Raw genomic sequence first — 144,179 nt, 5'->3', positions numbered from 1 at the left:
CCAGCCCGAACTGCCCAGCCATGTCTTCCCTAGACCGGAAACAAGCATCCTGGGACCGGTTTCGGGTTCATAACCCTTGTCAGCCAGGCTATCTTGAATCCAGTGGCAAAGTGAGCAAGGGACCCACGTCTGGGCATACCCTGCCAACTTAGGGCGAATAAAGCAATACCAAAGGGGATGATGGACAGAGCGCTAGAGCAAATCAAACACTCACCCCCAGTCAACTGACCTGGGTTTAATCCATCATCATTCTTTTGCTCACTCCACCACCCCAGTTCAGACATGGCCATATACAAATCAGTCTGACCCTGTGCCTCATGGGAACAGTCCAGCCCGAACTGCCCGGCCATGTCTTCCCTGGACCGGAAACAAGAATCCTGGGACCGGTTTCGGGTTCATAACCCTCGTCAGCGAGGCTATCTTGAATCCAGTGGCAAAGTGAGCAAGGGACCCACGTCTGGGCATACCCTGCCAACTTAGGGCGAACAAATCGATACCAAAGGGGACGATGGACGAAGTATTAGAGCAAATCAAACACTCACCCCCAGTCAACTGATCTGGGTTTAATCCATCATCATTCTTTAGCTCACTCCACCACCCCAGTTCAGACATGGCCATATGCAAATCAGTCTGACCCTGTGCCTCATGGGAACTGCCCAGCCATGTCTTCCCTGGACCGGAAACAAGCATCCTGGGACCGGTTTCGGGTTCATAACCCTTGTCAGCCAGGCTATCTTGAATCCAGTGGCAAAGTGAGCAAGGGACCCACGTCTGGGCATACCCTGCCAACTTAGGGCGAACAAAGCTATACCAAAGGGGATGATGGACGGAGCGTTAGAGCAAATCAAACACTCACCCCCAGTCAACTGATCTGGGTTTAATCCATCATCATTCTTTAGCTCACTCCACCACCCCAGTTCAGACAGGGCCATATGCAAATCAGTCTGATCCTGTGCCTCATGGGAACAGTCCAGCCCGAACTGCCCAGCCATGTCTTCCCTAGACCGGAAACAAGCATCCTGGGACCGGTTTCGGGTTCATAACCCTTGTCAGCCAGGCTATCTTGAATCCAGTGGCAAAGTGAGCAAGGGACCCACGTCTGGGCATACCCTGCCAACTTAGGGCGAATAAAGCAATACCAAAGGGGATGATGGACAGAGCGCTAGAGCAAATCAAACACTCACCCCCAGTCAACTGACCTGGGTTTAATATATCATCATTCTTTTGCTCACTCCACCACCCCAGTTCAGACATGTCCATATGCAAATCAGTCTGACCCTGTGCCTCATGGGAACAGTCCAGCCCGAACTGCCCAGCCATGTCTTCCCTGGACCGGAAACAAGCATCCTGGGACCGGTTTAGGGTTCATAACCCTCGTCAGCCAGGCTATCTTGAATCCAGTGGCAAATTGAGCAAGGGACCCACGTCTGGGCATACCCTGCCAACTTAGTGCGAACAAAGTGATACCAAAGGGGAGGATGGATGGAGCGTTAGAGCAAATCAAACACTCACCCCCAGTCAACTGATCTGGGTTTAATCCATCATCATTCTTTAGCTCACTCCTCCACCCCAGTTCAGACATGGCCATATGCAAATCAGTCTGACCCTGTGCCTCATGGGAACTGCCCAGCCATGTCTTCCCTGGACCGGAAACAAGCATCCTGGGACCGGTTTCGGGTTCATAACCCTTGTCAGCCAGGCTATCTTGAATCCAGTGGCAAAGTGAGCAAGGGACCCACGTCTGGGCATACCCTGCCAACTTAGGGCGAACAAAGCTATACCAAAGGGGATGATGGACGGAGCGTTAGAGCAAATCAAACACTCACCCCCAGTCAACTGATCTGGGTTTAATCCATCATCATTCTTTAGCTCACTCCACCACCCCAGTTCAGACAGGGCCATATGCAAATCAGTCTGACCCTGTGCCTCATGGGAACAGTCCAGCCCGAACTGCCCAGCCATGTCTTCCCTAGACCGTAAACAAGCATCCTGGGACCGGTTTCGGGTTCATAACCCTTGTCAGCCAGGCTATCTTGAATCCAGTGGCAAAGTGAGCAAGGGATCCACGTCTGGGCATACCCTGCCAACTTAGGGCGAATAAAGCAATACCAAAGGGGATGATGGACAGAGCGCTAGAGCAAATCAAACACTCACCCCCAGTCAACTGACCTGGGTTTAATCCATCATCATTCTTTTGCTCACTCCACCACCCCAGTTCAGACATGGCCATATGCAAATCAGTCTGACCCTGTGCCTCATGGGAACAATCCAGCCCGAACTGCCCAGCCATGTCTTCCCTGGACTGGAAACAAGCATCCTGGGACCGGTTTCAGGTTCATGACCCTAGTCAGCCAGGCTATCTTGAATCCAGTGGCAAAGTGAGCAAGGGACCCACGTCTGGGCATACCCTGCCAACTTAGGGCGAACAAAGCGATACCAAAGGGGATGATGGACGGAGCGCTAGAGCAAATCAAACACTCACCCCCAGTCAACTGCTCTGGGTTTAATCCATCATCATTCTTTAGCTCACTCCATCACCCCAGTTCAGACATGGCCATATGCAAATAAGTCTGACCCTGTGCCGCATGGGAACAGTCCAGCCCGAACTGCCCAGCCATGTCTTCCCTGGACCGGAAACAAGCATCCTGGGACCGGTTTCGGGTTCATAACCCTCGTCAGACAGGCTATCTTGAATCCAGTGGCAAAGTAGCAAGGGACCCACGTCAGGGCATACCCTGCCAACTTAGGGCGAACAAAGCGATACCAAAGGGGATGGTGGACGGAGCAAATCAAACACTCACCCCCAGTCAACTGATCTGGGTTTAATCCATCATCATTCTTTAGCTCACTCCACCACCCCAGTTCAGACATGGCCATGCAAATCAGTCTGACCCTGTGCGTCATGGGAATAGTCCAGCCCAAACTGCCCAGCCATGTCTTCCCTGGACCGGAAACAAGCATCCTGGGACCGGTTTCAGGTTCATAACCCTCGTCAGCCAAGCTATCTTGAATCTAGTGGCAAAGTGAGCAAGGGGCCCATGTCTGGGCATACCCTGCCAACTTAGGGCGAACAAAGCGATTCCAAAGGGGATGATGGACAGAGCTGTAGAGCAAATCAAACACACACCCCCAGTCAACTGATCTGGGTTTAATCCATCATCATTCTTTAGCTCACTCCACCACCCCAGTTCAGACATGGCCATATGCATATCAGTCTGAACCTGTGCCTCATGGGAACAGTCCAGCCCGAACTGCTCAGCAATGTCTTCCCTGGACCGGAAACAAGCATCCTGGGACCGGTTTCAGGTTCATAACCCTCGTCAGCCAGGCTATCTTGAATCCAGTGGCAAACTGAGCAAGGGGCCCATGTCTGGGCATACCCTGCCAACTTAGGGCGAACAAAGCGATACCAAAGGGGATGATGGACGGAGCGTTAGAGCAAACTTAAATACTCACCCCCAGTCAACTGATCTGGGTTTAATCCATCATCATTCTTTAGCTCACTCCACCACCCCAGTTCAGACAGGGCCATATACCAATCAGTCTGACCCTGTGCCTCATGGGAACAGTCCATCCCGAACTGCCCAGCCATATCTTCCCTGAACCGGAAACAAGCATCCTGGGACCGGTTTCGGGTTCATAACCCTCGTCAGCCAGGATATCTTGAATCCAGTGGCAAAGTGAGCAAGGGACCCACGTCTGGGCGTACCCTACCAACTTAGGGCGAACAAAGCGATACCAAAGGGGATGATGGACGGAGCGTTAGAGCAAATCAAACACTCACCCCCAGTCAACTGATCTGGGTTTAATCCATCATCATTATTTAGCTCACTCCACCACCCCAGTTCAGACATGGCCATATGCAAATAAGTCTGACCCTGTGCCGCATGGGAACAGTCCAGCCCGAACTGCCCAGCCATGTCTTCCCTGGACTGGAAACAAGCATCCTGGGATCGGTTTCGGGTTCATAACCCTCGTCAGCCAGGCTATCTTGAATCCAGTGGCAAAGTGAGCAAGGGACTCATGTCTGGGCATACCCTCCCAACTTAGGGCGAACAAAGCGATTCCAAAGGGGATGATGGACGGAGCTGTAGAGCAAATCAAACACTCACCCCCAGTCAACTGATCTGGGTTTAATCCATCATCATTCTTTAGCTCACTCCACCACCCCAGTTCAGACATGGCCATATGCAAATCAGTCTGACCCTGTGCCTCATGGGAACTGCCCAGCCATGTCTTCCCTGGACCGGAAACAAGCATCCTGGGACCGGTTTAGGGTTCATAACCCTCGTCAGCCAGGCTATCTTGAATCCAGTGGCAAATTGAGCAAGGGACCCACGTCTGGGCATACATTGCCAACTTAGGGCGAACAAAGTGATACCAAAGGGGAGGATGGACGGAGCGTTAGAGCAAATCAAACACTCACCCCCAGTCAACTGATCTGGGTTTAATCTATCATCATTCTTTAGCTCACTCTACCACCCCAGTTCAGACATGGCCATATGCAAATCAGTCTGACCCTGTGCCTCATGGGAACTGCCCAGCCATGTCTTCCCTGGACCGGAAACAAGCATCCTGGGACCGGTTTCAGGTTCATAACTCTTGTCAGCCGGGCTATCTTGAATCCAGTGGCAAAGTGAGCAAGGGACCCACGTCTGGGCATACCCTGCCAACTTAGGGCGAACAAAGCTATACCAAAGGGGATGATGGACGGAGCGTTAGAGCAAATCAAACACTCACCCCCGGTCAACTGATCTGGGTTTAATCCATCATCATTCTTTAGCTCACTCCACCACCCCAGTTCAGACAGGGCCATATGCAAATCAGTCTGACCTTGTGCCTCATGGGAACAGTCCAGCCCGAACTGCCCAGCCATATCTTCCCTGGACTGGAAACAAGCATCCTGGGACCGGTTTCGGGTTCATGACCCTAGTCAGCCAGGCTATCTTGAATCCAGTGGCAAAGTGAGCAAGGGACCCACGTCTGGGCATACCCTGCCAACTTAGGGCGAACAAAGCAATACCAAAGGGGATGATGGACGGAGCGTTAGAGCAAATCAAACACTCACCCCCAGTCAACTGATATGGGTTTAATCCATCATCATTCTTTAGCTCACTCCATCACCCCAGTTCAGACATGGCCATATGCAAATAAGTCTGACCCTGTGCCGCATGGGAACAGTCCAGCCCGAACTACCCAGCCATGTCTTCCCTGGACCGGAAACAAGCATCCTGGGACCGGTTTCGGGTTCATAACCCTCGTCAGACAGGCTATCTTGAATCCAGAGGCAAAGTGAGCAAGGGACCCACGTCAGGGCATACCTTGCCAACTTAGGGCGAACAAAGCGATACCAAAGGGGATGGTGGACGGAGCGTTGGAGCAAATCAAACACTCACCCCCAGTCAACTGATCTGGGTTTAATCCATCATCATTCTTTAGCTCACTCCACCACCCCAGTTCAGACATGGCCATGCAAATCAGTCTGACCCTGTGCCTCATGGGAACAGTCCAGCCCGAACTGCCCAGCCATGTCTTCCCTGGTCCGGAAACAAGCATCCTGGGACCGGTTTCAGGTTCATAACCCTCGTCAGCCAGGCTATCTTGAATCTAGTGGCAAAGTGAGCAAGGGACTCATGTCTGGGCATACCCTGCCAACTTAGGGCGAACAAAGCGATTCCAAAGGGGATGATGGACAGAGCTGTAGAGCAAATCAAACACACACCCCCAGTCAACTGATCTGGGTTTAATCCATCATCATTCTTTATCTCACTCCACCACCCCAGTTCAGACATGGCCATATGCATATCAGTCTGAACCTGTGCCTCATGGGAACAGTCCAGCCCGAATTGCTCAGCAATGTCTTCCCTGGACCGGAAACAAGCATCCTGGGACCGGTTTCAGGTTCATAACCCTCGTCAGCCAGGCTATCTTGAATCCAGTGGCAAACTGAGCAAGGGGCCCACGTCTGGGCATACCCTGCCAACTTAGGGCGAACAAAGCGATACCAAAGGGGATGATGGATGGAGCGTTAGAGCAAATCAAATACTCACCCCCAGTCAACTGATCTGGGTTTAATCCATCATCATTCTTTAGCTCACTCCACCACCCCAGTTCAGACAGGGCCATATACAAATCAGTCTGACCCTGTGCCTCATGGGAACAGTCCAGCCCGAACTGCCCAGCCATATCTTCCCTGAACCGGAAACAAGCATCCTGGGACCGGTTTCGGGTTCATAACCCTCGTCAGCCAGGCTATCTTGAATCCAGTGGCAAAGTGAGCAAGGGACCCACGTCTGGGCGTACCCTGCCAACTTAGGGTGAACAAAGCGATACCAAAGGGGATGATGGACGGAGCATTAGAGCAAATCAAACACTCACCCCCAGTCAACTGATCTGGGTTTAATCCATCATCATTATTTAGCTCACTCCACCACCCCAGTTCAGACATGGCCATATGCAAATCAGTCTGACCCTGTGCCGCATGGGAACAGTCCAGCCCGAACTGCCCAGCCATGTCTTCCCTGGACTGGAAACAAGCATCCTGGGATCGGTATCGGGTTCATAACCATCGTCAGCCAGGCTATCTTGAATCCAGTGGCAAAGTGAGCAAGGGACTCATGTCTGGGCATACCCTCCCAATTTAGGGCGAACAAAGCGATTCCAAAGGGGATGATGGACGGAGCTGTAGAGCAAATCAAACACACATCCCCAGTCAACTGATCTGGGTTTAATCCATCATCATTCTTTAGCTCACTCCACCACCCCAGTTCAGACATGGCCATATGCATATCAGTCTGAACCTGTGACTCATGGGAACAGTCCAGCCCGAACTGCGCAGCCATGTCTTCCCTGGACCGGAAACAAGCATCCTGGGACCGGTTTCAGGTTCATAACCCTCATCAGCCAGGCTATCTTGAATCCAGTGGCAAAGTGAGCAAGGGGCCCACATCTGGGCATAGCCTGCCAATTTAGGGCGAACAAAGCAATACCAAAGGGGATGATGGACAGAGCATTAGAGAAAATCAAACACTCACCCCAGTCAACTGTTCTGGGTTTAATCCATCATCATTCTTTAGCTCACTCCACCACCCCAGTTCAGACAGGGCCATATGCAAATCAGTCTGACCCTGTGCCTCATGGGAACAGTCCAGCCCGAACTGCCCAGCCATGTCTTCCCTAGACCGGAAACAAGCATCCTGGGACCGGTTTCGGGTTCATAACCCTCGTCAGCCAGGCTATCTTGAATCCAGTGGCAAAGTGAGCAAGGGACCCACGTCTGGGCATACCCTGCCAACTTAGGGCGAATAAAGCAATACCAAAAGGGATGATGGACAGAGCGCTAGAGCAAATCAAACACTCACCCCCAGTCAACTGACCTGGGTTTAATCCATCATCATTCTTTTGCTCACTCCACCACCCCAGTTCAGACATGGCCATATGTAAATCAGTCTGACCCTGTGCCTCATGGGAACACTCCAGCCCGAACTGCCCAGCCATGTCTTCCCTGGACTGGAAACAAGCATCCTGGGACCGGTTTCGGGTTCATGACCCTAGTCAGCCAGGCTATCTTGAATCCAGTGGCAAAGTGAGCAAGGGACCCACGTCTGGGCATACCCTGCCAACTTAGGGCGAACAAAGCAATACCAAAGGGGATGATGGACGGAGCGTTAGAGCAAATCAAACACTCACCCCCAGTCAACTGATCTGGGTTTAATCCATCATCATTCTTTAGCTCACTCCACCACCCCAGTTCAGACATGGCCATATGCAAATCAGTCTGACCCTGTGCCTCATGGGAACTGCCCAGCCATGTCTTCCCTGGACCAGAAACAAGCATCCTGGGACCGGTTTCGGGTTCATAACCCTTGTCAGCCAGGCTATCTTGAATCCAGTGGCAAAGTGAGCAAGGGACCCACGTCTGGGCATACCCTGCCAATTTAGGGCGAACAAAGCGATACCAAAGGGGATGATGGACGGAGCGTTAGAGCAAATCAAACACTCACCCCCAGTCAACTGATCTGGGTTTAATCCATCATCATTCTTTAGCTCACTCCATCACCCCAGTTCAGACATGGCCATATGCAAATAAGTCTGACCCTGTGCCGCATGGGAACAGTCCAGCCCGAACTGCCCAGCCATGTCTTCCCTGGACCGGAAACAAGCATCCTGGGACCGGTTTCGGGTTCATAACCCTCGTCAGACAGGCTATCTTGAATCCAGTGGCAAAGTGAGGAAGGGACCGACGTCAGGGTATACCCTGCCAACTTAGGGCGAACAAAGTGATACCAAAGGGGATGGTGGACGGAGCGTTGGAGCAAATCAAACACTCACCCCCAGTCAACTGATCTGGGTTTAATCCATCATCATTCTTTAGCTCACTCCACCACCCCAGTTCAGACATGGCCATGCAAATCATTCTGACCCTGTGCCTCATGGGAACAGTCCAGCCCGAACTGCCCAGCCATGTCTTCCCTGGACCGGAAACAAGCATCCTGGGACCGGTTTCAGGTTCATAACCCTCGTCAGCCAGGCTATCTTGAATCTAGTGGCAAAGTGAGCAAGGGACTCATGTCTGGGCATACCCTGCCAACGTAGGGCGAACAAAGCGATTCCAAAGGGGATGATGGACAGAGCTGTAGAGCAAATCAAACACACACCCCCAGTCAACTGATCTGGGTTTAATCCATCATCATTCTTTAGCTCACTCCACCACCCCAGTTCAGACATGGCCATATGCATATCAGTCTGAACCTGTGCCTCATGGGAACAGTCCAGCCCGAACTGCTCAGCAATGTCTTCCCTGGACCGGAAACAAGCATCCTGGGACCGGTTTCAGGTTAATAACCCTCGTCAGCCAGGCTATCTTGAATCCAGTGGCAAACTGAGCAAGGGGCCCACGTCTGGGCATAGCCTGCCAATTTAGGGCGAACAAAGCGATACCAAAGGGGATGATGGACAGAGCATTAGAGAAAATCAAACACTCACCCCCAGTCAACTGTTCTGGGTTTAATCCATCATCATTCTTTAGCTCACTCCACCACCCCAGTTCAGACATGTCCATATGCAAATCAGTCTGACCCTGTGCCTCATGGGAACAGTCCAGCCCGAACAGCCCAGCCATGTCTTCCCTGGACCGGAAACAAGCATCCTGGGACCGGTTTAGGGTTCATAACCCTCGTCAGCCAGGCTATCTTGAATCCAGTGGCAAATTGAGCAAGGGACCCACGTCTGGGCATGCCCTGCCAACTTAGGGCGAACAAAGCGATACCAAAGGGGAGGATGGACGGAGCGTTAGAGCAAATCAAACACTCACCCCCAGTCAACTGATCTGGGTTTAATCCATCATCATTCTTTTGCTCACTCCACCACCCCAGTTCAGACATGGCCATATGCAAATCAGTCTGACCCTGTGCCTCATGGGAACTGCCCAGCCATGTCTTCCCTGGACCGGAAACAAGCATCCTGGGACCGGTTTCGGGTTCATAACCCTTGCCAGCCAGGCTATTTTGAATTCAGTGGCAAAGTGAGCAAGGGACCCACGTCTGGGCATACCCTGCCAACTTAGGGCGAACAAAGCTATACCAAATGGGATGATGGACGGAGCGTTAGAGCAAATCAAACACTCACCCCCAGTCAACTGATCTGGGTTTAATCCATCATCATTCTTTAGCTCACTCCACCACCCCAGTTCAGACAGGGCCATATGCAAATCAGTCTGACCCTGTGCCTCATGGGAACAGTCCAGCCCGAACTGCCCAGCCATGTCTTCCCTAGACCGGAAACAAGCATCCTGGGACCGGTTTCGGGTTCATAACCCTCGTCAGCCAGGCTATCTTGAATCCAGTGGCAAAGTGAGCAAGGGACCCACGTCTGGGCATACCCTGCCAACTTAGGGCAAATAAAGCAATACCAAAGGGGATGATGGACAGAGTGCTAGAGCAAATCAAACACTCACCCCCAGTCAACTGACCTGGGTTTAATCCATCATCATTCTTTTGCTCACTCCACCACCCCAGTTCAGACATGGCCATATGCAAATCAGTCTGACCCTGTGCCTCATGGGAACAGTCCAGCCCGAACTGCCCAGCCATGTCTTCCCTGGACTGGAAACAAGCATCCTGGGACCGGTTTCGGGTTCATGACCCTAGTCAGCCAGGCTATCTTGAATCCAGTGGCAAAGTGAGGAAGGGACCCACGTCTGGGCATACCCTGCCAACTTAGGGCGAACAAAGTGATACCAAAGGGGATGGTGGACGGAGCGTTGGAGCAAATCAAACACTCACCCCCAGTCAACTGATCTGGGTTTAATCCATCATCATTCTTTAGCTCACTCCACCACCCCAGTTCAGACATGGCCATGCAAATCAGTCTGACCCTGTGCCTCATGGGAACAGTCCAGCCCGAACTGCCCAGCCATGTCTTCCCTGGACCGGAAACAAGCATCCTGGGACCGGTTTCAGGTTCATAACCCTCGTCAGCCAGGCTATCTTGAATCTAGTGGCAAAGTGAGCAAGGGACTCATGTCTGGGCATACCCTGCCAACGTAGGGCGAACAAAGCGATTCCAAAGGGGATGATGGACAGAGCTGTAGAGCAAATCAAACACACACCCCCAGTCAACTGATCTGGGTTTAATCCATCATCATTCTTTAGCTCACTCCACCACCCCAGTTCAGACATGGCCATATGCAAATCAGTCTGACCCTGTGCCTCATGGGAACAATCCAGCCCGAACTGCCCAGCCATGTCTTCCCTGGACTGGAAACAAGCATCCTGGGACCGGTTTCGGGTTCAGAACCCTAGTCAGCCAGGCTATCTTGAATCCAGTGGCAAAGTGAGCAAGGGACCCACGTCTGGGCATACCCTGCCAACTTAGGGCGAACAAAGCGATACCAAAGGGGATGATGGACGGAGCGTTAGAGCAAATCAAACACTCACCCCCAGTCAACTGCTCTGGGTTTAATCCATCATCATTCTTTAGCTCACTCCATCACCCCAGTTCAGACATGGCCATATGCAAATAAGTCTGACCCTGTGCCGCATGGGAACAGTCCAGCCCGAACTGCCCAGCCATGTCTTCCCTGGACCGGAAACAAGCATCCAGGGACCGGTTTCGGGTTCATAACCCTCGTCAGACAGGCTATCTTGAATCCAGTGGCAAAGTAGCAAGGGACCCACGTCAGGGCATACCCTGCCAACTTAGGGCGAACAAAGCGATACCAAAGGGGATGGTGGACGGAGTGTTGGAGCAAATCAAACATTCACCCCCAGTCAACTGATCTGGGTTTAATCCATCATCATTCTTTAGCTCACTCCACCACCCCAGTTCAGACATGGCCATGCAAATCAGTCTGACCCTGTGCCTCATGGGAATAGTCCAGCCCGAACTGCCCAGCCATGTCTTCCCTAGACCGGAAACAAGCATCCTGGGACCGGTTTCAGGTTCATAACCCTCGTCAGCCAGGCTATCTTGAATCTAGTGGCAAAGTGAGCAAGGGACTCATGTCTGGGCATACCCTGCCAACTTAGGGCGAACAAAGCGATTCCAAAGGGGATGATGGACAGAGCTGTAGAGCAAATCAAACACACACCCCCAGTCAACTGATCTGGGTTTAATCCATCATCATTCTTTAGCTCACTCCACCACCCCAGTTCAGACATGGCCATATGCATATCAGTCTGAACCTGTGCCTCATGGGAACAGTCCAGCCCGAACTGCTCAGCAATGTCTTCCCTGGACCGGAAACAAGCATCCTGGGACCGGTTTCAGGTTCATAACCCTCGTCAGCCAGGCTATCTTGAATCCAGTGGCAAAGTGAGCAAGGGGCCCATGTCTGGGCATACCCTGCCAACTTAGGGCGAACAAAGCGATACCAAAGGGGATGATGGACGGAGTGTTAGAGCAAATCAAATACTCACCCCCAGTCAACTGATCTGGGTTTAATCCATCATCATTCTTTAGCTCACTCCACCACCCCAGTTCAGACAGGGCCATATACAAATCAGTCTGACCCTGTGCCTCATGGGAACAGTCCATCCCGAACTGCCCAGCCATATCTTCCCTGAACCGGAAACAAGCATCCTGGGACCGGTTTCGGGTTCATAACCCTCGTCAGCCAGGATATTTTGAATCCAGTGGCAAAGTGAGCAAGGGACCCACGTCTGGGCGTACCCTACCAACTTAGGGCGAACAAAGCGATACCAAAGGGGATGATGGACGGAGCGTTAGAGCAAATCAAACACTCACCCCCAGTCAACTGATCTGGGTTTAATCCATCATCATTATTTAGCTCACTCCACCACCCCAGTTCAGACATGTCCATATGCAAATCAGTCTGACCCTGTGCCTCATGGGAACAGTCCAGCCCGAACTGCCCAGCCATGTCTTCCCTGGACCGGAAACAAGCATCCTGGGACCGGTTTAGGGTTCATAACCCTCGTCAGCCAGGCTATCTTGAATCCAGTGGCAAATTGAGCAAGGGACCCACGTCTGGGCATACCCTGCCAACTTAGGGCGAACAAAGTGATACCAAAGGGGAGGATGGATGGAGCGTTAGAGCAAATCAAACACTCACCCCCAGTCAACTGATCTGGGTTTAATCCATCATCATTCTTTAGCTCACTCCACCACCCCAGTTCAGACATGGCCATATGCAAATCAGTCTGACCCTGTGCCTCATCGGAACTGCCCAGCCATGTCTTCCCTGGACCGGAAACAAGCATCCTGGGACCGGTTTCGGGTTCATAACCCTTGTCAGCCAGGCTATCTTGAATCCAGTGGCAAAGTGAGCAAGGGACCCACGTCTGGGCATACCCTGCCAACTTAGGGCGAACAAAGCTATACCAAAGGGGATGATGGACGGAGCGTTAGAGCAAATCAAACACTCACCCCCAGTCAACTGATCTGGGTTTAATCCATCATCATTCTTTAGCTCACTCCACCACCCCAGTTCAGACAGGGCCATATGCAAATCAGTCTGACCCTGTGCCTCATGGGAACAGTCCAGCCCGAACTGCCCAGCCATGTCTTCCCTAGACCGGAAACAAGCATCCTGGGACCGGTTTCGGGTTCATAACCCTTGTCAGCCAGGCTATCTTGAATCCAGTGGCAAAGTGAGCAAGGGACCCACGTCTGGGCATACCCTGCCAACTTAGGGCGAATAAAGCAATACCAAAGGGGATGATGGACAGAGCGCTAGAGCAAATCAAACACTCACCCCCAGTCAACTGACCTGGGTTTAATCCATCATCATTCTTTTGCTCACTCCACCACCCCAGTTCAGACATGGCCATATGCAAATCAGTCTGACCCTGTGCCTCATGGGAACAATCCAGCCCGAACTGCCCAGCCATGTCTTCCCTGGACTGGAAACAAGCATCCTGGGACCGGTTTCGGGTTCATGACCCTAGTCAGCCAGGCTATCTTGAATCCAGTGGCAAAGTGAGCAAGGGACCCACGTCTGGGCATACCCTGCCAACTTAGGGCGAACAAAGCGATACCAAAGGGGATGATGGACGGAGCGTTAGAGCAAATCAAACACTCACCCCCAGTCAACTGCTCTGGGTTTAATCCATCATCATTCTTTAGCTCACTCCATCACCTCAGTTCAGACATGGCCATATGCAAATAAGTCTGACCCTGTGCCGCATGGGAACAGTCCAGCCCGAACTGCCCAGCCATGTCTTCCCTGGACCGGAAACAAGCATCCAGGGACCGGTTTCGGGTTCATAACCCTCGTCAGACAGGCTATCTTGAATCCAGTGGCAAAGTAGCAAGGGACCCACGTCAGGGCATACCCTGCCAACTTAGGGCGAACAAAGCGATACCAACGGGGATGGTGGACGGAGTGTTGGAGCAAATCAAACACTCACCCCCAGTCAACTGATCTGGTTTTAATCCATCATCATTCTTTAGCTCACTCCACCACCCCAGTTCAGACATGGCCATGCAAATCAGTCTGACCCTGTGCCTCATGGGAATAGTCCAGCCCGAACTGCCCAGCCATGTCTTCCCTGGACCGGAAACAAGCATCCTGGGACCGGTTTCAGGTTCATAACCCTTGTCAGCCAGGCTATCTTGAATCTAGTGGCAAAGTGAGCAAGGGACTCATGTCTGGGCATACCCTGCCAACTTAGGGCGAACAAAGCGATACCAAAGGGGATGATGGACGGAGTGTTAGAGCAAATCAAATACTCACCCCCAGTCAACTGATCTGGGTTTAATCCATCATCATTCTTTAGCTCACTCCACCACCCCAGTTCAGACAGGGCAATATACAAATCAGTCTGACCCTGTGCCTCATGGGAACAGTCCATCCCGAACTGCCCAGCCATATCTTCCCTGAACCGGAAACAAGCATCCTGGGACCGGTTTCGGGTTCATAACCCTCGTCAGCCAGGATATCTTGAATCCAGTGGCAAAGTGAGCAAGGGACCCACGTCTGGGCGTACCCTACCAACTTAGGGCGAACAAAGCGATACCAAAGGGGAGGATGGATGGAGCGTTAGAGCAAATCAAACACTCACCCCCAGTCAACTGATCTGGGTTTAATCCATCATCATTCTTTAGCTCACTCCACCACCCCAGTTCAGACATGGCCATATGCAAATCAGTCTGACCCTGTGCCTCATGGGAACTGCCCAGCCATGTCTTCCCTGGACCGGAAACAAGCATCCTGGGACCGGTTTCGGGTTCATAACCCTTGTCAGCCAGGCTATCTTGAATCCAGTGGCAAAGTGAGCAAGGGACCCACGTCTGGGCATACCCTGCCAACTTAGGGCGAACAAAGCTATACCAAAGGGGATGATGGACGGAGCGTTAGAGCAAATCAAACACTCACCCCCAGTCAACTGATCTGGGTTTAATCCATCATCATTCTTTAGCTCACTCCACCACCCCAGTTCAGACAGGGCCATATGCAAATCAGTCTGACCCTGTGCCTCATGGGAACAGTCCAGCCCGAACTGCCCAGCCATGTCTTCCCTAGACCGGAAACAAGCATCCTGGGACCGGTTTCGGGTTCATAACCCTTGTCAGCCAGGCTATCTTGAATCCAGTGGCAAAGTGAGCAAGGGACCCACGTCTGGGCATACCCTGCCAACTTAGGGCGAATAAAGCAATACCAAAGGGGATGATGGACAGAGCGCTAGAGCAAATCAAACACTCACCCCCAGTCAACTGACCTGGGTTTAATCCATCATCATTCTTTTGCTCACTCCACCACCCCAGTTCAGACATGGCCATATACAAATCAGTCTGACCCTGTGCCTCATGGGAACAGTCCAGCCCGAACTGCCCGGCCATGTCTTCCCTGGACCGGAAACAAGAATCCTGGGACCGGTTTCGGGTTCATAACCCTCGTCAGCGAGGCTATCTTGAATCCAGTGGCAAAGTGAGCAAGGGACCCACGTCTGGGCATACCCTGCCAACTTAGGGCGAACAAATCGATACCAAAGGGGATGATGGACGAAGTATTAGAGCAAATCAAACACTCACCCCCAGTCAACTGATCTGGGTTTAATCCATCATCATTCTTTAGCTCACTCCACCACCCCAGTTCAGACATGGCCATATGCAAATCAGTCTGACCCTGTGCCTCATGGGAACTGCCCAGCCATGTCTTCCCTGGACCGGAAACAAGCATCCTGGGACCGGTTTCGGGTTCATAACCCTTGTCAGCCAGGCTATCTTGAATCCAGTGGCAAAGTGAGCAAGGGACCCACGTCTGGGCATACCCTGCCAACTTAGGGCGAACAAAGCTATACCAAAGGGGATGATGGACGGAGCGTTAGAGCAAATCAAACACTCACCCCCAGTCAACTGATCTGGGTTTAATCCATCATCATTCTTTAGCTCACTCCACCACCCCAGTTCAGACAGGGCCATATGCAAATCAGTCTGATCCTGTGCCTCATGGGAACAGTCCAGCCCGAACTGCCCAGCCATGTCTTCCCTAGACCGGAAACAAGCATCCTGGGACCGGTTTCGGGTTCATAACCCTTGTCAGCCAGGCTATCTTGAATCCAGTGGCAAAGTGAGCAAGGGACCCACGTCTGGGCATACCCTGCCAACTTAGGGCGAATAAAGCAATACCAAAGGGGATGATGGACAGAGCGCTAGAGCAAATCAAACACTCACCCCCAGTCAACTGACCTGGGTTTAATCCATCATCATTCTTTTGCTCACTCCACCACCCCAGTTCAGACATGGCCATATGCAAATCAGTCTGACCCTGTGCCTCATGGGAACAATCCAGCCCGAACTGCCCAGCCATGTCTTCCCTGGACTGGAAACAAGCATCCTGGGACCGGTTTCGGGTTCAGAACCCTAGTCAGCCAGGCTATCTTGAATCCAGTGGCAAAGTGAGCAAGGGACCCACGTCTGGGCATACCCTGCCAACTTAGGGCGAACAAAGCGATACCAAAGGGGATGATGGACGGAGCGTTAGAGCAAATCAAACACTCACCCCCAGTCAACTGTTCTGGGTTTAATCCATCATCATTCTTTAGCTCACTCCATCATCCCAGTTCAGACATGGCCATATGCAAATAAGTCTGACCCTGTGCCGCATGGGAACAGTCCAGCCCGAACTGCCCAGCCATGTCTTCCCTGGACCGGAAACAAGCATCCAGGGACCGGTTTCGGGTTCATAACCCTCGTCAGACAGGCTATCTTGAATCCAGTGGCAAAGTAGCAAGGGACCCACGTCAGGGCATACCCTGCCAACTTAGGGCGAACAAAGCGATACCAAAGGGGATGGTGGACGGAGTGTTGGAGCAAATCAAACACTCACCCCCAGTCAACTGATCTGGGTTTAATCCATCATCATTCTTTAGCTCACTCCACCACCCCAGTTCAGACATGGCCATGCAAATCAGTCTGACCCTGTGCCTCATGGGAATAGTCCAGCCCGAACTGCCACGCCATGTCTTCCCTAGACCGGAAACAAGCATCCTGGGACCGGTTTCAGGTTCATAACCCTCGTCAGCCAGGCTATCTTGAATCTAGTGGCAAAGTGAGCAAGGGACTCATGTCTGGGCATACCCTGCCAACTTAGGGCGAACAAAGCGATTCCAAAGGGGATGATGGACAGAGCTGTAGAGCAAATCAAACACACACCCCCAGTCAACTGATCTGGGTTTAATCCATCATCATTCTTTAGCTCACTCCACCACCCCAGTTCAGACATGGCCATATGCATATCAGTCTGAACCTGTGCCTCTTGGGAACAGTCCAGCCCGAACTGCTCAGCAATGTCTTCCCTGGACCGGAAACAAGCATCCTGGGACCGGTTTCAGGTTCATAACCCTCGTCAGCCAGGCTATCTTGAATCCAGTGGCAAAGTGAGCAAGGGGCCCATGTCTGGGCATACCCTGCCAACTTAGGGCGAACAAAGCGATACCAAAGGGGATGATGGACGGAGTGTTAGAGCAAATCAAATACTCACCCCCAGTCAACTGATCTGGGTTTAATCCATCATCATTCTTTAGCTCACTCCACCACCCCAGTTCAGACAGGGCCATATACAAATCAGTCTGACCCTGTGCCTCATGGGAACAGTCCATCCCGAACTGCCCAGCCATATCTTCCCTGAACCGGAAACAAGCATCCTGGGACCGGTTTCGGGTTCATAACCCTCGTCAGCCAGGATATCTTGAATCCAGTGGCAAAGTGAGCAAGGGACCCACGTCTGGGCGTACCCTACCAACTTAGGGCGAACAAAGCGATACCAAAGGGGATGATGGACGGAGCGTTAGAGCAAATCAAACACTCACCCCCAGTCAACTGATCTGGGTTTAATCCATCATCATTATTTAGCTCACTCCACCACCCCAGTTCAGACATGTCCATATGCAAATCAGTCTGACCCTGTGCCTCATGGGAACAGTCCAGCCCGAACTGCCCAGCCATGTCTTCCCTGGACCGGAAACAAGCATCCTGGGACCGGTTTAGGGTTCATAACCCTCGTCAGCCAGGCTATCTTGAATCCAGTGGCAAATTGAGCAAGGGACCCACGTCTGGGCATACCCTGCCAACTTAGTGCGAACAAAGTGATACCAAAGGGGAGGATGGATGGAGCGTTAGAGCAAATCAAACACTCACCCCCAGTCAACTGATCTGGGTTTAATCCATCATCATTCTTTAGCTCACTCCTCCACCCCAGTTCAGACATGGCCATATGCAAATCAGTCTGACCCTGTGCCTCATGGGAACTGCCCAGCCATGTCTTCCCTGGACCGGAAACAAGCATCCTGGGACCGGTTTCGGGTTCATAACCCTTGTCAGCCAGGCTATCTTGAATCCAGTGGCAAAGTGAGCAAGGGACCCACGTCTGGGCATACCCTGCCAACTTAGGGCGAACAAAGCTATACCAAAGGGGATGATGGACGGAGCGTTAGAGCAAATCAAACACTCACCCCCAGTCAACTGATCTGGGTTTAATCCATCATCATTCTTTAGCTCACTCCACCACCCCAGTTCAGACAGGGCCATATGCAAATCAGTCTGACCCTGTGCCTCATGGGAACAGTCCAGCCCGAACTGCCCAGCCATGTCTTCCCTAGACCGTAAACAAGCATCCTGGGACCGGTTTCGGGTTCATAACCCTTGTCAGCCAGGCTATCTTGAATCCAGTGGCAAAGTGAGCAAGGGATCCACGTCTGGGCATACCCTGCCAACTTAGGGCGAATAAAGCAATACCAAAGGGGATGATGGACAGAGCGCTAGAGCAAATCAAACACTCACCCCCAGTCAACTGACCTGGGTTTAATCCATCATCATTCTTTTGCTCACTCCACCACCCCAGTTCAGACATGGCCATATGCAAATCAGTCTGACCCTGTGCCTCATGGGAACAATCCAGCCCGAACTGCCCAGCCATGTCTTCCCTGGACTGGAAACAAGCATCCTGGGACCGGTTTCAGGTTCATGACCCTAGTCAGCCAGGCTATCTTGAATCCAGTGGCAAAGTGAGCAAGGGACCCACGTCTGGGCATACCCTGCCAACTTAGGGCGAACAAAGCGATACCAAAGGGGATGATGGACGGAGCGCTAGAGCAAATCAAACACTCACCCCCAGTCAACTGCTCTGGGTTTAATCCATCATCATTCTTTAGCTCACTCCATCACCCCAGTTCAGACATGGCCATATGCAAATAAGTCTGACCCTGTGCCGCATGGGAACAGTCCAGCCCGAACTGCCCAGCCATGTCTTCCCTGGACCGGAAACAAGCATCCTGGGACCGGTTTCGGGTTCATAACCCTCGTCAGACAGGCTATCTTGAATCCAGTGGCAAAGTAGCAAGGGACCCACGTCAGGGCATACCCTGCCAACTTAGGGCGAACAAAGCGATACCAAAGGGGATGGTGGACGGAGCAAATCAAACACTCACCCCCAGTCAACTGATCTGGGTTTAATCCATCATCATTCTTTAGCTCACTCCACCACCCCAGTTCAGACATGGCCATGCAAATCAGTCTGACCCTGTGCGTCATGGGAATAGTCCAGCCCAAACTGCCCAGCCATGTCTTCCCTGGACCGGGAACAAGCATCCTGGGACCGGTTTCAGGTTCATAACCCTCGTCAGCCAAGCTATCTTGAATCTAGTGGCAAAGTGAGCAAGGGGCCCATGTCTGGGCATACCCTGCCAACTTAGGGCGAACAAAGCGATTCCAAAGGGGATGATGGACAGAGCTGTAGAGCAAATCAAACACACACCCCCAGTCAACTGATCTGGGTTTAATCCATCATCATTCTTTAGCTCACTCCACCACCCCAGTTCAGACATGGCCATATGCATATCAGTCTGAACCTGTGCCTCATGGGAACAGTCCAGCCCGAACTGCTCAGCAATGTCTTCCCTGGACCGGAAACAAGCATCCTGGGACCGGTTTCAGGTTCATAACCCTCGTCAGCCAGGCTATCTTGAATCCAGTGGCAAACTGAGCAAGGGGCCCATGTCTGGGCATACCCTGCCAACTTAGGGCGAACAAAGCGATACCAAAGGGGATGATGGACGGAGCGTTAGAGCAAATCAAATACTCACCCCCAGTCAACTGATCTGGGTTTAATCCATCATCATTCTTTAGCTCACTCCACCACCCCAGTTCAGACAGGGCCATATACCAATCAGTCTGACCCTGTGCCTCATGGGAACAGTCCATCCCGAACTGCCCAGCCATATCTTCCCTGAACCGGAAACAAGCATCCTGGGACCGGTTTCGGGTTCATAACCCTCGTCAGCCAGGATATCTTGAATCCAGTGGCAAAGTGAGCAAGGGACCCACGTCTGGGCGTACCCTACCAACTTAGGGCGAACAAAGCGATACCAAAGGGGATGATGGACGGAGCGTTAGAGCAAATCAAACACTCACCCCCAGTCAACTGATCTGGGTTTAATCCATCATCATTATTTAGCTCACTCCACCACCCCAGTTCAGACATGGCCATATGCAAATAAGTCTGACCCTGTGCCGCATGGGAACAGTCCAGCCCGAACTGCCCAGCCATGTCTTCCCTGGACTGGAAACAAGCATCCTGGGATCGGTTTCGGGTTCATAACCCTCGTCAGCCAGGCTATCTTGAATCCAGTGGCAAAGTGAGCAAGGGACTCATGTCTGGGCATACCCTCCCAACTTAGGGCGAACAAAGCGATTCCAAAGGGGATGATGGACGGAGCTGTAGAGCAAATCAAACACTCACCCCCAGTCAACTGATCTGGGTTTAATCCATCATCATTCTTTAGCTCACTCCACCACCCCAGTTCAGACATGGCCATATGCAAATCAGTCTGACCCTGTGCCTCATGGGAACTGCCCAGCCATGTCTTCCCTGGACCGGAAACAAGCATCCTGGGACCGGTTTAGGGTTCATAACCCTCGTCAGCCAGGCTATCTTGAATCCAGTGGCAAATTGAGCAAGGGACCCACGTCTGGGCATACATTGCCAACTTAGGGCGAACAAAGTGATACCAAAGGGGAGGATGGACGGAGCGTTAGAGCAAATCAAACACTCACCCCCAGTCAACTGATCTGGGTTTAATCTATCATCATTCTTTAGCTCACTCTACCACCCCAGTTCAGACATGGCCATATGCAAATCAGTCTGACCCTGTGCCTCATGGGAACTGCCCAGCCATGTCTTCCCTGGACCGGAAACAAGCATCCTGGGACCGGTTTCAGGTTCATAACTCTTGTCAGCCGGGCTATCTTGAATCCAGTGGCAAAGTGAGCAAGGGACCCACGTCTGGGCATACCCTGCCAACTTAGGGCGAACAAAGCTATACCAAAGGGGATGATGGACGGAGCGTTAGAGCAAATCAAACACTCACCCCCGGTCAACTGATCTGGGTTTAATCCATCATCATTCTTTAGCTCACTCCACCACCCCAGTTCAGACAGGGCCATATGCAAATCAGTCTGACCTTGTGCCTCATGGGAACAGTCCAGCCCGAACTGCCCAGCCATATCTTCCCTGGACTGGAAACAAGCATCCTGGGACCGGTTTCGGGTTCATGACCCTAGTCAGCCAGGCTATCTTGAATCCAGTGGCAAAGTGAGCAAGGGACCCACGTCTGGGCATACCCTGCCAACTTAGGGCGAACAAAGCAATACCAAAGGGGATGATGGACGGAGCGTTAGAGCAAATCAAACACTCACCCCCAGTCAACTGATATGGGTTTAATCCATCATCATTCTTTAGCTCACTCCATCACCCCAGTTCAGACATGGCCATATGCAAATAAGTCTGACCCTGTGCCGCATGGGAACAGTCCAGCCCGAACTACCCAGCCATGTCTTCCCTGGACCGGAAACAAGCATCCTGGGACCGGTTTCGGGTTCATAACCCTCGTCAGACAGGCTATCTTGAATCCAGAGGCAAAGTGAGCAAGGGACCCACGTCAGGGCATACCTTGCCAACTTAGGGCGAACAAAGCGATACCAAAGGGGATGGTGGACGGAGCGTTGGAGCAAATCAAACACTCACCCCCAGTCAACTGATCTGGGTTTAATCCATCATCATTCTTTAGCTCACTCCACCACCCCAGTTCAGACATGGCCATGCAAATCAGTCTGACCCTGTGCCTCATGGGAACAGTCCAGCCCGAACTGCCCAGCCATGTCTTCCCTGGTCCGGAAACAAGCATCCTGGGACCGGTTTCAGGTTCATAACCCTCGTCAGCCAGGCTATCTTGAATCTAGTGGCAAAGTGAGCAAGGGACTCATGTCTGGGCATACCCTGCCAACTTAGGGCGAACAAAGCGATTCCAAAGGGGATGATGGACAGAGCTGTAGAGCAAATCAAACACACACCCCCAGTCAACTGATCTGGGTTTAATCCATCATCATTCTTTATCTCACTCCACCACCCCAGTTCAGACATGGCCATATGCATATCAGTCTGAACCTGTGCCTCATGGGAACAGTCCAGCCCGAATTGCTCAGCAATGTCTTCCCTGGACCGGAAACAAGCATCCTGGGACCGGTTTCAGGTTCATAACCCTCGTCAGCCAGGCTATCTTGAATCCAGTGGCAAACTGAGCAAGGGGCCCACGTCTGGGCATACCCTGCCAACTTAGGGCGAACAAAGCGATACCAAAGGGGATGATGGATGGAGCGTTAGAGCAAATCAAATACTCACCCCCAGTCAACTGATCTGGGTTTAATCCATCATCATTCTTTAGCTCACTCCACCACCCCAGTTCAGACAGGGCCATATACAAATCAGTCTGACCCTGTGCCTCATGGGAACAGTCCAGCCCGAACTGCCCAGCCATATCTTCCCTGAACCGGAAACAAGCATCCTGGGACCGGTTTCGGGTTCATAACCCTCGTCAGCCAGGCTATCTTGAATCCAGTGGCAAAGTGAGCAAGGGACCCACGTCTGGGCGTACCCTGCCAACTTAGGGTGAACAAAGCGATACCAAAGGGGATGATGGACGGAGCATTAGAGCAAATCAAACACTCACCCCCAGTCAACTGATCTGGGTTTAATCCATCATCATTATTTAGCTCACTCCACCACCCCAGTTCAGACATGGCCATATGCAAATCAGTCTGACCCTGTGCCGCATGGGAACAGTCCAGCCCGAACTGCCCAGCCATGTCTTCCCTGGACTGGAAACAAGCATCCTGGGATCGGTATCGGGTTCATAACCATCGTCAGCCAGGCTATCTTGAATCCAGTGGCAAAGTGAGCAAGGGACTCATGTCTGGGCATACCCTCCCAATTTAGGGCGAACAAAGCGATTCCAAAGGGGATGATGGACGGAGCTGTAGAGCAAATCAAACACACATCCCCAGTCAACTGATCTGGGTTTAATCCATCATCATTCTTTAGCTCACTCCACCACCCCAGTTCAGACATGGCCATATGCATATCAGTCTGAACCTGTGACTCATGGGAACAGTCCAGCCCGAACTGCGCAGCCATGTCTTCCCTGGACCGGAAACAAGCATCCTGGGACCGGTTTCAGGTTCATAACCCTCATCAGCCAGGCTATCTTGAATCCAGTGGCAAAGTGAGCAAGGGGCCCACATCTGGGCATAGCCTGCCAATTTAGGGCGAACAAAGCAATACCAAAGGGGATGATGGACAGAGCATTAGAGAAAATCAAACACTCACCCCAGTCAACTGTTCTGGGTTTAATCCATCATCATTCTTTAGCTCACTCCACCACCCCAGTTCAGACAGGGCCATATGCAAATCAGTCTGACCCTGTGCCTCATGGGAACAGTCCAGCCCGAACTGCCCAGCCATGTCTTCCCTAGACCGGAAACAAGCATCCTGGGACCGGTTTCGGGTTCATAACCCTCGTCAGCCAGGCTATCTTGAATCCAGTGGCAAAGTGAGCAAGGGACCCACGTCTGGGCATACCCTGCCAACTTAGGGCGAATAAAGCAATACCAAAAGGGATGATGGACAGAGCGCTAGAGCAAATCAAACACTCACCCCCAGTCAACTGACCTGGGTTTAATCCATCATCATTCTTTTGCTCACTCCACCACCCCAGTTCAGACATGGCCATATGTAAATCAGTCTGACCCTGTGCCTCATGGGAACACTCCAGCCCGAACTGCCCAGCCATGTCTTCCCTGGACTGGAAACAAGCATCCTGGGACCGGTTTCGGGTTCATGACCCTAGTCAGCCAGGCTATCTTGAATCCAGTGGCAAAGTGAGCAAGGGACCCACGTCTGGGCATACCCTGCCAACTTAGGGCGAACAAAGCAATACCAAAGGGGATGATGGACGGAGCGTTAGAGCAAATCAAACACTCACCCCCAGTCAACTGCTCTGGGTTTAATCCATCATCATTCTTTAGCTCACTCCATCACCCCAGTTCAGACATGGCCATATGCAAATAAGTCTGACCCTGTGCCGCATGGGAACAGTCCAGCCCGAACTGCCCAGCCATGTCTTCCCTGGACCGGAAACAAGCATCCTGGGACCGGTTTCGGGTTCATAACCCTCGTCAGACAGGCTATCTTGAATCCAGTGGCAAAGTGAGGAAGGGACCGACGTCAGGGCATACCCTGCCAACTTAGGGCGAACAAAGTGATACCAAAGGGGATGGTGGACGGAGCGTTGGAGCAAATCAAACACTCACCCCCAGTCAACTGATCTGGGTTTAATCCATCATCATTCTTTAGCTCACTCCACCACCCCAGTTCAGACATGGCCATGCAAATCATTCTGACCCTGTGCCTCATGGGAACAGTCCAGCCCGAACTGCCCAGCCATGTCTTCCCTGGACCGGAAACAAGCATCCTGGGACCGGTTTCAGGTTCATAACCCTCGTCAGCCAGGCTATCTTGAATCTAGTGGCAAAGTGAGCAAGGGACTCATGTCTGGGCATACCCTGCCAACGTAGGGCGAACAAAGCGATTCCAAAGGGGATGATGGACAGAGCTGTAGAGCAAATCAAACACACACCCCCAGTCAACTGATCTGGGTTTAATCCATCATCATTCTTTAGCTCACTCCACCACCCCAGTTCAGACATGGCCATATGCATATCAGTCTGAACCTGTGCCTCATGGGAACAGTCCAGCCCGAACTGCTCAGCAATGTCTTCCCTGGACCGGAAACAAGCATCCTGGGACCGGTTTCAGGTTAATAACCCTCGTCAGCCAGGCTATCTTGAATCCAGTGGCAAACTGAGCAAGGGGCCCACGTCTGGGCATAGCCTGCCAATTTAGGGCGAACAAAGCGATACCAAAGGGGATGATGGACAGAGCATTAGAGAAAATCAAACACTCACCCCCAGTCAACTGTTCTGGGTTTAATCCATCATCATTCTTTAGCTCACTCCACCACCCCAGTTCAGACATGTCCATATGCAAATCAGTCTGACCCTGTGCCTCATGGGAACAGTCCAGCCCGAACAGCCCAGCCATGTCTTCCCTGGACCGGAAACAAGCATCCTGGGACCGGTTTAGGGTTCATAACCCTCGTCAGCCAGGCTATCTTGAATCCAGTGGCAAATTGAGCAAGGGACCCACGTCTGGGCATGCCCTGCCAACTTAGGGCGAACAAAGCGATACCAAAGGGGAGGATGGACGGAGCGTTAGAGCAAATCAAACACTCACCCCCAGTCAACTGATCTGGGTTTAATCCATCATCATTCTTTAGCTCACTCCACCACCCCAGTTCAGACATGGCCATATGCAAATCAGTCTGACCCTGTGCCTCATGGGAACTGCCCAGCCATGTCTTCCCTGGACCGGAAACAAGCATCCTGGGACCGGTTTCGGGTTCATAACCCTTGCCAGCCAGGCTATTTTGAATTCAGTGGCAAAGTGAGCAAGGGACCCACGTCTGGGCATACCCTGCCAACTTAGGGCGAACAAAGCTATACCAAATGGGATGATGGACGGAGCGTTAGAGCAAATCAAACACTCACCCCCAGTCAACTGATCTGGGTTTAATCCATCATCATTCTTTAGCTCACTCCACCACCCCAGTTCAGACAGGGCCATATGCAAATCAGTCTGACCCTGTGCCTCATGGGAACAGTCCAGCCCGAACTGCCCAGCCATGTCTTCCCTAGACCGGAAACAAGCATCCTGGGACCGGTTTCGGGTTCATAACCCTCGTCAGCCAGGCTATCTTGAATCCAGTGGCAAAGTGAGCAAGGGACCCACGTCTGGGCATACCCTGCCAACTTAGGGCAAATAAAGCAATACCAAAGGGGATGATGGACAGAGTGCTAGAGCAAATCAAACACTCACCCCCAGTCAACTGACCTGGGTTTAATCCATCATCATTCTTTTGCTCACTCCACCACCCCAGTTCAGACATGGCCATATGCAAATCAGTCTGACCCTGTGCCTCATGGGAACAGTCCAGCCCGAACTGCCCAGCCATGTCTTCCCTGGACTGGAAACAAGCATCCTGGGACCGGTTTCGGGTTCATGACCCTAGTCAGCCAGGCTATCTTGAATCCAGTGGCAAAGTGAGGAAGGGACCCACGTCTGGGCATACCCTGCCAACTTAGGGCGAACAAAGTGATACCAAAGGGGATGGTGGACGGAGCGTTGGAGCAAATCAAACACTCACCCCCAGTCAACTGATCTGGGTTTAATCCATCATCATTCTTTAGCTCACTCCACCACCCCAGTTCAGACATGGCCATGCAAATCAGTCTGACCCTGTGCCTCATGGGAACAGTCCAGCCCGAACTGCCCAGCCATGTCTTCCCTGGACCGGAAACAAGCATCCTGGGACCGGTTTCAGGTTCATAACCCTCGTCAGCCAGGCTATCTTGAATCTAGTGGCAAAGTGAGCAAGGGACTCATGTCTGGGCATACCCTGCCAACGTAGGGCGAACAAAGCGATTCCAAAGGGGATGATGGACAGAGCTGTAGAGCAAATCAAACACACACCCCCAGTCAACTGATCTGGGTTTAATCCATCATCATTCTTTAGCTCACTCCACCACCCCAGTTCAGACATGGCCATATGCAAATCAGTCTGACCCTGTGCCTCATGGGAACAATCCAGCCCGAACTGCCCAGCCATGTCTTCCCTGGACTGGAAACAAGCATCCTGGGACCGGTTTCGGGTTCAGAACCCTAGTCAGCCAGGCTATCTTGAATCCAGTGGCAAAGTGAGCAAGGGACCCACGTCTGGGCATACCCTGCCAACTTAGGGCGAACAAAGCGATACCAAAGGGGATGATGGACGGAGCGTTAGAGCAAATCAAACACTCACCCCCAGTCAACTGCTCTGGGTTTAATCCATCATCATTCTTTAGCTCACTCCATCACCCCAGTTCAGACATGGCCATATGCAAATAAGTCTGACCCTGTGCCGCATGGGAACAGTCCAGCCCGAACTGCCCAGCCATGTCTTCCCTGGACCGGAAACAAGCATCCAGGGACCGGTTTCGGGTTCATAACCCTCGTCAGACAGGCTATCTTGAATCCAGTGGCAAAGTAGCAAGGGACCCACGTCAGGGCATACCCTGCCAACTTAGGGCGAACAAAGCGATACCAAAGGGGATGGTGGACGGAGTGTTGGAGCAAATCAAACATTCACCCCCAGTCAACTGATCTGGGTTTAATCCATCATCATTCTTTAGCTCACTCCACCACCCCAGTTCAGACATGGCCATGCAAATCAGTCTGACCCTGTGCCTCATGGGAATAGTCCAGCCCGAACTGCCCAGCCATGTCTTCCCTAGACCGGAAACAAGCATCCTGGGACCGGTTTCAGGTTCATAACCCTCGTCAGCCAGGCTATCTTGAATCTAGTGGCAAAGTGAGCAAGGGACTCATGTCTGGGCATACCCTGCCAACTTAGGGCGAACAAAGCGATTCCAAAGGGGATGATGGACAGAGCTGTAGAGCAAATCAAACACACACCCCCAGTCAACTGATCTGGGTTTAATCCATCATCATTCTTTAGCTCACTCCACCACCCCAGTTCAGACATGGCCATATGCATATCAGTCTGAACCTGTGCCTCATGGGAACAGTCCAGCCCGAACTGCTCAGCAATGTCTTCCCTGGACCGGAAACAAGCATCCTGGGACCGGTTTCAGGTTCATAACCCTCGTCAGCCAGGCTATCTTGAATCCAGTGGCAAAGTGAGCAAGGGGCCCATGTCTGGGCATACCCTGCCAACTTAGGGCGAACAAAGCGATACCAAAGGGGATGATGGACGGAGTGTTAGAGCAAATCAAATACTCACCCCCAGTCAACTGATCTGGGTTTAATCCATCATCATTCTTTAGCTCACTCCACCACCCCAGTTCAGACAGGGCCATATACAAATCAGTCTGACCCTGTGCCTCATGGGAACAGTCCATCCCGAACTGCCCAGCCATATCTTCCCTGAACCGGAAACAAGCATCCTGGGACCGATTTCGGGTTCATAACCCTCGTCAGCCAGGATATCTTGAATCCAGTGGCAAAGTGAGCAAGGGACCCACGTCTGGGCGTACCCTACCAACTTAGGGCGAACAAAGCGATACCAAAGGGGATGATGGACGGAGCGTTAGAGCAAATCAAACACTCACCCCCAGTCAACTGATCTGGGTTTAATCCATCATCATTATTTAGCTCACTCCACCACCCCAGTTCAGACATGTCCATATGCAAATCAGTCTGACCCTGTGCCTCATGGGAACAGTCCAGCCCGAACTGCCCAGCCATGTCTTCCCTGGACCGGAAACAAGCATCCTGGGACCGGTTTAGGGTTCATAACCCTCGTCAGCCAGGCTATCTTGAATCCAGTGGCAAATTGAGCAAGGGACCCACGTCTGGGCATACCCTGCCAACTTAGGGCGAACAAAGTGATACCAAAGGGGAGGATGGATGGAGCGTTAGAGCAAATCAAACACTCACCCCCAGTCAACTGATCTGGGTTTAATCCATCATCATTCTTTAGCTCACTCCACCACCCCAGTTCAGACATGGCCATATGCAAATCAGTCTGACCCTGTGCCTCATCGGAACTGCCCAGCCATGTCTTCCCTGGACCGGAAACAAGCATCCTGGGACCGGTTTCGGGTTCATAACCCTTGTCAGCCAGGCTATCTTGAATCCAGTGGCAAAGTGAGCAAGGGACCCACGTCTGGGCATACCCTGCCAACTTAGGGCGAACAAAGCTATACCAAAGGGGATGATGGACGGAGCGTTAGAGCAAATCAAACACTCACCCCCAGTCAACTGATCTGGGTTTAATCCATCATCATTCTTTAGCTCACTCCACCACCCCAGTTCAGACAGGGCCATATGCAAATCAGTCTGACCCTGTGCCTCATGGGAACAGTCCAGCCCGAACTGCCCAGCCATGTCTTCCCTAGACCGGAAACAAGCATCCTGGGACCGGTTTCGGGTTCATAACCCTTGTCAGCCAGGCTATCTTGAATCCAGTGGCAAAGTGAGCAAGGGACCCACGTCTGGGCATACCCTGCCAACTTAGGGCGAATAAAGCAATACCAAAGGGGATGATGGACAGAGCGCTAGAGCAAATCAAACACTCACCCCCAGTCAACTGACCTGGGTTTAATCCATCATCATTCTTTTGCTCACTCCACCACCCCAGTTCAGACATGGCCATATGCAAATCAGTCTGACCCTGTGCCTCATGGGAACAATCCAGCCCGAACTGCCCAGCCATGTCTTCCCTGGACTGGAAACAAGCATCCTGGGACCGGTTTCGGGTTCATGACCCTAGTCAGCCAGGCTATCTTGAATCCAGTGGCAAAGTGAGCAAGGGACCCACGTCTGGGCATACCCTGCCAACTTAGGGCGAACAAAGCGATACCAAAGGGGATGATGGACGGAGCGTTAGAGCAAATCAAACACTCACCCCCAGTCAACTGCTCTGGGTTTAATCCATCATCATTCTTTAGCTCACTCCATCACCTCAGTTCAGACATGGCCATATGCAAATAAGTCTGACCCTGTGCCGCATGGGAACAGTCCAGCCCGAACTGCCCAGCCATGTCTTCCCTGGACCGGAAACAAGCATCCAGGGACCGGTTTCGGGTTCATAACCCTCGTCAGACAGGCTATCTTGAATCCAGTGGCAAAGTAGCAAGGGACCCACGTCAGGGCATACCCTGCCAACTTAGGGCGAACAAAGCGATACCAACGGGGATGGTGGACGGAGTGTTGGAGCAAATCAAACACTCACCCCCAGTCAACTGATCTGGTTTTAATCCATCATCATTCTTTAGCTCACTCCACCACCCCAGTTCAGACATGGCCATGCAAATCAGTCTGACCCTGTGCCTCATGGGAATAGTCCAGCCCGAACTGCCCAGCCATGTCTTCCCTGGACCGGAAACAAGCATCCTGGGACCGGTTTCAGGTTCATAACCCTTGTCAGCCAGGCTATCTTGAATCTAGTGGCAAAGTGAGCAAGGGACTCATGTCTGGGCATACCCTGCCAACTTAGGGCGAACAAAGCGATACCAAAGGGGATGATGGACGGAGTGTTAGAGCAAATCAAATACTCACCCCCAGTCAACTGATCTGGGTTTAATCCATCATCATTCTTTAGCTCACTCCACCACCCCAGTTCAGACAGGGCAATATACAAATCAGTCTGACCCTGTGCCTCATGGGAACAGTCCATCCCGAACTGCCCAGCCATATCTTCCCTGAACCGGAAACAAGCATCCTGGGACCGGTTTCGGGTTCATAACCCTCGTCAGCCAGGATATCTTGAATCCAGTGGCAAAGTGAGCAAGGGACCCACGTCTGGGCGTACCCTACCAACTTAGGGCGAACAAAGCGATACCAAAGGGGAGGATGGATGGAGCGTTAGAGCAAATCAAACACTCACCCCCAGTCAACTGATCTGGGTTTAATCCATCATCATTCTTTAGCTCACTCCACCACCCCAGTTCAGACATGGCCATATGCAAATCAGTCTGACCCTGTGCCTCATGGGAACTGCCCAGCCATGTCTTCCCTGGACCGGAAACAAGCATCCTGGGACCGGTTTCGGGTTCATAACCCTTGTCAGCCAGGCTATCTTGAATCCAGTGGCAAAGTGAGCAAGGGACCCACGTCTGGGCATACCCTGCCAACTTAGGGCGAACAAAGCTATACCAAAGGGGATGATGGACGGAGCGTTAGAGCAAATCAAACACTCACCCCCAGTCAACTGATCTGGGTTTAATCCATCATCATTCTTTAGCTCACTCCACCACCCCAGTTCAGACAGGGCCATATGCAAATCAGTCTGACCCTGTGCCTCATGGGAACAGTCCAGCCCGAACTGCCCAGCCATGTCTTCCCTAGACCGGAAACAAGCATCCTGGGACCGGTTTCGGGTTCATAACCCTTGTCAGCCAGGCTATCTTGAATCCAGTGGCAAAGTGAGCAAGGGACCCACGTCTGGGCATACCCTGCCAACTTAGGGCGAATAAAGCAATACCAAAGGGGATGATGGACAGAGCGCTAGAGCAAATCAAACACTCACCCCCAGTCAACTGACCTGGGTTTAATCCATCATCATTCTTTTGCTCACTCCACCACCCCAGTTCAGACATGGCCATATACAAATCAGTCTGACCCTGTGCCTCATGGGAACAGTCCAGCCCGAACTGCCCGGCCATGTCTTCCCTGGACCGGAAACAAGAATCCTGGGACCGGTTTCGGGTTCATAACCCTCGTCAGCGAGGCTATCTTGAATCCAGTGGCAAAGTGAGCAAGGGACCCACGTCTGGGCATACCCTGCCAACTTAGGGCGAACAAATCGATACCAAAGGGGATGATGGACGAAGTATTAGAGCAAATCAAACACTCACCCCCAGTCAACTGATCTGGGTTTAATCCATCATCATTCTTTAGCTCACTCCACCACCCCAGTTCAGACATGGCCATATGCAAATCAGTCTGACCCTGTGCCTCATGGGAACTGCCCAGCCATGTCTTCCCTGGACCGGAAACAAGCATCCTGGGACCGGTTTCGGGTTCATAACCCTTGTCAGCCAGGCTATCTTGAATCCAGTGGCAAAGTGAGCAAGGGACCCACGTCTGGGCATACCCTGCCAACTTAGGGCGAACAAAGCTATACCAAAGGGGATGATGGACGGAGCGTTAGAGCAAATCAAACACTCACCCCCAGTCAACTGATCTGGGTTTAATCCATCATCATTCTTTAGCTCACTCCACCACCCCAGTTCAGACAGGGCCATATGCAAATCAGTCTGATCCTGTGCCTCATGGGAACAGTCCAGCCCGAACTGCCCAGCCATGTCTTCCCTAGACCGGAAACAAGCATCCTGGGACCGGTTTCGGGTTCATAACCCTTGTCAGCCAGGCTATCTTGAATCCAGTGGCAAAGTGAGCAAGGGACCCACGTCTGGGCATACCCTGCCAACTTAGGGCGAATAAAGCAATACCAAAGGGGATGATGGACAGAGCGCTAGAGCAAATCAAACACTCACCCCCAGTCAACTGACCTGGGTTTAATCCATCATCATTCTTTTGCTCACTCCACCACCCCAGTTCAGACATGGCCATATGCAAATCAGTCTGACCCTGTGCCTCATGGGAACAATCCAGCCCGAACTGCCCAGCCATGTCTTCCCTGGACTGGAAACAAGCATCCTGGGACCGGTTTCGGGTTCAGAACCCTAGTCAGCCAGGCTATCTTGAATCCAGTGGCAAAGTGAGCAAGGGACCCACGTCTGGGCATACCCTGCCAACTTAGGGCGAACAAAGCGATACCAAAGGGGATGATGGACGGAGCGTTAGAGCAAATCAAACACTCACCCCCAGTCAACTGTTCTGGGTTTAATCCATCATCATTCTTTAGCTCACTCCATCATCCCAGTTCAGACATGGCCATATGCAAATAAGTCTGACCCTGTGCCGCATGGGAACAGTCCAGCCCGAACTGCCCAGCCATGTCTTCCCTGGACCGGAAACAAGCATCCAGGGACCGGTTTCGGGTTCATAACCCTCGTCAGACAGGCTATCTTGAATCCAGTGGCAAAGTAGCAAGGGACCCACGTCAGGGCATACCCTGCCAACTTAGGGCGAACAAAGCGATACCAAAGGGGATGGTGGACGGAGTGTTGGAGCAAATCAAACACTCACCCCCAGTCAACTGATCTGGGTTTAATCCATCATCATTCTTTAGCTCACTCCACCACCCCAGTTCAGACATGGCCATGCAAATCAGTCTGACCCTGTGCCTCATGGGAATAGTCCAGCCCGAACTGCCACGCCATGTCTTCCCTAGACCGGAAACAAGCATCCTGGGACCGGTTTCAGGTTCATAACCCTCGTCAGCCAGGCTATCTTGAATCTAGTGGCAAAGTGAGCAAGGGACTCATGTCTGGGCATACCCTGCCAACTTAGGGCGAACAAAGCGATTCCAAAGGGGATGATGGACAGAGCTGTAGAGCAAATCAAACACACACCCCCAGTCAACTGATCTGGGTTTAATCCATCATCATTCTTTAGCTCACTCCACCACCCCAGTTCAGACATGGCCATATGCATATCAGTCTGAACCTGTGCCTCTTGGGAACAGTCCAGCCCGAACTGCTCAGCAATGTCTTCCCTGGACCGGAAACAAGCATCCTGGGACCGGTTTCAGGTTCATAACCCTCGTCAGCCAGGCTATCTTGAATCCAGTGGCAAAGTGAGCAAGGGGCCCATGTCTGGGCATACCCTGCCAACTTAGGGCGAACAAAGCGATACCAAAGGGGATGATGGACGGAGTGTTAGAGCAAATCAAATACTCACCCCCAGTCAACTGATCTGGGTTTAATCCATCATCATTCTTTAGCTCACTCCACCACCCCATTTCAGACAGGGCCATATACAAATCAGTCTGACCCTGTGCCTCATGGGAACAGTCCATCCCGAACTGCCCAGCCATATCTTCCCTGAACCGGAAACAAGCATCCTGGGACCGGTTTCGGGTTCATAACCCTCGTCAGCCAGGATATCTTGAATCCAGTGGCAAAGTGAGCAAGGGACCCACGTCTGGGCGTACCCTACCAACTTAGGGCGAACAAAGCGATACCAAAGGGGATGATGGACGGAGCGTTAGAGCAAATCAAACACTCACCCCCAGTCAACTGATCTGGGTTTAATCCATCATCATTATTTAGCTCACTCCACCACCCCAGTTCAGACATGTCCATATGCAAATCAGTCTGACCCTGTGCCTCATGGGAACAGTCCAGCCCGAACTGCCCAGCCATGTCTTCCCTGGACCGGAAACAAGCATCCTGGGACCGGTTTAGGGTTCATAACCCTCGTCAGCCAGGCTATCTTGAATCCAGTGGCAAATTGAGCAAGGGACCCACGTCTGGGCATACCCTGCCAACTTAGTGCGAACAAAGTGATACCAAAGGGGAGGATGGATGGAGCGTTAGAGCAAATCAAACACTCACCCCCAGTCAACTGATCTGGGTTTAATCCATCATCATTCTTTAGCTCACTCCTCCACCCCAGTTCAGACATGGCCATATGCAAATCAGTCTGACCCTGTGCCTCATGGGAACTGCCCAGCCATGTCTTCCCTGGACCGGAAACAAGCATCCTGGGACCGGTTTCGGGTTCATAACCCTTGTCAGCCAGGCTATCTTGAATCCAGTGGCAAAGTGAGCAAGGGACCCACGTCTGGGCATACCCTGCCAACTTAGGGCGAACAAAGCTATACCAAAGGGGATGATGGACGGAGCGTTAGAGCAAATCAAACACTCACCCCCAGTCAACTGATCTGGGTTTAATCCATCATCATTCTTTAGCTCACTCCACCACCCCAGTTCAGACAGGGCCATATGCAAATCAGTCTGACCCTGTGCCTCATGGGAACAGTCCAGCCCGAACTGCCCAGCCATGTCTTCCCTAGACCGTAAACAAGCATCCTGGGACCGGTTTCGGGTTCATAACCCTTGTCAGCCAGGCTATCTTGAATCCAGTGGCAAAGTGAGCAAGGGATCCACGTCTGGGCATACCCTGCCAACTTAGGGCGAATAAAGCAATACCAAAGGGGATGATGGACAGAGCGCTAGAGCAAATCAAACACTCACCCCCAGTCAACTGACCTGGGTTTAATCCATCATCATTCTTTTGCTCACTCCACCACCCCAGTTCAGACATGGCCATATGCAAATCAGTCTGACCCTGTGCCTCATGGGAACAATCCAGCCCGAACTGCCCAGCCATGTCTTCCCTGGACTGGAAACAAGCATCCTGGGACCGGTTTCAGGTTCATGACCCTAGTCAGCCAGGCTATCTTGAATCCAGTGGCAAAGTGAGCAAGGGACCCACGTCTGGGCATACCCTGCCAACTTAGGGCGAACAAAGCGATACCAAAGGGGATGATGGACGGAGCGCTAGAGCAAATCAAACACTCACCCCCAGTCAACTGCTCTGGGTTTAATCCATCATCATTCTTTAGCTCACTCCATCACCCCAGTTCAGACATGGCCATATGCAAATAAGTCTGACCCTGTGCCGCATGGGAACAGTCCAGCCCGAACTGCCCAGCCATGTCTTCCCTGGACCGGAAACAAGCATCCTGGGACCGGTTTCGGGTTCATAACCCTCGTCAGACAGGCTATCTTGAATCCAGTGGCAAAGTAGCAAGGGACCCACGTCAGGGCATACCCTGCCAACTTAGGGCGAACAAAGCGATACCAAAGGGGATGGTGGACGGAGCAAATCAAACACTCACCCCCAGTCAACTGATCTGGGTTTAATCCATCATCATTCTTTAGCTCACTCCACCACCCCAGTTCAGACATGGCCATGCAAATCAGTCTGACCCTGTGCGTCATGGGAATAGTCCAGCCCAAACTGCCCAGCCATGTCTTCCCTGGACCGGGAACAAGCATCCTGGGACCGGTTTCAGGTTCATAACCCTCGTCAGCCAAGCTATCTTGAATCTAGTGGCAAAGTGAGCAAGGGGCCCATGTCTGGGCATACCCTGCCAACTTAGGGCGAACAAAGCGATTCCAAAGGGGATGATGGACGGAGCTGTAGAGCAAATCAAACACTCACCCCCAGTCAACTGATCTGGGTTTAATCCATCATCATTCTTTAGCTCACTCCACCACCCCAGTTCAGACATGGCCATATGCAAATCAGTCTGACCCTGTGCCTCATGGGAACTGCCCAGCCATGTCTTCCCTGGACCGGAAACAAGCATCCTGGGACCGGTTTAGGGTTCATAACCCTCGTCAGCCAGGCTATCTTGAATCCAGTGGCAAATTGAGCAAGGGACCCACGTCTGGGCATACATTGCCAACTTAGGGCGAACAAAGTGATACCAAAGGGGAGGATGGACGGAGCGTTAGAGCAAATCAAACACTCACCCCCAGTCAACTGATCTGGGTTTAATCTATCATCATTCTTTAGCTCACTCCACCACCCCAGTTCAGACATGGCCATATGCAAATCAGTCTGACCCTGTGCCTCATGGGAACTGCCCAGCCATGTCTTCCCTGGACCGGAAACAAGCATCCTGGGACCGGTTTCAGGTTCATAACTCTTGTCAGCCGGGCTATCTTGAATCCAGTGGCAAAGTGAGCAAGGGACCCACGTCTGGGCATACCCTGCCAACTTAGGGCGAACAAAGCTATACCAAAGGGGATGATGGACGGAGCGTTAGAGCAAATCAAACACTCACCCCCGGTCAACTGATCTGGGTTTAATCCATCATCATTCTTTAGCTCACTCCACCACCCCAGTTCAGACAGGGCCATATGCAAATCAGTCTGACCTTGTGCCTCATGGGAACAGTCCAGCCCGAACTGCCCAGCCATGTCTTCCCTAGACCGGAAACAAGCATCCTGGGACCGGTTTCGGGTTCATAACCCTCGTCAGCCAGGCTATCTTGAATCCAGTGGCAAAGTGAGCAAGGGACCCACGTCTGGGCATACCCTGCCAACTTAGGGCGAATAAAGCAATACCAAAGGGGATGATGGACAGAGCGCTAGAGCAAATCAAACACTCACCCCCAGTCAACTGACCTGGGTTTAATCCATCATCATTCTTTTGCTCACTCCACCACCCCAGTTCAGACATGGCCATATGCAAATCAGTCTGACCCTGTGCCTCATGGGAACAGTCCAGCCCGAACTGCCCAGCCATATCTTCCCTGGACTGGAAACAAGCATCCTGGGACCGGTTTCGGGTTCATGACCCTAGTCAGCCAGGCTATCTTGAATCCAGTGGCAAAGTGAGCAAGGGACCCACGTCTGGGCATACCCTGCCAACTTAGGGCGAACAAAGCAATACCAAAGGGGATGATGGACGGAGCGTTAGAGCAAATCAAACACTCACCCCCAGTCAACTGATATGGGTTTAATCCATCATCATTCTTTAGCTCACTCCATCACCCCAGTTCAGACATGGCCATATGCAAATAAGTCTGACCCTGTGCCGCATGGGAACAGTCCAGCCCGAACTACCCAGCCATGTCTTCCCTGGACCGGAAACAAGCATCCTGGGACCGGTTTCGGGTTCATAACCCTCGTCAGACAGGCTATCTTGAATCCAGTGGCAAAGTGAGGAAGGGACCGACGTCAGGGCATACCCTGCCAACTTAGGGCGAACAAAGTGATACCAAAGGGGATGGTGGACGGAGCGTTGGAGCAAATCAAACACTCACCCCCAGTCAACTGATCTGGGTTTAATCCATCATCATTCTTTAGCTCACTCCACCACCCCAGTTCAGACATGGCCATGCAAATCATTCTGACCCTGTGCCTCATGGGAACAGTCCAGCCCGAACTGCCCAGCCATGTCTTCCCTGGACCGGAAACAAGCATCCTGGGACCGGTTTCAGGTTCATAACCCTCGTCAGCCAGGCTATCTTGAATCTAGTGGCAAAGTGAGCAAGGGACTCATGTCTGGGCATACCCTGCCAACGTAGGGCGAACAAAGCGATTCCAAAGGGGATGATGGACAGAGCTGTAGAGCAAATCAAACACACACCCCCAGTCAACTGATCTGGGTTTAATCCATCATCATTCTTTAGCTCACTCCACCACCCCAGTTCAGACATGGCCATATGCATATCAGTCTGAACCTGTGCCTCATGGGAACAGTCCAGCCCGAACTGCTCAGCAATGTCTTCCCTGGACCGGAAACAAGCATCCTGGGACCGGTTTCAGGTTAATAACCCTCGTCAGCCAGGCTATCTTGAATCCAGTGGCAAACTGAGCAAGGGGCCCACGTCTGGGCATAGCCTGCCAATTTAGGGCGAACAAAGCGATACCAAAGGGGATGATGGACAGAGCATTAGAGAAAATCAAACACTCACCCCCAGTCAACTGTTCTGGGTTTAATCCATCATCATTCTTTAGCTCACTCCATCACCCCAGTTCAGACATGGCCATATGCAAATAAGTCTGACCCTGTGCCGCATGGGAACAGTCCAGCCCGAACTACCCAGCCATGTCTTCCCTGGACCGGAAACAAGCATCCTGGGACCGGTTTCGGGTTCATAACCCTCGTCAGACAGGCTATCTTGAATCCAGTGGCAAAGTGAGGAAGGGACCGACGTCAGGGCATACCCTGCCAACTTAGGGCGAACAAAGTGATACCAAAGGGGATGGTGGACGGAGCGTTGGAGCAAATCAAACACTCACCCCCAGTCAACTGATCTGGGTTTAATCCATCATCATTCTTTAGCTCACTCCACCACCCCAGTTCAGACATGGCCATGCAAATCATTCTGACCCTGTGCCTCATGGGAACAGTCCAGCCCGAACTGCCCAGCCATGTCTTCCCTGGACCGGAAACAAGCATCCTGGGACCGGTTTCAGGTTCATAACCCTCGTCAGCCAGGCTATCTTGAATCTAGTGGCAAAGTGAGCAAGGGACTCATGTCTGGGCATACCCTGCCAACGTAGGGCGAACAAAGCGATTCCAAAGGGGATGATGGACAGAGCTGTAGAGCAAATCAAACACACACCCCCAGTCAACTGATCTGGGTTTAATCCATCATCATTCTTTAGCTCACTCCACCACCCCAGTTCAGACATGGCCATATGCATATCAGTCTGAACCTGTGCCTCATGGGAACAGTCCAGCCCGAACTGCTCAGCAATGTCTTCCCTGGACCGGAAACAAGCATCCTGGGACCGGTTTCAGGTTAATAACCCTCGTCAGCCAGGCTATCTTGAATCCAGTGGCAAACTGAGCAAGGGGCCCACGTCTGGGCATAGCCTGCCAATTTAGGGCGAACAAAGCGATACCAAAGGGGATGATGGACAGAGCATTAGAGAAAATCAAACACTCACCCCCAGTCAACTGTTCTGGGTTTAATCCATCATCATTCTTTAGCTCACTCCACCACCCCAGTTCAGACATGTCCATATGCAAATCAGTCTGACCCTGTGCCTCATGGGAACAGTCCAGCCCGAACAGCCCAGCCATGTCTTCCCTGGACCGGAAACAAGCATCCTGGGACCGGTTTAGGGTTCATAACCCTCGTCAGCCAGGCTATCTTGAATCCAGTGGCAAATTGAGCAAGGGACCCACGTCTGGGCATGCCCTGCCAACTTAGGGCGAACAAAGCGATACCAAAGGGGAGGATGGACGGAGCGTTAGAGCAAATCAAACACTCACCCCCAGTCAACTGATCTGGGTTTAATCCATCATCATTCTTTAGCTCACTCCACCACCCCAGTTCAGACATGGCCATATGCAAATCAGTCTGACCCTGTGCCTCATGGGAACTGCCCAGCCATGTCTTCCCTGGACCGGAAACAAGCATCCTGGGACCGGTTTCGGGTTCATAACCCTTGCCAGCCAGGCTATTTTGAATTCAGTGGCAAAGTGAGCAAGGGACCCACGTCTGGGCATACCCTGCCAACTTAGGGCGAACAAAGCTATACCAAATGGGATGATGGACGGAGCGTTAGAGCAAATCAAACACTCACCCCCAGTCAACTGATCTGGGTTTAATCCATCATCATTCTTTAGCTCACTCCACCACCCCAGTTCAGACAGGGCCATATGCAAATCAGTCTGACCCTGTGCCTCATGGGAACAGTCCAGCCCGAACTGCCCAGCCATGTCTTCCCTAGACCGGAAACAAGCATCCTGGGACCGGTTTCGGGTTCATAACCCTCGTCAGCCAGGCTATCTTGAATCCAGTGGCAAAGTGAGCAAGGGACCCACGTCTGGGCATACCCTGCCAACTTAGGGCAAATAAAGCAATACCAAAGGGGATGATGGACAGAGTGCTAGAGCAAATCAAACACTCACCCCCAGTCAACTGACCTGGGTTTAATCCATCATCATTCTTTTGCTCACTCCACCACCCCAGTTCAGACATGGCCATATGCAAATCAGTCTGACCCTGTGCCTCATGGGAACAGTCCAGCCCGAACTGCCCAGCCATGTCTTCCCTGGACTGGAAACAAGCATCCTGGGACCGGTTTCGGGTTCATGACCCTAGTCAGCCAGGCTATCTTGAATCCAGTGGCAAAGTGAGGAAGGGACCCACGTCTGGGCATACCCTGCCAACTTAGGGCGAACAAAGTGATACCAAAGGGGATGGTGGACGGAGCGTTGGAGCAAATCAAACACTCACCCCCAGTCAACTGATCTGGGTTTAATCCATCATCATTCTTTAGCTCACTCCACCACCCCAGTTCAGACATGGCCATGCAAATCAGTCTGACCCTGTGCCTCATGGGAACAGTCCAGCCCGAACTGCCCAGCCATGTCTTCCCTGGACCGGAAACAAGCATCCTGGGACCGGTTTCAGGTTCATAACCCTCGTCAGCCAGGCTATCTTGAATCTAGTGGCAAAGTGAGCAAGGGACTCATGTCTGGGCATACCCTGCCAACGTAGGGCGAACAAAGCGATACCAAAGGGGAGGATGGATGGAGCGTTAGAGCAAATCAAACACTCACCCCCAGTCAACTGATCTGGGTTTAATCCATCATCATTCTTTAGCTCACTCCACCACCCCAGTTCAGACATGGCCATATGCAAATCAGTCTGACCCTGTGCCTCATCGGAACTGCCCAGCCATGTCTTCCCTGGACCGGAAACAAGCATCCTGGGACCGGTTTCGGGTTCATAACCCTTGTCAGCCAGGCTATCTTGAATCCAGTGGCAAAGTGAGCAAGGGACCCACGTCTGGGCATACCCTGCCAACTTAGGGCGAACAAAGCTATACCAAAGGGGATGATGGACGGAGCGTTAGAGCAAATCAAACACTCACCCCCAGTCAACTGATCTGGGTTTAATCCATCATCATTCTTTAGCTCACTCCACCACCCCAGTTCAGACAGGGCCATATGCAAATCAGTCTGACCCTGTGCCTCATGGGAACACTCCAGCCCGAACTGCCCAGCCATGTCTTCCCTGGACTGGAAACAAGCATCCTGGGACCGGTTTCGGGTTCATGACCCTAGTCAGCCAGGCTATCTTGAATCCAGTGGCAAAGTGAGCAAGGGACCCACGTCTGGGCATACCCTGCCAACTTAGGGCGAACAAAGCAATACCAAAGGGGATGATGGACGGAGCGTTAGAGCAAATCAAACACTCACCCCCAGTCAACTGCTCTGGGTTTAATCCATCATCATTCTTTAGCTCACTCCATCACCCCAGTTCAGACATGGCCATATGCAAATAAGTCTGACCCTGTGCCGCATGGGAACAGTCCAGCCCGAACTGCCCAGCCATGTCTTCCCTGGACCGGAAACAAGCATCCTGGGACCGGTTTCGGGTTCATAACCCTCGTCAGACAGGCTATCTTGAATCCAGTGGCAAAGTGAGGAAGGGACCGACGTCAGGGCATACCCTGCCAACTTAGGGCGAACAAAGTGATACCAAAGGGGATGGTGGACGGAGCGTTGGAGCAAATCAAACACTCACCCCCAGTCAACTGATCTGGGTTTAATCCATCATCATTCTTTAGCTCACTCCACCACCCCAGTTCAGACATGGCCATGCAAATCATTCTGACCCTGTGCCTCATGGGAACAGTCCAGCCCGAACTGCCCAGCCATGTCTTCCCTGGACCGGAAACAAGCATCCTGGGACCGGTTTCAGGTTCATAACCCTCGTCAGCCAGGCTATCTTGAATCTAGTGGCAAAGTGAGCAAGGGACTCATGTCTGGGCATACCCTGCCAACGTAGGGCGAACAAAGCGATTCCAAAGGGGATGATGGACAGAGCTGTAGAGCAAATCAAACACACACCCCCAGTCAACTGATCTGGGTTTAATCCATCATCATTCTTTAGCTCACTCCACCACCCCAGTTCAGACATGGCCATATGCATATCAGTCTGAACCTGTGCCTCATGGGAACAGTCCAGCCCGAACTGCTCAGCAATGTCTTCCCTGGACCGGAAACAAGCATCCTGGGACCGGTTTCAGGTTAATAACCCTCGTCAGCCAGGCTATCTTGAATCCAGTGGCAAACTGAGCAAGGGGCCCACGTCTGGGCATAGCCTGCCAATTTAGGGCGAACAAAGCGATACCAAAGGGGATGATGGACAGAGCATTAGAGAAAATCAAACACTCACCCCCAGTCAACTGTTCTGGGTTTAATCCATCATCATTCTTTAGCTCACTCCATCACCCCAGTTCAGACATGGCCATATGCAAATAAGTCTGACCCTGTGCCGCATGGGAACAGTCCAGCCCGAACTACCCAGCCATGTCTTCCCTGGACCGGAAACAAGCATCCTGGGACCGGTTTCGGGTTCATAACCCTCGTCAGACAGGCTATCTTGAATCCAGTGGCAAAGTGAGGAAGGGACCGACGTCAGGGCATACCCTGCCAACTTAGGGCGAACAAAGTGATACCAAAGGGGATGGTGGACGGAGCGTTGGAGCAAATCAAACACTCACCCCCAGTCAACTGATCTGGGTTTAATCCATCATCATTCTTTAGCTCACTCCACCACCCCAGTTCAGACATGGCCATGCAAATCATTCTGACCCTGTGCCTCATGGGAACAGTCCAGCCCGAACTGCCCAGCCATGTCTTCCCTGGACCGGAAACAAGCATCCTGGGACCGGTTTCAGGTTCATAACCCTCGTCAGCCAGGCTATCTTGAATCTAGTGGCAAAGTGAGCAAGGGACTCATGTCTGGGCATACCCTGCCAACGTAGGGCGAACAAAGCGATTCCAAAGGGGATGATGGACAGAGCTGTAGAGCAAATCAAACACACACCCCCAGTCAACTGATCTGGGTTTAATCCATCATCATTCTTTAGCTCACTCCACCACCCCAGTTCAGACATGGCCATATGCATATCAGTCTGAACCTGTGCCTCATGGGAACAGTCCAGCCCGAACTGCTCAGCAATGTCTTCCCTGGACCGGAAACAAGCATCCTGGGACCGGTTTCAGGTTAATAACCCTCGTCAGCCAGGCTATCTTGAATCCAGTGGCAAACTGAGCAAGGGGCCCACGTCTGGGCATAGCCTGCCAATTTAGGGCGAACAAAGCGATACCAAAGGGGATGATGGACAGAGCATTAGAGAAAATCAAACACTCACCCCCAGTCAACTGTTCTGGGTTTAATCCATCATCATTCTTTAGCTCACTCCACCACCCCAGTTCAGACATGTCCATATGCAAATCAGTCTGACCCTGTGCCTCATGGGAACAGTCCAGCCCGAACAGCCCAGCCATGTCTTCCCTGGACCGGAAACAAGCATCCTGGGACCGGTTTAGGGTTCATAACCCTCGTCAGCCAGGCTATCTTGAATCCAGTGGCAAATTGAGCAAGGGACCCACGTCTGGGCATGCCCTGCCAACTTAGGGCGAACAAAGCGATACCAAAGGGGAGGATGGACGGAGCGTTAGAGCAAATCAAACACTCACCCCCAGTCAACTGATCTGGGTTTAATCCATCATCATTCTTTAGCTCACTCCACCACCCCAGTTCAGACATGGCCATATGCAAATCAGTCTGACCCTGTGCCTCATGGGAACTGCCCAGCCATGTCTTCCCTGGACCGGAAACAAGCATCCTGGGACCGGTTTCGGGTTCATAACCCTTGCCAGCCAGGCTATTTTGAATTCAGTGGCAAAGTGAGCAAGGGACCCACGTCTGGGCATACCCTGCCAACTTAGGGCGAACAAAGCTATACCAAATGGGATGATGGACGGAGCGTTAGAGCAAATCAAACACTCACCCCCAGTCAACTGATCTGGGTTTAATCCATCATCATTCTTTAGCTCACTCCACCACCCCAGTTCAGACAGGGCCATATGCAAATCAGTCTGACCCTGTGCCTCATGGGAACAGTCCAGCCCGAACTGCCCAGCCATGTCTTCCCTAGACCGGAAACAAGCATCCTGGGACCGGTTTCGGGTTCATAACCCTCGTCAGCCAGGCTATCTTGAATCCAGTGGCAAAGTGAGCAAGGGACCCACGTCTGGGCATACCCTGCCAACTTAGGGCAAATAAAGCAATACCAAAGGGGATGATGGACAGAGTGCTAGAGCAAATCAAACACTCACCCCCAGTCAACTGACCTGGGTTTAATCCATCATCATTCTTTTGCTCACTCCACCACCCCAGTTCAGACATGGCCATATGCAAATCAGTCTGACCCTGTGCCTCATGGGAACAGTCCAGCCCGAACTGCCCAGCCATGTCTTCCCTGGACTGGAAACAAGCATCCTGGGACCGGTTTCGGGTTCATGACCCTAGTCAGCCAGGCTATCTTGAATCCAGTGGCAAAGTGAGGAAGGGACCCACGTCTGGGCATACCCTGCCAACTTAGGGCGAACAAAGTGATACCAAAGGGGATGGTGGACGGAGCGTTGGAGCAAATCAAACACTCACCCCCAGTCAACTGATCTGGGTTTAATCCATCATCATTCTTTAGCTCACTCCACCACCCCAGTTCAGACATGGCCATGCAAATCAGTCTGACCCTGTGCCTCATGGGAACAGTCCAGCCCGAACTGCCCAGCCATGTCTTCCCTGGACCGGAAACAAGCATCCTGGGACCGGTTTCAGGTTCATAACCCTCGTCAGCCAGGCTATCTTGAATCTAGTGGCAAAGTGAGCAAGGGACTCATGTCTGGGCATACCCTGCCAACGTAGGGCGAACAAAGCGATTCCAAAGGGGATGATGGACAGAGCTGTAGAGCAAATCAAACACACACCCCCAGTCAACTGATCTGGGTTTAATCCATCATCATTCTTTAGCTCACTCCACCACCCCAGTTCAGACATGGCCATATGCAAATCAGTCTGACCCTGTGCCTCATGGGAACAATCCAGCCCGAACTGCCCAGCCATGTCTTCCCTGGACTGGAAACAAGCATCCTGGGACCGGTTTCGGGTTCAGAACCCTAGTCAGCCAGGCTATCTTGAATCCAGTGGCAAAGTGAGCAAGGGACCCACGTCTGGGCATACCCTGCCAACTTAGGGCGAACAAAGCGATACCAAAGGGGATGATGGACGGAGCGTTAGAGCAAATCAAACACTCACCCCCAGTCAACTGCTCTGGGTTTAATCCATCATCATTCTTTAGCTCACTCCATCACCCCAGTTCAGACATGGCCATATGCAAATAAGTCTGACCCTGTGCCGCATGGGAACAGTCCAGCCCGAACTGCCCAGCCATGTCTTCCCTGGACCGGAAACAAGCATCCAGGGACCGGTTTCGGGTTCATAACCCTCGTCAGACAGGCTATCTTGAATCCAGTGGCAAAGTAGCAAGGGACCCACGTCAGGGCATACCCTGCCAACTTAGGGCGAACAAAGCGATACCAAAGGGGATGGTGGACGGAGTGTTGGAGCAAATCAAACACTCACCCCCAGTCAACTGATCTGGGTTTAATCCATCATCATTCTTTAGCTCACTCCACCACCCCAGTTCAGACATGGCCATGCAAATCAGTCTGACCCTGTGCCTCATGGGAATAGTCCAGCCCGAACTGCCCAGCCATGTCTTCCCTAGACCGGAAACAAGCATCCTGGGACCGGTTTCAGGTTCATAACCCTCGTCAGCCAGGCTATCTTGAATCTAGTGGCAAAGTGAGCAAGGGACTCATGTCTGGGCATACCCTGCCAACTTAGGGCGAACAAAGCGATTCCAAAGGGGATGATGGACAGAGCTGTAGAGCAAATCAAACACACACCCCCAGTCAACTGATCTGGGTTTAATCCATCATCATTCTTTAGCTCACTCCACCACCCCAGTTCAGACATGGCCATATGCATATCAGTCTGAACCTGTGCCTCATGGGAACAGTCCAGCCCGAACTGCTCAGCAATGTCTTCCCTGGACCGGAAACAAGCATCCTGGGACCGGTTTCAGGTTCATAACCCTCGTCAGCCAGGCTATCTTGAATCCAGTGGCAAAGTGAGCAAGGGGCCCATGTCTGGGCATACCCTGCCAACTTAGGGCGAACAAAGCGATACCAAAGGGGATGATGGACGGAGTGTTAGAGCAAATCAAATACTCACCCCCAGTCAACTGATCTGGGTTTAATCCATCATCATTCTTTAGCTCACTCCACCACCCCAGTTCAGACAGGGCCATATACAAATCAGTCTGACCCTGTGCCTCATGGGAACAGTCCATCCCGAACTGCCCAGCCATATCTTCCCTGAACCGGAAACAAGCATCCTGGGACCGGTTTCGGGTTCATAACCCTCGTCAGCCAGGATATCTTGAATCCAGTGGCAAAGTGAGCAAGGGACCCACGTCTGGGCGTACCCTACCAACTTAGGGCGAACAAAGCGATACCAAAGGGGATGATGGACGGAGCGTTAGAGCAAATCAAACACTCACCCCCAGTCAACTGATCTGGGTTTAATCCATCATCATTATTTAGCTCACTCCACCACCCCAGTTCAGACATGTCCATATGCAAATCAGTCTGACCCTGTGCCTCATGGGAACAGTCCAGCCCGAACTGCCCAGCCATGTCTTCCCTGGACCGGAAACAAGCATCCTGGGACCGGTTTAGGGTTCATAACCCTCGTCAGCCAGGCTATCTTGAATCCAGTGGCAAATTGAGCAAGGGACCCACGTCTGGGCATACCCTGCCAACTTAGGGCGAACAAAGTGATACCAAAGGGGAGGATGGATGGAGCGTTAGAGCAAATCAAACACTCACCCCCAGTCAACTGATCTGGGTTTAATCCATCATCATTCTTTAGCTCACTCCACCACCCCAGTTCAGACATGGCCATATGCAAATCAGTCTGACCCTGTGCCTCATCGGAACTGCCCAGCCATGTCTTCCCTGGACCGGAAACAAGCATCCTGGGACCGGTTTCGGGTTCATAACCCTTGTCAGCCAGGCTATCTTGAATCCAGTGGCAAAGTGAGCAAGGGACCCACGTCTGGGCATACCCTGCCAACTTAGGGCGAACAAAGCTATACCAAAGGGGATGATGGACGGAGCGTTAGAGCAAATCAAACACTCACCCCCAGTCAACTGATCTGGGTTTAATCCATCATCATTCTTTAGCTCACTCCACCACCCCAGTTCAGACAGGGCCATATGCAAATCAGTCTGACCCTGTGCCTCATGGGAACAGTCCAGCCCGAACTGCCCAGCCATGTCTTCCCTAGACCGGAAACAAGCATCCTGGGACCGGTTTCGGGTTCATAACCCTTGTCAGCCAGGCTATCTTGAATCCAGTGGCAAAGTGAGCAAGGGACCCACGTCTGGGCGTACCCTACCAACTTAGGGCGAACAAAGCGATACCAAAGGGGATGATGGACGGAGCGTTAGAGCAAATCAAACACTCACCCCCAGTCAACTGATCTGGGTTTAATCCATCATCATTATTTAGCTCACTCCACCACCCCAGTTCAGACATGTCCATATGCAAATCAGTCTGACCCTGTGCCTCATGGGAACAGTCCAGCCCGAACTGCCCAGCCATGTCTTCCCTGGACCGGAAACAAGCATCCTGGGACCGGTTTAGGGTTCATAACCCTCGTCAGCCAGGCTATCTTGAATCCAGTGGCAAATTGAGCAAGGGACCCACGTCTGGGCATACCCTGCCAACTTAGGGCGAACAAAGTGATACCAAAGGGGAGGATGGATGGAGCGTTAGAGCAAATCAAACACTCACCCCCAGTCAACTGATCTGGGTTTAATCCATCATCATTATTTAGCTCACTCCACCACCCCAGTTCAGACATGGCCATATGCAAATCAGTCTGACCCTGTGCCTCATGGGAACTGCCCAGCCATGTCTTCCCTGGACCGGAAACAAGCATCCTGGGACCGGTTTCGGGTTCATAACCCTTGTCAGCCAGGCTATCTTGAATCCAGTGGCAAAGTGAGCAAGGGACCCACGTCTGGGCATACCCTGCCAACTTAGGGCGAACAAAGCTATACCAAAGGGGATGATGGACGGAGCGTTAGAGCAAATCAAACACTCACCCCCAGTCAACTGATCTGGGTTTAATCCATCATCATTCTTTAGCTCACTCCACCACCCCAGTTCAGACAGGGCCATATGCAAATCAGTCTGACCCTGTGCCTCATGGGAACAGTCCAGCCCGAACTGCCCAGCCATGTCTTCCCTAGACCGGAAACAAGCATCCTGGGACCGGTTTCGGGTTCATAACCCTTGTCAGCCAGGCTATCTTGAATCCAGTGGCAAAGTGAGCAAGGGACCCACGTCTGGGCATACCCTGCCAACTTAGGGCGAATAAAGCAATACCAAAGGGGATGATGGACAGAGCGCTAGAGCAAATCAAACACTCACCCCCAGTCAACTGACCTGGGTTTAATCCATCATCATTCTTTTGCTCACTCCACCACCCCAGTTCAGACATGGCCATATACAAATCAGTCTGACCCTGTGCCTCATGGGAACAGTCCAGCCCGAACTGCCCGGCCATGTCTTCCCTGGACCGGAAACAAGAATCCTGGGACCGGTTTCGGGTTCATAACCCTCGTCAGCGAGGCTATCTTGAATCCAGTGGCAAAGTGAGCAAGGGACCCACGTCTGGGCATACCCTGCCAACTTAGGGCGAACAAATCGATACCAAAGGGGATGATGGACGAAGTATTAGAGCAAATCAAACACTCACCCCCAGTCAACTGATCTGGGTTTAATCCATCATCATTCTTTAGCTCACTCCACCACCCCAGTTCAGACATGGCCATATGCAAATCAGTCTGACCCTGTGCCTCATGGGAACTGCCCAGCCATGTCTTCCCTGGACCGGAAACAAGCATCCTGGGACCGGTTTCGGGTTCATAACCCTTGTCAGCCAGGCTATCTTGAATCCAGTGGCAAAGTGAGCAAGGGACCCACGTCTGGGCATACCCTGCCAACTTAGGGCGAACAAAGCTATACCAAAGGGGATGATGGACGGAGCGTTAGAGCAAATCAAACACTCACCCCCAGTCAACTGATCTGGGTTTAATCCATCATCATTCTTTAGCTCACTCCACCACCCCAGTTCAGACAGGGCCATATGCAAATCAGTCTGATCCTGTGCCTCATGGGAACAGTCCAGCCCGAACTGCCCAGCCATGTCTTCCCTAGACCGGAAACAAGCATCCTGGGACCGGTTTCGGGTTCATAACCCTTGTCAGCCAGGCTATCTTGAATCCAGTGGCAAAGTGAGCAAGGGACCCACGTCTGGGCATACCCTGCCAACTTAGGGCGAATAAAGCAATACCAAAGGGGATGATGGACAGAGCGCTAGAGCAAATCAAACACTCACCCCCAGTCAACTGACCTGGGTTTAATCCATCATCATTCTTTTGCTCACTCCACCACCCCAGTTCAGACATGGCCATATGCAAATCAGTCTGACCCTGTGCCTCATGGGAACAATCCAGCCCGAACTGCCCAGCCATGTCTTCCCTGGACTGGAAACAAGCATCTTGGGACCGGTTTCGGGTTCAGAACCCTAGTCAGCCAGGCTATCTTGAATCCAGTGGCAAAGTGAGCAAGGGACCCACGTCTGGGCATACCCTGCCAACTTAGGGCGAACAAAGCGATACCAAAGGGGATGATGGACGGAGCGTTAGAGCAAATCAAACACTCACCCCCAGTCAACTGTTCTGGGTTTAATCCATCATCATTCTTTAGCTCACTCCATCATCCCAGTTCAGACATGGCCATATGCAAATAAGTCTGACCCTGTGCCGCATGGGAACAGTCCAGCCCGAACTGCCCAGCCATGTCTTCCCTGGACCGGAAACAAGCATCCAGGGACCGGTTTCGGGTTCATAACCCTCGTCAGACAGGCTATCTTGAATCCAGTGGCAAAGTAGCAAGGGACCCACGTCAGGGCATACCCTGCCAACTTAGGGCGAACAAAGCGATACCAAAGGGGATGGTGGACGGAGTGTTGGAGCAAATCAAACACTCACCCCCAGTCAACTGATCTGGGTTTAATCCATCATCATTCTTTAGCTCACTCCACCACCCCAGTTCAGACATGGCCATGCAAATCAGTCTGACCCTGTGCCTCATGGGAATAGTCCAGCCCGAACTGCCACGCCATGTCTTCCCTAGACCGGAAACAAGCATCCTGGGACCGGTTTCAGGTTCATAACCCTCGTCAGCCAGGCTATCTTGAATCTAGTGGCAAAGTGAGCAAGGGACTCATGTCTGGGCATACCCTGCCAACTTAGGGCGAACAAAGCGATTCCAAAGGGGATGATGGACAGAGCTGTAGAGCAAATCAAACACACACCCCCAGTCAACTGATCTGGGTTTAATCCATCATCATTCTTTAGCTCACTCCACCACCCCAGTTCAGACATGGCCATATGCATATCAGTCTGAACCTGTGCCTCATGGGAACAGTCCAGCCCGAACTGCTCAGCAATGTCTTCCCTGGACCGGAAACAAGCATCCTGGGACCGGTTTCAGGTTCATAACCCTCGTCAGCCAGGCTATCTTGAATCCAGTGGCAAAGTGAGCAAGGGGCCCATGTCTGGGCATACCCTGCCAACTTAGGGCGAACAAAGCGATACCAAAGGGGATGATGGACGGAGTGTTAGAGCAAATCAAATACTCACCCCCAGTCAACTGATCTGGGTTTAATCCATCATCATTCTTTAGCTCACTCCACCACCCCAGTTCAGACAGGGCCATATACAAATCAGTCTGACCCTGTGCCTCATGGGAACAGTCCATCCCGAACTGCCCAGCCATATCTTCCCTGAACCGGAAACAAGCATCCTGGGACCGGTTTCGGGTTCATAACCCTCGTCAGCCAGGATATCTTGAATCCAGTGGCAAAGTGAGCAAGGGACCCACGTCTGGGCGTACCCTACCAACTTAGGGCGAACAAAGCGATACCAAAGGGGATGATGGACGGAGCGTTAGAGCAAATCAAACACTCACCCCCAGTCAACTGATCTGGGTTTAATCCATCATCATTATTTAGCTCACTCCACCACCCCAGTTCAGACATGTCCATATGCAAATCAGTCTGACCCTGTGCCTCATGGGAACAGTCCAGCCCGAACTGCCCAGCCATGTCTTCCCTGGACCGGAAACAAGCATCCTGGGACCGGTTTAGGGTTCATAACCCTCGTCAGCCAGGCTATCTTGAATCCAGTGGCAAATTGAGCAAGGGACCCACGTCTGGGCATACCCTGCCAACTTAGTGCGAACAAAGTGATACCAAAGGGGAGGATGGATGGAGCGTTAGAGCAAATCAAACACTCACCCCCAGTCAACTGATCTGGGTTTAATCCATCATCATTCTTTAGCTCACTCCTCCACCCCAGTTCAGACATGGCCATATGCAAATCAGTCTGACCCTGTGCCTCATGGGAACTGCCCAGCCATGTCTTCCCTGGACCGGAAACAAGCATCCTGGGACCGGTTTCGGGTTCATAACCCTTGTCAGCCAGGCTATCTTGAATCCAGTGGCAAAGTGAGCAAGGGACCCACGTCTGGGCATACCCTGCCAACTTAGGGCGAACAAAGCTATACCAAAGGGGATGATGGACGGAGCGTTAGAGCAAATCAAACACTCACCCCCAGTCAACTGATCTGGGTTTAATCCATCATCATTCTTTAGCTCACTCCACCACCCCAGTTCAGACAGGGCCATATGCAAATCAGTCTGACCCTGTGCCTCATGGGAACAGTCCAGCCCGAACTGCCCAGCCATGTCTTCCCTAGACCGTAAACAAGCATCCTGGGACCGGTTTCGGGTTCATAACCCTTGTCAGCCAGGCTATCTTGAATCCAGTGGCAAAGTGAGCAAGGGATCCACGTCTGGGCATACCCTGCCAACTTAGGGCGAATAAAGCAATACCAAAGGGGATGATGGACAGAGCGCTAGAGCAAATCAAATACTCACCCCCAGTCAACTGACCTGGGTTTAATCCATCATCATTCTTTTGCTCACTCCACCACCCCAGTTCAGACATGGCCATATGCAAATCAGTCTGACCCTGTGCCTCATGGGAACAATCCAGCCCGAACTGCCCAGCCATGTCTTCCCTGGACTGGAAACAAGCATCCTGGGACCGGTTTCAGGTTCATGACCCTAGTCAGCCAGGCTATCTTGAATCCAGTGGCAAAGTGAGCAAGGGACCCACGTCTGGGCATACCCTGCCAACTTAGGGCGAACAAAGCGATACCAAAGGGGATGATGGACGGAGCGCTAGAGCAAATCAAACACTCACCCCCAGTCAACTGCTCTGGGTTTAATCCATCATCATTCTTTAGCTCACTCCATCACCCCAGTTCAGACATGGCCATATGCAAATAAGTCTGACCCTGTGCCGCATGGGAACAGTCCAGCCCGAACTGCCCAGCCATGTCTTCCCTGGACCGGAAACAAGCATCCTGGGACCGGTTTCGGGTTCATAACCCTCGTCAGACAGGCTATCTTGAATCCAGTGGCAAAGTAGCAAGGGACCCACGTCAGGGCATACCCTGCCAACTTAGGGCGAACAAAGCGATACCAAAGGGGATGGTGGACGGAGCAAATCAAACACTCACCCCCAGTCAACTGATCTGGGTTTAATCCATCATCATTCTTTAGCTCACTCCACCACCCCAGTTCAGACATGGCCATGCAAATCAGTCTGACCCTGTGCGTCACGGGAATAGTCCAGCCCAAACTGCCCAGCCATGTCTTCCCTGGACCGGGAACAAGCATCCTGGGACCGGTTTCAGGTTCATAACCCTCGTCAGCCAAGCTATCTTGAATCTAGTGGCAAAGTGAGCAAGGGGCCCATGTCTGGGCATACCCTGCCAACTTAGGGCGAACAAAGCGATTCCAAAGGGGATGATGGACAGAGCTGTAGAGCAAATCAAACACACACCCCCAGTCAACTGATCTGGGTTTAATCCATCATCATTCTTTAGCTCACTCCACCACCCCAGTTCAGACATGGCCATATGCATATCAGTCTGAACCTGTGCCTCATGGGAACAGTCCAGCCCGAACTGCTCAGCAATGTCTTCCCTGGACCGGAAACAAGCATCCTGGGACCGGTTTCAGGTTCATAACCCTCGTCAGCCAGGCTATCTTGAATCCAGTGGCAAACTGAGCAAGGGGCCCATGTCTGGGCATACCCTGCCAACTTAGGGCGAACAAAGCGATACCAAAGGGGATGATGGACGGAGCGTTAGAGCAAATCAAATACTCACCCCCAGTCAACTGATCTGGGTTTAATCCATCATCATTCTTTAGCTCACTCCACCACCCCAGTTCAGACAGGGCCATATACCAATCAGTCTGACCCTGTGCCTCATGGGAACAGTCCATCCCGAACTGCCCAGCCATATCTTCCCTGAACCGGAAACAAGCATCCTGGGACCGGTTTCGGGTTCATAACCCTCGTCAGCCAGGATATCTTGAATCCAGTGGCAAAGTGAGCAAGGGACCCACGTCTGGGCGTACCCTACCAACTTAGGGCGAACAAAGCGATACCAAAGGGGATGATGGACGGAGCGTTAGAGCAAATCAAACACTCACCCCCAGTCAACTGATCTGGGTTTAATCCATCATCATTATTTAGCTCACTCCACCACCCCAGTTCAGACATGGCCATATGCAAATAAGTCTGACCCTGTGCCGCATGGGAACAGTCCAGCCCGAACTGCCCAGCCATGTCTTCCCTGGACTGGAAACAAGCATCCTGGGATCGGTTTCGGGTTCATAACCCTCGTCAGCCAGGCTATCTTGAATCCAGTGGCAAAGTGAGCAAGGGACTCATGTCTGGGCATACCCTCCCAACTTAGGGCGAACAAAGCGATTCCAAAGGGGATGATGGACGGAGCTGTAGAGCAAATCAAACACTCACCCCCAGTCAACTGATCTGGGTTTAATCCATCATCATTCTTTAGCTCACTCCACCACCCCAGTTCAGACATGGCCATATGCAAATCAGTCTGACCCTGTGCCTCATGGGAACTGCCCAGCCATGTCTTCCCTGGACCGGAAACAAGCATCCTGGGACCGGTTTAGGGTTCATAACCCTCGTCAGCCAGGCTATCTTGAATCCAGTGGCAAATTGAGCAAGGGACCCACGTCTGGGCATACATTGCCAACTTAGGGCGAACAAAGTGATACCAAAGGGGAGGATGGACGGAGCGTTAGAGCAAATCAAACACTCACCCCCAGTCAACTGATCTGGGTTTAATCTATCATCATTCTTTAGCTCACTCCACCACCCCAGTTCAGACATGGCCATATGCAAATCAGTCTGACCCTGTGCCTCATGGGAACTGCCCAGCCATGTCTTCCCTGGACCGGAAACAAGCATCCTGGGACCGGTTTCAGGTTCATAACTCTTGTCAGCCGGGCTATCTTGAATCCAGTGGCAAAGTGAGCAAGGGACCCACGTCTGGGCATACCCTGCCAACTTAGGGCGAACAAAGCTATACCAAAGGGGATGATGGACGGAGCGTTAGAGCAAATCAAACACTCACCCCCGGTCAACTGATCTGGGTTTAATCCATCATCATTCTTTAGCTCACTCCACCACCCCAGTTCAGACAGGGCCATATGCAAATCAGTCTGACCTTGTGCCTCATGGGAACAGTCCAGCCCGAACTGCCCAGCCATGTCTTCCCTAGACCGGAAACAAGCATCCTGGGACCGGTTTCGGGTTCATAACCCTCGTCAGCCAGGCTATCTTGAATCCAGTGGCAAAGTGAGCAAGGGACCCACGTCTGGGCATACCCTGCCAACTTAGGGCGAATAAAGCAATACCAAAGGGGATGATGGACAGAGCGCTAGAGCAAATCAAACACTCACCCCCAGTCAACTGACCTGGGTTTAATCCATCATCATTCTTTTGCTCACTCCACCACCCCAGTTCAGACATGGCCATATGCAAATCAGTCTGACCCTGTGCCTCATGGGAACAGTCCAGCCCGAACTGCCCAGCCATATCTTCCCTGGACTGGAAACAAGCATCCTGGGACCGGTTTCGGGTTCATGACCCTAGTCAGCCAGGCTATCTTGAATCCAGTGGCAAAGTGAGCAAGGGACCCACGTCTGGGCATACCCTGCCAACTTAGGGCGAACAAAGCAATACCAAAGGGGATGATGGACGGAGCGTTAGAGCAAATCAAACACTCACCCCCAGTCAACTGATATGGGTTTAATCCATCATCATTCTTTAGCTCACTCCATCACCCCAGTTCAGACATGGCCATATGCAAATAAGTCTGACCCTGTGCCGCATGGGAACAGTCCAGCCCGAACTACCCAGCCATGTCTTCACTGGACCGGAAACAAGCATCCTGGGACCGGTTTCGGGTTCATAACCCTCGTCAGACAGGCTATCTTGAATCCAGTGGCAAAGTGAGCAAGGGACCCACGTCTGGGCATACCCTGCCAACTTAGGGCGAACAAAGCTATACCAAAGGGGATGATGGACGGAGCGTTAGAGCAAATCAAACACTCACCCCCAGTCAACTGATCTGGGTTTAATCCATCATCATTCTTTAGCTCACTCCACCACCCCAGTTCAGACAGGGCCATATGCAAATCAGTCTGACCCTGTGCCTCATGGGAACAGTCCAGCCCGAACTGCCCAGCCATGTCTTCCCTAGACCGTAAACAAGCATCCTGGGACCGGTTTCGGGTTCATAACCCTTGTCAGCCAGGCTATCTTGAATCCAGTGGCAAAGTGAGCAAGGGATCCACGTCTGGGCATACCCTGCCAACTTAGGGCGAATAAAGCAATACCAAAGGGGATGATGGACAGAGCGCTAGAGCAAATCAAACACTCACCCCCAGTCAACTGACCTGGGTTTAATCCATCATCATTCTTTTGCTCACTCCACCACCCCAGTTCAGACATGGCCATATGCAAATCAGTCTGACCCTGTGCCTCATGGGAACAATCCAGCCCGAACTGCCCAGCCATGTCTTCCCTGGACTGGAAACAAGCATCCTGGGACCGGTTTCAGGTTCATGACCCTAGTCAGCCAGGCTATCTTGAATCCAGTGGCAAAGTGAGCAAGGGACCCACGTCTGGGCATACCCTGCCAACTTAGGGCGAACAAAGCGATACCAAAGGGGATGATGGACGGAGCGCTAGAGCAAATCAAACACTCACCCCCAGTCAACTGCTCTGGGTTTAATCCATCATCATTCTTTAGCTCACTCCATCACCCCAGTTCAGACATGGCCATATGCAAATAAGTCTGACCCTGTGCCGCATGGGAACAGTCCAGCCCGAACTGCCCAGCCATGTCTTCCCTGGACCGGAAACAAGCATCCTGGGACCGGTTTCGGGTTCATAACCCTCGTCAGACAGGCTATCTTGAATCCAGTGGCAAAGTAGCAAGGGACCCACGTCAGGGCATACCCTGCCAACTTAGGGCGAACAAAGCGATACCAAAGGGGATGGTGGACGGAGCAAATCAAACACTCACCCCCAGTCAACTGATCTGGGTTTAATCCATCATCATTCTTTAGCTCACTCCACCACCCCAGTTCAGACATGGCCATGCAAATCAGTCTGACCCTGTGCGTCACGGGAATAGTCCAGCCCAAACTGCCCAGCCATGTCTTCCCTGGACCGGGAACAAGCATCCTGGGACCGGTTTCAGGTTCATAACCCTCGTCAGCCAAGCTATCTTGAATCTAGTGGCAAAGTGAGCAAGGGGCCCATGTCTGGGCATACCCTGCCAACTTAGGGCGAACAAAGCGATTCCAAAGGGGATGATGGACAGAGCTGTAGAGCAAATCAAACACACACCCCCAGTCAACTGATCTGGGTTTAATCCATCATCATTCTTTAGCTCACTCCACCACCCCAGTTCAGACATGGCCATATGCATATCAGTCTGAACCTGTGCCTCATGGGAACAGTCCAGCCCGAACTGCTCAGCAATGTCTTCCCTGGACCGGAAACAAGCATCCTGGGACCGGTTTCAGGTTCATAACCCTCGTCAGCCAGGCTATCTTGAATCCAGTGGCAAACTGAGCAAGGGGCCCATGTCTGGGCATACCCTGCCAACTTAGGGCGAACAAAGCGATACCAAAGGGGATGATGGACGGAGCGTTAGAGCAAATCAAATACTCACCCCCAGTCAACTGATCTGGGTTTAATCCATCATCATTCTTTAGCTCACTCCACCACCCCAGTTCAGACAGGGCCATATACCAATCAGTCTGACCCTGTGCCTCATGGGAACAGTCCATCCCGAACTGCCCAGCCATATCTTCCCTGAACCGGAAACAAGCATCCTGGGACCGGTTTCGGGTTCATAACCCTCGTCAGCCAGGATATCTTGAATCCAGTGGCAAAGTGAGCAAGGGACCCACGTCTGGGCGTACCCTACCAACTTAGGGCGAACAAAGCGATACCAAAGGGGATGATGGACGGAGCGTTAGAGCAAATCAAACACTCACCCCCAGTCAACTGATCTGGGTTTAATCCATCATCATTATTTAGCTCACTCCACCACCCCAGTTCAGACATGGCCATATGCAAATAAGTCTGACCCTGTGCCGCATGGGAACAGTCCAGCCCGAACTGCCCAGCCATGTCTTCCCTGGACTGGAAACAAGCATCCTGGGATCGGTTTCGGGTTCATAACCCTCGTCAGCCAGGCTATCTTGAATCCAGTGGCAAAGTGAGCAAGGGACTCATGTCTGGGCATACCCTCCCAACTTAGGGCGAACAAAGCGATTCCAAAGGGGATGATGGACGGAGCTGTAGAGCAAATCAAACACTCACCCCCAGTCAACTGATCTGGGTTTAATCCATCATCATTCTTTAGCTCACTCCACCACCCCAGTTCAGACATGGCCATATGCAAATCAGTCTGACCCTGTGCCTCATGGGAACTGCCCAGCCATGTCTTCCCTGGACCGGAAACAAGCATCCTGGGACCGGTTTAGGGTTCATAACCCTCGTCAGCCAGGCTATCTTGAATCCAGTGGCAAATTGAGCAAGGGACCCACGTCTGGGCATACATTGCCAACTTAGGGCGAACAAAGTGATACCAAAGGGGAGGATGGACGGAGCGTTAGAGCAAATCAAACACTCACCCCCAGTCAACTGATCTGGGTTTAATCTATCATCATTCTTTAGCTCACTCCACCACCCCAGTTCAGACATGGCCATATGCAAATCAGTCTGACCCTGTGCCTCATGGGAACTGCCCAGCCATGTCTTCCCTGGACCGGAAACAAGCATCCTGGGACCGGTTTCAGGTTCATAACTCTTGTCAGCCGGGCTATCTTGAATCCAGTGGCAAAGTGAGCAAGGGACCCACGTCTGGGCATACCCTGCCAACTTAGGGCGAACAAAGCTATACCAAAGGGGATGATGGACGGAGCGTTAGAGCAAATCAAACACTCACCCCCGGTCAACTGATCTGGGTTTAATCAATCATCATTCTTTAGCTCACTCCACCACCCCAGTTCAGACAGGGCCATATGCAAATCAGTCTGACCTTGTGCCTCATGGGAACAGTCCAGCCCGAACTGCCCAGCCATGTCTTCCCTAGACCGGAAACAAGCATCCTGGGACCGGTTTCGGGTTCATAACCCTCGTCAGCCAGGCTATCTTGAATCCAGTGGCAAAGTGAGCAAGGGACCCACGTCTGGGCATACCCTGCCAACTTAGGGCGAATAAAGCAATACCAAAGGGGATGATGGACAGAGCGCTAGAGCAAATCAAACACTCACCCCCAGTCAACTGACCTGGGTTTAATCCATCATCATTCTTTTGCTCACTCCACCACCCCAGTTCAGACATGGCCATATGCAAATCAGTCTGACCCTGTGCCTCATGGGAACAGTCCAGCCCGAACTGCCCAGCCATATCTTCCCTGGACTGGAAACAAGCATCCTGGGACCGGTTTCGGGTTCATGACCCTAGTCAGCCAGGCTATCTTGAATCCAGTGGCAAAGTGAGCAAGGGACCCACGTCTGGGCATACCCTGCCAACTTAGGGCGAACAAAGCAATACCAAAGGGGATGATGGACGGAGCGTTAGAGCAAATCAAACACTCACCCCCAGTCAACTGATATGGGTTTAATCCATCATCATTCTTTAGCTCACTCCATCACCCCAGTTCAGACATGGCCATATGCAAATAAGTCTGACCCTGTGCCGCATGGGAACAGTCCAGCCCGAACTACCCAGCCATGTCTTCACTGGACCGGAAACAAGCATCCTGGGACCGGTTTCGGGTTCATAACCCTCGTCAGACAGGCTATCTTGAATCCAGTGGCAAAGTGAGCAAGGGACCCACGTCAGGGCATACCCTGCCAACTTAGGGCGAACAAAGCGATACCAAAGGGGATGGTGGACGGAGCGTTGGAGCAAATCAAACACTCACCCCCAGTCAACTGATCTGGGTTTAATCCATCATCATTCTTTAGCTCACTCCACCACCCCAGTTCAGACATGGCCATGCAAATCAGTCTGACCCTGTGCCTCATGGGAACAGTCCAGCCCGAACTGCCCAGCCATGTCTTCCCTGGTCCGGAAACAAGCATCCTGGGACCGGTTTCAGGTTCATAACCCTCGTCAGCCAGGCTATCTTGAATCTAGTGGCAAAGTGAGCAAGGGACTCATGTCTGGGCATACCCTGCCAACTTAGGGCGAACAAAGCGATTCCAAAGGGGATGATGGACAGAGCTGTAGAGCAAATCAAACACACACCCCCAGTCAACTGATCTGGGTTTAATCCATCATCATTCTTTATCTCACTCCACCACCCCAGTTCAGACATGGCCATATGCATATCAGTCTGAACCTGTGCCTCATGGGAACAGTCCAGCCCGAATTGCTCAGCAATGTCTTCCCTGGACCGGAAACAAGCATCCTGGGACCGGTTTCAGGTTCATAACCCTCGTCAGCCAGGCTATCTTGAATCCAGTGGCAAACTGAGCAAGGGGCCCACGTCTGGGCATACCCTGCCAACTTAGGGCGAACAAAGCGATACCAAAGGGGATGATGGATGGAGCGTTAGAGCAAATCAAATACTCACCCCCAGTCAACTGATCTGGGTTTAATCCATCATCATTCTTTAGCTCACTCCACCACCCCAGTTCAGACAGGGCCATATACAAATCAGTCTGACCCTGTGCCTCATGGGAACAGTCCAGCCCGAACTGCCCAGCCATATCTTCCCTGAACCGGAAACAAGCATCCTGGGACCGGTTTCGGGTTCATAACCCTCGTCAGCCAGGCTATCTTGAATCCAGTGGCAAAGTGAGCAAGGGACCCACGTCTGGGCGTACCCTGCCAACTTAGGGTGAACAAAGCGATACCAAAGGGGATGATGGACGGAGCATTAGAGCAAATCAAACACTCACCCCCAGTCAACTGATCTGGGTTTAATCCATCATCATTATTTAGCTCACTCCACCACCCCAGTTCAGACATGGCCATATGCAAATCAGTCTGACCCTGTGCCGCATGGGAACAGTCCAGCCCGAACTGCCCAGCCATGTCTTCCCTGGACTGGAAACAAGCATCCTGGGATCGGTATCGGGTTCATAACCATCGTCAGCCAGGCTATCTTGAATCCAGTGGCAAAGTGAGCAAGGGACTCATGTCTGGGCATACCCTCCCAATTTAGGGCGAACAAAGCGATTCCAAAGGGGATGATGGACGGAGCTGTAGAGCAAATCAAACACACATCCCCAGTCAACTGATCTGGGTTTAATCCATCATCATTCTTTAGCTCACTCCACCACCCCAGTTCAGACATGGCCATATGCATATCAGTCTGAACCTGTGACTCATGGGAACAGTCCAGCCCGAACTGCGCAGCCATGTCTTCCCTGGACCGGAAACAAGCATCCTGGGACCGGTTTCAGGTTCATAACCCTCATCAGCCAGGCTATCTTGAATCCAGTGGCAAAGTGAGCAAGGGGCCCACATCTGGGCATAGCCTGCCAATTTAGGGCGAACAAAGCAATACCAAAGGGGATGATGGACAGAGCATTAGAGAAAATCAAACACTCACCCCAGTCAACTGTTCTGGGTTTAATCCATCATCATTCTTTAGCTCACTCCACCACCCCAGTTCAGACAGGGCCATATGCAAATCAGTCTGACCCTGTGCCTCATGGGAACAGTCCAGCCCGAACTGCCCAGCCATGTCTTCCCTAGACCGGAAACAAGCATCCTGGGACCGGTTTCGGGTTCATAACCCTCGTCAGCCAGGCTATCTTGAATCCAGTGGCAAAGTGAGCAAGGGACCCACGTCTGGGCATACCCTGCCAACTTAGGGCGAATAAAGCAATACCAAAAGGGATGATGGACAGAGCGCTAGAGCAAATCAAACACTCACCCCCAGTCAACTGACCTGGGTTTAATCCATCATCATTCTTTTGCTCACTCCACCACCCCAGTTCAGACATGGCCATATGTAAATCAGTCTGACCCTGTGCCTCATGGGAACACTCCAGCCCGAACTGCCCAGCCATGTCTTCCCTGGACTGGAAACAAGCATCCTGGGACCGGTTTCGGGTTCATGACCCTAGTCAGCCAGGCTATCTTGAATCCAGTGGCAAAGTGAGCAAGGGACCCACGTCTGGGCATACCCTGCCAACTTAGGGCGAACAAAGCAATACCAAAGGGGATGATGGACGGAGCGTTAGAGCAAATCAAACACTCACCCCCAGTCAACTGCTCTGGGTTTAATCCATCATCATTCTTTAGCTCACTCCATCACCCCAGTTCAGACATGGCCATATGCAAATAAGTCTGACCCTGTGCCGCATGGGAACAGTCCAGCCCGAACTGCCCAGCCATGTCTTCCCTGGACCGGAAACAAGCATCCTGGGACCGGTTTCGGGTTCATAACCCTCGTCAGACAGGCTATCTTGAATCCAGTGGCAAAGTGAGGAAGGGACCGACGTCAGGGCATACCCTGCCAACTTAGGGCGAACAAAGTGATACCAAAGGGGATGGTGGACGGAGCGTTGGAGCAAATCAAACACTCACCCCCAGTCAACTGATCTGGGTTTAATCCATCATCATTCTTTAGCTCACTCCACCACCCCAGTTCAGACATGGCCATGCAAATCAGTCTGACCCTGTGCCTCATGGGAACAGTCCAGCCCGAACTGCCCAGCCATGTCTTCCCTGGACCGGAAACAAGCATCCTGGGACCGGTTTCAGGTTCATAACCCTCGTCAGCCAGGCTATCTTGAATCTAGTGGCAAAGTGAGCAAGCGACTCATGTCTGGGCATACCCTGCCAACGTAGGGCGAACAAAGCGATTACAAAGGGGATGATGGACAGAGCTGTAGAGCAAATCAAACACACACCCCCAGTCAACTGATCTGGGTTTAATCCATCATCATTCTTTAGCTCACTCCACCACCCCAGTTCAGACATGTCCATATGCAAATCAGTCTGACCCTGTGCCTCATGGGAACAGTCCAGCCCGAACAGCCCAGCCATGTCTTCCCTGGACCGGAAACAAGCATCCTGGGACCGGTTTAGGGTTCATAACCCTCGTCAGCCAGGCTATCTTGAATCCAGTGGCAAATTGAGCAAGGGACCCACGTCTGGGCATGCCCTGCCAACTTAGGGCGAACAAAGCGATACCAAAGGGGAGGATGGACGGAGCGTTAGAGCAAATCAAACACTCACCCCCAGTCAACTGATCTGGGTTTAATCCATCATCATTCTTTAGCTCACTCCACCACCCCAGTTCAGACATGGCCATATGCAAATCAGTCTGACCCTGTGCCTCATGGGAACTGCCCAGCCATGTCTTCCCTGGACCGGAAACAAGCATCCTGGGACCGGTTTCGGGTTCATAACCCTTGCCAGCCAGGCTATTTTGAATTCAGTGGCAAAGTGAGCAAGGGACCCACGTCTGGGCATACCCTGCCAACTTAGGGCGAACAAAGCTATACCAAATGGGATGATGGACGGAGCGTTAGAGCAAATCAAACACTCACCCCCAGTCAACTGATCTGGGTTTAATCCATCATCATTCTTTAGCTCACTCCACCACCCCAGTTCAGACAGGGCCATATGCAAATCAGTCTGACCCTGTGCCTCATGGGAACAGTCCAGCCCGAACTGCCCAGCCATGTCTTCCCTAGACCGGAAACAAGCATCCTGGGACCGGTTTCGGGTTCATAACCCTCGTCAGCCAGGCTATCTTGAATCCAGTGGCAAAGTGAGCAAGGGACCCACGTCTGGGCATACCCTGCCAACTTAGGGCAAATAAAGCAATACCAAAGGGGATGATGGACAGAGTGCTAGAGCAAATCAAACACTCACCCCCAGTCAACTGACCTGGGTTTAATCCATCATCATTCTTTTGCTCACTCCACCACCCCAGTCCAGACATGGCCATATGCAAATCAGTCTGACCCTGTGCCTCATGGGAACAGTCCAGCCCGAACTGCCCAGCCATGTCTTCCCTGGACTGGAAACAAGCATCCTGGGACCGGTTTCGGGTTCATGACCCTAGTCAGCCAGGCTATCTTGAATCCAGTGGCAAAGTGAGGAAGGGACCCACGTCTGGGCATACCCTGCCAACTTAGGGCGAACAAAGTGATACCAAAGGGGATGGTGGACGGAGCGTTGGAGCAAATCAAACACTCACCCCCAGTCAACTGATCTGGGTTTAATCCATCATCATTCTTTAGCTCACTCCACCACCCCAGTTCAGACATGGCCATGCAAATCAGTCTGACCCTGTGCCTCATGGGAACAGTCCTGCCCGAACTGCCCAGCCATGTCTTCCCTGGACCGGAAACAAGCATCCTGGGACCGGTTTCAGGTTCATAACCCTCGTCAGCCAGGCTATCTTGAATCTAGTGGCAAAGTGAGCAAGGGACTCATGTCTGGGCATACCCTGCCAACGTAGGGCGAACAAAGCGATTCCAAAGGGGATGATGGACAGAGCTGTAGAGCAAATCAAACACACACCCCCAGTCAACTGATCTGGGTTTAATCCATCATCATTCTTTAGCTCACTCCACCACCCCAGTTCAGACATGGCCATATGCATATCAGTCTGAACCTGTGCCTCATGGGAACAGTCCAGCCCGAACTGCTCAGCAATGTCTTCCCTGGACCGGAAACAAGCATCCTGGGACCGGTTTCAGGTTCATAACCCTCGTCAGCCAGGCTATCTTGAATCCAGTGGCAAACTGAGCAAGGGGCCCACGTCTGGGCATAGCCTGCCAATTTAGGGCGAACAAAGCGATACCAAAGGGGATGATGGACAGAGCATTAGAGAAAATCAAACACTCACCCCCAGTCAACTGTTCTGGGTTTAATCCATCATCATTCTTTAGCTCACTCCACCACCCCAGTTCAGACATGTCCATATGCAAATCAGTCTGACCCTGTGCCTCATGGGAACAGTCCAGCCCGAACAGCCCAGCCATGTCTTCCCTGGACCGGAAACAAGCATCCTGGGACCGGTTTAGGGTTCATAACCCTCGTCAGCCAGGCTATCTTGAATCCAGTGGCAAATTGAGCAAGGGACCCACGTCTGGGCATGCCCTGCCAACTTAGGGCGAACAAAGCGATACCAAAGGGGAGGATGGACGGAGCGTTAGAGCAAATCAAACACTCACCCCCAGTCAACTGATCTGGGTTTAATCCATCATCATTCTTTAGCTCACTCCACCACCCCAGTTCAGACATGGCCATATGCAAATCAGTCTGACCCTGTGCCTCATGGGAACTGCCCAGCCATGTCTTCCCTGGACCGGAAACAAGCATCCTGGGACCGGTTTCGGGTTCATAACCCTTGCCAGCCAGGCTATTTTGAATTCAGTGGCAAAGTGAGCAAGGGACCCACGTCTGGGCATACCCTGCCAACTTAGGGCGAACAAAGCTATACCAAATGGGATGATGGACGGAGCGTTAGAGCAAATCAAACACTCACCCCCAGTCAACTGATCTGGGTTTAATCCATCATCATTCTTTAGCTCACTCCACCACCCCAGTTCAGACAGGGCCATATGCAAATCAGTCTGACCCTGTGCCTCATGGGAACAGTCCAGCCCGAACTGCCCAGCCATGTCTTCCCTAGACCGGAAACAAGCATCCTGGGACCGGTTTCGGGTTCATAACCCTCGTCAGCCAGGCTATCTTGAATCCAGTGGCAAAGTGAGCAAGGGACCCACGTCTGGGCATACCCTGCCAACTTAGGGCAAATAAAGCAATACCAAAGGGGATGATGGACAGAGTGCTAGAGCAAATCAAACACTCACCCCCAGTCAACTGACCTGGGTTTAATCCATCATCATTCTTTTGCTCACTCCACCACCCCAGTTCAGACATGGCCATATGCAAATCAGTCTGACCCTGTGCCTCATGGGAACAGTCCAGCCCGAACTGCCCAGCCATGTCTTCCCTGGACTGGAAACAAGCATCCTGGGACCGGTTTCGGGTTCATGACCCTAGTCAGCCAGGCTATCTTGAATCCAGTGGCAAAGTGAGGAAGGGACCCACGTCTGGGCATACCCTGCCAACTTAGGGCGAACAAAGTGATACCAAAGGGGATGGTGGACGGAGCGTTGGAGCAAATCAAACACTCACCCCCAGTCAACTGATCTGGGTTTAATCCATCATCATTCTTTAGCTCACTCCACCACCCCAGTTCAGACATGGCCATGCAAATCAGTCTGACCCTGTGCCTCATGGGAACAGTCCAGCCCGAACTGCCCAGCCATGTCTTCCCTGGACCGGAAACAAGCATCCTGGGACCGGTTTCAGGTTCATAACCCTCGTCAGCCAGGCTATCTTGAATCTAGTGGCAAAGTGAGCAAGGGACTCATGTCTGGGCATACCCTGCCAACGTAGGGCGAACAAAGCGATTCCAAAGGGGATGATGGACAGAGCTGTAGAGCAAATCAAACACACACCCCCAGTCAACTGATCTGGGTTTAATCCATCATCATTCTTTAGCTCACTCCACCACCCCAGTTCAGACATGGCCATATGCATATCAGTCTGAACCTGTGCCTCATGGGAACAGTCCAGCCCGAACTGCTCAGCAATGTCTTCCCTGGACCGGAAACAAGCATCCTGGGACCGGTTTCAGGTTCATAACCCTCGTCAGCCAGGCTATCTTGAATCCAGTGGCAAACTGAGCAAGGGGCCCACGTCTGGGCATAGCCTGCCAATTTAGGGCGAACAAAGCGATACCAAAGGGGATGATGGACAGAGCATTAGAGAAAATCAAACACTCACCCCCAGTCAACTGTTCTGGGTTTAATCCATCATCATTCTTTAGCTCACTCCACCACCCCAGTTCAGACATGTCCATATGCAAATCAGTCTGACCCTGTGCCTCATGGGAACAGTCCAGCCCGAACAGCCCAGCCATGTCTTCCCTGGACCGGAAACAAGCATCCTGGGACCGGTTTAGGGTTCATAACCCTCGTCAGCCAGGCTATCTTGAATCCAGTGGCAAATTGAGCAAGGGACCCACGTCTGGGCATGCCCTGCCAACTTAGGGCGAACAAAGCGATACCAAAGGGGAGGATGGACGGAGCGTTAGAGCAAATCAAACACTCACCCCCAGTCAACTGATCTGGGTTTAATCCATCATCATTCTTTAGCTCACTCCACCACCCCAGTTCAGACATGGCCATATGCAAATCAGTCTGACCCTGTGCCTCATGGGAACTGCCCAGCCATGTCTTCCCTGGACCGGAAACAAGCATCCTGGGACCGGTTTCGGGTTCATAACCCTTGCCAGCCAGGCTATCTTGAATTCAGTGGCAAAGTGAGCAAGGGACCCACGTCTGGGCATACCCTGCCAATTTAGGGCGAACAAAGCTATACCAAATGGGATGATGGACGGAGCGTTAGAGCAAATCAAACACTCACCCCCAGTCAACTGATCTGGGTTTAATCCATCATCATTCTTTAGCTCACTCCACCACCCCAGTTCAGACAGGGCCATATGCAAATCAGTCTGACCCTGTGCCTCATGGGAACAGTCCAGCCCGAACTGCCCAGCCATGTCTTCCCTAGACCGGAAACAAGCATCCTGGGACCGGTTTCGGGTTCATAACCCTCGTCAGCCAGGCTATCTTGAATCCAGTGGCAAAGTGAGCAAGGGACCCACGTCTGGGCATACCCTGCCAACTTAGGGCAAATAAAGCAATACCAAAGGGGATGATGGACAGAGTGCTAGAGCAAATCAAACACTCACCCCCAGTCAACTGACCTGGGTTTAATCCATCATCATTCTTTTGCTCACTCCACCACCCCAGTTCAGACATGGCCATATGCAAATCAGTCTGACCCTGTGCCTCATGGGAACAGTCCAGCCCGAACTGCCCAGCCATGTCTTCCCTGGACTGGAAACAAGCATCCTGGGACCGGTTTCGGGTTCATGACCCTAGTCAGCCAGGCTATCTTGAATCCAGTGGCAAAGTGAGCAAGGGACCCACGTCTGGGCATACCCTGCCAACTTAGGGTGAACAAAGCGATACCAAAGGGGATGATGGATGGAGCGTTAGAGCAAATCAAACACTCACCCCCAGTCAACTGCTCTGGGTTTAATCCATCATCATTCTTTAGCTCACTCCATCACCCCAGTTCAGACATGGCCATATGCAAATAAGTCTGACCCTGTGCCGCATGGGAACAGTCCAGCCCGAACTGCCCAGCCATGTCTTCCCTGGACTGGAAACAAGCATCCTGGGACCGGTTTCAGGTTCATAACTCTTGTCAGCCAGGCTATCTTGAATCCAGTGGCAAACTGAGCAAGGGGCCCACGTCTGGGCATAGCCTGCCAATTTAGGGCGAACAAAGCGATACCAAAGGGGATGATGGACAGAGCATTAGAGAAAATCAAACACTCACCCCCAGTCAACTGTTCTGGGTTTAATCCATCATCATTCTTTAGCTCACTCCACCACCCCAGTTCAGACATGTCCATATGCAAATCAGTCTGACCCTGTGCCTCATGGGAACAGTCCAGCCCGAACAGCCCAGCCATGTCTTCCCTGGACCGGAAACAAGCATCCTGGGACCGGTTTAGGGTTCATAACCCTCGTCAGCCAGGCTATCTTGAATCCAGTGGCAAATTGAGCAAGGGACCCACGTCTGGGCATGCCCTGCCAACTTAGGGCGAACAAAGCGATACCAAAGGGGAGGATGGACGGAGCGTTAGAGCAAATCAAACACTCACCCCCAGTCAACTGATCTGGGTTTAATCCATCATCATTCTTTAGCTCACTCCACCACCCCAGTTCAGACATGGCCATATGCAAATCAGTCTGACCCTGTGCCTCATGGGAACTGCCCAGCCATGTCTTCCCTGGACCGGAAACAAGCATCCTGGGACCGGTTTCGGGTTCATAACCCTTGCCAGCCAGGCTATCTTGAATTCAGTGGCAAAGTGAGCAAGGGACCCACGTCTGGGCATACCCTGCCAATTTAGGGCGAACAAAGCTATACCAAATGGGATGATGGACGGAGCGTTAGAGCAAATCAAACACTCACCCCCAGTCAACTGATCTGGGTTTAATCCATCATCATTCTTTAGCTCACTCCACCACCCCAGTTCAGACAGGGCCATATGCAAATCAGTCTGACCCTGTGCCTCATGGGAACACTCCAGCCCGAACTGCCCAGCCATGTCTTCCCTAGACCGGAAACAAGCATCCTGGGACCGGTTTCGGGTTCATAACCCTCGTCAGCCAGGCTATCTTGAATCCAGTGGCAAAGTGAGCAAGGGACCCACGTCTGGGCATACCCTGCCAACTTAGGGCAAATAAAGCAATACCAAAGGGGATGATGGACAGAGTGCTAGAGCAAATCAAACACTCACCCCCAGTCAACTGACCTGGGTTTAATCCATCATCATTCTTTTGCTCACTCCACCACCCCAGTTCAGACATGGCCATATGCAAATCAGTCTGACCCTGTGCCTCATGGGAACAGTCCAGCCCGAACTGCCCAGCCATGTCTTCCCTGGACTGGAAACAAGCATCCTGGGACCGGTTTCGGGTTCATGACCCTAGTCAGCCAGGCTATCTTGAATCCAGTGGCAAAGTGAGCAAGGGACCCACGTCTGGGCATACCCTGCCAACTTAGGGCGAACAAAGCGATACCAAAGGGGATGATGGATGGAGCGTTAGAGCAAATCAAACACTCACCCCCAGTCAACTGCTCTGGGTTTAATCCATCATCATTCTTTAGCTCACTCCATCACCCCAGTTCAGACATGGCCATATGCAAATAAGTCTGACCCTGTGCCGCATGGGAACAGTCCAGCCCGAACTGCCCAGCCATGTCTTCCCTGGACTGGAAACAAGCATCCTGGGACCGGTTTCAGGTTCATAACTCTTGTCAGCCGGGCTATCTTGAATCCAGTGGCAAAGTGAGCAAGGGACCCACGTCTGGGCATACCCTGCCAACTTAGGGCGAACAAAGCTATACCAAAGGGGATGATGGACGGAGCGTTAGAGCAAATCAAACACTCACCCCCAGTCAACTGATCTGGGTTTAATCCATCATCATTCTTTAGCTCACTCCACCACCCCAGTTCAGACAGGGCCATATGCAAATCAGTCTGACCTTGTGCCTCATGGGAACAGTCCAGCCCGAACTGCCCAGCCATGTCTTCCCTAGACCGGAAACAAGCATCCTGGGACCGGTTTCGGGTTCATAACCCTCGTCAGCCAGGCTATCTTGAATCCAGTGGCAAAGTGAGCAAGGGCCCCACGTCTGGGCATACCCTGCCAACTTAGGGCGAATAAAGCAATACCAAAGGGGATGATGGACAGAGCGCTAGAGCAAATCAAACACTCACCCCCAGTCAACTGACCTGGGTTTAATCCATCATCATTCTTTTGCTCACTCCACCACCCCAGTTCAGACATGGCCATATGCAAATCAGTCTGACCCTGTGCCTCATGGGAACAGTCCAGCCCGAACTGCCCAGCCATATCTTCCCTGGACTGGAAACAAGCATCCTGGGACCGGTTTCGGGTTCATGACCCTAGTCAGCCAGGCTATCTTGAATCCAGTGGCAAAGTGAGCAAGGGACCCACGTCTGGGCATACCCTGCCAACTTAGGGCGAACAAAGCAATACCAAAGGGGATGATGGACGGAGCGTTAGAGCAAATCAAACACTCACCCCCAGTCAACTGATATGGGTTTAATCCATCATCATTCTTTAGCTCACTCCATCACCCCAGTTCAGACATGGCCATATGCAAATAAGTCTGACCCTGTGCCGCATGGGAACAGTCCAGCCCGAACTACCCAGCCATGTCTTCCCTGGACCGGAAACAAGCATCCTGGGACCGGTTTCGGGTTCATAACCCTCGTCAGAAAGGCTATCTTGAATCCAGTGGCAAAGTGAGCAAGGGACCCACGTCAGGGCATACCCTGCCAACTTAGGGCGAACAAAGCGATACCAAAGGGGATGGTGGACGGAGCGTTGGAGCAAATCAAACACTCACCCCCAGTCAACTGATCTGGGTTTAATCCATCATCATTCTTTAGCTCACTCCACCACCCCAGTTCAGACATGGCCATGCAAATCAGTCTGACCCTGTGCCTCATGGGAACAGTCCAGCCCGAACTGCCCAGCCATGTCTTCCCTGGTCCGGAAACAAGCATCCTGGGACCGGTTTCAGGTTTATAACCCTCGTCAGCCAGGCTATCTTGAATCTAGTGGCAAAGTGAGCAAGGGACTCATGTCTGGGCATACCCTGCCAACTTAGGGCGAACAAAGCGATTCCAAAGGGGATGATGGACAGAGCTGTAGAGCAAATCAAACACACACCCCCAGTCAACTGATCTGGGTTTAATCCATCATCATTCTTTATCTCACTCCACCACCCCAGTTCAGACATGGCCATATGCATATCAGTCTGAACCTGTGCCTCATGGGAACAGTCCAGCCCGAACTGCTCAGCAATGTCTTCCCTGGACCGGAAACAAGCATCCTGGGACCGGTTTCAGGTTCATAACCCTCGTCAGCCAGGCTATCTTGAATCCAGTGGCAAACTGAGCAAGGGGCCCACGTCTGAGCATACCCTGCCAACTTAGGGTGAACAAAGCGATACCAAAGGGGATGATGGATGGAGCGTTAGAGCAAATCAAATACTCACCCCCAGTCAACTGATCTGGGTTTAATCCATCATCATTCTTGAGCTCACTCCACCACCCTAGTTCAGACATGGCCATATGCATATCAGTCTGAACCTGTGCCTCATGGGAACAGTCCAGCCCGAGCTGCCCAGCCATGTCTTCCCTGGACCGGAAACAAGCATCCTGGGACCGGTTTCAGGTTCATAACCCTCGTCAGCCAGGCTATCTTGAATCCAGTGGCAAACTGAGCAAGGGGCCCACGTCTGAGCATACCCTGCCAACTTAGGGCGAACAAAGCGATACCAAAGGGGATGATGGATGGAGCGTTAGAGCAAATCAAATACTCACCCCCAGTCAACTGATCTGGGTTTAATCCATCATCATTATTTAGCTCACTCCACCACCCCAGTTCAGACATGGCCATATGCAAATCAGTCTGACCCTGTGCCGCATGGGAACAGTCCAGCCCGAACTGCCCAGCCATGTCTTCCCTGGACTGGAAACAAGCATCCTGGGATCGGTATCGGGTTCATAACCATCGTCAGCCAGGCTATCTTGAATCCAGTGGCAAAGTGAGCAAGGGACTCATGTCTGGGCATACCCTCCCAATTTAGGGCGAACAAAGCGATTCCAAAGGGGATGATGGACGGAGCTGTAGAGCAAATCAAACACTCACCCCCAGTCAACTGATCTGGGTTTAATCCATCATCATTCTTTAGCTCACTCCACCACCCCAGTTCAGACAGGGCCATATGCAAATCAGTCTGACCCTGTGCCTCATGGGAACAGTCCAGCCCGAACTGCCCAGCCATGTCTTCCCTAGACCGGAAACAAGCATCCTGGGACCGGTTTCGGGTTCATAACCCTCGTCAGCCAGGCTATCTTGAATCCAGTGGCAAAGTGAGCAAGGGACCCACGTCTGGGCATACCCTGCCAACTTAGGGCAAATAAAGCAATACCAAAGGGGATGATGGACAGAGTGCTAGAGCAAATCAAACACTCACCCCCAGTCAACTGACCTGGGTTTAATCCATCATCATTCTTTTGCTCACTCCACCACCCCAGTTCAGACATGGCCATATGCAAATCAGTCTGACCCTGTGCCTCATGGGAACAGTCCAGCCCGAACTGCCCAGCCATGTCTTCCCTGGACTGGAAACAAGCATCCTGGGACCGGTTTCGGGTTCATGACCCTAGTCAGCCAGGCTATCTTGAATCCAGTGGCAAAGTGAGCAAGGGACCCACGTCTGGGCATACCCTGCCAACTTAGGGCGAACAAAGCGATACCAAAGGGGATGATGGATGGAGCGTTAGAGCAAATCAAACACTCACCCCCAGTCAACTGCTCTGGGTTTAATCCATCATCATTCTTTAGCTCACTCCATCACCCCAGTTCAGACATGGCCATATGCAAATAAGTCTGACCCTGTGCCGCATGGGAACAGTCCAGCCCGAACTGCCCAGCCATGTCTTCCCTGGACTGGAAACAAGCATCCTGGGACCGGTTTCAGGTTCATAACTCTTGTCAGCCGGGCTATCTTGAATCCAGTGGCAAAGTGAGCAAGGGACCCACGTCTGGGCATACCCTGCCAACTTAGGGCGAACAAAGCTATACCAAAGGGGATGATGGACGGAGCGTTAGAGCAAATCAAACACTCACCCCCAGTCAACTGATCTGGGTTTAATCCATCATCATTCTTTAGCTCACTCCACCACCCCAGTTCAGACAGGGCCATATGCAAATCAGTCTGACCTTGTGCCTCATGGGAACAGTCCAGCCCGAACTGCCCAGCCATGTCTTCCCTAGACCGGAAACAAGCATCCTGGGACCGGTTTCGGGTTCATAACCCTCGTCAGCCAGGCTATCTTGAATCCAGTGGCAAAGTGAGCAAGGGACCCACGTCTGGGCATACCCTGCCAACTTAGGGCGAATAAAGCAATACCAAAGGGGATGATGGACAGAGCGCTAGAGCAAATCAAACACTCACCCCCAGTCAACTGACCTGGGTTTAATCCATCATCATTCTTTTGCTCACTCCACCACCCCAGTTCAGACATGGCCATATGCAAATCAGTCTGACCCTGTGCCTCATGGGAACAGTCCAGCCCGAACTGCCCAGCCATATCTTCCCTGGACTGGAAACAAGCATCCTGGGACCGGTTTCGGGTTCATGACCCTAGTCAGCCAGGCTATCTTGAATCCAGTGGCAAAGTGAGCAAGGGACCCACGTCTGGGCATACCCTGCCAACTTAGGGCGAACAAAGCAATACCAAAGGGGATGATGGACGGAGCGTTAGAGCAAATCAAACACTCACCCCCAGTCAACTGATATGGGTTTAATCCATCATCATTCTTTAGCTCACTCCATCACCCCAGTTCAGACATGGCCATATGCAAATAAGTCTGACCCTGTGCCGCATGGGAACAGTCCAGCCCGAACTACCCAGCCATGTCTTCCCTGGACCGGAAACAAGCATCCTGGGACCGGTTTCGGGTTCATAACCCTCGTCAGAAAGGCTATCTTGAATCCAGTGGCAAAGTGAGCAAGGGACCCATGTCAGGGCATACCCTGCCAACTTAGGGCGAACAAAGCGATACCAAAGGGGATGGTGGACGGAGCGTTGGAGCAAATCAAACACTCACCCCCAGTCAACTGATCTGGGTTTAATCCATCATCATTCTTTAGCTCACTCCACCACCCCAGTTCAGACATGGCCATGCAAATCAGTCTGACCCTGTGCCTCATGGGAACAGTCCAGCCCGAACTGCCCAGCCATGTCTTCCCTGGTCCGGAAACAAGCATCCTGGGACCGGTTTCAGGTTTATAACCCTCGTCAGCCAGGCTATCTTGAATCTAGTGGCAAAGTGAGCAAGGGACTCATGTCTGGGCATACCCTGCCAACTTAGGGCGAACAAAGCGATTCCAAAGGGGATGATGGACAGAGCTGTAGAGCAAATCAAACACACACCCCCAGTCAACTGATCTGGGTTTAATCCATCATCATTCTTTATCTCACTCCACCACCCCAGTTCAGACATGGCCATATGCATATCAGTCTGAACCTGTGCCTCATGGGAACAGTCCAGCCCGAACTGCTCAGCAATGTCTTCCCTGGACCGGAAACAAGCATCCTGGGACCGGTTTCAGGTTCATAACCCTCGTCAGCCAGGCTATCTTGAATCCAGTGGCAAACTGAGCAAGGGGCCCACGTCTGAGCATACCCTGCCAACTTAGGGCGAACAAAGCGATACCAAAGGGGATGATGGATGGAGCGTTAGAGCAAATCAAATACTCACCCCCAGTCAACTGATCTGGGTTTAATCCATCATCATTCTTGAGCTCACTCCACCACCCTAGTTCAGACATGGCCATATGCATATCAGTCTGAACCTGTGCCTCATGGGAACAGTCCAGCCCGAGCTGCCCAGCCATGTCTTCCCTGGATCGGAAACAAGCATCCTGGGACCGGTTTCAGGTTCATAACCCTCGTCAGCCAGGCTATCTTGAATCCAGTGGCAAAGTGAGCAAGGGGCCCACGTCTGGGCATACCCTGCCAACTTAGGGCGAACAAAGCGATACCAAAGGGGATGATGGACGGAGCGTTAGAGCAAATCAAACACTCACCCCCAGTCAACTGATCTGGGTTTAATCCATCATCATTCTTTAGCTCATTCCACCACCCCAGTTCCGACAGGGCCATATGCAAATCAGTCTGACCCTGTGCCTCATGGGAACAGTCCAGCCCGAACTGCCCAGCCATATCTTCCCTGAACCGGAAACAAGCATCCTGGGACCGGTTTCGGGTTCATAACCCTCGTCAGCCAGGCTATCTTGAATCCAGTGGCAAAGTGAGCAAGGGACCCACGTCTGGGCGTACCCTGCCAACTTAGGGTGAACAAAGCGATACCAAAGGGGATGATGGACGGAGCGTTAGAGCAAATCAAACACTCACTCCCAGTCAACTGATCTGGGTTTAATCCATCATCATTATTTAGCTCACTCCACCACCCCAGTTCAGACATGGCCATATGCAAATCAGTCTGACCCTGTGCCGCATGGGAACAGTCCAGCCCGAACTGCCCAGCCATGTCTTCCCTGGACTGGAAACAAGCATCCTGGGATCGGTATCGGGTTCATAACCATCGTCAGCCAGGCTATCTTGAATCCAGTGGCAAAGTGAGCAAGGGACTCATGTCTGGGCATACCCTCCCAATTTAGGGCGAACAAAGCGATTCCAAAGGGGATGATGGACGGAGCTGTAGAGCAAATCAAACACACATCCCCAGTCAACTGATCTGGGTTTAATCCATCATCATTCTTTAGCTCACTCCACCACCCCAGTTCAGACATGGCCATATGCATATCAGTCTGAACCTGTGACTCATGGGAACAGTCCAGCCCGAACTGCGCAGTCATGTCTTCCCTTGACCGGAAACAAGCATCCTGGGACCGGTTTCAGGTTCATAACCCTCATCAGCCAGGCTATCTTGAATCCAGTGGCAAAGTGAGCAAGGGGCCCACATCTGGGCATAGCCTGCCAATTTAGGGCGAACAAAGCAATACCAAAGGGGATGATGGACAGAGCATTAGAGAAAATCAAACACTCACCCCCAGTCAACTGTTCTGGGTTTAATCCATCATCATTCTTTAGCTCACTCCACCACCCCAGTTCAGACAGGGCCATATGCAAATCAGTCTGACCCTGTGCCTCATGGGAACAGTCCAGCCCGAACTGCCCAGCCATGTCTTCCCTAGACCGGAAACAAGCATCCTGGGACCGGTTTCGGGTTCATAACCCTCGTCAGCCAGGCTATCTTGAATCCAGTGGCAAAGTGAGCAAGGGACCCACGTCTGGGCATACCCTGCCAACTTAGGGCGAATAAAGCAATACCAAAAGGGATGATGGACAGAGCGCTAGAGCAAATCAAACACTCACCCCCAGTCAAATGACCTGGGTTTAATCCATCATCATTCTTTTGCTCACTCCACCACCCCAGTTCAGACATGGCCATATGCAAATCAGTCTGACCCTGTGCCTCATGGGAACACTCCAGCCCGAACTGCCCAGCCATGTCTTCCCTGGACTGGAAACAAGCATACTGGGACCGGTTTCGGGTTCATGACCCTAGTCAGCCAGGCTATCTTGAATCCAGTGGCAAAGTGTGCAAGGGACCCACGTCTGGGCATACCCTGCCAACTTAGGGCGAACAAAGCAATACCAAAGGGGATGATGGACGGAGCGTTAGAGCAAATCAAACACTCACCCCCAGTCAACTGATCTGGGTTTAATCCATCATCATTCTTTAGCTCACTCCACCACCCCAGTTCAGACATGGCCATGCAAATCAGTCTGACCCTGTGCCTCATGGGAACAGTCCAGCCCGAACTGCCCAGCCATGTCTTCCCTGGACCGGAAACAAGCATCCTGGGACCGGTTTCAGGTTCATAACCCTCGTCAGCCAGGCTATCTTGAATCTAGTGGCAAAGTGAGCAAGGGACTCATGTCTGGGCATACCCTGCCAACGTAGGGCGAACAAAGCGATTCCAAAGGGGATGATGGACAGAGCTGTAGAGCAAATCAAACACACACCCCCAGTCAACTGATCTGGGTTTAATCCATCATCATTCTTTAGCTCACTCCACCACCCCAGTTCAGACATGGCCATATGCATATCAGTCTGAACCTGTGCCTCATGGGAACAGTCCAGCCCGAACTGCTCAGCAATGTCTTCCCTGGACCGGAAACAAGCATCCTGGGACCGGTTTCAGGTTCATAACCCTCGTCAGCCAGGCTATCTTGAATCCAGTGGCAAACTGAGCAAGGGGCCCACGTCTGGGCATAGCCTGCCAATTTAGGGCGAACAAAGCGATACCAAAGGGGATGATGGACAGAGCATTAGAGAAAATCAAACACTCACCCCCAGTCAACTTTTCTGGGTTTAATCCATCATCATTCTTTAGCTCACTCCACCACCCCAGTTCAGACATGTCCATATGCAAATCAGTCTGACCCTGTGCCTCATGGGAACAGTCCAGCCCGAACAGCCCAGCCATGTCTTCCCTGGACCGGAAACAAGCATCCTGGGACCGGTTTAGGGTTCATAACCCTCGTCAGCCAGGCTATCTTGAATCCAGTGGCAAATTGAGCAAGGGACCCACGTCTGGGCATGCCCTGCCAACTTAGGGCGAACAAAGCGATACCAAAGGGGAGGATGGACGGAGCGTTAGAGCAAATCAAACACTCACCCCCAGTCAACTGATCTGGGTTTAATCCATCATCATTCTTTAGCTCACTCCACCACCCCAGTTCAGACATGGCCATATGCAAATCAGTCTGACCCTGTGCCTCATGGGAACTGCCCAGCCATGTCTTCCCTGGACCGGAAACAAGCATCCTGGGACCGGTTTCGGGTTCATAACCCTTGCCAGCCAGGCTATCTTGAATCCAGTGGCAAAGTGAGCAAGGGACCCACGTCTGGGCATACCCTGCCAACTTAGGGCGAACAAAGCTATACCAAAGGGGATGATGGACGGAGCGTTAGAGCAAATCAAACACTCACCCCCAGTCAACTGATCTGGGTTTAATCCATCATCATTCTTTAGCTCACTCCACCACCCCAGTTCAGACAGGGCCATATGCAAATCAGTCTGACCCTGTGCCTCATGGGAACAGTCCAGCCCGAACTGCCCAGCCATGTCTTCCCTAGACCGGAAACAAGCATCCTGGGACCGGTTTCGGGTTCATAACCCTCGTCAGCCAGGCTATCTTGAATCCAGTGGCAAAGTGAGCAAGGGACCCACGTCTGGGCATACCCTGCCAACTTAGGGCAAATAAAGCAATACCAAAGGGGATGATGGACAGAGTGCTAGAGCAAATCAAACACTCACCCCCAGTCAACTGACCTGGGTTTAATCCATCATCATTCTTTTGCTCACTCCACCACCCCAGTTCAGACATGGCCATATGCAAATCAGTCTGACCCTGTGCCTCATGGGAACAGTCCAGCCCGAACTGCCCAGCCATGTCTTCCCTGGACTGGAAACAAGCATCCTGGGACCGGTTTCGGGTTCATGACCCTAGTCAGCCAGGCTATCTTGAATCCAGTGGCAAAGTGAGCAAGGGACCCACGTCTGGGCATACCCTGCCAACTTAGGGCAAACAAAGCGATACCAAAGGGGATGATGGATGGAGCGTTAGAGCAAATCAAACACTCACCCCCAGTCAACTGCTCTGGGTTTAATCCATCATCATTCTTTAGCTCACTCCATCACCCCAGTTCAGACATGGCCATATGCAAATAAGTCTGACCCTGTGCCGCATGGGAACAGTCCAGCCCGAACTGCCCAGCCATGTCTTCCCTGGACTGGAAACAAGCATCCTGGGACTGGTTTCAGGTTCATAACTCTTGTCAGCCGGGCTATCTTGAATCCAGTGGCAAAGTGAGCAAGGGACCCACGTCTGGGCATACCCTGCCAACTTAGGGCGAACAAAGCTATACCAAAGGGGATGATGGACGGAGCGTTAGAACAAATCAAACACTCACCCCCAGTCAACTGATCTGGGTTTAATCCATCATCATTCTTTAGCTCACTCCACCACCCCAGTTCAGACAGGGCCATATGCAAATCAGTCTGACCTTGTGCCTCATGGGAACAGTCCAGCCCGAACTGCCCAGCCATGTCTTCCCTAGACCGGAAACAAGCATCCTGGGACCGGTTTCGGGTTCAAAACCCTCGTCAGCCAGGCTATCTTGAATCCAGTGGCAAAGTGAGCAAGGGACCCACGTCTGGGCATACCCTGCCAACTTAGGGCGAATAAAGCAATACCAAAGGGGATGATGGACAGAGCGCTAGAGCAAATCAAACACTCACCCCCAGTCAACTGACCTGGGTTTAATCCATCATCATTCTTTTGCTCACTCCACCACCCCAGTTCAGACATGGCCATATGCAAATCAGTCTGACCCTGTGCCTCATGGGAACAGTCCAGCCCGAACTGCCCAGCCATATCTTCCCTGGACTGGAAACAAGCATCCTGGGACCGGTTTCGGGTTCATGACCCTAGTCAGCCAGGCTATCTTGAATCCAGTGGCAAAGTGAGCAAGGGACCCACGTCTGGGCATACCCTGCCAACTTAGGGCGAACAAAGCAATACCAAAGGGGATGATGGACGGAGCGTTAGAGCAAATCAAACACTCACCCCCAGTCAACTGATATGGGTTTAATCCATCATCATTCTTTAGCTCACTCCATCACCCCAGTTCAGACATGGCCATATGCAAATAAGTCTGACCCTGTGCCGCATGGGAACAGTCCAGCCCGAACTACCCAGCCATGTCTTCCCTGGACCGGAAACAAGCATCCTGGGACCGGTTTCGGGTTTATAACCCTCGTCAGACAGGCTATCTTGAATCCAGTGGCAAAGTGAGCAAGGGACCCACGTCAGGGCATACCCTGCCAACTTAGGGCGAACAAAGCGATACCAAAGGGGATGGTGGACGGAGCGTTGGAGCAAATCAAACACTCACCCCCAGTCAACTGATCTGGGTTTAATCCATCATCATTCTTTAGCTCACTCCACCACCCCAGTTCAGACATGGCCATGCAAATCAGTCTGACCCTGTGCCTTATGGGAACAGTCCAGCCCGAACTGCCCAGCCATGTCTTCCCTGGTCCGGAAACAAGCATCCTGGGACCGGTTTCAGGTTTATAACCCTCGTCAGCCAGGCTATCTTGAATCTAGTGGCAAAGTGAGCAAGGGACTCATGTCTGGGCATACCCTGCCAACTTAGGGCGAACAAAGCGATTCCAAAGGGGATGATGGACAGAGCTGTAGAGCAAATCAAACACACACCCCCAGTCAACTGATCTGGGTTTAATCCATCATCATTCTTTATCTCACTCCACCACCCCAGTTCAGACATGGCCATATGCATATCAGTCTGAACCTGTGCCTCATGGGAACAGTCCAGCCCGAACTGCTCAGCAATGTCTTCCCTGGACTGGAAACAAGCATCCTGGGACCGGTTTCAGGTTCATAACCCTCGTCAGCCAGGCTATCTTGAATCCAGTGGCAAACTGAGCAAGGGGCCCACGTCTGGGCATACCCTGCCAACTTAGGGCGAACAAAGCGATACCAAAGGGGATGATGGATGGAGCGTTAGAGCAAATCAAATACTCACCCCCAGTCAACTGATCTGGGTTTAATCCATCATCATTCTTTAGCTCACTCCACCACCCCAGTTCAGACAGGGCCATATACAAATCAGTCTGACCCTGTGCCTCATGGGAACAGTCCAGCCCGAACTGCCCAGCCATATCTTCCCTGAACCGGAAACAAGCATCCTGGGACCGGTTTCGGGTTCATAACCCTCGTCAGCCAGGCTATCTTGAATCCAGTGGCAAAGTGAGCAAGGGACCCACGTCTGGGCGTACCCTGCCAACTTAGGGTGAACAAAGCGATACCAAAGGGGATGATGGACGGAGCGTTAGAGCAAATCAAACACTCACTCCCAGTCAACTGATCTGGGTTTAATCCATCATCATTATTTAGCTCACTCCACCACCCCAGTTCAGACATGGCCATATGCAAATCAGTCTGACCCTGTGCCGCATGGGAACAGTCCAGCCCGAACTGCCCAGCCATGTCTTCCCTGGACTGGAAACAAGCATCCTGGGATCGGTATCGGGTTCATAACCATCGTCAGCCAGGCTATCTTGAATCCAGTGGCAAAGTGAGCAAGGGACTCATGTCTGGGCATACCCTCCCAATTTAGGGCGAACAAAGCGATTCCAAAGGGGATGATGGACGGAGCTGTAGAGCAAATCAAACACACATCCCCAGTCAACTGATCTGGGTTTAATCCATCATCATTCTTTAGCTCACTCCACCACCCCAGTTTAGACACGGCCATATGCATATCAGTCTGAACCTGTGACTCATGGGAACAGTCCAGCCCGAACTGCGCAGCCATGTCTTCCCTTGACCGGAAACAAGCATCCTGGGACCGGTTTCGGGTTCATAACCCTCGTCAGCCAGGCTATCTTGAATCTAGTGGCAAAGTGAGCAAGGGACTCATGTCTGGGCATACCCTGCCAACTTAGGGCGAACAAAGCGATTCCAAAGGGGATGATGGACAGAGCTGTAGAGCAAATCAAACACACACCCCAAGTTAACTGATCTGGGTTTAATCCATCATCATTCTTTAGCTCACTCCACCACCCCAGTTCAGACATGGCCATGCAAATCAGTCTGACCCTGTGCCTTATGGGAACAGTCCAGCCCGAACTGCCCAGCCATGTCTTCCCTGGTCCGGAAACAAGCATCCTGGGACCGGTTTCAGGTTTATAACCCTCGTCAGCCAGGCTATCTTGAATCTAGTGGCAAAGTGAGCAAGGGACTCATGTCTGGGCATACCCTGCCAACTTAGGGCGAACAAAGCGATTCCAAAGGGGATGATGGACAGAGCTGTAGAGCAAATCAAACACACACCCCCAGTCAACTGATCTGGGTTTAATCCATCATCATTCTTTATCTCACTCCACCACCCCAGTTCAGACATGGCCATATGCATATCAGTCTGAACCTGTGCCTCATGGGAACAGTCCAGCCCGAACTGCTCAGCAATGTCTTCCCTGGACCGGAAACAAGCATCCTGGGACCGGTTTCAGGTTCATAACCCTCGTCAGCCAGGCTATCTTGAATCCAGTGGCAAACTGAGCAAGGGGCCCACGTCTGGGCATACCCTGCCAACTTAGGGCGAACAAAGCGATACCAAAGGGGATGATGGATGGAGCGTTAGAGCAAATCAAATACTCACCCCCAGTCAACTGATCTGGGTTTAATCCATCATCATTCTTTAGCTCACTCCACCACCCCAGTTCAGACAGGGCCATATACAAATCAGTCTGACCCTGTGCCTCATGGGAACAGTCCAGCCCGAACTGCCCAGCCATATCTTCCCTGAACCGGAAACAAGCATCCTGGGACCGGTTTCGGGTTCATAACCCTCGTCAGCCAGGCTATCTTGAATCCAGTGGCAAAGTGAGCAAGGGACCCACGTCTGGGCGTACCCTGCCAACTTAGGGTGAACAAAGCGATACCAAAGGGGATGATGGACGGAGCGTTAGAGCAAATCAAACACTCACTCCCAGTCAACTGATCTGGGTTTAATCCATCATCATTATTTAGCTCACTCCACCACCCCAGTTCAGACATGGCCATATGCAAATCAGTCTGACCCTGTGCCGCATGGGAACAGTCCAGCCCGAACTGCCCAGCCATGTCTTCCCTGGACTGGAAACAAGCATCCTGGGATCGGTATCGGGTTCATAACCATCGTCAGCCAGGCTATCTTGAATCCAGTGGCAAAGTGAGCAAGGGACTCATGTCTGGGCATACCCTCCCAATTTAGGGCGAACAAAGCGATTCCAAAGGGGATGATGGACGGAGCTGTAGAGCAAATCAAACACACATCCCCAGTCAACTGATCTGGGTTTAATCCATCATCATTCTTTAGCTCACTCCACCACCCCAGTTTAGACACGGCCATATGCATATCAGTCTGAACCTGTGACTCATGGGAACAGTCCAGCCCGAACTGCGCAGCCATGTCTTCCCTTGACCGGAAACAAGCATCCTGGGACCGGTTTCGGGTTCATAACCCTCGTCAGCCAGGCTATCTTGAATCCAGTGGCAAAGTGAGCAAGGGACCCACGTCTGGGCATACCCTGCCAACTTAGGGCGAATAAAGCAATACCAAAGGGGATGATGGACAGAGCGCTAGAGCAAATCAAACACTCACCCCCAGTCAACTGACCTGGGTTTAATCCATCATCATTCTTTTGCTCACTCCACCACCCCAGTTCAGACATGGCCATATGCAAATCAGTCTGACCCTGTGCCTCATGGGAACAGTCCAGCCCGAACTGCCCAGCCATATCTTCCCTGGACTGGAAACAAGCATCCTGGGACCGGTTTCGGGTTCATGACCCTAGTCAGCCAGGCTATCTTGAATCCAGTGGCAAAGTGAGCAAGGGACCCACGTCTGGGCATACCCTGCCAACTTAGGGTGAACAAAGCAATACCAAAGGGGATGATGGACGGAGCGTTAGAGCAAATCAAACACTCACCCCCAGTCAACTGATATGGGTTTAATCCATCATCATTCTTTAGCTCACTCCATCACCCCAGTTCAGACATGGCCATATGCAAATAAGTCTGACCCTGTGCCGCATGGGAACAGTCCAGCCCGAACTACCCAGCCATGTCTTCCCTGGACCGGAAACAAGCATCCTGGGACCGGTTTCGGGTTCATAACCCTCGTCAGACAGGCTATCTTGAATCCAGTGGCAAAGTGAGCAAGGGACCCACGTCAGGGCATGCCCTGCCAACTTAGGGCGAACAAAGCGATACCAAAGGGGATGGTGGACGGAGCGTTGGAGCAAATCAAACACTCACCCCAAGTTAACTGATCTGGGTTTAATCCATCATCATTCTTTAGCTCACTCCACCACCCCAGTTCAGACATGGCCATGCAAATCAGTCTGACCCTGTGCCTCATGGGAACAGTCCAGCCCGAACTGCCCAGCCATGTCTTCCCTGGTCCGGAAACAAGCATCCTGGGACCGGTTTCAGGTTTATAACCCTCGTCAGCCAGGCTATCTTGAATCTAGTGGCAAAGTGAGCAAGGGACTCATGTCTGGGCATACCCTGCCAACTTAGGGCGAACAAAGCGATTCCAAAGGGGATGATGGACAGAGCATTAGAGCAAATCAAACACACACCCCCAGTCAACTGATCTGGGTTTAATCCATCATCATTCTTTATCTCACTCCACCACCCCAGTTCAGACATGGCCATATGCATATCAGTCTGAACCTGTGCCTCATGGGAACAGTCCAGCCCGAACTGCTCAGCAATGTCTTCCCTGGACCGGAAACAAGCATCCTGGGACCGGTTTCAGGTTCATAACCCTCGTCAGCCAGGCTATCTTGAATCCAGTGGCAAACTGAGCAAGGGGCCCACGTCTGGGCATACCCTGCCAACTTAGGGCGAACAAAGCGATACCAAAGGGGATGATGGATGGAGCGTTAGAGCAAATCAAATACTCACCCCCAGTCAACTGATCTGGGTTTAATCCATCATCATTCTTTAGCTCACTCCACCACCCCAGTTCAGACAGGGCCATATACAAATCAGTCTGACCCTGTGCCTAATGGGAACAGTCCAGCCCGAACTGCCCAGCCATATCTTCCCTGAACCGGAAACAAGCATCCTGGGACCGGTTTCGGGTTCATAACCCTCGTCAGCCAGGCTATCTTGAATCCAGTGGCAAAGTGAGCAAGGGACCCACGTCTGGGCGTACCCTGCCAACTTAGGGTGAACAAAGCGATACCAAAGGGGATGATGGACGGAGCGTTAGAGCAAATCAAACACTCACTCCCAGTCAACTGATCTGGGTTTAATCCATCATCATTATTTAGCTCACTCCACCACCCCAGTTCAGACATGGCCATATGCAAATCAGTCTGACCCTGTGCCGCATGGGAACAGTCCAGCCCGAACTGCCCAGCCATGTCTTCCCTGGACTGGAAACAAGCATCCTGGGATCGGTATCGGGTTCATAACCATCGTCAGCCAGGCTATCTTGAATCCAGTGGCAAAGTGAGCAAGGGACTCATGTCTGGGCATACCCTCCCAATTTATAGCGAACAAAGCGATTCCAAAGGGGATGATGGACGGAGCTGTAGAGCAAATCAAACACACATCCCCAGTCAACTGATCTGGGTTTAATCCATCATCATTCTTTAGCTCACTCCACCACCCCAGTTCAGACATGGCCATATGCATTTCAGTCTGAACCTGTGACTCATGGGAACAGTCCAGCCCGAACTGCGCAGCCATGTCTTCCCTTGACCGGAAACAAGCATCCTGGGACCGGTTTCAGGTTCATAAATCTCATCAGCCAGGCTATCTTGAATCCAGTGGCAAAGTGAGCAAGGGGCCCACATCTGGGCATAGCCTGCCAATTTAGGGCGAACAAAGCAATACCAAAGGGGATGATGGACAGAGCATTAGAGAAAATCAAACACTCACCCCCAGTCAACTGTTCTGGGTTTAATCCATCATCATTCTTTAGCTCACTCCACCACCCCAGTTCAGACAGGGCCATATGCAAATCAGTCTGACCCTGTGCCTCATGGGAACAGTCCAGCCCGAACTGCCCAGCCATGTCTTCCCTAGACCGGAAACAAGCATCCTGGGACCGGTTTCGGGTTCATAACCCTCGTCAGCCAGGCTATCTTGAATCCAGTTGCAAAGTGAGCAAGGGACCCACGTCTGGGCATACCCTGCCAACTTAGGGCGAATAAAGCAATACCAAAAGGGATGATGGACAGAGCGCTAGAGCAAATCAAACACTCACCCCCAGTCAACTGACCTGGGTTTAATCCATCATCATTCTTTTGCTCACTCCACCACCCCAGTTCAGACATGGCCATATGCAAATCAGTCTGACCCTGTGCCTCATGGGAACACTCCAGCCCGAACTGCCCAGCCATGTCTTCCCTGGACTGGAAACAAGCATCCTGGGACCGGTTTCGGGTTCATGACCCTAGTCAGCCAGGCTATCTTGAATCCAGTGGCAAAGTGAGCAAGGGACCCACGTCTGGGCATACCCTGCCAACTTAGGGCGAACAAAGCAATACCAAAGGGGATGATGGACGGAGCGTTAGAGCAAATCAAACACTCACCCCCAGTCAACTGCTCTGGGTTTAATCCATCATCATTCTTTAGCTCACTCCATCACCCCAGTTCAGACATGGCCATATGCAAATAAGTCTGACCCTGTGCCGCATGGGAACAGTCCAGCCCGAACTGCCCAGCCATGTCTTCCCTGGACCGGAAACAAGCATCCTGGGACCGGTTTCGGGTTCATAACCCTCGTCAGACAGGCTATCTTGAATCCAGTGGCAAAGTGAGGAAGGGACCGACGTCAGGGCATACCCTGCCAACTTAGGGCGAACAAAGTGATACCAAAGGGGATGGTGGACGGAGCGTTGGAGCAAATCAAACACTCACCCCCAGTCAACTGATCTGGGTTTAATCCATCATCATTCTTTAGCTCACTCCACCACCCCAGTTCAGACATGGCCATAAAAATCAGTCTGACCCTGTGCCTCATGGGAACAGTCCAGCCCGAACTGCCCAGCCATGTCTTCCCTGGACCGGAAACAAGCATCCTGGGACCGGTTTCAGGTTCATAACCCTCGTCAGCCAGGCTATCTTGAATCTAGTGGCAAAGTGAGCAAGGGACTCATGTCTGGGCATACCCTGCCAACTTAGGGCGAACAAAGCGATTCCAAAGGGGATGATGGACAGAGCTGTAGAGCAAATCAAACACACACCCCCAGTCAACTGATCTGGGTTTAATCCATCATCATTCTTTAGCTCACTCCACCACCCCAGTTCAGACATGGCCATATGCATATCAGTCTGAACCTGTGCCTCATGGGAACAGTCCAGCCCGAACTGCTCAGCAATGTCTTCCCTGGACCGGAAACAAGCATCCTGGGACCGGTTTCAGGTTCATAACCCTCGTCAGCCAGGCTATCTTGAATCCAGTGGCAAACTGAGCAAGGGGCCCACGTCTGGGCATAGCCTGCCAATTTAGGGCGAACAAAGCGATACCAAAGGGGATGATGGACAGAGCATTAGAGAAAATCAAACACTCACCCCCAGTCAACTGTTCTGGGTTTAATCCATCATCATTCTTTAGCTCACTCCACCACCCCAGTTCAGACATGTCCATATGCAAATCAGTCTGACCCTGTGCCTCATGGGAACAGTCCAGCCCGAACAGCCCAGCCATGTCTTCCCTGGACCGGAAACAAGCATCCTGGGACCGGTTTAGGGTTCATAACCCTCGTCAGCCAGGCTATCTTGAATCCAGTGGCAAATTGAGCAAGGGACCCACGTCTGGGCATGCCCTGCCAACTTACGGCGAACAAAGCGATACCAAAGGGGAGGATGGACGGAGCGTTAGAGCAAATCAAACACTCACCCCCAGTCAACTGATCTGGGTTTAATCCATCATCATTCTTTAGCTCACTCCACCACCCCAGTTCAGACATGGCCATATGCAAATCAGTCTGACCCTGTGCCTCATGGGAACTGCCCAGCCATGTCTTCCCTGGACCGGAAACAAGCATCCTGGGACCGGTTTCGGGTTCATAACCCTTGCCAGCCAGGCTATCTTGAATCCAGTGGCAAAGTGAGCAAGGGACCCACGTCTGGGCATACCCTGCCAACTTAGGGCGAACAAAGCTATACCAAAGGGGATGATGGACGGAGCGTTAGAGCAAATCAAACACTCACCCCCAGTCAACTGACCTGGGTTTAATCCATCATCATTCTTTTGCTCACTCCACCACCCCAGTTTAGACATGGCCATATGCAAATCAGTCTGACCCTGTGCCTCATGGGAACAGTCCAGCCCGAACTGCCCAGCCATGTCTTCCCTGGACTGGAAACAAGCATCCTGGGACCGGTTTCGGGTTCATGACCCTAGTCAGCCAGGCTATCTTGAATCCAGTGGCAAAGTGAGCAAGGGACCCACGTCTGGGCATACCCTGCCAACTTAGGGCGAACAAAGCGATACCAAAGGGGATGATGGATGGAGCGTTAGAGCAAATCAAACACTCACCCCCAGTCAACTGCTCTGGGTTTAATCCATCATCATTCTTTAGCTCACTCCATCACCCCAGTTCAGACATGGCCATATGCAAATAAGTCTGACCCTGTGCCGCATGGGAACAGTCCAGCCCGAACTGCCCAGCCATGTCTTCCCTGGACTGGAAACAAGCATCCTGGGATCGGTTTCGGGTTCATAACCCTCGTCAGCCAGGCTATCTTGAATCCAGTGGCAAAGTGAGCAAGGGACTCATGTCTGGGCATACCCTCCCAACTTAGGACGAACAAAGCGATTCCAAAGGGGATGATGGACGGAGCTATAGAGCAAATCAAACACACACCCCCAGTCAACTGATCTCTGTTTAATCCATCATCATTCTTTAGCTCACTCCACCACCCCAGTTCAGACATGGCCATATGCAAATCAGTCTGACCCTGTGCCTCATGGTAACAGTCCAGCCCGAACTGCCCAGCCATGTCTTCCCTGGACCGGAAACAGGCATCCTGGAACCGGTTTCGGGTTCATGATCCTCGTCAGCCAGGCTATCTTGAATCCAGTGGCAAAGTGAGCAAGGGACCCACGTCTGGACATACCCTGCCAACTTAGGGCGAACAAAGCGATACCAAAGGGGATGATGAACGGAGCGTTAGAGCAAATCAAACACTCACCCCCAGTCAACTGATCTGGGTTTAATCCATCATCATTCTTTAGCTCACTCCACCACCCCAGTTCAGACAGGGCCATATGCAAATCAGTCTGACCCTGTGCCTCATGGGAACAGTCCAGCCCGAATTGCCCAGCCATATCTTCCCTGAACCGGAAACAAGCATCCTGGGACTGGTTTCGGGTTCATAACCCTCGTCAGCCAGGCTATCTTGAATCCAGTGGCAAAGTGAGCAAGGGACCCACGTCTGGGCATACCCTGCCAACTTAGGGCGAACAAAGCGATACCAAAGGGGATGATGGACGGAGCGTTAGAGCAAATCAAACACTCACCCCCAGTCAACTGATCTGGGTTTAATCCATCATCATTCTTTAGCTCACTCCACCACCCCAGTTCAGACAGGGCCATATGCAAATCAGTCTGACCCTGTGCCTCATGGGAACAGTCCAGCCCGAATTGCCCAGCCATATCTTCCCTGAACCGGAAACAAGCATCCTGGGACTGGTTTCGGGTTCATAACCCTCGTCAGCCAGGCTATCTTGAATCCAGTGGCAAAGTGAGCAAGGGACCCACGTCTGGGCATACCCTGCCAAATTAAGGCGAACAAAGCGATACCAAAGGGGATGATGGACGGAGCGTTAGAGCAAATCAAACACTCACCCCCAGTCAAATGATCTGGGTTTAATCCATCATCATTATTTAGCTCACTCCACCACCCCACTTCAGACATGGCCATATGTAAATCAGTCTGACCCTGTGCCTAATGGGAACAGTCAAGCCCGAACTGTTCAGCCATGTCTTCCCTGGACCGGAAACAAGCATCCTGGGACCGGTTTCGGGTTCATGACCCTAGTCAGCCAGGCTATCTTGAATCCAGTGGCAAAGTGAGCAAGGGACCCACGTCTGGGCATACCCTGCCAACTTAGGGCGAACAAAGCGATACCAAAGGGGATGATGGACGGAGCGTTAGAGCATATCAAACACTCACCCCCAGTCAACTGATCTGGGTTTAATCCATCATCATTCTTTAGCTCACTCCACCACCCCAGTTCAGATATGGCCATATGCAAATCAGTCTGACCCTGTGCCTCATGGGAACTGCCCAGCCATGTCTTCCCTGGACCGGAAACAAGCATCCTGGGACCGGTTTCGGGTTCATAACCCTTGTCAGCCAGGCTATCTTGAATCCAGTGGCAAAGTGAGCAAGGGACCCACGTCTGGGCATACCCTGCCAACTTAGGGCGAACAAAGCTATACCAAAGGGGATGATGGACGGAGCGTTAGAGCAAATCAAACACTCACCCCCAGTCAACTGATCTGGGTTTAATCCATCATCATTCTTTAGCTCACTCCACCACCCCAGTTCAGACAGGGCCATGTGCAAATCAGTCTGACCCTATGCCTCATGGGAACAGTCCAGCCCGAACTGCCCAGCCATGTCTTCCCTGGACCGGAAACAAGCATCCTGGGACCGGTTTCAGGTTCATAACCCTCGTCAGCCAGGCTATCTTGAATCTAGTGGCAAAGTGAGCAAGGGACTCATGTCTGGGCATACCCTGCCAACGTAGGGCGAACAAAGCGATTCCAAAGGGGATGATGGACAGAGCTGTAGAGCAAATCAAACACACACCCCCAGTCAACTGATCTGGGTTTAATCCATCATCATTCTTTAGCTCACTCCACCACCCCAGTTCAGACATGGCCATATGCATATCAGTCTGAACCTGTGCCTCATGGGAACAGTCCAGCCCGAACTGCTCAGCAATGTCTTCCCTGGACCGGAAACAAGCATCCTGGGACCGGTTTCAGGTTCATAACCCTCGTCAGCCAGGCTATCTTGAATCCAGTGGCAAACTGAGCAAGGGGCCCACGTCTGGGCATAGCCTGCCAATTTAGGGCGAACAAAGCGATACCAAAGGGGATGATGGACAGAGCATTAGAGAAAATCAAACACTCACCCCCAGTCAACTTTTCTGGGTTTAATCCATCATCATTCTTTAGCTCACTCCACCACCCCAGTTCAGACATGTCCATATGCAAATCAGTCTGACCCTGTGCCTCATGGGAACAGTCCAGCCATGTCTTCCCTGGACCGGAAACAAGCATCCTGGGACCGGTTTAGGGTTCATAACCCTCGTCAGCCAGGCTATCTTGAATCCAGTGGCAAATTGAGCAAGGGACCCACGTCTGGGCATGCCCTGCCAACTTAGGGCGAACAAAGCGATACCAAAGGGGAGGATGGACGGAGCGTTAGAGCAAATCAAACACTCACCCCCAGTCAACTGATCTGGGTTTAATCCATCATCATTCTTTAGCTCACTCCACCACCCCAGTTCAGACATGGCCATATGCAAATCAGTCTGACCCTGTGCCTCATGGGAACTGCCCAGCCATGTCTTCCCTGGACCGGAAACAAGCATCCTGGGACCGGTTTCGGGTTCATAACCCTTGCCAGCCAGGCTATCTTGAATCCAGTGGCAAAGTGAGCAAGGGACCCACGTCTGGGCATACCCTGCCAACTTAGGGCGAACAAAGCTATACCAAAGGGGATGATGGACGGAGCGTTAGAGCAAATCAAACACTCACCCCCAGTCAACTGATCTGGGTTTAATCCATCATCATTCTTTTGCTCACTCCACCACCCCAGTTCAGACATGGCCATATGCAAATCAGTCTGACCCTGTGCCTCATGGGAACAGTCCAGCCCGAACTGCCCAGCCATGTCTTCCCTGGACTGGAAACAAGCATCCTGGGACCGGTTTCGGGTTCATGACCCTAGTCAGCCAGGCTATCTTGAATCCAGTGGCAAAGTGAGCAAGGGACCCACGTCTGGGCATACCCTGCCAACTTAGGGCAAACAAAGCGATACCAAAGGGGATGATGGATGGAGCGTTAGAGCAAATCAAACACTCACCCCCAGTCAACTGCTCTGGGTTTAATCCATCATCATTCTTTAGCTCACTCCATCACCCCAGTTCAGACATGGCCATATGCAAATAAGTCTGACCCTGTGCCGCATGGGAACAGTCCAGCCCGAACTGCCCAGCCATGTCTTCCCTGGACTGGAAACAAGCATCCTGGGACCGGTTTCAGGTTCATAACTCTTGTCAGCCGGGCTATCTTGAATCCAGTGGCAAAGTGAGCAAGGGACCCACGTCTGGGCATACCCTGCCAACTTAGGGCGAACAAAGCTATACCAAAGGGGATGATGGACGGAGCGTTAGAACAAATCAAACACTCACCCCCAGTCAACTGATCTGGGTTTAATCCATCATCATTCTTTAGCTCACTCCACCACCCCAGTTCAGACAGGGCCATATGCAAATCAGTCTGACCTTGTGCCTCATGGGAACAGTCCAGCCCGAACTGCCCAGCCATTTCTTCCCTGGACTGGAAACAAGCATCCTGGGACCGGTTTCGGGTTCATGACCCTAGTCAGCCAGGCTATCTTGAATCCAGTGGCAAAGTGAGCAAGGGACCCACGTCTGGGCATACCCTGCCAACTTAGGGCGAACAAAGCAATACCAAAGGGGATGATGGACGGAGCGTTAGAGCAAATCAAACACTCACCCCCAGTCAACTGATATGGGTTTAATCCATCATCATTCTTTAGCTCACTCCATCACCCCAGTTCAGACATGGCCATATGCAAATAAGTCTGACCCTGTGCCGCATGGGAACAGTCCAGCCCGAACTACCCAGCCATGTCTTCCCTGGACCGGAAACAAGCATCCTGGGACCGGTTTCGGGTTTATAACCCTCGTCAGACAGGCTATCTTGAATCCAGTGGCAAAGTGAGCAAGGGACCCACGTCAGGGCATACCCTGCCAACTTAGGGCGAACAAAGCGATACCAAAGGGGATGGTGGACGGAGCGTTGGAGCAAATCAAACACTCACCCCCAGTCAACTGATCTGGGTTTAATCCATCATCATTCTTTAGCTCACTCCACAACCCCAGTTAAGACATGGCCATGCAAATCAGTCTGACCCTGTGCCTTATGGGAACAGTCCAGCCCAAACTGCCCAGCCATGTCTTCCCTGGTCCGGAAACAAGCATCCTGGGACCGGTTTCAGGTTTATAACCCTCGTCAGCCAGGCTATCTTGAATCTAGTGGCAAAGTGAGCAAGGGACTCATGTCTGGGCATACCCTGCCAACTTAGGGCGAACAAAGCGATTCCAAAGGGGATGATGGACAGAGCTGTAGAGCAAATCAAACACACACCCCCAGTCAACTGATCTGGGTTTAATCCATCATCATTCTTTATCTCACTCCACCACCCCAGTTCAGACATGGCCATATGCATATCAGTCTGAACCTGTGCCTCATGGGAACAGTCCAGCCCGAACTGCTCAGCAATGTCTTCCCTGGACCAGAAACAAGCATCCTGGGACCGGTTTCAGGTTCATAACCCTCGTCAGCCAGGCTATCTTGAATCCAGTGGCAAACTGAGCAAGGGGCCCACGTCTGGGCATAGCCTGCCAATTTAGGGCGAACAAAGCGATACCAAAGGGGATGATGGACAGAGCATTAGAGAAAATCAAACACTCACCCCCAGTCAACTGTTCTGGGTTTAATCCATCATCATTCTTTAGCTCACTCCACCACCCCAGTTCAGACATGTCCATATGCAAATCAGTCTGACCCTGTGCCTCATGGGAACAGTCCAGCCCGAACAGCCCAGCCATGTCTTCCCTGGACCGGAAACAAGCATCCTGGGACCGGTTTAGGGTTCATAACCCTCGTCAGCCAGGCTATCTTGAATCCAGTGGCAAATTGAGCAAGGGACCCACGTCTGGGCATGCCCTGCCAACTTACGGCGAACAAAGCGATACCAAAGGGGAGGATGGACGGAGCGTTAGAGCAAATCAAACACTCACCCCCAGTCAACTGATCTGGGTTTAATCCATCATCATTCTTTAGCTCACTCCACCACCCCAGTTCAGACATGGCCATATGCAAATCAGTCTGACCCTGTGCCTCATGGGAACTGCCCAGCCATGTCTTCCCTGGACCGGAAACAAGCATCCTGGGACCGGTTTCGGGTTCATAACCCTTGCCAGCCAGGCTATCTTGAATCCAGTGGCAAAGTGAGCAAGGGACCCACGTCTGGGCATACCCTGCCAACTTAGGGCGAACAAAGCTATACCAAAGGGGATGATGGACGGAGCGTTAGAGCAAATCAAACACTCACCCCCAGTCAACTGACCTGGGTTTAATCCATCATCATTCTTTTGCTCACTCCACCACCCCAGTTTAGACATGGCCATATGCAAATCAGTCTGACCCTGTGCCTCATGGGAACAGTCCAGCCCGAACTGCCCAGCCATGTCTTCCCTGGACTGGAAACAAGCATCCTGGGACCGGTTTCGGGTTCATGACCCTAGTCAGCCAGGCTATCTTGAATCCAGTGGCAAAGTGAGCAAGGGACCCACGTCTGGGCATACCCTGCCAACTTAGGGCGAACAAAGCGATACCAAAGGGGATGATGGATGGAGCGTTAGAGCAAATCAAACACTCACCCCCAGTCAACTGCTCTGGGTTTAATCCATCATCATTCTTTAGCTCACTCCATCACCCCAGTTCAGACATGGCCATATGCAAATAAGTCTGACCCTGTGCCGCATGGGAACAGTCCAGCCCGAACTGCCCAGCCATGTCTTCCCTGGACTGGAAACAAGCATCCTGGGATCGGTTTCGGGTTCATAACCCTCGTCAGCCAGGCTATCTTGAATCCAGTGGCAAAGTGAGCAAGGGACTCATGTCTGGGCATACCCTCCCAACTTAGGACGAACAAAGCGATTCCAAAGGGGATGATGGACGGAGCTATAGAGCAAATCAAACACACACCCCCAGTCAACTGATCTCTGTTTAATCCATCATCATTCTTTAGCTCACTCCACCACCCCAGTTCAGACATGGCCATATGCAAATCAGTCTGACCCTGTGCCTCATGGTAACAGTCCAGCCCGAACTGCCCAGCCATGTCTTCCCTGGACCGGAAACAGGCATCCTGGAACCGGTTTCGGGTTCATGATCCTCGTCAGCCAGGCTATCTTGAATCCAGTGGCAAAGTGAGCAAGGGACCCACGTCTGGACATACCCTGCCAACTTAGGGCGAACAAAGCGATACCAAAGGGGATGATGAACGGAGCGTTAGAGCAAATCAAACACTCACCCCCAGTCAACTGATCTGGGTTTAATCCATCATCATTCTTTAGCTCACTCCACCACCCCAGTTCAGACAGGGCCATATGCAAATCAGTCTGACCCTGTGCCTCATGGGAACAGTCCAGCCCGAATTGCCCAGCCATATCTTCCCTGAACCGGAAACAAGCATCCTGGGACTGGTTTCGGGTTCATAACCCTCGTCAGCCAGGCTATCTTGAATCCAGTGGCAAAGTGAGCAAGGGACCCACGTCTGGGCATACCCTGCCAACTTAGGGCGAACAAAGCGATACCAAAGGGGATGATGGACGGAGCGTTAGAGCAAATCAAACACTCACCCCCAGTCAACTGATCTGGGTTTAATCCATCATCATTCTTTAGCTCACTCCACCACCCCAGTTCAGACAGGGCCATATGCAAATCAGTCTGACCCTGTGCCTCATGGGAACAGTCCAGCCCGAATTGCCCAGCCATATCTTCCCTGAACCGGAAACAAGCATCCTGGGACTGGTTTCGGGTTCATAACCCTCGTCAGCCAGGCTATCTTGAATCCAGTGGCAAAGTGAGCAAGGGACCCACGTCTGGGCATACCCTGCCAAATTAAGGCGAACAAAGCGATACCAAAGGGGATGATGGACGGAGCGTTAGAGCAAATCAAACACTCACCCCCAGTCAAATGATCTGGGTTTAATCCATCATCATTATTTAGCTCACTCCACCACCCCACTTCAGACATGGCCATATGTAAATCAGTCTGACCCTGTGCCTAATGGGAACAGTCAAGCCCGAACTGTTCAGCCATGTCTTCCCTGGACCGGAAACAAGCATCCTGGGACCGGTTTCGGGTTCATGACCCTAGTCAGCCAGGCTATCTTGAATCCAGTGGCAAAGTGAGCAAGGGACCCACGTCTGGGCATACCCTGCCAACTTAGGGCGAACAAAGCGATACCAAAGGGGATGATGGACGGAGCGTTAGAGCATATCAAACACTCACCCCCAGTCAACTGATCTGGGTTTAATCCATCATCATTCTTTAGCTCACTCCACCACCCCAGTTCAGATATGGCCATATGCAAATCAGTCTGACCCTGTGCCTCATGGGAACTGCCCAGCCATGTCTTCCCTGGACCGGAAACAAGCATCCTGGGACCGGTTTCGGGTTCATAACCCTTGTCAGCCAGGCTATCTTGAATCCAGTGGCAAAGTGAGCAAGGGACCCACGTCTGGGCATACCCTGCCAACTTAGGGCGAACAAAGCTATACCAAAGGGGATGATGGACGGAGCGTTAGAGCAAATCAAACACTCACCCCCAGTCAACTGATCTGGGTTTAATCCATCATCATTCTTTAGCTCACTCCACCACCCCAGGTCAGACAGGGCCATGTGCAAATCAGTCTGACCCTATGCCTCATGGGAACAGTCCAGCCCGAACTGCCCAGCCATGTCTTCCCTGGACCGGAAACAAGCATCCTGGGACCGGTTTCAGGTTCATAACCCTCGTCAGCCAGGCTATCTTGAATCTAGTGGCAAAGTGAGCAAGGGACTCATGTCTGGGCATACCCTGCCAACGTAGGGCGAACAAAGCGATTCCAAAGGGGATGATGGACAGAGCTGTAGAGCAAATCAAACACACACCCCCAGTCAACTGATCTGGGTTTAATCCATCATCATTCTTTAGCTCACTCCACCACCCCAGTTCAGACATGGCCATATGCATATCAGTCTGAACCTGTGCCTCATGGGAACAGTCCAGCCCGAACTGCTCAGCAATGTCTTCCCTGGACCGGAAACAAGCATCCTGGGACCGGTTTCAGGTTCATAACCCTCGTCAGCCAGGCTATCTTGAATCCAGTGGCAAACTGAGCAAGGGGCCCACGTCTGGGCATAGCCTGCCAATTTAGGGCGAACAAAGCGATACCAAAGGGGATGATGGACAGAGCATTAGAGAAAATCAAACACTCACCCCCAGTCAACTTTTCTGGGTTTAATCCATCATCATTCTTTAGCTCACTCCACCACCCCAGTTCAGACATGTCCATATGCAAATCAGTCTGACCCTGTGCCTCATGGGAACAGTCCAGCCATGTCTTCCCTGGACCGGAAACAAGCATCCTGGGACCGGTTTAGGGTTCATAACCCTCGTCAGCCAGGCTATCTTGAATCCAGTGGCAAATTGAGCAAGGGACCCACGTCTGGGCATGCCCTGCCAACTTAGGGCGAACAAAGCGATACCAAAGGGGAGGATGGACGGAGCGTTAGAGCAAATCAAACACTCACCCCCAGTCAACTGATCTGGGTTTAATCCATCATCATTCTTTAGCTCACTCCACCACCCCAGTTCAGACATGGCCATATGCAAATCAGTCTGACCCTGTGCCTCATGGGAACTGCCCAGCCATGTCTTCCCTGGACCGGAAACAAGCATCCTGGGACCGGTTTCGGGTTCATAACCCTTGCCAGCCAGGCTATCTTGAATCCAGTGGCAAAGTGAGCAAGGGACCCACGTCTGGGCATACCCTGCCAACTTAGGGCGAACAAAGCTATACCAAAGGGGATGATGGACGGAGCGTTAGAGCAAATCAAACACTCACCCCCAGTCAACTGATCTGGGTTTAATCCATCATCATTCTTTAGCTCACTCCACCACCCCAGTTCAGACAGGGCCATATGCAAATCAGTCTGACCCTGTGCCTCATGGGAACAGTCCAGCCCGAACTGCCCAGCCATGTCTTCCCTAGACCGGAAACAAGCATCCTGGGACCGGTTTCGGGTTCATAACCCTCGTCAGCCAGGCTATCTTGAATCCAGTGGCAAAGTGAGCAAGGGACCCACGTCTGGGCATACCCTGCCAACTTAGGGCAAATAAAGCAATACCAAAGGGGATGATGGACAGAGTGCTAGAGCAAATCAAACACTCACCCCCAGTCAACTGACCTGGGTTTAATCCATCATCATTCTTTTGCTCACTCCACCACCCCAGTTCAGACATGGCCATATGCAAATCAGTCTGACCCTGTGCCTCATGGGAACAGTCCAGCCCGAACTGCCCAGCCATGTCTTCCCTGGACTGGAAACAAGCATCCTGGGACCGGTTTCGGGTTCATGACCCTAGTCAGCCAGGCTATCTTGAATCCAGTGGCAAAGTGAGCAAGGGACCCACGTCTGGGCATACCCTGCCAACTTAGGGCAAACAAAGCGATACCAAAGGGGATGATGGATGGAGCGTTAGAGCAAATCAAACACTCACCCCCAGTCAACTGCTCTGGGTTTAATCCATCATCATTCTTTAGCTCACTCCATCACCCCAGTTCAGACATGGCCATATGCAAATAAGTCTGACCCTGTGCCGCATGGGAACAGTCCAGCCCGAACTGCCCAGCCATGTCTTCCCTGGACTGGAAACAAGCATCCTGGGACCGGTTTCAGGTTCATAACTCTTGTCAGCCGGGCTATCTTGAATCCAGTGGCAAAGTGAGCAAGGGACCCACGTCTGGGCATACCCTGCCAACTTAGGGCGAACAAAGCTATACCAAAGGGGATGATGGACGGAGCGTTAGAACAAATCAAACACTCACCCCCAGTCAACTGATCTGGGTTTAATCCATCATCATTCTTTAGCTCACTCCACCACCCCAGTTCAGACAGGGCCATATGCAAATCAGTCTGACCTTGTGCCTCATGGGAACAGTCCAGCCCGAACTGCCCAGCCATTTCTTCCCTGGACTGGAAACAAGCATCCTGGGACCGGTTTCGGGTTCATGACCCTAGTCAGCCAGGCTATCTTGAATCCAGTGGCAAAGTGAGCAAGGGACCCACGTCTGGGCATACCCTGCCAACTTAGGGCGAACAAAGCAATACCAAAGGGGATGATGGACGGAGCGTTAGAGCAAATCAAACACTCACCCCCAGTCAACTGATATGGGTTTAATCCATCATCATTCTTTAGCTCACTCCATCACCCCAGTTCAGACATGGCCATATGCAAATAAGTCTGACCCTGTGCCGCATGGGAACAGTCCAGCCCGAACTACCCAGCCATGTCTTCCCTGGACCGGAAACAAGCATCCTGGGACCGGTTTCGGGTTTATAACCCTCGTCAGACAGGCTATCTTGAATCCAGTGGCAAAGTGAGCAAGGGACCCACGTCAGGGCATACCCTGCCAACTTAGGGCGAACAAAGCGATACCAAAGGGGATGGTGGACGGAGCGTTGGAGCAAATCAAACACTCACCCCCAGTCAACTGATCTGGGTTTAATCCATCATCATTCTTTAGCTCACTCCACCACCCCAGTTCAGACATGGCCATGCAAATCAGTCTGACCCTGTGCCTTATGGGAACAGTCCAGCCCAAACTGCCCAGCCATGTCTTCCCTGGTCCGGAAACAAGCATCCTGGGACCGGTTTCAGGTTTATAACCCTCGTCAGCCAGGCTATCTTGAATCTAGTGGCAAAGTGAGCAAGGGACTCATGTCTGGGCATACCCTGCCAACTTAGGGCGAACAAAGCGATTCCAAAGGGGATGATGGACAGAGCTGTAGAGCAAATCAAACACACACCCCCAGTCAACTGATCTGGGTTTAATCCATCATCATTCTTTATCTCACTCCACCACCCCAGTTCAGACATGGCCATATGCATATCAGTCTGAACCTGTGCCTCATGGGAACAGTCCAGCCCGAACTGCTCAGCAATGTCTTCCCTGGACCAGAAACAAGCATCCTGGGACCGGTTTCAGGTTCATAACCCTCATCAGCCAGGCTATCTTGAATCCAGTGGCAAACTGAGCAAGGGGCCCACGTCTGGGCATACCCTGCCAACTTAGGGCGAACAAAGCGATACCAAAGGGGATGATGGATGGAGCGTTAGAGCAAATCAAATACTCACCCCCAGTCAACTGATCTGGGTTTAATCCATCATCATTCTTTAGCTCACTCCACCACCCCAGTTCAGACAGGGCCATATACAAATCAGTCTGACCCTGTGCCTCATGGGAACAGTCCAGCCCGAACTGCCCAGCCATATCTTCCCTGAACCGGAAACAAGCATCCTGGGACCGGTTTCGGGTTCATAACCCTCGTCAGCCAGGCTATCTTGAATCCAGTGGCAAAGTGAGCAAGGGACCCACGTCTGGGCGTACCCTGTCAACTTAGGGTGAACAAAGCGATACCAAAGGGGATGATGGACGGAGCGTTAGAGCAAATCAAACACTCACTCCCAGTCAACTGATCTGGGTTTAATCCATCATCATTATTTAGCTCACTCCACCACCCCAGTTCAGACATGGCCATATGCAAATCAGTCTGACCCTGTGCCGCATGGGAACAGTCCAGCCCGAACTGCCCAGCCATGTCTTCCCTGGACTGGAAACAAGCATCCTGGGATCGGTATCGGGTTCATAACCATCGTCAGCCAGGCTATCTTGAATCCAGTGGCAAAGTGAGCAAGGGACTCATGTCTGGGCATACCCTCCCAATTTAGGGCGAACAAAGCGATTCCAAAGGGGATGATGGACGGAGCTGTAGAGCAAATCAAACACACATCCCCAGTCAACTGATCTGGGTTTAATCCATCATCATTCTTTAGCTCACTCCACCACCCCAGTTTAGACACGGCCATATGCATATCAGTCTGAACCTGTGACTCATGGGAACAGTCCAGCCCGAACTGCGCAGCCATGTCTTCCCTTGACCGGAAACAAGCATCCTGGGACCGGTTTCGGGTTCATAACCCTCGTCAGCCAGGCTATCTTGAATCCAGTGGCAAAGTGAGCAAGGGACCCACGTCTGGGCATACCCTGCCAACTTAGGGCGAATAAAGCAATACCAAAGGGGATGATGGACAGAGCGCTAGAGCAAATCAAACACTCACCCCCAGTCAACTGACCTGGGTTTAATCCATCATCATTCTTTTGCTCACTCCACCACCCCAGTTCAGACATGGCCATATGCAAATCAGTCTGACCCTGTGCCTCATGGGAACAGTCCAGCCCGAACTGCCCAGCCATATCTTCCCTGGACTGGAAACAAGCATCCTGGGACCGGTTTCGGGTTCATGACCCTAGTCAGCCAGGCTATCTTGAATCCAGTGGCAAAGTGAGCAAGGGACCCACGTCTGGGCATACCCTGCCAACTTAGGGTGAACAAAGCAATACCAAAGGGGATGATGGACGGAGCGTTAGAGCAAATCAAACACTCACCCCCAGTCAACTGATATGGGTTTAATCCATCATCATTCTTTAGCTCACTCCATCACCCCAGTTCAGACATGGCCATATGCAAATAAGTCTGACCCTGTGCCGCATGGGAACAGTCCAGCCCGAACTACCCAGCCATGTCTTCCCTGGACCGGAAACAAGCATCCTGGGACCGGTTTCGGGTTCATAACCCTCGTCAGACAGGCTATCTTGAATCCAGTGGCAAAGTGAGCAAGGGACCCACGTCAGGGCATGCCCTGCCAACTTAGGGCAAACAAAGCGATACCAAAGGGGATGGTGGACGGAGCGTTGGAGCAAATCAAACACTCACCCCAAGTTAACTGATCTGGGTTTAATCCATCATCATTCTTTAGCTCACTCCACCACCCCAGTTCAGACATGGCCATGCAAATCAGTCTGACCCTGTGCCTCATGGGAACAGTCCAGCCCGAACTGCCCAGCCATGTCTTCCCTGGTCCGGAAACAAGCATCCTGGGACCGGTTTCAGGTTTATAACCCTCGTCAGCCAGGCTATCTTGAATCTAGTGGCAAAGTGAGCAAGGGACTCATGTCTGGGCATACCCTGCCAACTTAGGGCGAACAAAGCGATTCCAAAGGGGATGATGGACAGAGCTGTAGAGCAAATCAAACACACACCCCCAGTCAACTGATCTGGGTTTAATCCATCATCATTCTTTATCTCACTCCACCACCCCAGTTCAGACATGGCCATATGCATATCAGTCTGAACCTGTGCCTCATGGGAACAGTCCAGCCCGAACTGCTCAGCAATGTCTTCCCTGGACCGGAAACAAGCATCCTGGGACCGGTTTCAGGTTCATAACCCTCGTCAGCCAGGCTATCTTGAATCCAGTGGCAAACTGAGCAAGGGGCCCACGTCTGGGCATACCCTGCCAACTTAGGGCGAACAAAGCGATACCAAAGGGGATGATGGATGGAGCGTTAGAGCAAATCAAATACTCACCCCCAGTCAACTGATCTGGGTTTAATCCATCATCATTCTTTAGCTCACTCCACCACCCCAGTTCAGACAGGGCCATATACAAATCAGTCTGACCCTGTGCCTAATGGGAACAGTCCAGCCCGAACTGCCCAGCCATATCTTCCCTGAACCGGAAACAAGCATCCTGGGACCGGTTTCGGGTTCATAACCCTCGTCAGCCAGGCTATCTTGAATCCAGTGGCAAAGTGAGCAAGGGACCCACGTCTGGGCGTACCCTGCCAACTTAGGGTGAACAAAGCGATACCAAAGGGGATGATGGACGGAGCGTTAGAGCAAATCAAACACTCACTCCCAGTCAACTGATCTGGGTTTAATTCATCATCATTATTTAGCTCACTCCACCACCCCAGTTCAGACATGGCCATATGCAAATCAGTCTGACCCTGTGCCGCATGGGAACAGTCCAGCCCGAACTGCCCAGCCATGTCTTCCCTGGACTGGAAACAAGCATCCTGGGATCGGTATCGGGTTCATAACCATCGTCAGCCAGGCTATCTTGAATCCAGTGGCAAAGTGAGCAAGGGACTCATGTCTGGGCATACCCTCCCAATTTATAGCGAACAAAGCGATTCCAAAGGGGATGATGGACGGAGCTGTAGAGCAAATCAAACACACATCCCCAGTCAACTGATCTGGGTTTAATCCATCATCATTCTTTAGCTCACTCCACCACCCCAGTTCAGACATGGCCATATGCATTTCAGTCTGAACCTGTGACTCATGGGAACAGTCCAGCCCGAACTGCGCAGCCATGTCTTCCCTTGACCGGAAACAAGCATCCTGGGACCGGTTTCAGGTTCATAACCCTCATCAGCCAGGCTATCTTGAATCCAGTGGCAAAGTGAGCAAGGGACCCACGTCTGGGCATACCCTGCCAACTTAGGGCGAATAAAGCAATACCAAAAGGGATGATGGACAGAGCGCTAGAGCAAATCAAACACTCACCCCCAGTCAACTGACCTGGGTTTAATCCATCATCATTCTTTTGCTCACTCCACCACCCCAGTTCAGACATGGCCATATGCAAATCAGTCTGACCCTGTGCCTCATGGGAACACTCCAGCCCGAACTGCCCAGCCATGTCTTCCCTGGACTGGAAACAAGCATCCTGGGACCGGTTTCGGGTTCATGACCCTAGTCAGCCAGGCTATCTTGAATCCAGTGGCAAAGTGAGCAAGGGACCCACGTCTGGGCATACCCTGCCAACTTAGGGCGAACAAAGCAATACCAAAGGGGATGATGGACGGAGCGTTAGAGCAAATCAAACACTCACCCCCAGTCAACTGCTCTGGGTTTAATCCATCATCATTCTTTAGCTCACTCCATCACCCCAGTTCAGACATGGCCATATGCAAATAAGTCTGACCCTGTGCCGCATGGGAACAGTCCAGCCCGAACTGCCCAGCCATGTCTTCCCTGGACCGGAAACAAGCATCCTGGGACCGGTTTCGGGTTCATAACCCTCGTCAGACAGGCTATCTTGAATCCAGTGGCAAAGTGAGGAAGGGACCGACGTCAGGGCATACCCTGCCAACTTAGGGCGAACAAAGTGATACCAAAGGGGATGGTGGACGGAGCGTTGGAGCAAATCAAACACTCACCCCCAGTCAACTGATCTGGGTTTAATCCATCATCATTCTTTAGCTCACTCCACCACCCCAGTTCAGACATGGCCATAAAAATCAGTCTGACCCTGTGCCTCATGGGAACAGTCCAGCCCGAACTGCCCAGCCATGTCTTCCCTGGACCGGAAACAAGCATCCTGGGACCGGTTTCAGGTTCATAACCCTCGTCAGCCAGGCTATCTTGAATCTAGTGGCAAAGTGAGCAAGGGACTCATGTCTGGGCATACCCTGCCAACTTAGGGCGAACAAAGCGATTCCAAAGGGGATGATGGACAGAGCTGTAGAGCAAATCAAACACACACCCCCAGTCAACTGATCTGGGTTTAATCCATCATCATTCTTTAGCTCACTCCACCACCCCAGTTCAGACATGGCCATATGCATATCAGTCTGAACCTGTGCCTCATGGGAACAGTCCAGCCCGAACTGCTCAGCAATGTCTTCCCTGGACCGGAAACAAGCATCCTGGGACCGGTTTCAGGTTCATAACCCTCGTCAGCCAGGCTATCTTGAATCCAGTGGCAAACTGAGCAAGGGGCCCACGTCTGGGCATAGCCTGCCAATTTAGGGCGAACAAAGCGATACCAAAGGGGATGATGGACAGAGCATTAGAGAAAATCAAACACTCACCCCCAGTCAACTGTTCTGGGTTTAATCCATCATCATTCTTTAGCTCACTCCACCACCCCAGTTCAGACATGTCCATATGCAAATCAGTCTGACCCTGTGCCTCATGGGAACAGTCCAGCCCGAACAGCCCAGCCATGTCTTCCCTGGACCGGAAACAAGCATCCTGGGACCGGTTTAGGGTTCATAACCCTCGTCAGCCAGGCTATCTTGAATCCAGTGGCAAATTGAGCAAGGGACCCACGTCTGGGCATGCCCTGCCAACTTACGGCGAACAAAGCGATACCAAAGGGGAGGATGGACGGAGCGTTAGAGCAAATCAAACACTCACCCCCAGTCAACTGATATGGGTTTAATCCATCATCATTCTTTAGCTCACTCCATCACCCCAGTTCAGACATGGCCATATGCAAATAAGTCTGACCCTGTGCCGCATGGGAACAGTCCAGCCCGAACTACCCAGCCATGTCTTCCCTGGACCGGAAACAAGCATCCTGGGACCGGTTTCGGGTTCATAACCCTCGTCAGACAGGCTATCTTGAATCCAGTGGCAAAGTGAGCAAGGGACCCACGTCAGGGCATGCCCTGCCAACTTAGGGCGAACAAAGCGATACCAAAGGGGATGGTGGACGGAGCGTTGGAGCAAATCAAACACTCACCCCAAGTTAACTGATCTGGGTTTAATCCATCATCATTCTTTAGCTCACTCCACCACCCCAGTTCAGACATGGCCATGCAAATCAGTCTGACCCTGTGCCTCATGGGAACAGTCCAGCCCGAACTGCCCAGCCATGTCTTCCCTGGACCGGAAACAAGCATCCTGGGACCGGTTTCAGGTTCATAACCCTCGTCAGCCAGGCTATCTTGAATCTAGTGGCAAAGTGAGCAAGGGACTCATGTCTGGGCATACCCTGCCAACGTAGGGCGAACAAAGCGATTCCAAAGGGGATGATGGACAGAGCTGTAGAGCAAATCAAACACACACCCCCAGTCAACTGATCTGGGTTTAATCCATCATCATTCTTTAGCTCACTCCACCACCCCAGTTCAGACATGGCCATATGCATATCAGTCTGAACCTGTGCCTCATGGGAACAGTCCAGCCCGAACTGCTCAGCAATGTCTTCCCTGGACCGGAAACAAGCATCCTGGGACCGGTTTCAGGTTCATAACCCTCGTCAGCCAGGCTATCTTGAATCCAGTGGCAAACTGAGCAAGGGGCCCACGTCTGGGCATACCCTGCCAACTTAGGGCGAACAAAGCGATACCAAAGGGGATGATGGATGGAGCGTTAGAGCAAATCAAATACTCACCCCCAGTCAACTGATCTGGGTTTAATCCATCATCATTCTTTAGCTCACTCCACCACCCCAGTTCAGACAGGGCCATATACAAATCAGTCTGACCCTGTGCCTAATGGGAACAGTCCAGCCCGAACTGCCCAGCCATATCTTCCCTGAACCGGAAACAAGCATCCTGGGACCGGTTTCGGGTTCATAACCCTCGTCAGCCAGGCTATCTTGAATCCAGTGGCAAAGTGAGCAAGGGACCCACGTCTGGGCGTACCCTGCCAACTTAGGGTGAACAAAGCGATACCAAAGGGGATGATGGACGGAGCGTTAGAGCAAATCAAACACTCACTCCCAGTCAACTGATCTGGGTTTAATCCATCATCATTATTTAGCTCACTCCACCACCCCAGTTCAGACATGGCCATATGCAAATCAGTCTGACCCTGTGCCGCATGGGAACAGTCCAGCCCGAACTGCCCAGCCATGTCTTCCCTGGACTGGAAACAAGCATCCTGGGATCGGTATCGGGTTCATAACCATCGTCAGCCAGGCTATCTTGAATCCAGTGGCAAAGTGAGCAAGGGACTCATGTCTGGGCATACCCTCCCAATTTATAGCGAACAAAGCGATTCCAAAGGGGATGATGGACGGAGCTGTAGAGCAAATCAAACACACATCCCCAGTCAACTGATCTGGGTTTAATCCATCATCATTCTTTAGCTCACTCCACCACCCCAGTTCAGACATGGCCATATGCATTTCAGTCTGAACCTGTGACTCATGGGAACAGTCCAGCCCGAACTGCGCAGCCATGTCTTCCCTTGACCGGAAACAAGCATCCTGGGACCGGTTTCAGGTTCATAACCCTCATCAGCCAGGCTATCTTGAATCCAGTGGCAAAGTGAGCAAGGGGCCCACATCTGGGCATAGCCTGCCAATTTAGGGCGAACAAAGCAATACCAAAGGGGATGATGGACAGAGCATTAGAGAAAATCAAACACTCACCCCCAGTCAACTGTTCTGGGTTTAATCCATCATCATTCTTTAGCTCACTCCACCACCCCAGTTCAGACAGGGCCATATGCAAATCAGTCTGACCCTGTGCCTCATGGGAACAGTCCAGCCCGAACTGCCCAGCCATGTCTTCCCTAGACCGGAAACAAGCATCCTGGGACCGGTTTCGGGTTCATAACCCTCGTCAGCCAGGCTATCTTGAATCCAGTTGCAAAGTGAGCAAGGGACCCACGTCTGGGCATACCCTGCCAACTTAGGGCGAATAAAGCAATACCAAAAGGGATGATGGACAGAGCGCTAGAGCAAATCAAACACTCACCCCCAGTCAACTGACCTGGGTTTAATCCATCATCATTCTTTTGCTCACTCCACCACCCCAGTTCAGACATGGCCATATGCAAATCAGTCTGACCCTGTGCCTCATGGGAACACTCCAGCCCGAACTGCCCAGCCATGTCTTCCCTGGACTGGAAACAAGCATCCTGGGACCGGTTTCGGGTTCATGACCCTAGTCAGCCAGGCTATCTTGAATCCAGTGGCAAAGTGAGCAAGGGACCCACGTCTGGGCATACCCTGCCAACTTAGGGCGAACAAAGCAATACCAAAGGGGATGATGGACGGAGCGTTAGAGCAAATCAAACACTCACCCCCAGTCAACTGCTCTGGGTTTAATCCATCATCATTCTTTAGCTCACTCCATCACCCCAGTTCAGACATGGCCATATGCAAATAAGTCTGACCCTGTGCCGCATGGGAACAGTCCAGCCCGAACTGCCCAGCCATGTCTTCCCTGGACCGGAAACAAGCATCCTGGGACCGGTTTCGGGTTCATAACCCTCGTCAGACAGGCTATCTTGAATCCAGTGGCAAAGTGAGGAAGGGACCGACGTCAGGGCATACCCTGCCAACTTAGGGCGAACAAAGTGATACCAAAGGGGATGGTGGACGGAGCGTTGGAGCAAATCAAACACTCACCCCCAGTCAACTGATCTGGGTTTAATCCATCATCATTCTTTAGCTCACTCCACCACCCCAGTTCAGACATGGCCATAAAAATCAGTCTGACCCTGTGCCTCATGGGAACAGTCCAGCCCGAACTGCCCAGCCATGTCTTCCCTGGACCGGAAACAAGCATCCTGGGACCGGTTTCAGGTTCATAACCCTCGTCAGCCAGGCTATCTTGAATCTAGTGGCAAAGTGAGCAAGGGACTCATGTCTGGGCATACCCTGCCAACTTAGGGCGAACAAAGCGATTCCAAAGGGGATGATGGACAGAGCTGTAGAGCAAATCAAACACACACCCCCAGTCAACTGATCTGGGTTTAATCCATCATCATTCTTTAGCTCACTCCACCACCCCAGTTCAGACATGGCCATATGCATATCAGTCTGAACCTGTGCCTCATGGGAACAGTCCAGCCCGAACTGCTCAGCAATGTCTTCCCTGGACCGGAAACAAGCATCCTGGGACCGGTTTCAGGTTCATAACCCTCGTCAGCCAGGCTATCTTGAATCCAGTGGCAAACTGAGCAAGGGGCCCACGTCTGGGCATAGCCTGCCAATTTAGGGCGAACAAAGCGATACCAAAGGGGATGATGGACAGAGCATTAGAGAAAATCAAACACTCACCCCCAGTCAACTGTTCTGGGTTTAATCCATCATCATTCTTTAGCTCACTCCACCACCCCAGTTTAGACATGTCCATATGCAAATCAGTCTGACCCTGTGCCTCATGGGAACAGTCCAGCCCGAACAGCCCAGCCATGTCTTCCCTGGACCGGAAACAAGCATCCTGGGACCGGTTTAGGGTTCATAACCCTCGTCAGCCAGGCTATCTTGAATCCAGTGGCAAATTGAGCAAGGGACCCACGTCTGGGCATGCCCTGCCAACTTACGGCGAACAAAGCGATACCAAAGGGGAGGATGGACGGAGCGTTAGAGCAAATCAAACACTCACCCCCAGTCAACTGATCTGGGTTTAATCCATCATCATTCTTTAGCTCACTCCACCACCCCAGTTCAGACATGGCCATATGCAAATCAGTCTGACCCTGTGCCTCATGGGAACTGCCCAGCCATGTCTTCCCTGGACCGGAAACAAGCATCCTGGGACCGGTTTCGGGTTCATAACCCTTGCCAGCCAGGCTATCTTGAATCCAGTGGCAAAGTGAGCAAGGGACCCACGTCTGGGCATACCCTGCCAACTTAGGGCGAACAAAGCTATACCAAAGGGGATGATGGACGGAGCGTTAGAGCAAATCAAACACTCACCCCCAGTCAACTGACCTGGGTTTAATCCATCATCATTCTTTTGCTCACTCCACCACCCCAGTTTAGACATGGCCATATGCAAATCAGTCTGACCCTGTGCCTCATGGGAACAGTCCAGCCCGAACTGCCCAGCCATGTCTTCCCTGGACTGGAAACAAGCATCCTGGGACCGGTTTCGGGTTCATGACCCTAGTCAGCCAGGCTATCTTGAATCCAGTGGCAAAGTGAGCAAGGGACCCACGTCTGGGCATACCCTGCCAACTTAGGGCGAACAAAGCGATACCAAAGGGGATGATGGATGGAGCGTTAGAGCAAATCAAACACTCACCCCCAGTCAACTGCTCTGGGTTTAATCCATCATCATTCTTTAGCTCACTCCATCACCCCAGTTCAGACATGGCCATATGCAAATAAGTCTGACCCTGTGCCGCATGGGAACAGTCCAGCCCGAACTGCCCAGCCATGTCTTCCCTGGACTGGAAACAAGCATCCTGGGATCGGTTTCGGGTTCATAACCCTCGTCAGCCAGGCTATCTTGAATCCAGTGGCAAAGTGAGCAAGGGACTCATGTCTGGGCATACCCTCCCAACTTAGGACGAACAAAGCGATTCCAAAGGGGATGATGGACGGAGCTATAGAGCAAATCAAACACACACCCCCAGTCAACTGATCTCTGTTTAATCCATCATCATTCTTTAGCTCACTCCACCACCCCAGTTCAGACATGGCCATATGCAAATCAGTCTGACCCTGTGCCTCATGGTAACAGTCCAGCCCGAACTGCCCAGCCATGTCTTCCCTGGACCGGAAACAAGCATCCTGGAACCGGTTTCGGGTTCATGATCCTCGTCAGCCAGGCTATCTTGAATCCAGTGGCAAAGTGAGCAAGGGACCCACGTCTGGACATACCCTGCCAACTTAGGGCGAACAAAGCGATACCAAAGGGGATGATGAACGGAGCGTTAGAGCAAATCAAACACTCACCCCCAGTCAACTGATCTGGGTTTAATCCATCATCATTCTTTAGCTCACTCCACCACCCCAGTTCAGACAGGGCCATATGCAAATCAGTCTGACCCTGTGCCTCATGGGAACAGTCCAGCCCGAATTGCCCAGCCATATCTTCCCTGAACCGGAAACAAGCATCCTGGGACTGGTTTCGGGTTCATAACCCTCGTCAGCCAGGCTATCTTGAATCCAGTGGCAAAGTGAGCAAGGGACCCACGTCTGGGCATACCCTGCCAACTTAGGGCGAACAAAGCGATACCAAAGGGGATGATGGACGGAGCGTTAGAGCAAATCAAACACTCACCCCCAGTCAACTGATCTGGGTTTAATCCATCATCATTCTTTAGCTCACTCCACCACCCCAGTTCAGACAGGGCCATATGCAAATCAGTCTGACCCTGTGCCTCATGGGAACAGTCCAGCCCGAATTGCCCAGCCATATCTTCCCTGAACCGGAAACAAGCATCCTGGGACTGGTTTCGGGTTCATAACCCTCGTCAGCCAGGCTATCTTGAATCCAGTGGCAAAGTGAGCAAGGGACCCACGTCTGGGCATACCCTGCCAAATTAAGGCGAACAAAGCGATACCAAAGGGGATGATGGACGGAGCGTTAGAGCAAATCAAACACTCACCCCCAGTCAAATGATCTGGGTTTAATCCATCATCATTATTTAGCTCACTCCACCACCCCACTTCAGACATGGCCATATGTAAATCAGTCTGACCCTGTGCCTAATGGGAACAGTCAAGCCCGAACTGTTCAGCCATGTCTTCCCTGGACCGGAAACAAGCATCCTGGGACCGGTTTCGGGTTCATGACCCTAGTCAGCCAGGCTATCTTGAATCCAGTGGCAAAGTGAGCAAGGGACCCACGTCTGGGCATACCCTGCCAACTTAGGGCGAACAAAGCGATACCAAAGGGGATGATGGACGGAGCGTTAGAGCATATCAAACACTCACCCCCAGTCAACTGATCTGGGTTTAATCCATCATCATTCTTTAGCTCACTCCACCACCCCAGTTCAGATAAGGCCATATGCAAATCAGTCTGACCCTGTGCCTCATGGGAACTGCCCAGCCATGTCTTCCCTGGACCGGAAACAAGCATCCTGGGACCGGTTTCGGGTTCATAACCCTTGTCAGCCAGGCTATCTTGAATCCAGTGGCAAAGTGAGCAAGGGACCCACGTCTGGGCATACCCTGCCAACTTAGGGCGAACAAAGCTATACCAAAGGGGATGATGGACGGAGCGTTAGAGCAAATCAAACACTCACCCCCAGTCAACTGATCTGGGTTTAATCCATCATCATTCTTTAGCTCACTCCACCACCCCAGTTCAGACAGGGCCATGTGCAAATCAGTCTGACCCTATGCCTCATGGGAACAGTCCAGCCCGAACTGCCCAGCCATGTCTTCCCTGGACCGGAAACAAGCATCCTGGGACCGGTTTCAGGTTCATAACCCTCGTCAGCCAGGCTATCTTGAATCTAGTGGCAAAGTGAGCAAGGGACTCATGTCTGGGCATACCCTGCCAACGTAGGGCGAACAAAGCGATTCCAAAGGGGATGATGGACAGAGCTGTAGAGCAAATCAAACACACACCCCCAGTCAACTGATCTGGGTTTAATCCATCATCATTCTTTAGCTCACTCCACCACCCCAGTTCAGACATGGCCATATGCATATCAGTCTGAACCTGTGCCTCATGGGAACAGTCCAGCCCGAACTGCTCAGCAATGTCTTCCCTGGACCGGAAACAAGCATCCTGGGACCGGTTTCAGGTTCATAACCCTCGTCAGCCAGGCTATCTTGAATCCAGTGGCAAACTGAGCAAGGGGCCCACGTCTGGGCATAGCCTGCCAATTTAGGGCGAACAAAGCGATACCAAAGGGGATGATGGACAGAGCATTAGAGAAAATCAAACACTCACCCCCAGTCAACTTTTCTGGGTTTAATCCATCATCATTCTTTAGCTCACTCCACCACCCCAGTTCAGACATGTCCATATGCAAATCAGTCTGACCCTGTGCCTCATGGGAACAGTCCAGCCATGTCTTCCCTGGACCGGAAACAAGCATCCTGGGACCGGTTTAGGGTTCATAACCCTCGTCAGCCAGGCTATCTTGAATCCAGTGGCAAATTGAGCAAGGGACCCACGTCTGGGCATGCCCTGCCAACTTAGGGCGAACAAAGCGATACCAAAGGGGAGGATGGACGGAGCGTTAGAGCAAATCAAACACTCACCCCCAGTCAACTGATCTGGGTTTAATCCATCATCATTCTTTAGCTCACTCCACCACCCCAGTTCAGACATGGCCATATGCAAATCAGTCTGACCCTGTGCCTCATGGGAACTGCCCAGCCATGTCTTCCCTGGACCGGAAACAAGCATCCTGGGACCGGTTTCGGGTTCATAACCCTTGCCAGCCAGGCTATCTTGAATCCAGTGGCAAAGTGAGCAAGGGACCCACGTCTGGGCATACCCTGCCAACTTAGGGCGAACAAAGCTATACCAAAGGGGATGATGGACGGAGCGTTAGAGCAAATCAAACACTCACCCCCAGTCAACTGATCTGGGTTTAATCCATCATCATTCTTTAGCTCACTCCACCACCCCAGTTCAGACAGGGCCATATGCAAATCAGTCTGACCCTGTGCCTCATGGGAACAGTCCAGCCCGAACTGCCCAGCCATGTCTTCCCTAGACCGGAAACAAGCATCCTGGGACCGGTTTCGGGTTCATAACCCTCGTCAGCCAGGCTATCTTGAATCCAGTGGCAAAGTGAGCAAGGGACCCACGTCTGGGCATACCCTGCCAACTTAGGGCAAATAAAGCAATACCAAAGGGGATGATGGACAGAGTGCTAGAGCAAATCAAACACTCACCCCCAGTCAACTGACCTGGGTTTAATCCATCATCATTCTTTTGCTCACTCCACCACCCCAGTTCAGACATGGCCATATGCAAATCAGTCTGACCCTGTGCCTCATGGGAACAGTCCAGCCCGAACTGCCCAGCCATGTCTTCCCTGGACTGGAAACAAGCATCCTGGGACCGGTTTCGGGTTCATGACCCTAGTCAGCCAGGCTATCTTGAATCCAGTGGCAAAGTGAGCAAGGGACCCACGTCTGGGCATACCCTGCCAACTTAGGGCAAACAAAGCGATACCAAAGGGGATGATGGATGGAGCGTTAGAGCAAATCAAACACTCACCCCCAGTCAACTGCTCTGGGTTTAATCCATCATCATTCTTTAGCTCACTCCATCACCCCAGTTCAGACATGGCCATATGCAAATAAGTCTGACCCTGTGCCGCATGGGAACAGTCCAGCCCGAACTGCCCAGCCATGTCTTCCCTGGACTGGAAACAAGCATCCTGGGACCGGTTTCAGGTTCATAACTCTTGTCAGCCGGGCTATCTTGAATCCAGTGGCAAAGTGAGCAAGGGACCCACGTCTGGGCATACCCTGCCAACTTAGGGCGAACAAAGCTATACCAAAGGGGATGATGGACGGAGCGTTAGAACAAATCAAACACTCACCCCCAGTCAACTGATCTGGGTTTAATCCATCATCATTCTTTAGCTCACTCCACCACCCCAGTTCAGACAGGGCCATATGCAAATCAGTCTGACCTTGTGCCTCATGGGAACAGTCCAGCCCGAACTGCCCAGCCATTTCTTCCCTGGACTGGAAACAAGCATCCTGGGACCGGTTTCGGGTTCATGACCCTAGTCAGCCAGGCTATCTTGAATCCAGTGGCAAAGTGAGCAAGGGACCCACGTCTGGGCATACCCTGCCAACTTAGGGCGAACAAAGCAATACCAAAGGGGATGATGGACGGAGCGTTAGAGCAAATCAAACACTCACCCCCAGTCAACTGATATGGGTTTAATCCATCATCATTCTTTAGCTCACTCCATCACCCCAGTTCAGACATGGCCATATGCAAATAAGTCTGACCCTGTGCCGCATGGGAACAGTCCAGCCCGAACTACCCAGCCATGTCTTCCCTGGACCGGAAACAAGCATCCTGGGACCGGTTTCGGGTTTATAACCCTCGTCAGACAGGCTATCTTGAATCCAGTGGCAAAGTGAGCAAGGGACCCACGTCAGGGCATACCCTGCCAACTTAGGGCGAACAAAGCGATACCAAAGGGGATGGTGGACGGAGCGTTGGAGCAAATCAAACACTCACCCCCAGTCAACTGATCTGGGTTTAATCCATCATCATTCTTTAGCTCACTCCACCACCCCAGTTCAGACATGGCCATGCAAATCAGTCTGACCCTGTGCCTTATGGGAACAGTCCAGCCCGAACTGCCCAGCCATGTCTTCCCTGGTCCGGAAACAAGCATCCTGGGACCGGTTTCAGGTTTATAACCCTCGTCAGCCAGGCTATCTTGAATCTAGTGGCAAAGTGAGCAAGGGACTCATGTCTGGGCATACCCTGCCAACTTAGGGCGAACAAAGCGATTCCAAAGGGGATGATGGACAGAGCTGTAGAGCAAATCAAACACACACCCCCAGTCAACTGATCTGGGTTTAATCCATCATCATTCTTTATCTCACTCCACCACCCCAGTTCAGACATGGCCATATGCATATCAGTCTGAACCTGTGCCTCATGGGAACAGTCCAGCCCGAACTGCTCAGCAATGTCTTCCCTGGACCAGAAACAAGCATCCTGGGACCGGTTTCAGGTTCATAACCCTCGTCAGCCAGGCTATCTTGAATCCAGTGGCAAACTGAGCAAGGGGCCCACGTCTGGGCATACCCTGCCAACTTAGGGCGAACAAAGCGATACCAAAGGGGATGATGGATGGAGCGTTAGAGCAAATCAAATACTCACCCCCAGTCAACTGATCTGGGTTTAATCCATCATCATTCTTTAGCTCACTCCACCACCCCAGTTCAGACAGGGCCATATACAAATCAGTCTGACCCTGTGCCTCATGGGAACAGTCCAGCCCGAACTGCCCAGCCATATCTTCCCTGAACCGGAAACAAGCATCCTGGGACCGGTTTCGGGTTCATAACCCTCGTCAGCCAGGCTATCTTGAATCCAGTGGCAAAGTGAGCAAGGGACCCACGTCTGGGCGTACCCTGCCAACTTAGGGTGAACAAAGCGATACCAAAGGGGATGATGGACGGAGCGTTAGAGCAAATCAAACACTCACTCCCAGTCAACTGATCTGGGTTTAATCCATCATCATTATTTAGCTCACTCCACCACCCCAGTTCAGACATGGCCATATGCAAATCAGTCTGACCCTGTGCCGCATGGGAACAGTCCAGCCCGAACTGCCCAGCCATGTCTTCCCTGGACTGGAAACAAGCATCCTGGGATCGGTATCGGGTTCATAACCATCGTCAGCCAGGCTATCTTGAATCCAGTGGCAAAGTGAGCAAGGGACTCATGTCTGGGCATACCCTCCCAATTTAGGGCGAACAAAGCGATTCCAAAGGGGATGATGGACGGAGCTGTAGAGCAAATCAAACACACATCCCCAGTCAACTGATCTGGGTTTAATCCATCATCATTCTTTAGCTCACTCCACCACCCCAGTTTAGACACGGCCATATGCATATCAGTCTGAACCTGTGACTCATGGGAACAGTCCAGCCCGAACTGCGCAGCCATGTCTTCCCTTGACCGGAAACAAGCATCCTGGGACCGGTTTCGGGTTCATAACCCTCGTCAGCCAGGCTATCTTGAATCCAGTGGCAAAGTGAGCAAGGGACCCACGTCTGGGCATACCCTGCCAACTTAGGGCGAATAAAGCAATACCAAAGGGGATGATGGACAGAGCGCTAGAGCAAATCAAACACTCACCCCCAGTCAACTGACCTGGGTTTAATCCATCATCATTCTTTAGCTCACTCCACCACCCCAGTTCAGACATGGCCATATGCAAATCAGTCTGACTCTGTGCCTCATGGGAACTGCCCAGCCATGTCTTCCCTGGACTGGAAACAAGCATCCTGGGACCGGTTTCGGTTTCATAACCCTCGTCAGCCAGGCTATCTTGAATCCAGTGGCAAAGTGAGCAAGGGACCCACGTCAGGGCATGCCCTGCCAACTTAGGGCAAACAAAGCGATACCAAAGGGGATGGTGGACGGAGCGTTGGAGCAAATCAAACACTCACCCCAAGTTAACTGATCTGGGTTTAATCCATCATCATTCTTTAGCTCACTCCACCACCCCAGTTCAGACATGGCCATGCAAATCAGTCTGACCCTGTGCCTCATGGGAACAGTCCAGCCCGAACTGCCCAGCCATGTCTTCCCTGGTCCGGAAACAAGCATCCTGGGACCGGTTTCAGGTTTATAACCCTCGTCAGCCAGGCTATCTTGAATCTAGTGGCAAAGTGAGCAAGGGACTCATGTCTGGGCATACCCTGCCAACTTAGGGCGAACAAAGCGATTCCAAAGGGGATGATGGACAGAGCTGTAGAGCAAATCAAACACACACCCCCAGTCAACTGATCTGGGTTTAATCCATCATCATTCTTTATCTCACTCCACCACCCCAGTTCAGACATGGCCATATGCATATCAGTCTGAACCTGTGCCTCATGGGAACAGTCCAGCCCGAACTGCTCAGCAATGTCTTCCCTGGACCGGAAACAAGCATCCTGGGACCGGTTTCAGGTTCATAACCCTCGTCAGCCAGGCTATCTTGAATCCAGTGGCAAACTGAGCAAGGGGCCCACGTCTGGGCATACCCTGCCAACTTAGGGCGAACAAAGCGATACCAAAGGGGATGATGGATGGAGCGTTAGAGCAAATCAAATACTCACCCCCAGTCAACTGATCTGGGTTTAATCCATCATCATTCTTTAGCTCACTCCACCACCCCAGTTCAGACAGGGCCATATACAAATCAGTCTGACCCTGTGCCTAATGGGAACAGTCCAGCCCGAACTGCCCAGCCATATCTTCCCTGAACCGGAAACAAGCATCCTGGGACCGGTTTCGGGTTCATAACCCTCGTCAGCCAGGCTATCTTGAATCCAGTGGCAAAGTGAGCAAGGGACCCACGTCTGGGCGTACCCTGCCAACTTAGGGTGAACAAAGCGATACCAAAGGGGATGATGGACGGAGCGTTAGAGCAAATCAAACACTCACTCCCAGTCAACTGATCTGGGTTTAATTCATCATCATTATTTAGCTCACTCCACCACCCCAGTTCAGACATGGCCATATGCAAATCAGTCTGACCCTGTGCCGCATGGGAACAGTCCAGCCCGAACTGCCCAGCCATGTCTTCCCTGGACTGGAAACAAGCATCCTGGGATCGGTATCGGGTTCATAACCATCGTCAGCCAGGCTATCTTGAATCCAGTGGCAAAGTGAGCAAGGGACTCATGTCTGGGCATACCCTCCCAATTTATAGCGAACAAAGCGATTCCAAAGGGGATGATGGACGGAGCTGTAGAGCAAATCAAACACACATCCCCAGTCAACTGATCTGGGTTTAATCCATCATCATTCTTTAGCTCACTCCACCACCCCAGTTCAGACATGGCCATATGCATTTCAGTCTGAACCTGTGACTCATGGGAACAGTCCAGCCCGAACTGCGCAGCCATGTCTTCCCTTGACCGGAAACAAGCATCCTGGGACCGGTTTCAGGTTCATAACCCTCATCAGCCAGGCTATCTTGAATCCAGTGGCAAAGTGAGCAAGGGGCCCACATCTGGGCATAGCCTGCCAATTTAGGGCGAACAAAGCAATACCAAAGGGGATGATGGACAGAGCATTAGAGAAAATCAAACACTCACCCCCAGTCAACTGTTCTGGGTTTAATCCATCATCATTCTTTAGCTCACTCCACCACCCCAGTTCAGACAGGGCCATATGCAAATCAGTCTGACCCTGTGCCTCATGGGAACAGTCCAGCCTGAACTGCCCAGCCATGTCTTCCCTAGACCGGAAACAAGCATCCTGGGACCGGTTTCGGGTTCATAACCCTCGTCAGCCAGGCTATCTTGAATCCAGTGGCAAAGTGAGCAAGGGACCCACGTCTGGGCATACCCTGCCAACTTAGGGCGAATAAAGCAATACCAAAAGGGATGATGGACAGAGCGCTAGAGCAAATCAAACACTCACCCCCAGTCAACTGACCTGGGTTTAATCCATCATCATTCTTTTGCTCACTCCACCACCCCAGTTCAGACATGGCCATATGCAAATCAGTCTGACCCTGTGCCTCATGGGAACACTCCAGCCCGAACTGCCCAGCCATGTCTTCCCTGGACTGGAAACAAGCATCCTGGGACCGGTTTCGGGTTCATGACCCTAGTCAGCCAGGCTATCTTGAATCCAGTGGCAAAGTGAGAAAGGGACCCACGTCTGGGCATACCCTGCCAACTTAGGGCGAACAAAGCAATACCAAAGGGGATGATGGACGGAGCGTTAGAGCAAATCAAACACTCACCCCCAGTCAACTGCTCTGGGTTTAATCCATCATCATTCTTTAGCTCACTCCATCACCCCAGTTCAGACATGGCCATATGCAAATAAGTCTGACCCTGTGCCGCATGGGAACAGTCCAGCCCGAACTGCCCAGCCATGTCTTCCCTGGACCGGAAACAAGCATCCTGGGACCGGTTTCGGGTTCATAACCCTCGTCAGACAGGCTATCTTGAATCCAGTGGCAAAGTGAGGAAGGGACCGACGTCAGGGCATACCCTGCCAACTTAGGGCGAACAAAGTGATACCAAAGGGGATGGTGGACGGAGCGTTGGAGCAAATCAAACACTCACCCCCAGTCAACTGATCTGGGTTTAATCCATCATCATTCTTTAGCTCACTCCACCACCCCAGTTCAGACATGGCCATAAAAATCAGTCTGACCCTGTGCCTCATGGGAACAGTCCAGCCCGAACTGCCCAGCCATGTCTTCCCTGGACCGGAAACAAGCATCCTGGGACCGGTTTCAGGTTCATAACCCTCGTCAGCCAGGCTATCTTGAATCTAGTGGCAAAGTGAGCAAGGGACTCATGTCTGGGCATACCCTGCCAACTTAGGGCGAACAAAGCGATTCCAAAGGGGATGATGGACAGAGCTGTAGAGCAAATCAAACACACACCCCCAGTCAACTGATCTGGGTTTAATCCATCATCATTCTTTAGCTCACTCCACCACCCCAGTTCAGACATGGCCATATGCATATCAGTCTGAACCTGTGCCTCATGGGAACAGTCCAGCCCGAACTGCTCAGCAATGTCTTCCCTGGACCGGAAACAAGCATCCTGGGACCGGTTTCAGGTTCATAACCCTCGTCAGCCAGGCTATCTTGAATCCAGTGGCAAACTGAGCAAGGGGCCCACGTCTGGGCATAGCCTGCCAATTTAGGGCGAACAAAGCGATACCAAAGGGGATGATGGACAGAGCATTAGAGAAAATCAAACACTCACCCCCAGTCAACTGTTCTGGGTTTAATCCATCATCATTCTTTAGCTCACTCCACCACCCCAGTTCAGACATGTCCATATGCAAATCAGTCTGACCCTGTGCCTCATGGGAACAGTCCAGCCCGAACAGCCCAGCCATGTCTTCCCTGGACCGGAAACAAGCATCCTGGGACCGGTTTAGGGTTCATAACCCTCGTCAGCCAGGCTATCTTGAATCCAGTGGCAAATTGAGCAAGGGACCCACGTCTGGGCATGCCCTGCCAACTTACGGCGAACAAAGCGATACCAAAGGGGAGGATGGACGGAGCGTTAGAGCAAATCAAACACTCACCCCCAGTCAACTGATCTGGGTTTAATCCATCATCATTCTTTAGCTCACTCCACCACCCCAGTTCAGACATGGCCATATGCAAATCAGTCTGACCCTGTGCCTCATGGGAACTGCCCAGCCATGTCTTCCCTGGACCGGAAACAAGCATCCTGGGACCGGTTTCGGGTTCATAACCCTTGCCAGCCAGGCTATCTTGAATCCAGTGGCAAAGTGAGCAAGGGACCCACGTCTGGGCATACCCTGCCAACTTAGGGCGAACAAAGCTATACCAAAGGGGATGATGGACGGAGCGTTAGAGCAAATCAAACACTCACCCCCAGTCAACTGACCTGGGTTTAATCCATCATCATTCTTTTGCTCACTCCACCACCCCAGTTTAGACATGGCCATATGCAAATCAGTCTGACCCTGTGCCTCATGGGAACAGTCCAGCCCGAACTGCCCAGCCATGTCTTCCCTGGACTGGAAACAAGCATCCTGGGACCGGTTTCGGGTTCATGACCCTAGTCAGCCAGGCTATCTTGAATCCAGTGGCAAAGTGAGCAAGGGACCCACGTCTGGGCATACCCTGCCAACTTAGGGCGAACAAAGCGATACCAAAGGGGATGATGGATGGAGCGTTAGAGCAAATCAAACACTCACCCCCAGTCAACTGCTCTGGGTTTAATCCATCATCATTCTTTAGCTCACTCCATCACCCCAGTTCAGACATGGCCATATGCAAATAAGTCTGACCCTGTGCCGCATGGGAACAGTCCAGCCCGAACTGCCCAGCCATGTCTTCCCTGGACTGGAAACAAGCATCCTGGGATCGGTTTCGGGTTCATAACCCTCGTCAGCCAGGCTATCTTGAATCCAGTGGCAAAGTGAGCAAGGGACTCATGTCTGGGCATACCCTCCCAACTTAGGACGAACAAAGCGATTCCAAAGGGGATGATGGACGGAGCTATAGAGCAAATCAAACACACACCCCCAGTCAACTGATCTCTGTTTAATCCATCATCATTCTTTAGCTCACTCCACCACCCCAGTTCAGACATGGCCATATGCAAATCAGTCTGACCCTGTGCCTCATGGTAACAGTCCAGCCCGAACTGCCCAGCCATGTCTTCCCTGGACCGGAAACAAGCATCCTGGAACCGGTTTCGGGTTCATGATCCTCGTCAGCCAGGCTATCTTGAATCCAGTGGCAAAGTGAGCAAGGGACCCACGTCTGGACATACCCTGCCAACTTAGGGCGAACAAAGCGATACCAAAGGGGATGATGAACGGAGCGTTAGAGCAAATCAAACACTCACCCCCAGTCAACTGATCTGGGTTTAATCCATCATCATTCTTTAGCTCACTCCACCACCCCAGTTCAGACAGGGCCATATGCAAATCAGTCTGACCCTGTGCCTCATGGGAACAGTCCAGCCCGAATTGCCCAGCCATATCTTCCCTGAACCGGAAACAAGCATCCTGGGACTGGTTTCGGGTTCATAACCCTCGTCAGCCAGGCTATCTTGAATCCAGTGGCAAAGTGAGCAAGGGACCCACGTCTGGGCATACCCTGCCAACTTAGGGCGAACAAAGCGATACCAAAGGGGATGATGGACGGAGCGTTAGAGCAAATCAAACACTCACCCCCAGTCAACTGATCTGGGTTTAATCCATCATCATTCTTTAGCTCACTCCACCACCCCAGTTCAGACAGGGCCATATGCAAATCAGTCTGACCCTGTGCCTCATGGGAACAGTCCAGCCCGAATTGCCCAGCCATATCTTCCCTGAACCGGAAACAAGCATCCTGGGACTGGTTTCGGGTTCATAACCCTCGTCAGCCAGGCTATCTTGAATCCAGTGGCAAAGTGAGCAAGGGACCCACGTCTGGGCATACCCTGCCAAATTAAGGCGAACAAAGCGATACCAAAGGGGATGATGGACGGAGCGTTAGAGCAAATCAAACACTCACCCCCAGTCAAATGATCTGGGTTTAATCCATCATCATTATTTAGCTCACTCCACCACCCCACTTCAGACATGGCCATATGTAAATCAGTCTGACCCTGTGCCTAATGGGAACAGTCAAGCCCGAACTGTTCAGCCATGTCTTCCCTGGACCGGAAACAAGCATCCTGGGACCGGTTTCGGGTTCATGACCCTAGTCAGCCAGGCTATCTTGAATCCAGTGGCAAAGTGAGCAAGGGACCCACGTCTGGGCATACCCTGCCAACTTAGGGCGAACAAAGCGATACCAAAGGGGATGATGGACGGAGCGTTAGAGCAAATCAAACACTCACCCCCAGTCAACTGATCTGGGTTTAATCCATCATCATTCTTTAGCTCACTCCACCACCCCAGTTCAGATATGGCCATATGCAAATCAGTCTGACCCTGTGCCTCATGGGAACTGCCCAGCCATGTCTTCCCTGGACCGGAAACAAGCATCCTGGGACCGGTTTCGGGTTCATAACCCTTGTCAGCCAGGCTATCTTGAATCCAGTGGCAAAGTGAGCAAGGGACCCACGTCTGGGCATACCCTGCCAACTTAGGGCGAACAAAGCTATACCAAAGGGGATGATGGACGGAGCGTTAGAGCAAATCAAACACTCACCCCCAGTCAACTGATCTGGGTTTAATCCATCATCATTCTTTAGCTCACTCCACCACCCCAGTTCAGACAGGGCCATGTGCAAATCAGTCTGACCCTATGCCTCATGGGAACAGTCCAGCCCGAACTGCCCAGCCATGTCTTCCCTAGACCGGAAACAAGCATCCTGGGACCGGTTTCGGGTTCATAACCCTCGTCAGCCAGGCTATCTTGAATCCAGTGGCAAAGTGAGCAAGGGACCCACGTCTGGGCATACCCTGCCAACTTAGGGCGAACAAAGCGATACCAAAGGGGATGATGGACGGAGCGTTAGAGCAAATCAAACACTCACCCCCAGTCAACTGATCTGGGTTTAATCCATCATCATTCTTTAGCTCACTCCACCACCCCAGTTCAGACAGGGCCATATGCAAATCAGTCTGACCCTGTGCCTCATGGGAACACTCCAGCCCGAACTGCCCAGCCATGTCTTCCCTGGACTGGAAACAAGCATCCTGGGACCGGTTTCGGGTTCATGACCCTAGTCAGCCAGGCTATCTTGAATCCAGTGGCAAAGTGAGCAAGGGACCCACGTCTGGGCATACCCTGCCAACTTAGGGCGAACAAAGCAATACCAAAGGGGATGATGGACGGAGCGTTAGAGCAAATCAAACACTCACCCCCAGTCAACTGCTCTGGGTTTAATCCATCATCATTCTTTAGCTCACTCCATCACCCCAGTTCAGACATGGCCATATGCAAATAAGTCTGACCCTGTGCCGCATGGGAACAGTCCAGCCCGAACTGCCCAGCCATGTCTTCCCTGGACCGGAAACAAGCATCCTGGGACCGGTTTCGGGTTCATAACCCTCGTCAGACAGGCTATCTTGAATCCAGTGGCAAAGTGAGGAAGGGACCGACGTCAGGGCATACCCTGCCAACTTAGGGCGAACAAAGTGATACCAAAGGGGATGGTGGACGGAGCGTTGGAGCAAATCAAACACTCACCCCCAGTCAACTGATCTGGGTTTAATCCATCATCATTCTTTAGCTCACTCCACCACCCCAGTTCAGACATGGCCATAAAAATCAGTCTGACCCTGTGCCTCATGGGAACAGTCCAGCCCGAACTGCCCAGCCATGTCTTCCCTGGACCGGAAACAAGCATCCTGGGACCGGTTTCAGGTTCATAACCCTCGTCAGCCAGGCTATCTTGAATCTAGTGGCAAAGTGAGCAAGGGACTCATGTCTGGGCATACCCTGCCAACTTAGGGCGAACAAAGCGATTCCAAAGGGGATGATGGACAGAGCTGTAGAGCAAATCAAACACACACCCCCAGTCAACTGATCTGGGTTTAATCCATCATCATTCTTTAGCTCACTCCACCACCCCAGTTCAGACATGGCCATATGCATATCAGTCTGAACCTGTGCCTCATGGGAACAGTCCAGCCCGAACTGCTCAGCAATGTCTTCCCTGGACCGGAAACAAGCATCCTGGGACCGGTTTCAGGTTCATAACCCTCGTCAGCCAGGCTATCTTGAATCCAGTGGCAAACTGAGCAAGGGGCCCACGTCTGGGCATAGCCTGCCAATTTAGGGCGAACAAAGCGATACCAAAGGGGATGATGGACAGAGCATTAGAGAAAATCAAACACTCACCCCCAGTCAACTGTTCTGGGTTTAATCCATCATCATTCTTTAGCTCACTCCACCACCCCAGTTCAGACATGTCCATATGCAAATCAGTCTGACCCTGTGCCTCATGGGAACAGTCCAGCCCGAACAGCCCAGCCATGTCTTCCCTGGACCGGAAACAAGCATCCTGGGACCGGTTTAGGGTTCATAACCCTCGTCAGCCAGGCTATCTTGAATCCAGTGGCAAATTGAGCAAGGGACCCACGTCTGGGCATGCCCTGCCAACTTACGGCGAACAAAGCGATACCAAAGGGGAGGATGGACGGAGCGTTAGAGCAAATCAAACACTCACCCCCAGTCAACTGATCTGGGTTTAATCCATCATCATTCTTTAGCTCACTCCACCACCCCAGTTCAGACATGGCCATATGCAAATCAGTCTGACCCTGTGCCTCATGGGAACTGCCCAGCCATGTCTTCCCTGGACCGGAAACAAGCATCCTGGGACCGGTTTCGGGTTCATAACCCTTGCCAGCCAGGCTATCTTGAATCCAGTGGCAAAGTGAGCAAGGGACCCACGTCTGGGCATACCCTGCCAACTTAGGGCGAACAAAGCTATACCAAAGGGGATGATGGACGGAGCGTTAGAGCAAATCAAACACTCACCCCCAGTCAACTGACCTGGGTTTAATCCATCATCATTCTTTTGCTCACTCCACCACCCCAGTTTAGACATGGCCATATGCAAATCAGTCTGACCCTGTGCCTCATGGGAACAGTCCAGCCCGAACTGCCCAGCCATGTCTTCCCTGGACTGGAAACAAGCATCCTGGGACCGGTTTCGGGTTCATGACCCTAGTCAGCCAGGCTATCTTGAATCCAGTGGCAAAGTGAGCAAGGGACCCACGTCTGGGCATACCCTGCCAACTTAGGGCGAACAAAGCGATACCAAAGGGGATGATGGATGGAGCGTTAGAGCAAATCAAACACTCACCCCCAGTCAACTGCTCTGGGTTTAATCCATCATCATTCTTTAGCTCACTCCATCACCCCAGTTCAGACATGGCCATATGCAAATAAGTCTGACCCTGTGCCGCATGGGAACAGTCCAGCCCGAACTGCCCAGCCATGTCTTCCCTGGACTGGAAACAAGCATCCTGGGATCGGTTTCGGGTTCATAACCCTCGTCAGCCAGGCTATCTTGAATCCAGTGGCAAAGTGAGCAAGGGACTCATGTCTGGGCATACCCTCCCAACTTAGGACGAACAAAGCGATTCCAAAGGGGATGATGGACGGAGCTATAGAGCAAATCAAACACACACCCCCAGTCAACTGATCTCTGTTTAATCCATCATCATTCTTTAGCTCACTCCACCACCCCAGTTCAGACATGGCCATATGCAAATCAGTCTGACCCTGTGCCTCATGGTAACAGTCCAGCCCGAACTGCCCAGCCATGTCTTCCCTGGACCGGAAACAAGCATCCTGGAACCGGTTTCGGGTTCATGATCCTCGTCAGCCAGGCTATCTTGAATCCAGTGGCAAAGTGAGCAAGGGACCCACGTCTGGACATACCCTGCCAACTTAGGGCGAACAAAGCGATACCAAAGGGGATGATGAACGGAGCGTTAGAGCAAATCAAACACTCACCCCCAGTCAACTGATCTGGGTTTAATCCATCATCATTCTTTAGCTCACTCCACCACCCCAGTTCAGACAGGGCCATATGCAAATCAGTCTGACCCTGTGCCTCATGGGAACAGTCCAGCCCGAATTGCCCAGCCATATCTTCCCTGAACCGGAAACAAGCATCCTGGGACTGGTTTCGGGTTCATAACCCTCGTCAGCCAGGCTATCTTGAATCCAGTGGCAAAGTGAGCAAGGGACCCACGTCTGGGCATACCCTGCCAACTTAGGGCGAACAAAGCGATACCAAAGGGGATGATGGACGGAGCGTTAGAGCAAATCAAACACTCACCCCCAGTCAACTGATCTGGGTTTAATCCATCATCATTCTTTAGCTCACTCCACCACCCCAGTTCAGACAGGGCCATATGCAAATCAGTCTGACCCTGTGCCTCATGGGAACAGTCCAGCCCGAATTGCCCAGCCATATCTTCCCTGAACCGGAAACAAGCATCCTGGGACTGGTTTCGGGTTCATAACCCTCGTCAGCCAGGCTATCTTGAATCCAGTGGCAAAGTGAGCAAGGGACCCACGTCTGGGCATACCCTGCCAAATTAAGGCGAACAAAGCGATACCAAAGGGGATGATGGACGGAGCGTTAGAGCAAATCAAACACTCACCCCCAGTCAAATGATCTGGGTTTAATCCATCATCATTATTTAGCTCACTCCACCACCCCACTTCAGACATGGCCATATGTAAATCAGTCTGACCCTGTGCCTAATGGGAACAGTCAAGCCCGAACTGTTCAGCCATGTCTTCCCTGGACCGGAAACAAGCATCCTGGGACCGGTTTCGGGTTCATGACCCTAGTCAGCCAGGCTATCTTGAATCCAGTGGCAAAGTGAGCAAGGGACCCACGTCTGGGCATACCCTGCCAACTTAGGGCGAACAAAGCGATAACAAAGGGGATGATGGACGGAGCGTTAGAGCAAATCAAACACTCACCCCCAGTCAACTGATCTGGGTTTAATCCATCATCATTCTTTAGCTCACTCCACCACCCCAGTTCAGATATGGCCATATGCAAATCAGTCTGACCCTGTGCCTCATGGGAACTGCCCAGCCATGTCTTCCCTGGACCGGAAACAAGCATCCTGGGACCGGTTTCGGGTTCATAACCCTTGTCAGCCAGGCTATCTTGAATCCAGTGGCAAAGTGAGCAAGGGACCCACGTCTGGGCATACCCTGCCAACTTAGGGCGAACAAAGCTATACCAAAGGGGATGATGGACGGAGCGTTAGAGCAAATCAAACACTCACCCCCAGTCAACTGATCTGGGTTTAATCCATCATCATTCTTTAGCTCACTCCACCACCCCAGTTCAGACAGGGCCATGTGCAAATCAGTCTGACCCTATGCCTCATGGGAACAGTCCAGCCCGAACTGCCCAGCCATGTCTTCCCTAGACCGGAAACAAGCATCCTGGGACCGGTTTCGGGTTCATAACCCTCGTCAGCCAGGCTATCTTGAATCCAGTGGCAAAGTGAGCAAGGGACCCACGTCTGGGCATACCCTGCCAACTTAGGGCGAACAAAGCGATACCAAAGGGGATGATGGACGGAGCGTTAGAGCAAATCAAACACTCACCCCCAGTCAACTGATCTGGGTTTAATCCATCATCATTCTTTAGCTCACTCCACCACCCCAGTTCAGACAGGGCCATATGCAAATCAGTCTGACCCTGTGCCTCATGGGAACAGTCCAGCCCGAATTGCCCAGCCATATGTTCCCTGAACCGGAAACAAGCATCCTGGGACTGGTTTCGGGTTCATAACCCTCGTCAGCCAGGCTATCTTGAATCCAGTGGCAAAGTGAGCAAGGGACCCACGTCTGGGCATACCCTGCCAAATTAAGGCGAACAAAGCGATACCAAAGGGGATGATGGACGGAGCGTTAGAGCAAATCAAACACTCACCCCCAGTCAAATGATCTGGGTTTATTCCATCATCATTATTTAGCTCACTCCACCACCCCACTTCAGACATGGCCATATGTAAATCAGTCTGACCCTGTGCCTAATGGGAACAGTCAAGCCCGAACTGTTCAGCCATGTCTTCCCTGGACCGGAAACAAGCATCCTGGGACCGGTTTTGGGTTCATGACCCTAGTCAGCCAGGCTATCTTGAATCCAGTGGCAAAGTGAGCAAGGGACCCACGTCTGGGCATACCCTGCCAACTTAGGGCGAACAAAGCGATACCAAAGGGGATGATGGACGGAGCGTTAGAGCAAATCAAACACTCACCCCCAGTCAACTGATCTGGGTTTAATCCATCATCATTCTTTAGCTCACTCCACCACCCCAGTTCAGACATGGCCATATGCAAATCAGTCTGACCCTGTGCCTCATGGGAACTGCCCAGCCATGTCTTCCCTGGACCGGAAACAAGCATCCTGGGACCGGTTTCGGGTTCATAACCCTTGTCAGCCAGGCTATCTTGAATCCAGGGGCAAAGTGAGCAAGGGACCCACGTCTGGGCATACCCTGCCAACTTAGGGCGAACAAAGCTATACCAAAGGGGATGATGGACGGAGCGTTAGAGCAAATCAAACACTCACCCCCAGTCAACTGATCTGGGTTTAATCCATCATCATTCTTTAGCTCACTCCACCACCCCAGTTCAGACAGGGCCATGTGCAAATCAGTCTGACCCTATGCCTCATGGGAACAGTCCAGCCCGAACTGCCCAGCCATGTCTTCCCTAGACCGGAAACAAGCATCCTGGGACCGGTTTCGGGTTCATAACCCTCGTCAGCCAGGCTATCTTGAATCCAGTGGCAAAGTGAGCAAGGGACCCACGTCTGGGCATACCCTGCCAACTTAGGGCAAATAAAGCAATACCAAAGGGGATGATGGACAGAGCGCTAGAGCAAATCAAACACTCACCCCCAGTCAACTGACCTGGGTTTAATCCATCATCATTCTTTTGCTCACTCCACCACCCCAGTTCAGACAGGGCCATGTGCAAATCAGTCTGACCCTATGCCTCATGGGAACAGTCCAGCCCGAACTGCCCAGCCATGTCTTCCCTAGACCGGAAACAAGCATCCTGGGACCGGTTTCGGGTTCATAACCCTCGTCAGCCAGGCTATCTTGAATCCAGTGGCAAAGTGAGCAAGGGACCCATGTCTGGGCATACCCTGCCAACTTAGGGCGAATAAAGCAATACCAAAAGGGATGATGGACAGAGCGCTAGAGCAAATCAAACACTCACCCCCAGTCAACTGACCTGGGTTTAATCCATCATCATTCTTTTGCTCACTCCACCACCCCAGTTCAGACATGGCCATATGCAAATCAGTCTGACCCTGTGCCTCATGGGAACACTCCAGCCCGAACTGCCCAGCCATGTCTTCCCTGGACTGGAAACAAGCATCCTGGGACCGGTTTCGGGTTCATGACCCTAGTCAGCCAGGCTATCTTGAATCCAGTGGCAAAGTGAGCAAGGGACCCACGTCTGGGCATACCCTGCCAACTTAGGGGAACAAAGCAATACCAAAGGGGATGATGGACGGAGCGTTAGAGCAAATCAAACACTCACCCCCAGTCAACTGCTCTGGGTTTAATCCATCATCATTCTTTAGCTCACTCCATCACCCCAGTTCAGACATGGCCATATGCAAATAAGTCTGACCCTGTGCCGCATGGGAACAGTCCAGCCCGAACTGCCCAGCCATGTCTTCCCTGGACCGGAAACAAGCATCCTGGGATCGGTTTCGGGTTCATAACCCTCGTCAGACAGGCTATCTTGAATCCAGTGGCAAAGTGAGCAAGGGACCGACGTCTGGGCGTACCCTGCCAACTTAGGGTGAACAAAGCGATACCAAAGGGGATGATGGACGGAGCGTTAGAGCAAATCAAACACTCACCCCCAGTCAACTGATCTGGGTTTAATCCATCATCATTATTTAGCTCACTCCACCACCCCAGTTCAGACATGGCCATATGCAAATCAGTCTGACCCTGTGCCGCATGGGAACAGTCCAGCCCGAACTGCCCAGCCATGTCTTCCCTGGACTGGAAACAAGCATCCTGGGATCGGTATCGGGTTCATAACCATCGTCAGCCAGGCTATCTTGAATCCAGTGGCAAAGTGAGCAAGGGACTCATGTCTGGGCATACCCTCCCAATTTAGGGCGAACAAAGCGATTCCAAAGGGGATGATGGACGGAGCTGTAGAGCAAATCAAACACACATCCCCAGTCAACTGATCTGGGTTTAATCCATCATCTTTCTTTAGCTCACTCCACCACCCCAGTTCAGACATGGCCATATGCATATCAGTCTGAACCTGTGACTCATGGGAACAGTCCAGCCCGAACTGCGCAGCCATGTCTTCCCTGGACCGGAAACAAGCATCCTGGGACCGGTTTCAGGTTCATAACCCTCATCAGCCAGGCTATCTTGAATCCAGTGGCAAAGTGAGCAAGGGGCCCACATCTGGGCATAGCCTGCCAATTTAGGGCGAACAAAGCAATACCAAAGGGGATGATGGACAGAGCATTAGAGAAAATCAAACACTCACCCCCAGTCAACTGTTCTGGGTTTAATCCATCATCATTCTTTAGCTCACTCCACCACCCCAGTTCAGACAGGGCCATATGCAAATCAGTCTGACCCTGTGACTCATGGGAACAGTCCAGCCCGAACTGCCCAGCCATGTCTTCCCTAGACCAGAAACAAGCATCCTGGGACCGGTTTCGGGTTCATAACCCTCGTCAGCCAGGCTATCTTGAATCCAGTGGCAAAGTGAGCAAGGGACCCACGTCTGGGCATACCCTGCCAACTTAGGGCGAATAAAGCAATACCAAAAGGGATGATGGACAGAGCGCTAGAGCAAATCAAACACTCACCCCCAGTCAACTGACCTGGGTTTAATCCATCATCATTCTTTTGCTCACTCCACCACCCCAGTTCAGACATGGCCATATGCAAATCAGTCTGACCCTATGCCTCATGGGAACACTCCAGCCCGAACTGCCCAGCCATGTCTTCCCTGGACTGGAACAAAGCATCCTGGGACCGGTTTCGGGTTCATGACCCTAGTCAGCCAGGCTATCTTGAATCCAGTGGCAAAGTGAGCAAGGGACCCACGTCTGGGCATACCCTGCCAACTTAGGGCGAACAAAGCAATACCAAAGGGGATGATGGACGGAGCGTTAGAGCAAATCAAACACTCACCCCCAGTCAACTGCTCTGGGTTTAATCCATCATCATTCTTTAGCTCACTCCATCACCCCAGTTCAGACATGGCCATATGCAAATAAGTCTGACCCTGTGCCGCATGGGAACAGTCCAGCCCGAACTGCCCAGCCATGTCTTCCCTGGACCGGAAACAAGCATCCTGGGACCGGTTTCGGGTTCATAACCCTCGTCAGACAGGCTATCTTGAATCCAGTGGCAAAGTGAGGAAGGGACCGACGTCAGGGCATACCCTGCCAACTTAGGGCGAACAAAGTGATACCAAAGGGGATGGTGGACGGAGCGTTGGAGCAAATCAAACACTCACCCCCAGTCAACTGATCTGGGTTTAATCCATCATCATTCTTTAGCTCACTCCACCACCCCAGTTCAGACATGGCCATGCAAATCAGTCTGACCCTGTGCCTCATGGGAACAGTCCAGCCCGAACTGCCCAGCCATGTCTTCCCTGGACCGGAAACAAGCATCCTGGGACCGGTTTCAGGTTCATAACCCTCGTCAGCCAGGCTATCTTGAATCTAGTGGCAAAGTGAGCAAGGGACTCATGTCTGGGCATACCCTGCCAACTTAGGGCGAACAAAGCGATTCCAAAGGGGATCATGGACAGAGCTGTAGAGCAAATCAAACAAACACCCCCAGTCAACTGATCTGGGTTTAATCCATCATCATTCTTTAGCTCACTCCACCACCCCAGTTCAGACATGGCCATATGCATATCAGTCTGAACCTGTGCCTCATGGGAACAGTCCAGCCCGAACTGCTCAGCAATGTCTTCCCTGGACCGGAAACAAGCATCCTGGGACCGGTTTCAGGTTCATAACCCTCGTCAGCCAGGCTATCTTGAATCCAGTGGCAAACTGAGCAAGGGGCCCACGTCTGGGCATAGCCTGCCAATTTAGGGCGAACAAAGCGATACCAAAGGGGATGATGGACAGAGCATTAGAGAAAATCAAACACTCCCCCCCAGTCAACTGTTCTGGGTTTAATCCATCATCATTCTTTAGCTCACTCCACCACCCCAGTTCAGACATGTCCATATGCAAATCAGTCTGACCCTGTGCCTCATGGGAACAGTCCAGCCCGAACAGCCCAGCCATGTCTTCCCTGGACCGGAAACAAGCATCCTGGGACCGGTTTAGGGTTCATAACCCTCGTCAGCCAGGCTATCTTGAATCCAGTGGCAAATTGAGCAAGGGACCCACGTCTGGGCATGCCCTGCCAACTTAGGGCGAACAAAGCGATACCAAAGGGGAGGATGGACGGAGCGTTAGAGCAAATCAAACACTCACCCCCAGTCAACTGATCTGGGTTTAATCCATCATCATTCTTTAGCTCACTCCACCACCCCAGTTCAGACATGGCCATATGCAAATCAGTCTGACCCTGTGCCTCATGGGAACTGCCCAGCCATGTCTTCCCTAGACCGGAAACAAGCATCCTGGGACCGGTTTCGGGTTCATAACCCTCGTCAGCCAGGCTATCTTGAATCCAGTGGCAAAGTGAGCAAGGGACCCACGTCTGGGCATACCCTGCCAACTTAGGGCAAATAAAGCAATACCAAAGGGGATGATGGACAGAGTGCTAGAGCAAATCAAACACTCACCCCCAGTCAACTGACCTGGGTTTAATCCATCATCATTCTTTTGCTCACTCCACCACCCCAGTTTAGACATGGACATATGCAAATCAGTCTGACCCTGTGCCTCATGGGAACAGTCCAGCCCGAACTGCCCAGCCATGTCTTCCCTGGACTGGAAACAAGCATCCTGGGACCGGTTTCGGGTTCATGACCCTAGTCAGCCAGGCTATCTTGAATCCAGTGGCAAAGTGAGCAAGGGACCCACGTCTGGGCATACCCTGCCAACTTAGGGCGAACAAAGCGATACCAAAGGGGATGATGGATGGAGCGTTAGAGCAAATCAAACACTCACCCCCAGTCAACTGCTCTGGGTTTAATCCATCATCATTCTTTAGCTCACTCCATCACCCCAGTTCAGACATGGCCATATGCAAATAAGTCTGACCCTGTGCCGCATGGGAACAGTCCAGCCCGAACTGCCCAGCCATGTCTTCCCTGGACTGGAAACAAGCATCCTGGGATCGGTTTCGGGTTCATAACCCTCGTCAGCCAGGCTATCTTGAATCCAGTGGCAAAGTGAGCAAGGGACTCATGTCTGGGCATACCCTCCCAACTTAGGACGAACAAAGCGATTCCAAAGGGGATGATGGACGGAGCTATAGAGCAAATCAAACACACACCCCCAGTCAACTGATCTCTGTTTAATCCATCATCATTCTTTAGCTCACTCCACCACCCCAGTTCAGACATGGCCATATGCAAATCAGTCTGACCCTGTGCCTCATGGTAACAGTCCAGCCCGAACTGCCCAGCCATGTCTTCCCTGGACCGGAAACAAGCATCCTGGAACCGGTTTCGGGTTCATGATCCTCGTCAGCCAGGCTATCTTGAATCCAGTGGCAAAGTGAGCAAGGGACCCACGTCTGGACATACCCTGCCAACTTAGGGCGAACAAAGCGATACCAAAGGGGATGATGAACGGAGCGTTAGAGCAAATCAAACACTCACCCCCAGTCAACGGTTCTGGGTTTAATCCATCACCATTCTTTAGCTCACTTCACCACCCCAGTTCAGACATGTCCATATGCAAATCAGTCTGACCCTGTGCCTCATGGGAACAGTCCAGCCCAAACTGCCCAGCCATGTCTTCCCTGGACCGGAAACAAGCATCCTGGGACCGGTTTAGGGTTCACAACCCTCGTCAGCCAGGCTATCTTGAATCCAGTGGCAAATTGAGCAAGGGACCCACGCCTGAGCATACCCTGCCAACTTAGGGCGAACAAAGCGATACCAAAGGGGAGGATGGACGGAGCGTTAGAGCAAATAAAACACTCACCCCCAGTCAACTGATCTGGGTTTAATCCATCATCATTCTTTAGCTCACTCCACCACCCCAGTTCACACATGGCCATATGCAAATCAGTCTGACCCTGTGCCTCATGGGAACTGCCCAGCCATGTCTTCCATGGACCGGAAACAAGCATCCTGGGACCGGTTTCGGGTTCATAACCCTTGTCAGCCAGGCTATCTTGAATCCAGTGGCAAAGTGAGCAAGGGACCCACGTCTGGGCATACCCTGCCAACTTAGGGCGAACAAAGCGATACCAAAGGGGATGATGGACGGAGCGTTAGAGCAAATCAAACACTCACCCCCAGTCAACTGATCTGGGTTTAATCCATCATCATTCTTTAGCTCACTCCACCACCCCAGTTCAGACAGGGCCATATGCAAATCAGTCTGACCCTGTGCCTCATGGGAACAGTCCAGCCCGAATTGCCCAGCCATATCTTCCCTGAACCGGAAACAAGCATCCTGGGACTGGTTTCGGGTTCATAACCCTCGTCAGCCAGGCTATCTTGAATCCAGTGGCAAAGTGAGCAAGGGACCCACGTCTGGGCATACCCTGCCAAATTAAGGCGAACAAAGCGATACCAAAGGGGATGATGGACGGAGCGTTAGAGCAAATCAAACACTCACCCCCAGTCAAATGATCTGGGTTTAATCCATCATCATTCTTTAGCTCACTCCATCACCCCAGTTCAGACATGGCCATATGCAAATAAGTCTGACCCTGTGCCGCATGGGAACAGTCCAGCCCGAACTGCCCAGCCATGTCTTCCCTGGACTGGAAACAAGCATCCTGGGATCGGTTTCGGGTTCATAACCCTCGTCAGCCAGGCTATCTTGAATCCAGTGGCAAAGTGAGCAAGGGACTCATGTCTGGGCATACCCTCCCAACTTAGGACGAACAAAGCGATTCCAAAGGGGATGATGGACGGAGCTATAGAGCAAATCAAACACACACCCCCAGTCAACTGATCTCTGTTTAATCCATCATCATTCTTTAGCTCACTCCACCACCCCAGTTCAGACATGGCCATATGCAAATCAGTCTGACCCTGTGCCTCATGGTAACAGTCCAGCCCGAACTGCCCAGCCATGTCTTCCCTGGACCGGAAACAAGCATCCTGGAACCGGTTTCGGGTTCATGATCCTCGTCAGCCAGGCTATCTTGAATCCAGTGGCAAAGTGAGCAAGGGACCCACGTCTGAACATACCCTGCCAACTTAGGGCGAACAAAGCGATACCAAAGGGGATGATGAACGGAGCGTTAGAGCAAATCAAACACTCACCCCCAGTCAACGGTTCTGGGTTTAATCCATCACCATTCTTTAGCTCACTTCACCACCCCAGTTCAGACATGTCCATATGCAAATCAGTCTGACCCTGTGCCTCATGGGAACAGTCCAGCCCAAACTGCCCAGCCATGTCTTCCCTGGACCGGAAACAAGCATCCTGGGACCGGTTTAGGGTTCACAACCCTCGTCAGCCAGGCTATCTTGAATCCAGTGGCAAATTGAGCAAGGGACCCACGCCTGAGCATACCCTGCCAACTTAGGGCGAACAAAGCGATACCAAAGGGGAGGATGGACGGAGCGTTAGAGCAAATAAAACACTCACCCCCAGTCAACTGATCTGGGTTTAATCCATCATCATTCTTTAGCTCACTCCACCACCCCAGTTCACACATGGCCATATGCAAATCAGTCTGACCCTGTGCCTCATGGGAACTGCCCAGCCATGTCTTCCATGGACCGGAAACAAGCATCCTGGGACCGGTTTCGGGTTCATAACGCTCGTCAGACAGGCTATCTTGAATCCAGTGGCAAAGTGAGGAAGGGACCGACGTCAGGGCATACCCTGCCAACTTAGGGCGAACAAAGTGATACCAAAGGGGATGGTGGACGGAGCGTTGGAGCAAATCAAACACTCACCCCCAGTCAACTGATCTGGGTTTAATCCATCATCATTCTTTAGCTCACTCCACCACCCCAGTTCAGACATGGCCATGCAAATCAGTCTGACCCTGTGTCTCATGGGAACAGTCCAGCCCGAACCTCCCAGCCATGTCTTCCCTGGACCGGAAACAAGCATCCTGGGACCGGTTTCAGGTTCATAACCCTCGTCAGCCAGGCTATCTTGAATCTAGTGGCAAAGTGAGCAAGGGACTCATGTCTGGGCATACCCTGCCAACTTAGGGCGAACAAAGCGATTCCAAAGGGGATGATGGACAGAGCTGTAGAGCAAATCAAACAAACACCCCCAGTCAACTGATCTGGGTTTAATCCATCATCATTCTTTAGCTCACTCCACCACCCCAGTTCAGACATGGCCATATGCATATCAGTCTGAACCTGTGCCTCATGGGAACAGTCCAGCCCGAACTGCTCAGCAATGTCTTCCCTGGACCGGAAACAAGCATCCTGGGACCGGTTTCAGGTTCATAACCCTCGTCAGCCAGGCTATCTTGAATCCAGTGGCAAATTGAGCAAGGGACCCACGCCTGAGCATACCCTGCCAACTTAGGGCGAACAAAGCGATACCAAAGGGGAGGATGGACGGAGTGTTAGAGCAAATAAAACACTCACCCCCAGTCAACTGATCTGGGTTTAATCCATCATCATTCTTTAGCTCACTCCACCACCCCAGTTCACACATGGCCATATGCAAATCAGTCTGACCCTGTGCCTCATGGGAACTGCCCAGCCATGTCTTCCATGGACCGGAAACAAGCATCCTGGGACCGGTTTCGGGTTCATAACGCTCGTCAGACAGGCTATCTTGAATCCAGTGGCAAAGTGAGGAAGGGACCGACGTCAGGGCATACCCTGCCAACTTAGGGCGAACAAAGTGATACCAAAGGGGATGGTGGACGGAGCGTTGGAGCAAATCAAACACTCACCCCCAGTCAACTGATCTGGGTTTAATCCATCATCATTCTTTAGCTCACTCCACCACCCCAGTTCAGACATGGCCATGCAAATCAGTCTGACCCTGTGTCTCATGGGAACAGTCCAGCCCGAACCTCCCAGCCATGTCTTCCCTGGACCGGAAACAAGCATCCTGGGACCGGTTTCAGGTTCATAACCCTCGTCAGCCAGGCTATCTTGAATCTAGTGGCAAAGTGAGCAAGGGACTCATGTCTGGGCATACCCTGCCAACTTAGGGCGAACAAAGCGATTCCAAAGGGGATGATGGACAGAGCTGTAGAGCAAATCAAACAAACACCCCCAGTCAACTGATCTGGGTTTAATCCATCATCATTCTTTAGCTCACTCCACCACCCCAGTTCAGACATGGCCATATGCATATCAGTCTGAACCTGTGCCTCATGGGAACAGTCCAGCCCGAACTGCTCAGCAATGTCTTCCCTGGACCGGAAACAAGCATCCTGGGACCGGTTTCAGGTTCATAACCCTCGTCAGCCAGGCTATCTTGAATCCAGTGGCAAACTGAGCAAGGGGCCCACGTCTGGGCATAGCCTGCCAATTTAGGGCGAACAAAGCGATACCAAAGGGGATGATGGACAGAGCATTAGAGAAAATCAAACACTCACCCCCAGTCAACTGTTCTGGGTTTAATCCATCATCATTCTTTAGCTCACTCCACCACCCCAGTTCAGACATGTCCATATGCAAATCAGTCTGACTCTGTGCCTCATGGGAACAGTCCAGCCCGAACAGCCCAGCCATGTCTTCCCTGGACCGGAAACAAGCATCCTGGGACCGGTTTAGGGTTCATAACCCTCGTCAGCCAGGCTATCTTGAATCCAGTGGCAAATTGAGCAAGGGACCCACGTCTGGGCATGCCCTGCCAACTTAGGGCGAACAAAGCGATACCAAAGGGGAGGATGGACGGAGCGTTAGAGCAAATCAAACACTCACCCCCAGTCAACTGATCTGGGTTTAATCCATCATCATTCTTTAGCTCACTCCACCACCCCAGTTCAGACATGGCCATATGCAAATCAGTCTGACCCTGTGCCTCATGGGAACTGCCCAGCCATGTCTTCCCTGGACCGGAAACAAGCATCCTGGGACCGGTTTCGGGTTCATAACCCTTGCCAGCCAGGCTATCTTGAATCCAGTGGCAAAGTGAGCAAGGGACCCACGTCTGGGCATACCCTGCCAACTTAGGGCGAACAAAGCTATACCAAAGGGGATGATGGACGGAGCGTTAGAGCAAATCAAACACTCACCCCCAGTCAACTGATCTGGGTTTAATCCATCATCATTCTTTAGCTCACTCCACCACCCCAGTTCAGACAGGGCCATATGCAAATCAGTCTGACCCTGTGCCTCATGGGAACAGTCTAGCCCGAACTGCCCAGCCATGTCTTCCCTAGACCGGAAACAAGCATCCTGGGACCGGTTTCGGGTTCATAACCCTCGTCAGCCAGGCTATCTTGAATCCAGTGGCAAAGTGAGCAAGGGACCCACGTCTGGGCATACCCTGCCAACTTAGGGCAAATAAAGCAATACCAAAGGGGATGATGGACAGAGTGCTAGAGCAAATCAAACACTCACCCCCAGTCAACTGACCTGGGTTTAATCCATCATCATTCTTTTGCTCACTCCACCACCCCAGTTTAGACATGGCCATATGCAAATCAGTCTGACCCTGTGCCTCATGGGAACAGTCCAGCCCGAACTGCCCAGCCATGTCTTCCCTGGACTGGAAACAAGCATCCTGGGACCGGTTTCGGGTTCATGACCCTAGTCAGCCAGGCTATCTTGAATCCAGTGGCAAAGTGAGCAAGGGACCCACGTCTGGGCATACCCTGCCAGCTTAGGGCGAACAAAGCGATACCAAAGGGGATGATGGATGGAGCGTTAGAGCAAATCAAACACTCACCCCCAGTCAACTGCTCTGGGTTTAATCCATCATCATTCTTTAGCTCACTCCATCACCCCAGTTCAGACATGGCCATATGCAAATAAGTCTGACCCTGTGCCGCATGGGAACAGTCCAGCCCGAACTGCCCAGCCATGTCTTCCCTGGACTGGAAACAAGCATCCTGGGATCGGTTTCGGGTTCATAACCCTCGTCAGCCAGGCTATCTTGAATCCAGTGGCAAAGTGAGCAAGGGACTCATGTCTGGGCATACCCTCCCAACTTAGGACGAACAAAGCGATTCCAAAGGGGATGATGGACGGAGCTATAGAGCAAATCAAACACACACCCCCAGTCAACTGATCTCTGTTTAATCCATCATCATTCTTTAGCTCACTCCACCACCCCAGTTCAGACATGGCCATATGCAAATCAGTCTGACCCTGTGCCTCATGGTAACAGTCCAGCCCGAACTGCCCAGCCATGTCTTCCCTGGACCGGAAACAAGCATCCTGGAACCGGTTTCGGGTTCATGATCCTCGTCAGCCAGGCTATCTTGAATCCAGTGGCAAAGTGAGCAAGGGACCCACGTCTGGACATACCCTGCCAACTTAGGGCGAACAAAGCGATACCAAAGGGGATGATGAACGGAGCGTTAGAGCAAATCAAACACTCACCCCCAGTCAACGGTTCTGGGTTTAATCCATCACCATTCTTTAGCTCACTTCACCACCCCAGTTCAGACATGTCCATATGCAAATCAGTCTGACCCTGTGCCTCATGGGAACAGTCCAGCCCAAACTGCCCAGCCATGTCTTCCCTGGACCGGAAACAAGCATCCTGGGACTGGTTTAGGGTTCACAACCCTCGTCAGCCAGGCTATCTTGAATCCAGTGGCAAATTGAGCAAGGGACCCACGCCTGAGCATACCCTGCCAACTTAGGGCGAAAAAAGCGATACCAAAGGGGAGGATGGACGGAGCGTTAGAGCAAATAAAACACTCACCCCCAGTCAACTGATCTGGGTTTAATCCATCATCATTCTTTAGCTCACTCCACCACCCCAGTTCACACATGGCCATATGCAAATCAGTCTGACCCTGTGCCTCATGGGAACTGCCCAGCCATGTCTTCCATGGACCGGAAACAAGCATCCTGGGACCGGTTTCGGGTTCATAACCCTTGTCAGCCAGGCTATCTTGAATCCAGTGGCAAAGTGAGCAAGGGACCCACGTCTGGGCATACCCTGCCAACTTAGGGCGAACAAAGCGATACCAAAGGGGATGATGGACGGAGCGTTAGAGCAAATCAAACACTCACCCCCAGTCAACTGATCTGGGTTTAATCCATCATCATTCTTTAGCTCACTCCACCACCCCAGTTCAGACAGGGCCATATGCAAATCAGTCTGACCCTGTGCCTCATGGGAACAGTCCAGCCCGAATTGCCCAGCCATATCTTCCCTGAACCGGAAACAAGCATCCTGGGACTGGTTTCGGGTTCATAACCCTCGTCAGCCAGGCTATCTTGAATCCAGTGGCAAAGTGAGCAAGGGACCCACGTCTGGGCATACCCTGCCAAATTAAGGCGAACAAAGCGATACCAAAGGGGATGATGGACGGAGCGTTAGAGCAAATCAAACACTCACCCCCAGTCAAATGATCTGGGTTTAATCCATCATCATTATTTAGCTCACTCCACCACCCCACTTCAGACATGGCCATATGTAAATCAGTCTGACCCTGTGCCTAATGGGAACAGTCAAGCCCGAACTGTTCAGCCATGTCTTCCCTGGACCGGAAACAAGCATCCTGGGACCGGTTTCGGGTTCATGACCCTAGTCAGCCAGGCTATCTTGAATCCAGTGGCAAAGTGAGCAAGGGACCCACGTCTGGGCATACCCTGCCAACTTAGGGCGAACAAAGCGATACGAAAGGGGATGATGGACGGAGCGTTAGAGCAAATCAAACACTCACCCCCAGTCAACTGATCTGGGTTTAATCCATCATCATTCTTTAGCTCACTCCACCACCCCAGTTCAGACATGGCCATATGCAAATCAGTCTGACCCTGTGCCTCATGGGAACTGCCCAACCATGTCTTCCCTGGACCGGAAACAAGCATCCTGGGACCGGTTTCGGGTTCATAACCCTTGTCAGCCAGGCTATCTTGAATCCAGTGGCAAAGTGAGCAAGGGACCCACGTCTGGGCATACCCTGCCAACTTAGGGCGAACAAAGCTATACCAAAGGGGATGATGGACGGAGCGTTAGAGCAAATCAAACACTCACCCCCAGTCAACTGATCTGGGTTTAATCCATCATCATTCTTTAGCTCACTCCACCACCCCAGTTCAGACAGGGCCATGTGCAAATCAGTCTGACCCTATGCCTCATGGGAACAGTCCAGCCCGAACTGCCCAGCCATGTCTTCCCTAGACCGGAAACAAGCATCCTGGGACCGGTTTCGGGTTCATAACCCTCGTCAGCCAGGCTATCTTGAATCCAGTGGCAAAGTGAGCAAGGGACCCACGTCTGGGCATACCCTGCCAACTTAGGGCAAATAAAGCAATACCAAAGGGGATGATGGACAGAGCGCTAGAGCAAATCAAACACTCACCCCCAGTCAACTGACCTGGGTTTAATCCATCATCATTCTTTTGCTCACTCCACCACCCCAGTTCAGACAGGGCCATGTGCAAATCAGTCTGACCCTATGCCTCATGGGAACAGTCCAGCCCGAACTGCCCAGCCATGTCTTCCCTAGACCGGAAACAAGCATCCTGGGACCGGTTTCGGGTTCATAACCCTCGTCAGCCAGGCTATCTTGAATCCAGTGGCAAAGTGAGCAAGGGACCCACGTCTGGGCATACCCTGCCAACTTAGGGCGAATAAAGCAATACCAAAAGGGATGATGGACAGAGCGCTAGAGCAAATCAAACACTCACCCCCAGTCAACTGACCTGGGTTTAATCCATCATCATTCTTTTGCTCACTCCACCACCCCAGTTCAGACATGGCCATATGCAAATCAGTCTGACCCTGTGCCTCATGGGAACACTCCAGCCCGAACTGCCCAGCCATGTCTTCCCTGGACTGGAAACAAGCATCCTGGGACCGGTTTCGGGTTCATGACCCTAGTCAGCCAGGCTATCTTGAATCCAGTGGCAAAGTGAGCAAGGGACCCACGTCTGGGCATATCCTGCCAACTTAGGGCGAACAAAGCAATACCAAAGGGGATGATGGACGGAGCGTTAGAGCAAATCAAACACTCACCCCCAGTCAACTGCTGTGGGTTTAATCCATCATCATTCTTTAGCTCACTCCATCACCCCAGTTCAGACATGGCCATATGCAAATAAGTCTGACCCTGTGCCGCATGGGAACAGTCCAGCCCGAACTGCCCAGCCATGTCTTCCCTGGACCGGAAACAAGCATCCTGGGACCGGTTTCGGGTTCATAACCCTCGTCAGACAGGCTATCTTGAATCCAGTGGCAAAGTGAGGAAGGGACCGACGTCAGGGCATACCCTGCCAACTTAGGGCGAACAAAGTGATACCAAAGGGGATGGTGGACGGAGCGTTGGAGCAAATCAAACACTCACCCCCAGTCAACTGATCTGGGTTTAATCCATCATCATTCTTTAGCTCACTCCACCACCCCAGTTCAGACATGGCCATGCAAATCAGTCTGACCCTGTGCCTCATGGGAACAGTCCAGCCCGAACTGCCCAGCCATGTCTTCCCTGGACCGGAAACAAGCATCCTGGGACCGGTTTCAGGTTCATAACCCTCGTCAGCCAGGCTATCTTGAATCTAGTGGCAAAGTGAGCAAGGGACTCATGTCTGGGCATACCCTGCCAACTTAGGGCGAACAAAGCGATTCCAAAGGGGATGATGGACAGAGCTGTAGAGCAAATCAAACACACACCCCCAGTCAACTGATCTGGGTTTAATCCATCATCATCCTTTAGCTCATTCCACCACCCCAGTTCAGACATGGCCATATGCATATCAGTCTGAACCTGTGCCTCATGGGAACAGTCCAGCCCGAACTGCTCAGCAATGTCTTCCCTGGACCGGAAACAAGCATCCTGGGACCGGTTTCAGGTTCATAACCCTCGTCAGCCAGGCTATCTTGAATCCAGAGCAACAGAGCAAGGGGCCCACGTCTGGGCATAGCCTGCCAATTTAGGGCGAACAAAGCGATACCAAAGGGGATGATGGACAGAGCATTAGAGAAAATCAAACACTCACCCCCAGTCAACTGTTCTGGGTTTAATCCATCATCATTCTTTAGCTCACTCCACCACCCCAGTTCAGACATGTCCATATGCAAATCAGTCTGACCCTGTGCCTCATGGGAACAGTCCAGCCCGAACAGCCCAGCCATGTCTTCTCTGGACCGGAAACAAGCATCCTGGGACCGGTTTAGGGTTCATAACCCTCGTCAGCCAGGCTATCTTGAATCCAGTGGCAAATTGAGCAAGGGACCCACGTCTGGGCATGCCCTGCCAACTTAGGGCGAACAAAGCGATACCAAAGGGGAGGATGGACGGAGCGTTAGAGCAAATCAAACACTCACCCCCAGTCAACTGATCTGGGTTTAATCCATCATCATTCTTTAGCTTACTCCACCACCCCAGTTCAGACATGGCCATATGCAAATCAGTCTGACCCTGTGCCTCATGGGAACTGCCCAGCCATGTCTTCCCTGGACCGGAAACAAGCATCCTGGGACCGGTTTCGGGTTCATAACCCTTGCCAGCCAGGCTATCTTGAATCCAGTGGCAAAGTGAGCAAGGGACCCACGTCTGGGCATACCCTGCCAACTTAGGGCGAACAAAGCTATACCAAAGGGGATGATGGACGGAGCGTTAGAGCAAATCAAACACTCACCCCCAGTCAACTGATCTGGGTTTAATCCATCATCATTCTTTAGCTCACTCCACCACCCCAGTTCAGACAGGGCCATATGCAAATCAGTCTGACCCTGTGCCTCATGGGAACAGTCCAGCCCGAACTGCCCAGCCATGTCTTCCCTAGACCGGAAACAAGCATCCTGGGACCGGTTTCGGGTTCATAACCCTCGTCAGCCAGGCTATCTTGAATCCAGTGGCAAAGTGAGCAAGGGACCCACGTCTGGGCATACCCTGCCAACTTAGGGCAAATAAAGCAATACCAAAGGGGATGATGGACAGAGTGCTAGAGCAAATCAAACACTCACCCCCAGTCAACTGACCTGGGTTTAATCCATCATCATTCTTTTGCTCACTCCACCACCCCAGTTCAGACATGGCCATATGTAAATCAGTCTGACCCTGTGCCTCATGGGAACAGTCCAGCCCGAACTGCCCAGCCATGTCTTCCCTGGACTGGAAACAAGCATCCTGGGACCGGTTTCGGGTTCATGACCCTAGTCAGCCAGGCTATCTTGAATCCAGTGGCAAAGTGAGCAAGGGACCCACGTCTGGGCATACCCTGCCAACTTAGGGCGAACAAAGCGATACCAAAGGGGATGATGGATGGAGCGTTAGAGCAAATCAAACACTCACC

This window comes from Triturus cristatus, chromosome 1_1 (assembly GCF_964204655.1).
Source record: "Triturus cristatus chromosome 1_1, aTriCri1.1, whole genome shotgun sequence".
NCBI lineage: Eukaryota > Metazoa > Chordata > Amphibia > Caudata > Salamandridae > Triturus > Triturus cristatus.
Note: the sequence above shows the minus strand (reverse complement) of the source record.